Below are 134,564 nucleotides of genomic sequence, written 5' to 3'. Positions count from 1 at the left end.
GGGCACAGGACTCTCTCTGGTCTCCTGCCCACTAACTTGTGCCATCCTTGCTTCCAAGCTCCTGGCCCAGGACAAAACAAACGGGTTACCATTCTTAGGCCACAACGGAAGGGTTAGAGAGCACACCGCCTTGTGTTCTCTAAAGCCAAAACTTGTGACGATGGCTTAAAATCTCACTAACTCTTTGTCGTATCTAGGGTGGTTAGAAAAAGGCCTTCCTGATCACATGCAAGAAGTTAACAGGTAGGAGAGGTTCGAATGCTTTGACATCAAGAACTTCAGACTACGTCTAAGTTCCATATTGAAAGCTTCGATCTGGACATGCACAGTCAGTCCGTCTGTACTAAGTCAGGTACCGACCAGTTTGACCAGTCAGACGAATCAAGGACAGCAAGGCTGTACCCTGAAGACCATAAGGCACTATTCTTCGCTGAAGGATGAGTGTCTTGGACTGCCTGGGTTGGGCGATTCATCTAAGCAAACCTTGGGGGTGTATCAACGCAACCCAACGTCGTCAGCGAATCACTCTGACTCGACTTCTGGTCCAGGAGAAAGGAGCGAGGAGCAAAAAGGCGATTCAGTCCCGAAGGAAGAATGCCTGACAGTCCAACCTGGTCTCATGTTACACGCTCATCGGGGGTGTATAAACGCAACCGACTTCGTCAACAAGAAACTCAGGGCTACTATATGTCGCCTGATCTCGCACGAGTGTCTGACTCCGAGAAAACAGGTGAGACAAAAAGTAGATGGTGAGCGAGTTTCGAGATTCCACAGAACTCAAAGATCGTGAAGGGCTTTGTTGTTTGACAGACGCAAATCTCTGAGCCCAAAGGCCGTCAACAACATTTATTTGCGTATTCTTTAATAGTTGTGACTGCCAGCTTATCCCATTCTTTCAGACGGAAATGGAAGACGGTAATCTTATTTCCTGTCAACATCTCGATAGCCTGAAACGTAGTCAAGACTCAGAGCGGAGAGGTTATAGGTACCTTTCGAGTAGAGTAGACGGACTCTCTCGGAAAAAGGTCCTTGGAAAGTGAACTAGGAAGTATGTGACCTCTGTGAATCCAGGATCCAGAAGGCCAACATGGGGCGATCAGCGTCATTGTCGCTCCCTGTGACGTCATAAATCCTCTTATTACATTTCTCCTAAGCGATTGAAAAAAGGGGAAAAGAGAGACTAAATATCCATCCCCGTTCAATATCATAGGATGGCGTTTAATGGTACCGATCCCGGATCGAGAATAAGGGAGCAGAGAAGAAGAAGCCTCTTCGTCTCAACATATCGAAGAGAAGAATGAAAGGGCGTCCCTAAAGTCTCCACAACTCTCAACTTACTTCTAAAGAAAGATTCCACTCGGAAGTCAATAGTTGCTGCCCCGTCGATCGAGACGATTCGTACGGACTTTTGCAATCCGGTAACGAACCTCTAGAGGATCGTTACATTCTACGCCTGTTGTTATAATAGGCTTTCTCGTAAACTCGAACAGGGACGAGAGAAGATACTTCTTAAGATATGAGAGAGCTGTGGAATATCAGAGTTGATCTGGACCACTGGTTCCCAAAAACTCGTTACGAGGACTGGAGGGACTACCGAATCGCTTTTACTTCTTTCAGATTAAGATCCAGGACATCTGAAACCCTATCCAGATGTCCTGGCACCTTCTTTCTATCACCTCAGGTGATAAACGCACTGAGAGATGTTCAGAATCATTCCTAGATCTTGAATAATATTTCAGTTTCCCGGTAGGTAAAAAACTGTGGTCTGAATTGCAGTCTATTCGGGGAAACAAACTTCTTCAGGAAGGAAATGGTCCCCAGCAAGCTCATCCATTCCCTCCCCGAGTATGCTTACTTCCCTAATAAGGCTGCGCTTTGCCTAAGCAGGAGAGCATATAAAAGTGCAATGTTGCGGTAGACTCGTAGTTCTATACCGTGCGGTAACGAGCACCGAAAGGATTAAGAGATAACTCTGTTTGAACATAGTAAGGCAAAAAACGAATGCAACGTTTATTCATTCACGTAAGTCCCCTCAATCTTAGGCTAAAGTCCGTGATTGTAGGGCAGAGTTACAGTTAGTCAGTCAATCCCGCAGGAGAGACGTAACCGCCAGCACCAGATACGGTTAGTCAGTCAATCCCGCAGGAGAGAGAGACGTAACCTACGGCGCATGACAGCGCCCGATCTGTTACTGGCTCGGTTGGACTGGAAGACAGACACAGCGTGACAGCATCAGCCAGCAGCTTAGCTTACGAACGTCGTCTCTTAACTTTATGTCTGGGTTGCCAGCTACCCTATTCTACGAAGAAATAGGTCCGTTATTTTTTTTGAGCCGAAAGACTCTCAAGCTGGTATATTTAAGCGAAACAGAAAAACGCTAAATATATAGATGCGTTTGTGTCGTCAGAACACTACCATACAACGGTTAAAAGATAAATCGGAAACTCCTGAAGGCTGCAGGGAGTAACGATTAAATGTCCTTAAAATAGACAATAGACCTCTCGGTTTTGCCATCCGAAGAGGTAACTACAGCAAGCGTATATGACTTTGAAAACCAACCAGAAGTAAAATAAACGAACAAAGGCCAAAATATAAAATTAAATATCACAATAAAGTTTGTTCATAACTTACCTGGCAGACATATATATAGCTGAATTCGGAAATACAGCTACATACATATCTGACAGGCAAGTTTCATAAACAAAACTTAGGAGAATCAAAGCAGTCAGCTCAAGCGCTTCTTATGTTACTGGACATAAGCGGTTTCATTGACGTAGTCTACAAGTCTATTTCTTGTACGAGTCTGCGAATGACGAATGAGAGCTCTTCCGAATCTTGTCAATAAGAGCTTATTCGCTTACGCAATATCAAGTTAATGAGATGTTTGTCAATGAGAACTAACCCATTTACGGGACAAAGAGATATTTTGTCAATGAGGGGATACCCACTTACTTGACAAAACGAAAGTATATTGTCAATGGGAGAAAGTCACTGAATTGACAACGTAATCCAGGGAGTCAAGCATTTAATTTTTTCCGATTCCCGTCTCAAACGAGGAAGGGGCAAGAATCCTGTTAAGAGGACTGGGCTTACGGCAGGTAGAACGACGATGTTCAATTCGGCAGCGTAGTCCCAACTAGAAACTAACAAAATCTATCATCTGAAAAACCCTTTCAGATGGGCTAAAAAGCTTGCAAAATTATCCTGGGAAGAGGAAGAAACTCTCCAACCAGCTTCCTTCTTCCCGTATCACAACTAATGCCTGCTAAAGCTTCAAAATTTATTGGCAGTATGGCAAAGGAAGTCTGTCTTGCGCTTTCCTGAAGAACGTCCTTTTGATGAGTGCCTTTGCAAGAATCCCACTGAACGTTGCCGACGAGATCCTGACGTGCAGGACATCGAGCCTTACATAACCCGTAACTGCCTTATCGCAAAGTCTTGACTGCGGTAGTGGCAACTTAAATTTATTGGCCGAATGGCAAAGGTTGCGGTAGAGCAAACGAGATCTTCCCTTGAGCTTTCCTTAACTCCATCCACCTATGCGAAAAGCAATATTAATTGACAGAGACCTCGTTTGAATTCACGAAACCCGATGTCTTGCTGGGTTTCGAAGAAGAAGTTGTCTTTTCACTTTAAACTTCCTCCGAAGCACTGCCTACTTCATTCATTGCAGGTGAGGTAGAAGGTATCACCGGAGGTAGAGGTAAACATTCTTTAGGCCCATATCTGAAACAAGAGCTTGAAGAGTTCAACAGAAACGTTTCAGTCCATGGCGGACACCCTGGCATGGCGATGGTGCACGCCTCGGTGTCCACTGGTGCGCTCGGCGTCCACTGGAGCGCGCTCGGCGTCCTGGACTGCGCCACTGGGCGCGCACTTGGGCGTGCACCCGCGCGCGCCTGGAGTCCATCCGAGCGTCCCGGGCGTCCGCTCTCAAAAGCTTCCTGCTACTATGACTTCTTTACGTATTTCTCGGTGGAAAAACGACGGACACGAGTTCAGGCGACGTTCGCCTTCTTACTTCTCCACTGAAACGGTCATAACGAGAGAGAGAGAGGACGTGAAGCGTCCTCTTCTATAAAGCTTCTATTTGAGGAGGGGGCGAGTCCCTTCCGAAAGCTCCAACCCCTGCATGGGGAGGACGCTTCGGAGGACGAGAAGCAATCTTTCAGGATTCCGTGCACGCACGCACTTTGGCAGTCTTGGGATTTTTCATCAGAACTGCGAAGGCACGCCAGATCGGTGGGGGTTCCTTGTAACCCTCCTTAGTCTTTTTCGACATCGCCCTCCCCCCCCGGGTCCTGGGAGTCAGCAGAGGTCCGGCCTAGAGGCGAAACGAGGCCGATCGACGCAGCCTCCCACTAACACAAGGGGTATCACTGCACTTCTGCACTTCACTTTTACTCTCTAAAGCAAGCACTTTCGATTCTAAGATACGAATCGAAAGAGTATCAGAGAAAGGGTAATTCCTCTACAGACACTGCTTAGGGCCCGAAGGCAACACTTGCAGGGTTAGGGATTAACAACTTACAGAAGTAGCACTTCACAGCAATGAAGGAGAGCGAGCACCTCTCGTAGACATATTCATAGCCCGTAGGCCATACTACAGGGTTAGGCAAAATAAAGTCTACAGGAAGGTTAGCAGGTTCACTACCCTGACTTTTGTTACTGATTAATTGCGTACATACGAATCATACGTCTTCCTTACGGAATTAGACATGTTTACTGATTAATTGCGTACATACGAATCATACGTCTTCCTTACGGAATAGACAAAGTCTCACACTCCTTACATGACAAATCTCAACAAAGAAGCAAGACCCATACCCCTCGTACATACCAAGTGCGGATCTACCGAAGCTTTCGGTAGCCACACCCTATCTTTGCAGACAACCCCGTCTGAAACTAGCCTAACTAGATTCAGATATTTTATGCAAAAATGAATCAAATTCAAATCAATTTAAAATAGCGTATGCCTAGCCACAAATCCCACAAATCCAAGTAAATAAATCAAAAGACAATTAGGATACTTAGCGGCAATGAAGTTTCCAAAATCCTAAGACGGAGGTACTGAAAACAGGTGTTTTCAGCACCAGCGACAGAAAAAATTATGAATAGAAAATGGGAATGGTTCCTGATACCCGCCTCCCAGCGGAAGGGGGTGGGTACTAACCACCTGGCCGACCACTGCGTGTGTCGGAAGTTTTTAAAATTCTGTCGGACTTCAGAAAATACAGCTATATATATATCTGACAGGTAAGTTTCATGAACAAATTTTTTATTTTAAGTAAAAATTTCGAGAGCATTTTGGGGTAGTGTTAAAGTACTTTTTCGGAGGGTGGCCAAAACCGCAGTAGTCGGTTTTGTAGTCCACTCGGTTGTTCTCTGTAGTTCTCTGACAGATTTTATATAAACATATTTATAGCATTTCAATTGACTTTTTCCTTTGCAATTCCTTCTAATGATACGGCGTCAATAACCTCGTCGTTGCGACGCCAGTAAGAATTAATAAATCAATCAAGAAACAAACTTCGGTTGTTTACCCTAAGAGACTGCCACCAAATTGAGCAATCTGCATAACCAATGGGTAAAACTATGGAACAGCTCTGCAAAGATTACTACCTTGGAAATTGATTTGTTCTATGCTTTTAGTGTTGGTGATGGAGGAGATGGTGTTGTTTATTGGCAATCAATTGTTTTTAACCCCACATCATTATCCGGGACCCTTTGGGAATGGGGGGTTTGGTAAAACACAGGGAGAGAGAACGGATAAGTTGTTATGATGACCACCCTCGAATGGTTCCATGCATACATAAGGTATATAGGAGCCATGTATTCAAGAAGGGATTGGCTAAAGAAATCTATTATAAATGGAACTATACAAACCTAACCTACCCTAACCTCGTAGGGTGTGTTACTTAGCTGGCAGGTTTTGCCCTCCATCAAAGGAAACTCCAAAAAAGTTCCACTATGACAATGTGCATGTGTGATAGCATTCCAAGTTGGTCAACATGCAATGGTATATCAGTTCTGAGGTTATTTACGGTCATCCACCATACAATAACAATAAATCTTTTATAAGCAACCAAATTACTATAGAAAAACTAAATTTCAATGGCAACACGTCTCGCGGAGTTATAGGTACTATAGTTCTACACAATAATGATAGGGACTGCAAAGGCTAACATACAATTAGTAGCTAGGCTGGCTACTGAAAAAATGGCCTAAGCCTAGCTGTGGCGTAGGCTTAAGGTTCCCAGTAGCTTAGGTAAGAAAACAGAAGTACCATCCAACATTAGTTTATACCCATATACATAGGACTAGGCTCTTTTGGTGCTTATTCTAAGCAAGAGCTGAATTGCTTGGGCTACAAACACCACAAAATCTAGTAAGTTTCTTCTACCCAAAAAGACAGACCACTCACAAGCCAAATTCTCTGAGAAATCCATTTATGTAACTTCTGTCCTCTGCCCTACAGATCCGTGGCTTCATGACGTTATTACAGTCAATAAATTGGTCAGTCTCTTCCCCTCAGGCCTCTGGTCTCCCTCTGACCACATGAGTAGACGCAAATTACTATAGACGTCAACGGAAGCTACCTAATGGAATTGGCCGACTTTACTCAGCTGACAGTTTGTAAACAATAACAATCTAGGCTGATAGATTGACCGTCCATGTTATCTCATCTACAAGAGAATCTTGTTAGTAACTCTATTTTTCATTTGTTCATCTTATTAAATAATATAGCCGAAAATACATGGAGTTAATTGTATTTTACTATTTAATATTTTCCAAAATAATTTCATTAGTATAGATTCTTAAGACCAAGACTGGATGGGATCAATAAATGGGAACAATAATTTGCCCATTGAATTTGTGAGCCTTGAGCTTAATACGACTGCTGCATTTAAGAAACTGCAAGGTCATTTAATTTGTAGCCTTCATATAGTACTATTGAAAGTTTTTTCCGGTAGGAACAAAACACAATAAGAATGATCTAAACATCTCGATATATGTTTTATTTCTTACCTTTCACATCTGTCATGATGATATGCTGGTGCGATGAACTTACTGAATTCACTAAAAATGTCACAAACGTGCGATAATATTTGTCTCATTTTGAAAACAAAACTTGCTCTCGGAGTATGGTACGTATAACCAAAATTATCTCCCATTTTGATGTTTCCAACTGCTTCCTGGACTAAGGGTTGGTTATAGGAGTTTCATTCCACCTTTTGCGAAGATTGATTGAAAATCCAGAAGTCGTTAATGCAAGACACAAATCTCGGATATGACTAAAAAGTAAATCTGTAGCTAAAGCGCATACATCAAGGGAAGAAACACGTCTCCACGGAGTCCTCGTCCAGTTTAACCAACTGGAATACTGCTGGAAATAAGGTCTGGAAACAGTCAAGTGAAGCACGCACCTACGAGGTGTAGGTACCAAATGTTTTAATTCTTTTTCCGTCGTCATGGCAGAGAAAACAGATAAGATTCGTCCATTATGTGGTACGAAGGATCCCGTAAATACAGCCAAATAAAAGTTAAAGGATTTTATCACCCTTTTGTTAGACATCTCATTTGCCTGGCAGAGTTGCGCACTGGCAGCTGCTATTGATTTCATAGGGTCACGTGTGTCCCCGTCTTCGTAAATATGAACTGGTTTATTTAGTTGCGATGGTAAATCTTCATGTTTTTGCTTGGAAAATATTATATATATATATATATTTATAAATATATATATAATATACATATTATATATAAAACATATAATATATATCTATATAATATATAGTAATATAATATATATATATAAGTAATGTAATGTACGTATGTATGTGTACATACACACACACACACACACACACACACACAACACACACATATATATATATATATATATATATATATATATATATATATATATTATATATATATATATATATATCTTTTTATTGTAGACAGGGTGGCTCCGTGGAGGGATGGCCCCGGTTCCCAAGGATGAGGTTGCATGCCGTATACCCACACTTCTTATCTTTACCATAGGAATGCTAGTATTCATTTTATTCATTTACAGCTAGGTGAACGGAGGTCCACAAGTATTCCACGGAAAAAGTTAAGGGGTGTGTGCTTTGGTCGCAATGTCATTATATAGCTACTGTTTAGAGAACTAGTGCCATTTACATAGTTTTTAATTCCACTGTTTCCTTTCAATCAAAATTAATGACAGTAGTATATGTAAGCCTTTTTAAATTAGTAAAAATATTGGAGTTGTTCTCAAGCTTTGACCTATGACTCTTCTTGACTGAGCCTCGAATGTCAAAAGGCATTAAAGGAAACATGTCGCTACGAACTATGCTTCTATCTCGCATGTGCCGTCTCGACTTTAACTGCTCTATATCTCTCTCTTACCAACTCTAATTTTTTATTTCGTCACTGTCGACATTGTGCTCCAACCAGGGAAAGAGATATGTCTCGCATGCGTTAAATAAACGAAATTAAATTACGGAATTTATTCGAAATAACCGTTCAGCTTCAAATATTCCACGTTACAGAAAAAAATCATATACTCTACATCTGTCTCCCCCCCCCCCTCTCTCTCTCTCTCTCTCTCTCTCTCTCTCTCTCTCTCTCTCTCTCTCTCTCTCTCTCTCTCAACAAGGATAATCGCTAACCGGAAACGGTTAAATAAACTCAGTTACTTTCTAGTTTATTTTAATACAGATATTCAGTAGATGTTCAGAAAACGCTCTACACAAATACAAATAAACAAGTTCAAACAATATAATCCTGCTTAATTTATTCAGTTATTTGGTGGGATTTATATATATATATACGTATATATATATATATATATATATATATATATATATATATATATATATATCGAGTCAGTAAAGGTATGAAGTCCTGATTAGGAGGCAGCAAGGGGGACCTTTGTAGCAGAATTAGGAGTCCATAACGGCACTGTGTTTCGGGACTCGGAACCTGCAAGGTGAAGCACGAGTAATGAGGTCCAGCAGAGCCAACTTCGTCCGTTGACTTGCTTGTATAAATGTAAAACAGAAATTATAACTTTTGTGAATAAAAAATTTGTATTAAGGTCCTGTGTATTGCTTAGCTCCCTCCATTGTCTGCCTCGGTTGATGCCAAAGTTTCTATTCCGATATTGTTTTTATATTTTATTTGAAAAACCTGATGAACCCAGTAGGGGTAAAAAAGAACACACACACACACACACACACACACACACACACACATATATATATATATATATATATCTATATATATATATATATATATATATATATATATTATATATATATATAATGTGTTTACGTGTACATACGTATATATATTTGTTTTCCTTTTTTTGGAAAAGATTGTTGACTTAAAGGACGAATAATCATTATAACATTCAAACGAGGAAAATGGCATACAATTTAGAAACTGAAGGCTGACCTAGCTCTTTATGGAATGACCAGATGGCCAATGGTCCTGTCAATGCTATTGTCATATTTGACAAATATATTTTCACATGAAACATTCTAATAATTTGACGAATAAAATTATTCTCCCAATACATGAAATGGAATGGAATATCAAATTTATGTTAAAGGCCAAGAGCTGTGACCTATGAGGTCATTTAACGCCAGGGGTGCAGTGCTGCCGGAGCTCGCCGGAACGCCGCTTCGGCACCTAAGCAGATAGATGGTGTCATGTGAGAAAAGGAAAGAAGATGAGAGGATGGATGCTTGTGGCAACCTGTTGGTGATGGCAGGAAAATATTAGTATGGCATTACTCATAAGTTTATAAATATGACAAAATTTTCTGCTTTTTTTCATTAAGTTTCTATAGTATTACAATTTTTATACATTTAAAAAGTAATGAGTGAATGCAAACATGCAATGTGACATATATAAAAACAGTATCGGAAATGGCAGACATTTGTCAGGCCCTAAAGACCTCAGGCACATATAAAAGTGGCACTGCACTTTCAGCGCTGAAAGGAAAATACTAAAAAGTACAAGAGTTTGAAAGGTGTAACAGGAGGAAAACCTAGCAGTTGCACTATAAAAGAAAAAAATATTAGTAGAAAGTTGAAAGTAAAATGGAAAAAAGCTAATATAATCGGAGGTAGTTACAGTAATAGGAATGAAAGTGGTTGCAGTTAGGGATGGAAGGGACGCTGCAAAGAACCTTAAGTATGAAATGTCCTGCAGTTAACTCTCTTGCCCAGTGCTCGAATACTGCTATACCTACGATCGGCATTTTTCATGGGACATTCCGGAGAACGCTTCCACCTCCCTGATGCAAACAGCACAATGCCACTGTATCTGTATACTCAAGATTTTTCCCACAGCAATAAATCGGAAAAAAGATCCAGGTGTTGGTTCATTGTTTTTAATTTTCTCTACTCCAAGAGGAAAGGTGACTGAGGAAAGTGTATATATTTCGGAAACATATGCAGAAAGAAAGTGTTAATTGAGATATTCAGACAGATGGAAGCAAGTACCTATTGATGGTTAGAGTATATTTTCGTAGAGAAAGGAGAAAATGAGTTGATTAAATATTTACACGAGTGACGAAATTTGTCAATGAAACAAGTCGCAGGACATCAATTTAGTCGCAGTGGTTCTCAGCGAAATAAGGACTCAAGGGTTCCGTAAATGAAGTAAAAAAAAATTTAAACTAGCGATTAGAAGAAGTGGAAGTTATGTTCTGTTGTTTTACACTATATTCTAAGAGCATTACATAAAAATGAATGTGATAACAAATAATATATTTTTCAAGCGTTTATGAGTTAAGAAATGAGATTCAAGCATAGGCATTCACGAGAGGAAAAATTGTGTTTAATTCTTACAAACGGTTCACAGATGAAGTCTGCTATGCAAACTGGTTTGTCTTGCAGAAGTATTTTCAAATTTAAACTGCCTGAACATATGACACAGCTCAAATTCGACAATTTGAATGTGTATACAAGGCAAAATTGAATCATTAAGCCGCAAGACTTTGTTTCCGAAAAACTGTTCAAATAAAAATCAGACAATGTTTTCTCCAATTTTCATGTGTTTATAAAAGAAAATTATTCGGGATACGATGGTAGCCTTAGAGACATTGCAGCTCAATTCATTCTGTCCATGAATGAATGAAAAAGAACAACAGATAGCCATGTTGGCTGATATCTCAAAATTAATGTTTTGGATAAAGGTTTTCTACATGTATATCTCAAGATAGTAAAATGGTCTTCCAGCGTATTGTGGTCATTGCAACAACGTACCACCTGAGTGTAATTGCTTTCTTACAAAAAACTCGAAAACTGGCTGGAATTAATACCTGATACTGGAACAGAATGGAATATATAAAATCTAGGCCAGAGGTCAAGTGCTGGGACGTATGAGGTCATTCAGGGCTGAAAGGGAAATTAAGAGGAAAAGGTTTTAAAGCTGTAACAGGAGATAAACTTGGCAGTTGCACTATGAAACTATAGCTATGTAGGAGAGGGTGGAAAGAGTCCGTGAACTATATCCATGAAGTTTCCTGAAGTAAGAGCATCTTTCCGGACTTTTATGGTCTCCTATACCAAAAACAATGCCAGTCATTACTCTAAAACATGGCAGGGATCATGAAGCTCGATTATGAAGCCTAGTGTGGTATCTTCCTGTGTGTGTGTGTTTCGAGCCACAGTGACCTCTTAACCTCTCAATTTCCTTACACATTTTGAATTCACTCCTCCCGACAAGCCTTGAATACCTGTAGGAAATAACTTCCTCCCTCATGATTTAAGTGTATGGGATCGATTCCCACATCAGCAGAGAAAAGTTCTTCTTTTATTTCCGACTGGGAATCAAAGCGCATTCAGCATGAGCGTGGAATTGATTAGTTGCGAGGTCATTGTGGCTCTTTTAAATAAACATATATCTGGTGAAAGTGTCCAGTCGATTCTACACACACACACACACACACACACACACACACACACACACACACACATATATATATATATATATATATATATATATATATATATATATATATATATATATGAAATTGGAGTTACGGAAAGGCGTTCTTTTTTCTCTTTTTCATTTAATAATACGCCGACGTTTCGTATCTCTTGATAGGTACATCTTCCAGGCTGAAAAAGCGATGAACTTAAACAGTACCTTGTGTATAAACAGTAAAAGGTACACACATCATATATATACTTGTTAACACCATGTTAAAGGACAATTAAAAAAAGATACAACCTTAAAAATAAAAAAAAATAAAAACACACACACAAATAGCAGTAGAATTCCCCCTTGTCTACTTCCATGTACCAGAGGGCTGCTAGAAGTCCGAATCTCCTCTCATCAAGGAGTTAGTTTTAGAAAGTGCTGTCGATTATCTAATCCTAAACAGTCCAATGTAAGAAATCCCAGCAAGATTTGTAAGAGATATATAGATGTCAAGGGCTTTAGTCCTGTGGGGAGAACCAGGTATGTAGAAGAATTAGCCACATTTGAATCTACTATGATCAAATTAACTGTCTCACCAATCACTTTCTGCCCAGCTTAACGTAGCTGCTGTAACCTCTTTGTTTATAGCTACTCCCACATCTCCTACGACCTCTTGCAATGGTTGTCTGTGTCTGTGTGCTTTACATTGCCGTTGTGGGTAGGTGTCTTCTGCTTTTCGTGTTAACCTTGGCCTTCTTCTGCCGTTCTCTATTTTTTTTTATAAATATTTCTATAAAAAATATCTTTTAAGAGTTTTTAAGGTTCTCATTTTTAAATTGTCCTTTAACATGGTGTTAACAAGTATATAATGTGTATCTTTTACTGTTTATACAAGTTTAAGTTCATCGCTTTTTTTTCAGCCCGGAAAATGTATCAAGAGATACGAAACGTCGGTGTATTATTAAACGGATAAATAAAAAAGAACGCCTTCCCGTTACTCCAATTTAACTGTTGTTTGAATGTTTGCTCCTGTCTTCATATATATATATATATATATATATATATATATATATATATATATATTAATATATATATATATATATATATATATATATATATATATATATATACACACCAAACAAATGAACGAAAAGAAAATGCACAGGACGGAAGTGAGAGTCGGAGAGAGCATTAGTGTTGGTGAGGAAATGATGACGTGAAAGATCTGTGAAGAGAAAAGATGGATCAAACGCACATGAGCCCCAATAACTCGATAGAATCATTATTCAACTAATATATTAATACAGCTCATATGATAAACCTAAATGTATTCAGATGGAAAACAAGTATTAGCAATGATAGGGCGCGAGGGAGAGAATTTGAATGAAAAATACAGATTGCAAACTGGTAGGCCTAATATCGCGAGCAGGGACAACAGATAGCTCGTGAAGAGTCTGGGGAAAAAGTTGTCATTTCTCATAACAAGGCGCAACTGTGAGATGTGGTCCTGTCTTTTCTTCCTAAAGAGGCATCAACCGATATATTCTCCCCTGGTTTCTTTGATGGCGAAGAACGTGAAAATTACGGCAACGACGCAAGAACAAGAGTACATTGCAAAGACGCCAGTCGCAGTCATCCCTTCGATCATTTGGGTGTAAAACTGGAGAAGCAAGAATCCAGCGAGGTTGAAGGTTAAGCCGCAAATGCTTAAAGCCTGTAAGAGGGAAGGAGTACGGATAATTATTGAGATGCATGTAACCTTCAAGGTCAGCCTTACTTCTAAAAGTTTTAACAGCAATGTCTAAACAATTCCTAATGATGCCGAAACAGCATATGAAAGCATTTACCAAAGTTTATCTATCATGCACTGCATATCTAATGCAGAGGCAAAATCAAACTGCAATGAAAACTAAATTTGACAAAGTACATTTCCTGGTTTAAATTACTCAGAACGCCTTATGAGTATTATGTACTTTGGTTGTTCATAATCCTGGAAAAATATAGCTATCAAGAAATTATTTCAGGTTAAAAGCTTTTACGATAAAAAAGAAGAAGAAGAAAAAACTTTGAATAACAAAATACCTGAGGGCGAAGAAAAGTGGGGAAATATTCACTGCAGAGGATATGAGTAACCGGAACAGCTCCTAGAACCACTGTTGCCTCGGCAATCACCATGCAAACAACGGGGATCCAAGCGTAGTTAGTCTCTTGCGTACTGTCGCTTAAACTGGCTGAGTAAGCAGCCATTACTGCCAAGGGAACACTCGTGATGCCGAAGGACATCATCAGGCTGTTTCTTCTGCCTAGTTTATCTACTAGCATGCTTGCAAATAAAACCGACACAAACTGCAAGAATTACGATCTTGAGGGCTATTTGGATTCGAATTGTAATGATATATATATATATATATATATATATCTATATATATATATATATATATATATATATATATATACATATACATATGCATACATAAAGTTATAAGCCATGAAGGAGAGATAAACAACTGAGTAGCTGCAAGATGTTTCGACTCAACGTCCTTTACTTAGCAGACAAATTTTTTTTTCATGAGAAACTGAGAGTACAAGGAAAGTTCGTATAAGTGGCAGATAGGGATCATAAGGAGATTAGTACCTAGAATCCAACACACCTGGAGAATGAGTAACTTCTCTAAACAAGCATAAACATGGGTACAATTTAAGAACAAAAAGATTAAGTCCAACTACTCAGACACAGGGACAAGACAATTAAAGGATTATACAGGGCAGCAGCTAACCACATTCATATCTTGGTAAACGAAATCTTATTCACAGAACATATTAAACATACATATGCAAAGAAAATGTCCATAAGGCAAGTAATTTGTATTTAAGTCTGTAATTATATCTTTGAGGTCATTCTTAAACATGTTACAAATACAAGGGTCTAAATGAAACAGGCCACAACTAATATTAAAATTACAATGGGAAGTAAGTTGTAGATCATGCAATTACTGAACTACCAATCCAATTTATCCGGTGGTTGTTTTCACTTAAATGAATGAATATCACATGAGATGTTTGCCCAGTTTTGACAGAATATTTATGTTGTTTTAATCTTACTTCTAAGCTTGCTCGATTGTCCGAGATAAAAGGAGGGGCAGTCCATGGATGGAATTTTATATATTATGATGTTGCTTTCCTTGGGGCCATTTTTTAACATTCCTTTTAGTGTGTTATTATAGGAAAAAACAAGGTTGACCTTAAAGGATTTTAACAATGATTTAATGGTTTCAAATCCATTAAAATCCTTTAAGGTCAACCTTGTTTTTTCCTATAATAACACACTAAAAGGAATGTTAATAAAAAATGGCCCCAAGGAAAGCAACAACATAATATATAAAATTCCATGTATGGACTGCCCCTCCTTTGATCTCGGACAATCGAGCAAGGGCTTAGAAGTAAGATTAAAACAGCATAAATATTCTGTCAAAACTGGACAAACATCTCATGCAATATTCATTCATTTAAGTGAAACTACCACTGGATAAATTGGATTGGTAGTTCAGTAATTGCAAGATCTACAACTTACTTCCCATTGTAATTTTAATATTAGTTGTGGCCTGTTTCATTTAGACCCTTGTATTTGTAACATGTTTAAGAATGACCTCAAAGATATAATTACAGACTTAAAATACAAATTAGTTGCCTTATAGACATTTTCTTTGTATATATATGTTTAATATGTTTTGTGAATAAGATTTTGTTTACCAAGATATGAATGTGGTCAGCTGCTGCCCTGTATAATCCTTTAATTGTCTTGTCTCTGTGTCTGAGTAGTTGGACTTAATCTTTTTGTTCTTAAATTGTACCCATGTTTATGCTTGTTTGGAAAGGTTACTCATTCTCCAGGTGTGTTGGATTCTAGGTACTAATCTCCTTATAATCCCTATCTGTCACTTATACATTTTCCCAAAAGATATGAAGGTTCCTATCTAAATACTGTTACGTTTAAATCTCACCTGGATAAATGCAACTATGTTAGAGGCTATGTGGTTGTCAAGGCTTGATCTCGACTCCTTAAATACCCTCAAAACATTGGACAATATGAGGTAAAATCCTGCAATAAAGAGAAAGTGTAGAAAATAATATTTTGTCTAGAGAAAGAATGATTTCATCTCTCTCTCTCTCTCTCTCTCTCTCTCTCTCTCTCTCTCTCTCTCTCTCTCTCTCTCTCTCTCTCTCTCTCTCTCAAACAGTGATTATCTAATCAAGGTGCCAGCAGTGGCGGATCTGGAAATAATTCCAGGGAGGGGGAGGCACTTAGGATTTTAACATATTTATTTATACATTATATACAGTACATATATATCAATATTCATATAAGTATACACACACAAACACACACACACACACATATATATATATATATCATATATATAGAATTTGTATCATATGCACATATATATTGTATGTACTGAATTACAAGGAGTTAAAGGATTAGGATGTCTCAAAGACTTAGTCCATCCAAGGAGATGTCATGTGCTCACTTATCTCTGGGAGCATGTTTTACAATTCATTAACAACGTTCTAATGATTTTGTCTAGCTTTCTTTTGAACTATTCTACACTGCTGCTGTTTACAACTTCTGGTGGCAGTTTATTCCATGTGTCTCATATCTTTTATGTGAAGAAGTTTCCACAATGCGCTGTGTTGTATCTCTTCCGTTCTAGTTTCCATCTATTATTTCTTGTCTGGTTTTCTTTTAATGTGAATGGGTTACTGTCTTCTTTTGTTATGCCTTTCAATATTTTGAATGTCTATTAATTGTCCTCGCGATTGTCGTGTTTCCAGGACATAGGTTATATATGTTCAGGCTCTCTAGTGGTCTTTGGTAACCTATTCGCCTGATGGTTGGAATTAACTTTGTGGCTCTTGTTTGTACCCCTTCCAGTCTATTTATGTCCTTTCTTAGTGTTAGTGACTCAGTCTATTTATGTCCTTTCTTAGTGTTAGTGACTCAGTCTATTTATGTCCTTTCTTAGTGTTAGTGACTAAAACTGTACTGCATATTCAAGATGTGGTCTAACTATTGATGTGTAGAGCCGCAGCACCATTTCCTTGTTTCTGTATCTGAACTACCTCTTAATGTATCCCAGTAGTTTCTGCGCCTTCTTTTCAGCTTTTATGCATTGTTTTGTGGATTTTAAGTCCTTGGTACTAACTCCAAGGTTATTTTCTTGTTCTACACTATTTATGTCATTCCCAAGTAGCATGTAGTTGGCATGAGGGTTGTTTGTTCCTGTTAGTAACATTTTACATTTATCCAGGTTAAAAGGCATTTACCATATTTTTTACCACTTTCCTATTTTCTTTACATCATTTCTTCAACTTTCCACTGGGTCTGTTGCATTTACACCTATAACTGATTCACTTAAGGTAGATTCTCAGATGAGCCTTATTCTTACGAGACGTTTGTTTGGTGGCCGCTGATTGGCTGGTACCGGGAGGTAGGCAGCTCCCAGCCAATCAGCGGCCACCAAACTAACGTCTCGTAGGCATAGGGATCATCCAAGAATCTACCTTAAGTGAACCAGTTATAGTCTGGTATCATCTGCAAAGTTGGCTATCCTGCTAGTTAATCCTACATCAATGCCATTAATGTAAATAAAAATCAAGAGCGGGCCAGAACTCTGAGGAACTCCGCTTGTCACATCTGCCCATTCTGATTCTTCACCATTTATGACGGCTACCTGTTTTCTATTAGTTAGCCCGTCTTCGATCCAGTCTGTTGTTTCTACTACAATTCCTAAAGCTCTAACTTTTGCCATTAGTTTCTTGTATGGAACTTTGTAGAAGGCCTTTTTTAAAATCTAAGGAGAGTATATCTATTGCTCTACTGTCGTAAATACCAAGTATGTTATGAAAAATCTCCAAGAGCTTTGATAGGCAGTATCTGTTTTGTCTGAAACCGTGTTGCCTGTTTAACAAGTTGTTTCTATCAATGAGAGAGAGAGAGAGAGAGAGAGAGAGAGAGAGAGAGAGAGAGAGAGAGAGAAGATTATAATTCTGAAGATTGCTACATTGTTTCCAACATCTGTAGTTTACAAAGAAGTAGCAGGTGAAGTTTATTTGGCAAATATAATTTTGTTTTCCGTGTTTCTATCAATATTTTGCTTGAGTGCAGTGAGTACACATGACCAATTTTTAATAATAGCTTTAAGAATTAGACATTAATCTATTCATGAGGTTGGGGGGGGGGGGGGCACGTGACCAGGTGCCCCCCTTGAATCCGTCACTGAGAGCCAGTTTAACATAACAAGTGCCTTATTACCGTTAGTCTCAATTTCTAGATGACCACCTAACAGCTTAGTCTCAAGACTTCGGTATAGTATTCTCGAAATTACCATTAATATTTAGTACTATTAAAGAAATCTTGAACTGAGTGGTCGTAACTACCGAGCATCAATATCAGTTAAATCAATTTTCACTCTATTTGATGTTAGTTCCAGTATGTATGTGTAAAAACTAAAAACACTTCTTCATGAGATTTTGAGAAATAAAAAGAAAAATTTGATTGAGCATATTTCACTCCCATTAAAATTTAAAGGTAGGATAAAATGATAATCATGAAAAATTTGTGATGTGATCTCGGGCAGTTGCCAAGCAACAATATTAATTCCAGAAATACGTTCCGTGACTGTGACAAGAGTTTCTGTAGTCGAGTTCTTGTTGGCGTTAGACAATACTTATCACCTAATACAAATTAACAGTAACTGGGAAAGCTGATGACAATATATGAAGGCCCCCACTACGTTCAGTTACACCTGCGCAACCATATCTTTAGCACTAAGAAAGTCAGTTATTTATTTATTTTTTTTTTTACTCGATCTCTGTAGACGCCACGGCGTCAACAGACGATACTCTGGCAATAAGTGGTTTGCTGACGCTAACAAAAGCAAAATAAAAAACATCTAAAAAGGACATCCAGTGAAGGAATGGCTGCTATTCATTGTTAACATATGATGTGAACAGTGAATGATTATTGTTTTATTTTGTTCCATTACTACGCTGAATATTACTTTGTTCTCATTTTAAAACTGAAAGTACAGTACGTACATCATGCAAAATCATCCATAGACGCAAATCGGTAGGTATATTCTTGCTTTACATTTGTTCACTATATTGATTATTCACTCTCATTTAAAAGCTGATTTGTATATATGATTTAAACCATAAATACACATAAATAAACAACAGAATCAATCATTTATTTAATGTTATGATAGTCTTTGGATTTTACTTTCCCCCGATAAGGCTCATTTCCTGTTTCTAACAGGAGGATGCTCTTTGCTCTGAGACGGGATGAGACCTGAGCAAAAAAAGGTGGCCTCCCTACACCACGATAACGTTCAGGTGGGCCTGCGCAGGTCGTTTCGATGTTGACTGAGATTAACAATTTGCTCAGTCACATATGCAGACATAAAAAAAAAAAAAACTGTGCAAAGTTGTTCAAGTGTGTCTGTACAGGTCGACTGTGCAGAGAGACTCGCGCAGGTATACCTGAATATTAGTGGTGGCCGGTATACCTAAACATTAGATGCTTGATCGGTTTTTCCTAAAGTCTTTCATTCAGACAAACCTGTAAAATGTGTAAAGATACATAAAGTGCAGACTCGAGCCAGGTCCGCGATCACCTCACGGGCAAACAGGCTCTTCCAGGCCGAGCGATTTCCTTTGGTTACTTGATTCGCATCTTTGTAGACTTGGATTTCAGCGTCGATGTCTGCGTGTGTCCCCCGAAGTCTGACCAATGCTTCCCGAGCTTGTTCCTCTCGACCTGAAAATTGTGAGTTGAAAATAAGAGATTTGTATATATCGTGGATTAGCTGGAAATGAATGCAATATTACAAAAATCCTCAAACGTTATGGTAGTATGTTAATGATATTGCTTAAAACTGTCACAAAATTAAAGTCGAGGGTTAAGTGCAGCTCCCTTGACCCTCTCCGGCCTAGGGGTGGCTGGGAGCAGCCAAGGCCAATACAGTCATCCATCCTTCTCTTACTATATAAGTATTGATGGCTTCTCACAGCAGCCCAACCCAAAACCGTAAATATCTTTGCAATGACTTGATATATCGTTCTCCTAAACATAGCCAATCCATGGACGGTTTTTTTCTATTTCACCTCTGATTGATGCCAGTTAGTAAATTACTATTGAATTATTTCTAATTTTACAAAATAAATCCTTTATGAAGAATCCTACACACACACACACACACACACACACACACACACACACACACACACACACATATGTATATATATATATATATATATATATATATATATATATATAATATATATATATATAAATACAATGTTTATCAATGTAAAAAAAATGGGGCAAAATACAAAATTACTGAGAGAACCATAAAATATAAATGTGGAACAATTCTAATGATAGGGAAACATTGTACAGGGGATTATAATCGTCCAGGCATATTAACAACCAGTGTACGAATCCAAATACCCACTCTGCATACGCCACTGACCAAATTTCTTGATAGTAAAAATGGACAGGGTTAAAAATGAATATTGGGGAAAATGGACAGGGTTAAAAATGAATAGTGGGGAAAATGGACAGGGTTAAAAATGAATATTGGGGAATATGGACAGGGTTAAAAATTGAAAATATGGGGGAATGGCGGGGTTAAAATGAAAATATTGGGAAAATGGACGGTTGAAAAATTAATAGTGGGGAAAAAATGGGAAAACCAGGGTTAAAATGAAAAGTGGGGAAAATGGACAGGGTTCAAATGAATATGGGGTGGGACAGGGTTAAAAATTGGAATAGTGGGGAAAATGGACAGGGTTGAAAAATTAATATGGGGAAAATGGACAGGTTAAAAAATAAAATGTAAAATGGACAGGGTTAAAATGAATAGTGGGGAAAATGGCTAAGGGTTAAATGATAGTGGGAAAATGGCCGGGTTTAAAAATGAATAGTGGGAAAATGGACAGGGGTTAAAAAAGGGAATAGTGGGGAAAAATGGGACGGGTTAAAAATGAATATTGGGGAAAATGGACAGGGTTAAAAATGAATAGTGGGGAAAATGGACAGGGTTAAAAATGAATATTGGGGAAAATTGGACGGGTTAAAATGAATCGTGGGGAAAATGGACAGGGTTAAAAATGAATGGGGGTGGGGAAAATTGGAAAACAGGTTAAAAATGAATAGTGGGGAAAATGGACAGGGTTAAAAATGAATAGTGGGGAAAATGGACAGGGTTAAAAATGAATAGTGGGGAATATGGACAGGGTTAAAAATGAATAGTGGGGAAAATGGACAGGGTTAAAAATGAATAGTGGGGAAAATGGACAGGGTTAAAAATGAATAGTGGGGAAAATGGACAGGGTTAAAAATGAATAGTGGGGAATATGGACAGGGTTGGGGAAAATGATAGTGGGGAAATGGACTGGGTTAAAAATGATAGTGGGGATGGACGGGTTTAAAAATGAATAGTGGGGAAAATTTGAGCAGGGTTTAAAATGATAGTGGGGATGGACAAGGGTTAATGAATAGTGGGGAAAATGGACAGGGTTTAAATGTAGTGGGGAAAATGGACAGGGTAAAATGAAATTGTGGGGAAAATTGGACAAGGGTTGGATAATAGTGGGGGAAAATGGACAGGGTAATGATATTGGGGGGAAAATATAAAGGGTTAAAAATGATAGTGGGGAAAATGGACAGGGTTAAAATGAATATTGGGGATGGCCAGGGTTAAAAATGATATGGGGATGGGGGGAAACCGGGGTTAGAAATGAATAGTGGGGAAAATTGGACAGTTAAAAATGAATAGTGGGGAAAATGGACAGGGTTAAAAATGAATATTGGGGAAAATGGACAGGGTTAAAAATGAATAGTGGGGAAAATGGACAGGGTTAAAAATGAATATTGGGGAAAATGGACAGGGTTAAAAATGAATAGTGGGGAAAATGGACAGGGTTAAAAATGAATTTGGGTTGGGGAAATGGACAGGGTTAAAAATAATGTGGGGAAAATGGACAGGGTTAAAAATGAATAGTGGGGAAAATGGACAGGGTTAAAAATGAATAGTGGGAAAATGGACAGGGTTAAAAATGAATATTGGGGAAAATGGACAGGGTTAAAAATGAATAGTGGGGAAAATGGACAGGGTTAAAAATGAATAGTGGGGAAAGTGGACAGGGGAATAAAATATACTGGGGTAAAAATGGAGAGAGGTAAAAATGGACAAGGGTAAGTAATAATAGGTGGAAAATGGATATGGTGGAAAATGGAATAATGGATAGGGGTAAAATTGGACAGTGGTAAAAATATACATGGATAAAAATTGATGGGGGGAAAATGGACAGAGGTAAAAAATGGACACAAAAAATGGGCATGGGTAAAATCGGGCATGGGGAAAATGGACAAGGGTAAAATTGGATATGGAGAAAAATGGAATAGGGGAAAATGGGGAGGGGGAAATGGACAGGTTAAAAATGAACAAGGAGAAAATGGACAGGTGGTAAAAATGGACCAACGGTAAAAATCGATAAGGGTAAAAAAGGATCAGGGGTAAAAACCAAATGGATCCAGGGGATAAAAAAATGGGAATCAGGGGAGCAAAAAAATTTGGGGAAATCAGGGGGGTAAAAACATGGATCAAGGGGGGGCAAAAAAATGGGATCTAGGGGTAAAAAAATGGGAAAATTTGGATCTGGGGTTAAAAATGAAAAACAAAAGGTTGGGACAATGGGGGGGGGGGAACAGGAGTTAAAAATGAATAAAAGGTTAAAAAACTGTTTTACCATTTTTAGGGTTGAAAATTGACTAAGGGCAAAACTAGATCGGGGTAACAAGGACAGAGGGTAAAAATGGATGAAGGGTAAAAATGGATGAAGGGTAAAAATGGATGAAGGGTAAAAATGGAGAGAGGGTAAAAATGGACAGAGGGTGAAAATGGATGAAGGGTAAAAATGGACAGCGGGTGAAAATGGATGAAGGGTAAAAATGGATGAAGGGTAAAAAGGATGAAGGTAAAAAGGCCTATGAAGGGTTAAAAAATGATGATGAAGGTAAAAATGGGACGAAGGGTAAAAATGGATGAAAGCGTAAAAATGAATGTAAAGGGTTAAAAAGGGACAGAGGGTAAAAATGGATGAAGGGTGAAAATGGACAGAGGGTAAAAATGGATGAAGCGTAAAAATGGAAAGAGGGTAAAAATGGATGAAGGGTAAAAATGGACGAAGGGTAAAAATGGATGAAGGGTGTAAAAAGAATGGAGCGTAAATGGGACAGAGGGTAAAATGGTATTGAGCGGTATAAAATGGACAGAGGGTTAAAAATGGATGAAGGGTAAAAATGGATGAAGGGTAAAAATGGACAGAGGGTAAAAATGGATGAAGGGTAAAAATGGACAGAGGGTAAAAATGGATGAAGGGTAAAAATGGACAGAGGGTAAAAATGAAAGAAGGGTAAAAATGGACAGAGGGTAAAAATGGATGAAGGGTAAAAATGGACAGAGGGTAAAAATGAATGAAGGGTAAAAATGGACAGAGGGTAAAAATGGATGAAGGGTAAAAATGGACAGAGGGTAAAAATGGATGAAGGGTAAAAATGGATGAAGGGTAAAAATTTGGTTATTTGAAGGTAAAATGGACAGGAGGGTAAAATGAAATATGGAAGGGTAAAAATGGATGAAGGGTAAAAATGGATGAAAGGTAAAAATGAATGGAGGGTAAAAATGGACAGAGGGTAAAAATGGATGGAAGGGTAAAATGGAAGAGGGTAAAAAGGGATGAGGGTAAAAATGGAAGAAGGGTAAAAATGGACAGAGGGTAAAAATGGATGAAGGGTAAAAATGGACAGGGGTTTAAAAATGGCATGAAGGGTTACAAATGGGACCAGAGCGGTAAAAATGAAAGAAGGGTAAAAAATGGACAGAGGGTAAAAATGGATGAAGGGTAAAAATGGACAGAGGGTAAAAATGAATGAAGGGTAAAAATGGACAGAGGGTAAAAATGGATGAAGGGTAAAAATGGACAGAGGGGAAAAAATGGATGAAGGGTGTAAAAATGGAGAAGGAAAAAGGATGGAAGGGTTAACTCCAAACAGGTAAACAAGGACAGAGGGTAAAAAAATGAATGAAGGTAAAATGGATAGGGTAAAAATTGTAGAAGGGGTAAAATGGATGAAGGGTAAAAATGGACAGAGGGTAAAAATGGATGAAGAGTAAAAATGGATGAAGGGTAAAAATGGACAGAGGGTAAAAATGAATGAAGGGTAAAAATGGATGAAGGGTAAAAATGGATGAAGGGTAAAAATGGACAGAGGGTAAAAATGGATGAAGGGTAAAAATGGATGAAGGGTAAAAATGGATGAAGGGTAAAAATGGATGAAGGGTAAAAATGGACAGAGGGTAAAAATGAATGAAGGGTAAAAATGGATGAAGGGTAAAAATGGATGAAGGGTAAAAATGGATGAAGGGTAAAAATGGACAGAGGGTAAAAATGGATGAAGGGTAAAAATGGACAGAGGGTAAAAAAATGGATTGAAGCGTTAAAAGAGGGTGGAAAAAGGAAAGGGTAAAAAAGGATGAAGGGTTAAAAAATGGAACAAGAAGGGTAAAAATGGAAGAAAGGGTAAAAAGAATGGAGGGTAAAATGGAACGAAGGGTAAAAATCGGAGGGTAAAAAAAGGAAGGAAAAAAAGGGACAGAGGGTAAAAATGGCTGAAGGGTAAAAATGGATGAAGGGTAAAAAAGTGGACAGAGGGTGGTTAAAAATGGCAGAAGGGTGAAAGGGGTAAAAAATGGACAGAGGGGTAAAAATGGGATGACAAGGGTTAAAAAATGGACAGAGGGTTAAAAATGAATGAAGGGTAAAAATGGACAGAGGGTAAAAATGGATGAAGGGTAAAAATGGACAGAGGGTAAAAATGGTAAAAATGGATGAAGGGTAAAAATGGACAGAGGGTAAAAATGGATGAAGGGTAAAAATGGAGAGGGTAAAAAATGGAGAAGGGTTAAAAAAGGGAATGAAGGGAAAAATATAAAAATGGATGAAGGGTAAAAATGGACAGAGGGTAAAAATGGATGAAGGGTAAAAATGGATGAAGGGTAAAAATGGACAGAGGGTAAAAATGGATGAAGGGTAAAAATGGACAGAGGGTAAAAATGGATGAAGGGTAAAAATGGACGAAGGGTAAAAAATGGAACAGAAGGGTTTAAAAATGGATGGGAGAGGGGTAAAAAATGGATGAAGGGGTAAAAATGACCGGAGTAAGGGTAAAAATGGGATGAAGGGTAAAAAATGGACAGAGGTAAAAATGGATGAAGGGTAAAAAATGGACAGAGGGTAAAAATGGGAACAGAGGGTATGGAAAGAAGGGTAAAAAATGGACAGAGGGTAAAAATGGTGAAGGGTAAAAATTGGTACAGAAAAGGTAAAAATGGAGAAGGGTTAAAAACATGAACAGTGGGTAAAAAATGGAAATAAAAAGGTAAAAATGGACAGAGGGTAAAAATGGACATGAAGGGTAAAAATGGACAGAGGGTAAAAATGGATGAAGGGTAAAAATGGACAGAGGGTAAAAATGGATGAAGGGTAAAAATGGACAGAGGGTAAAAATGGATGAAGGGTAAAAATGGACAGAGGGTAAAAATGGATGAAGGGTAAAAATGGATGAAGGGTAAAAATGGATGAAGGGTGGGATTGAATGAAGGGTAAAATGGACAGAGGGAAAAGGTTAAAAACAAAAATGGAAATGAGAAAAAGAGTAAAAATGGATGAAGGGTAAAAAACCAATGGACAGAGGGTAAAAATGGATCAGAGGGTAAAAAATGAATGAATGGTAAAAAATGGATGCAAATATTAAAAATTGGATAAGGGTAAAAAATGGACAGAGGGTAAAAAACAAAAATGGATGAAGGGTAAAAATGGATGAAGGGTAAAAATGATGAAGGGTAAAAATGGATGAAGGGTAAAAATGGACAGGGAGGCAAAAATGAAATGTAAAAAGGTAAAAATGGCATGTGAAGGGTTAAAAATGGATGAAGGGTGGTAAAAAACATGGATAAAAATGACGGGTAAAAATGGACAGGAGGGTAAAAATGGACTGGAGGGTAAAAATGGACTGGAGGGTAAAAATGGATGAGGGTCAAAAATGACAGAGGCGTAAAAATAAAAATGAATGAAGGTAAAAATGGTGATGACGGGTAAAAATGGATGAAGGGTAAAAATGGACAGAGGGTAAAAATGAAAGAAGGGTAAAAATGGACAGATAGCGGGTTAAAAAAACTGTATGAAGGGTAAAAATTGACAGAGGGTAAAAATGGATGAAGGGTACATTGGGAGCAAGGGTAAAAACGATGAAGGAAGGGTTAAAAATGGATGAAGGGTAAAAATGAATGAAGGGTAAAAATGGACAGAGGGTAAAAATGAAAGAAGGGTAAAAATAGACAGAGGGTAAAAATGGATGAAGGGTAAAAAAAAGGATGAAGAAGGTAAGAATGGACAGAGGGTAAAAAATGATGAATGGTAACAATGACAGAGGGTAAAAATGGATAAGGGCTGAGGGTCAAAAATGTGACAGAGGGCGGTAACAAAATGAAAGCAGGGTAAAAATGACAGGGAAAAAGGGTAAAAATGGATGAAGGGTTAAAAATGGACAGGGTAGGGAAATGGGACGAGGGTAAAAATGTAAAAATGGGCAGAGGGTAAAAATGGATGAAAGGGTAAAAATGGGGACAGAGGGTAAAAATGATGAATGGGTAAAAAATGGATAATTGAAGTAAAAATGGTAATGACGGGTAAAAATGGATGAGAGGTTAAAAATGAATGAAGGGGAATAAAAAACAAAATGATGAGGGTGTTTAAAAATAAGGATGGAATGGGTAAAAATGGACAGAGGGTAAAAATGAAAGAAGGGTAAAAATGGACAGAGGGTAAAAAAAATGGATGAAGGGTAAAAATGGACAGAGGGTAAAAATGAAATGGAAAGGGTAAAAATGGACAAATGGGTAAAAACAAAATGATTAAGGGTAAAAGATGGAATTAAGGGTAAAAATGGAATGAAATGGTAAAAATGGAAGCCGAGTAGGTTCAAATTGGGAAAGAAGGTAAAAATGGACATAGGTAAAAATTGGGATAAAGGGTTAAAAATGGAAACGGAATGGGTAAAACCAAATTGGTGATGAAGGGTAATAAAGTGTGACGAAGGTAAAAATGGGGATTGAAAAGGGTAAAAATGAATAAGGGTAAAAATGGACCAGGTAAAAATGGGTAAAAAAATGGAAGGTAAAATGGAACAGGGAGGTAAAAACAAATGGAATGAAGAGTAAAACTGGAAGGGCATGAAAAAAGGGTAAAAATGGATGAAGGGTTAAAAATGGAACAGAGGGTAAAAAATGCAATGGGAAGGGTAAAAAGATGGACAGAGGGTAAAAAATGGAATGAAGGGTAAAAACAAATGGACAGAGGGTAAAAATGGAATAAGGTTAAAAATGGACAGAGGGTAAAAACAATGGAATGAAGGGTAAAATGGAACAGAGGGTAAAAAATGGATGAAGGTAAAATGGAACAAAGAGGGTAAAAAGGCCAGAGGTAAAAATGAATGGGAAGGGTCAAATTGATGAAGGTAAAATGGATGAAGTGTAAATGGATGAATGGTACAAATGGATGAAGGGTAAAATGTGAGGTTAAAAATGGATGAAGGGTAAAAATAGATGAAGGGTAAAATGGATGAAGGATAAAAAATGAATGAAAGGGTAAAAATGTACAGATGGGTAAAAAATTGAATGAACGGGTTAAAAATGGACAATGGTAAAAATGGGATAAAAAGGGTAAAAATGGAACAGAGGGTCAAAGTGGATGGGAAGCGTAAAAATGTAGAACAGAGGGTAATGGATGAATGGTAACAATGACGGGAAAAAGGGTAAAAAATGGATGAAGGGTTAAAAAATGGACGAGGGGTAAATAATGGGAGGGTAAAAATGACAGAGGGTTTAAAAATGGCTGAAGGGTAAAAAATGACTAAGGGTAAAAATGGGATGAAAAAGGTTAAAATGGAACTGGGAAGGTAAAAATGGACAGAGGGTAAAATGGCTGCAGGGTACAAATGTACAAGGGTAAAAATAATGACAGGGTAAAAGAATGGATGAAAAGGGTAAAAATGGACAGAGTGTAAAAAAATTGGACAAAAGGGTAAAAATGGACAGAGGGTAAAAATGGATGAATGGTAAAAATTGACATAGGGTAAAATGGACAGAGGTAAAAAATGGATGCAGGTTAAAGATGGACCGAGGGTAAAAAATGAATGAAGGGAGAAATGACGAGGTCAAAATGGATGAAGGTAAAAATGGACCGAAGGGTAAAATGGATGAAGGTAAAAATGATGAAGGGTAAAAATGGACAGAGGGTAAAAGGATGAAGGGTAAATGACAGAGGGTAAAAAGAATGAAGGGTAAAATGGATAAGGGTAAAAATGGGACAGAGGGTAAAATGGAGGAAGGGTAAATGACAAAGGTAAAAATGGTGAAGGTTAAAAATGGACAGAGGTAAAATGAATGAAGGGTACAAAATGTACAGAGGGTAAATGGATGAAGGTAAAAATGGATGAAGGGTAAAATGATGAAGGGTAAAAATGGATAAAAGGGTACAAATGGACAGAGGGAAAAAATGAAAGAAGGGTACAAATGGACAGAGGTAAAAATGGGATGAAGGGTAAAAATGACGGAGGGTAGACATGACTGAAGGTTAAAATGGACAGGGGTGAACAATGGCTGAAGGGTAAAATGACGAGTAACGTGAATGAAGGGTAAAAAAATGGACGAGCGGTTAAAATGGATGAAGGGTAAAATGGAAGAAGGGTAAAAAATGGATGAGGTTAAAACTGAATGAAGGGTACAAAATGACAGAGGGTAAAATTGGTGAATGTACAATGGACAGAGGGTAAAATGATGACGGGTAAAATGGACTGAAGGGTAAAAATGGACAAGGGTAAAATGAAAGAAGGTAAAAATGGACAGAGGGTAAAAATGACTAATTGTAAAATGGACCAGATGGTAAAAATGAACTGAAGGGTAAAAATGGACTAGGGGTAAAATTGATTAAGGTTAAAATGGATAGAGGGTGAAAATGAATGAAGGGTAAAAATGGACAGAGGGTAAAAATGGATGAAGGGTAAAAATGGACGAAGGGTAAAAATGGATGAAGGGTAAAAATATGAGGGTAAAAAAGGGACAGTAGGATAAAATGGATGAAGGGTAAAAATGGACAGAGGGTAAAAATGAAAGAAGGGTAAAAATGGACAGAGGGTAAAAATGGATGAAGGGTAAAAATGGACAGAGGGTAAAAATGGATGAAGGGTAAAATTGGACAGAGGGTAAAAATGGATGAAGGGTAAAAATGGACAGAGGGTAAAAATGGACAGAGGGTAAAAATGAATGAAGGGTAAAAATGGACAGAGGGTAAAAATGGATGAAGGGTAAAAATGGATGAAGGGTAAAAATGGACAGAGGGTAAAAATGAATGAAGGGTAAAAATGGATGAAGGGTGAAAATGGATGAAGGGTAAAAATGGATGAAGGTAACAATGACAGAGGGTAAAGGGATGAAGGGTAAAAATGGATTAGGGTAAAATTATGAGGGTAAGAAATGGGACAGAGGTACAAATGCATGAAGGGTACAATGGATGAAGGGTAAAATGGATGAAGGGTAAAATGGATGAAGGGTAAAAATGGACAGAGGGTAAAAATGGATGAAGGGTAAAAATGGATGAAGGGTAAAAATGGATGAAGGGTAAAAATGGATGAAGGGTAAAAATGGACAGAGGGTAAAAATGAATGAAGGGTAAAAATGGATGAAGGGTAAAAATGGATGAAGGGTAAAAATGGATGAAGGGTAAAAATGAATGAAGGGTACAATGGACCGAGGGGGTAAACATGAATGAAGGGTAAAATGGATGAAGGGTAAAATGGGATGAAGGTAAAAATGGACAGGGTAAAAATGAAGAAAGTTAAAAAATGGACAGAGGGTAAAAATGGATGAAGGGTAAAAATGGACAGAGGGTAAAAATGAATGAAGGGTAAAAATGGATGAAGGGTAAAAATGAATGAAGGGTAAAAATGGACAGAGGGTAAAAATGAAAGAAGGGTAAAAATGGACAGAGGGTAAAAATGGATGAAGGGTAAAAATGAAAGAAGGGTAAATGGACAGAGGGTAAAAATGAATGAAGTGTAAAATGGACTAGAGGTAAAAAATGGATGAAGAGTAAAAAATGGACAGAGGGTAAAATGAAAGAGGGTAAAATGGACAGAGGTAAAAATGGATGAAGGTTAAAAATTGACAAGGTTAAAAAATGAAGAATGTAAAAATGGACAGAGGTAAAAAGCGATGAGGGTAAAAATGGACAGAGGGTAAAAATGAATGAAGGGTAAAAATGGATGAAGGGTAAAAATGGATGAAGGGTAAAAATGGACAGAGGGTAAAAATGAATGAAGGGTAAAAATGGATGAAGGGTAAAAATGGACAGAGGGTAAAAATGAAAGAAGGGTAAAAATGGACAGAGGGTAAAAATGGATGAAGGGTAAAAATGGACAGAGGGGCAAAGATGGCTGAATTGTAAAAGGACAGATGTACCAAATAATGAGGGTAAAATGGATGAAGGGTAAAAATGAAAGTATGGGTAACATGGACAGAGGTAGAAGAAAGATGGGTAAAATGGAAAGAGGGTAAAATGGATGAAGGGTAAAAATGAATGAAGGGTAAAAATGGATGAAGGGTAAAAATGGACGAAGGGTAAAAATGGATGAAGGGTAAAAATGAATGAAGGGTAAAAATGGACAGAGGGTAAAAATGGATGAAGGGTAATAAGAAAGGGTACAAATGAATAGTAATGAGTAACAAAATACAGCCAGAGGGTAAAAATGGATGAAGGGTGAATGGACAGAGGTAAAAAAATGATGAAGTGTAAAAATGACAGATGTTAAAAATGAATGAAGGGTAAAAATGGACAGAGGGTAAAAATGGATGAAGGGTAAAAATGGACAGAGGGTAAAAATGAATGAAGGGTAAAAATGGACAGAGGGTAAAAATGGAATGAAGGGTAAAATGGATTGAAGGGTAGAACAACTGGATGAAATATAAATTAATGAGGTTAAAATTGATGAAGGGTAACAATGGATGAAGGGTAAAAATGAAGTGAAGGTTAGAAATTAAATGAAGTGAAATGAATGAAGGGGGAAAAATGATATGAAGGTAAAAAATGGGATGAAGGGTAAAAATGGATGAAGGTTAAATGGAAGAAGGAGTAAAAATGAATGAAGGTACAAATGACAGAAGGTTAAAAATGGATGAAGAGTAAAATGGAGCAGAGGGTATAAGGGATGAAGCGAAAAAATGGGACAAGGTAAAAATGATGAGGTAAAAATGGACTAAGTGTGAAGAATGAGAGATAAAATGAAAATGAAGGGTAAAAATGGACAGAGGGTAAAAATGGATAAAGGGTAAAAATAGACAGAGGGTAAAAATGAATGAAGGGTAAAAATGGACAGAGGGTAAACAATGGATGACGGGTAAATGACGCAGGGTAAAATGGATGAGGTGGGGTAAAATAATGAAGGGTAAAAATGGACAGAGGGTAATGGATGAAGGGTAAAATTGACAAGGGTAAAAATGAATGAAAGGTAAAATTGCTAAGGTAAAAATGGGACAAGGGTAAAAATGAAAGAATTGGTAAAAATGGACGGATGGTAAAAATAGGATTAAGGTAAAATAGACAGAGGGTAAAAATGAATTAAAGGTACAAATTGGACAGAGGGTAAAAATGGATGAAGGTTAAAATGGACAGAGGGTAAAAATTAAATGAAAGGGTAAAATGGACAGAGGTAAGAAGGATAAGGGTAAAATGACGAAGGGTAAAAATTGTGATGAAGGGTAAAATGAATGATGGGTAAAAATGGGACAGAGGTAAAATGGATGAAGGGTAAAAATGGACAGAGGGTAAAAAATGACATGAAGAGGTACAATGATGAATTGTGAAATGGACTAGGGTAAAATAGAAGGGTAAAATTGCACGAGAGGTAAAAATGGATGAAGTGTAAAAATGGACATAGGTAAGATGAATGAAGGGTAAAAATATAACAGAGGGTAAAAATGGATCAAGGTGAAACATGTAGCCGAGTAAAAAATGAATGAAGGGTACAATGGACACAGTGGTAAAATGGATGAAGGGTAAAAATGGGCAAGGTAACAAATGGATGATGGTAAATGATGATGTAAAATGGATAGAGGGTAAAATGGATGAGGGTAAACATGGACAGAGTGTACAAATGGATGAAGGGAAAATGGATTAAGGTAAAATTGTACAATGAGGGTAGAATGGATGAGGGTAAAAGCTGGACAGAGTGTAAAATGGCTGAAGGTTAAGAATTGACGAGGGTACAAAATGGATGAGGGGAAAATGCAGAGGTAAAAGGATTAGGGTAAAAATGCAGGGTAAACATGGATCAAGGGTAAAAATGGACGCGGTAAAATGTGATGAGTTAAAATGACCATGAGGGTAATGGATGAAAGGGTAATACAGGGTAAAATGATGAATTAAAATGGACAGAGTGTAAAAATGAATGAAGGGTAAAATGGACAGAGGTAAAATGATGAAGGGTAAAAATGGACAGAGTAAATAACTTAGGTAAAATGGACGAGAGGTAAAAATGATGAAAGTCGTAAGAATGGACAGACAGGTAAAATGATGAAGGGTAAAAAAATGGACAGAGGTAAAATGATGAGGGAAATGGACAGAGGGTAAAATGGATTTGAGGTAAAAAGGCAGAGTAAAATTATGAGGGTACATGGCATAAGGGTAAAACTGGATGAAGGGTAAAAAGGCAGAGGGTAAAATGGATGCAGCGTAAAAATGGACAGAGGGTAAATAATGAAGGTAAAAATGGACAGAGGGTAAAATGGATGAAGGGTAAAATGACAGAGGGTAAAAATGAATGAAGGTAAAAACACTGGACAGAGGTCAAAATGCATAGGGTAAAAATGGACAGAGGGTAAATGGATGAAGGTAAAAAGGACGAGGGTACAAATGGATGAAGGGTACAATGGACAGAGGGTAAAAAATGAGTGAAGTGGTAAAAATGGACAGAGGGTAAAATGAATGACGGGTAAAATGGATGAAGGGTAACATGGACAGAGGGTAAAAAATGAATGAAGTGAAAATGGGGGGAAAAACCAAGGAAAAAGGGGGTAAATGGATAAGGGTACAAGGACAGAGGGGTAAAAGTGGATGAAAAGTAAATGGACGAGGGTAAAAATAATAAGGTAAGAAAATTGACAGAGGTAAAAATGGATGAGGGTAAAATGAAATGAAGGGTAAACTTGATGACAAGGTAAAAATGAATTAAGGTATAAAAATGGATGAAAGGTTAAATGGACGAAGGGTAAAATAGATGAAGGTAAAAATGACTGAAGGAGAAAAATGGCCGAAGGTAAAAATGGACGAAGATTAAAAATGGATGAAGGGTAAAAATGATGAGATAAAATGGACAGCGGGTACAATGGATGAGGGTAAAAATGGACCTAGGGTAAAAATGGATGAAGGTAAAATGGACCAGCAGGTAAACATGGATGAAGGGTAAAATGGACGACAGGGTAAATGGGATGAATTGTAAAATGTAGGGACGGGTAAAAATGGACAGAGGTAAAAATGGATGAGGGGTAAAAATGGACAGATGGTTAAAAAAAAAATAAGAATAGGATGGAGGGTAAAATGGATGAAGGGGAAAAATGGATGAAGTGTAAAATGGATGAAAGTGTAAAAATTGGATAAGGTAAAAATGGCAGAGGTAAAAAAAGGATGAAGGGAAAAATGAAATTGAAGGGTAAAAATGGATGAGGGTTTAAAATGGACAAATGTTTTAAAATGAGGGAAAAATGATGGGAAAAGGGTAAAAAGGACAAGGGTGATGTATGAAATGTAAAAATGACAGGGTAAAAATTGTAAAAAATGAAGAAAAAAATTGGGAGAAGGGTAAAATGGATGAAGGGAAAAAATGGAGAAAGGGAAAAAGGGTAAAATGTGAGGGTAAAACAGAAAAAATGGAGAGAGGTAAAATGGTATGAACAGTAAAAAGGAGGGGTAAAAAGGACAAAGAAGGGGAAAAATGGAAAATGAGGTAAAAAAGGAAATGGATGAAAAATGGGACAAAAAGGGTGGATGAGGGTGTAATGATGAAAAAATTGAAAAATGATAGAGGGTAAAACTAAATGCTGGATGGGAGATAAAAATGGACGAGGGTAAAAATGGAAAAATGAATGGGAAAAAGGGAAAGGGATGGAGAGGGTAAAAATGGGATGAAGGGAAAAAGGGGAAAATGGATTGGAGAGGTAAAAAATAAATGGATGGATGCTAACAAATGTGGAGAGAAAAAATGGGTAAAATGGGAATGAAGGGGAAAAAATGGAAACAAAGGGTAAAAAGAAATGGAATTGAGTGGAAAAATGATGGATAAAGGGTTAAAAATGGATAGGGGGGTATGGTAAAAATAAAGAGGGTAAAAATGATGATTGGCAAATGGATAGAGGGTAAAAATAAAGATGGATTGGTTAAAAGGGAAAAAAATAATGAGAGGTAAAAATGATTGCGTGGAAAAATGGAGGGAAAAATGTTAAAAATGGATGAGGGGAGATGGGAAAAAAAGGGAAAAAGGTAGATGATGATGGAAAAAATGGAAAGAGGGAAAAATGGATGAAGGGAAAAATGGATAGAGGGAAAAAATATATGAAGGGACAAATGGAAAGAGGTTAAAATGGATGAAGGGAAAAATGGAAAGAGGTTAAAAATGGATGAAGGGAAAAATGGATATAGGGTAAAAATGGATGAAGGGTAAAATGGATAGAGGGTAAAAATGGATGATGGGAAAAATGGACAGAGGGAAAAAATGGATGTAGGGAAAAATGGAAAGAGGTTAAAAATGGATGAAGGGAAAAATGGAAAGAGGTTAGAAATGGATGAAGGGAAAAATGGAAAGAGGTTAGAAATGGATGATGGGAAAAATGGACAGAGGGAAAAATGGATGAAGGGATAAATGGAAAGAGGTTAAAAATGGATGAAGAGAAAAATGGAAAGAGGTTAGAAATGGATGATGGGAAAAATGGAAAGAGGTTAGAAATGGATGATGGGAAAAATGGACAAAGGGAAAAATGGATGAAGGGAAAAATGGAAAGAGGTTAAAAATGGATGAAGGGAAAAATGGAAAGAGGTTAGAAATGGATGAAGGGAAAAATGGAAAGAGGTTAGAAATGGATGATGGGAAAAATGGACAGAGGGAAAAATGGATGAAGGGATAAATGGAAAGAGGTTAAAAATGGATGAAGAGAAAAGTGGAAAGAGGTTAGAAATGGATGATGGGAAAAATGGAAAGAGGTTAGAAATGGATGATGGGAAAAATGGACAAAGGGAAAAATGGATGAAGGGAAAAATGGAAAGAGGTTAGAAATGGATGAAGGGAAAAATGGAAAGAGGTTAGAAATGGATGAAGGGAAAAATGGAAAGAGGTTAAAATGGATGACGGGAAAAATGGACAGAGGGAAAAAATGGATGAAGGGAGAAATGGACAGAGGGAAAAAATGGATGAAGGGAAAAATGGAGAGAGGGTAAAAATGGATGAAGGGAAAAATGGACAGAGGGTAAAAATGGATGAAGGGAAAAATGGAGAGAGGGTAAAAATGGATGAAGGGAAAAATGAAGAGAGGGTAAAAGTGGAAAAAATGAAGGGAAAAATGGAGAGAGGGTAAAAATGTATGAAGGGAAAAATGGACAGAGGGTAAAAATGGATGAAGGGGAAAATGGACAAAGGGTAAAAATGGATGAAGGGAAAAATGGACAGAGGGTAAAATTGGATGAAGGGAAAAATGGACAGAGGGTAAAAATGGATGAAGGGAAAAATGGACAGAGGGTAAAAATGTATGAAGGGGAAAATGGACAAAGGGTAAAAATGTATGAAGGGGAAAATGGACAAAGGGTAAAAATGGATGAAGGGAAAAAGGGACAGAGGGTAAAAATGTATGAAGGGGAAAATGGACAAAGGGTAAAAATGGATGAAGGGAAAAATGGACAAAGGGTAAAAATGGATGAAGGGTAAAAATGGACAGAGGGTAAAAATGTATGAAGGGGAAAATGGAGAGAGGGTAAAAATGTAAGAAGGGGAAAATGGACAGAGGGGAAAAATGTATGAAGGGGAAAATGGAGAGAGGGTAAAAATGTATGAAGGGGAAAATGGACGAAGGGTAAAAATGGATGAAGGGAAAAATGGAGAGAGGGTAAAAATGTAAGAAGGGGAAAATGGACAAAGGGTAAAAATGTATGAAGGGGAAAATGGAAGGGACAATGGACGGAGGGTAAAAATGTATGAAGGGGAAAATGGACAAAGGGTAAAAATGGATGAAGGGAAAAATGGAGAGAGGGTAAAAATGTAAGAAGGGGAAAATGGACAAAGGGTAAAAATGTATGAAGGGGAAAATGGACAGAGGGGAAAAATGTATGAAGGGGAAAATGGACAAAGGGTAAAAATGGATGAAGGGGAAAATGGACAGAGGGGAAAAATGTATGAAGGGGAAAATGGACAGAGGGTAAAAATGGATGAAGGGGAAAATGGACAGAGGGGAAAAATGAATGAAGGGGAAAATGGACAGAGGGTAAAAATGTATGAAGGGGAAAATGGGCAGGGGAAAAAATGTATGAAGGGGAAAATGGACAGAGGCTAAAAATGGATGAAGGGGAAAATGGACAGAGGGTAAAAATGGATGAAGGGGAAAATGGACAGAGGGGAAAAATGTATGAAGGGGAAAATGGAGAGAGAGTAAAAATGGATGAAGGGAAAAATGGATAGAGGGTAAAAATGTATGAAGGGGAAAATGGAGAGAGGGTAAAAATGGATGGAGGGGAAAATGGACAGAGGGTAAAAATGGATGAAGGGGAAAATGGAGAGAGGGTAAAAATGGATGAAGGGAAAAATGGATAGAGGGTAAAAATGGATAAAGAAAAAATGGAGAGAGGGTAAAAATGGATGAAGGGAAAAATGGACAGAGGGTAAAAATGGATGAAGGGAGAAATGGATTGAGGGTAAAAATGGATGAAGGGAAAAATGGATAGAGGGTAAAAATTGATAAAGAAAAAATGGAGAGAGGGTAAAAATAAGATAAGGGAGAAATATTACAGAGGGTAAAAAAATGGAAAAAATGAGGAAAAATGGAGCGATGGGTAAAAATGGATGATGGGAAAAATGGACAGAAGGTAAAAATGGATGAGGGAAAAAGGGTGGAGAGGGTGGATGTTAAGGGGAAAAAATGGACATAAGGTAAAATTGGGATGAAGGGAAAAAAATGGACGAAGGTGGAAAAAGACAGAAGGTAAAAATGGACAGAATAAAAATGTACAGAAGTTAGGGTGGATGAAGGGGAAAAATGATGAAGGGTGGACAGAGGCGTATGGATGAAGGGGAAAAATGAACGGGAAAAAATGGACAGAAGGTAAAAAAGGACAGAAGGTAAAAAAGGACTGGATGAGGTGAAAAAATAGGATGAAGGGGTAAAAAAATGGAAAAAGGAAAGAGGGTATAAATGGAATGAAAGGGAAAAATGGACAGTGAAAATGGAAAATGGAATTGGAAAAATGGACAGAAGGTAAAATTGAAAAAAGGGAAAAATGGGACAAAAGGTAAAAATGGTAAGGGAAAAATGTAACAAAGTAAAAAAAAAAAATGGATGAAGGGAAAAATGGACCAGAATGAAAAATGGATTAAGGGAAAAATGGCATAGGTTATGATGAAGGAAAAATGGACAAGAGGTAAAAATGGATGAAAGGAAAAATACAGTGGGTAAAATAGGATGTGGGAAAAATGGCAGAGGGTAAAAAATGGATGTAGGAAAAATGGTGGACAGAGGGTAAAAATGGTGTAGGGAAAAATGGACAGTGGGTAAAAAATTGGGATGAAGGGAAAAATGGAGATAGGGTAAAAAATGGATGAAGGGAAAAAATTGGACAGGGGGAAAAGGTGAAAAATGGAAAAAAATGGGAAAAAGGGAAAAATGGATGAAAGGAAAAATGGACAGGGGGTGTAATGGAAAAAATGGAAAAAGGTAAAATGGATGGGTGAAGGGAAAAACAATGGCCGGGGGTACAGTGGGAAAAATGGAGGGTGGGAAAAATGGACAAGGTGGGTTTAAAAAGGAAAAATGGAAGGTGGGAAAAATGGCCGAGGGTAAAAAGGTAAAGGGAAAAATGGACAGAGGGTAAAAATGGATAAAGGGGAAAAATGGCAGGGGAAGGGTAAAAATTGGAATGAAAAAGGGAACAATGGATAAAGGGAGGGTAAAAATAAAATGGGATGAAGTGGAAATGGAGGGGTAATAAATTGGGATGAAGGGAAATAAGGACATAAAAATGGAAAATGGATAAAGGAAAAATGGAAATAAAGGGTAAAAATGGCTGAAGGGAAAAAAGAAATAAAACGGACAGAAGGGTAAAAAGGATGAAGGGAAAAATGGGACAGAGTTTAAAAATGGATGGGGAAAGGAAAAAGGACGAGGGTAAAAATGGAATGAAAGGAAAAATGGACAAAGGGAGGGTAAAAATGGATGTAAGGGGGAAAAATGGACAGAGGCGTAAAAATGGTGAAATGTAGGGAAAAATGGAAAACAGAGGGTAAAAATGGATGTAAGGCGGAAAAATGGAGAAGAGGTAAAAATGGATGAAGGGAACAATGGAATAGGGAGAGGTAAAAATGGATGAAAGGGAAAAATGGAAACAGGGGTAAAAATGGATGAAAAGGAAAAATGGATTAAGGGAAAACTGGGACAGGGGTGGTAAAATGGCGATGGAAGGAAAAATGATGAGGGAAAAAAATGGACAAAAGGGGTAAAAATGGAATGAAGGGAAAAAATGGACAGAGGTTAAAAATGGAATGGGAAAGGGAACCAAATGGGACAGAGGTAAAATGGATTGAAAGGGAAAAATGGAAACAGGAGGGGAAAATGGAAAATGAAAGGGAAAAATGACAGAGGGTAAAAAGAATGGGGAAAAGGGAAAATGGACAAAGGGAGGGTTAAAAATGGATGAAGGGAAAAATGGACAGGGGTAAAACATGGATGAAGGGAAAAATGGACAGAGGGTAAAAAATGGATAAAGGAAAGAATGGAAGAAGGAAAAGGATGAAGTATGTAAAAATTGAGAGAGGTATAAATGGATGAAGGGAGAATATGCGACAGGTGTAAAATGGATGATGGGAAAAATGGAGAGAGGGTTAAAATGGATGAAGGGAAAAATGGACATAGGGTAAATAGTATGAAGGGGAAAATGGACAAGGGTAAAATGGATGAAGGGGAAAAGGAAAGAGGGTGAAAAATGATGAAGGGGAAAAATGGACAGAGGGTTAAAAATGGATGAAGGAAAAATGGAAAGAGGGTAAAATGGCAGAAGGGGAAAATGGATCAAAGGGTAAAAAATTGTATGAGGGGAAATGACATAAGGGTAAAAATGGAATGAAGGGAAAATGGAAAGAGGGTAAACAAAAATGTCATGAAGGGAAAAATGGAACAAAGGGTAAAAAATGGATGTAGGGGAAAATGGAAAGAGTATGGAAGGTAAAAATGGTGATAAAAAGAATGGGGAAAATGGATGGAGAGGGTAAAAAATGGATGAAGGGGAAAATGGAAAAGAGGGTAAAAATGGATATTAAGGGGAAAATGGACAAAGGGTAAAAAATTAAAGTAGGGAAAATGAAGGGAAAAATGGGGAAAATGAAGATGGGTAAAAATGGATGAAGGGAAAAATGGACAGAGGGGTATGGGAAAATGGATGGAAGGGAAAATGGAAAAATGGAAAAATGGAAAGGGGAAAATGGCGAAAGGGTAAAAATGGATGAAGGGAAAATGGAAAAAAAGGTAAAAAGATTGAAAAATGGATGAATGATGAAAAAGGGGAAAATGGACAAAGGGGTAAAAATGTTATGAAGGGGTTTAAAAGGGTGGATGAGAGGGGGGGGGGTGGAAAAAAAAAAAAAATGGAGGGTAAAAAAGGAAAAAATGGAAGGGGAAAATGGACGAGGGTAAAAATGTTATGAAAGGGGAAAAATGGACAAAGGAAAAATAAAAATGGATGAAGGGGAAAAATGGAAAAAATAGGGTAAAAATGGAGAGGGAATGGACAAAGGTAAAATGGATGAAGGGGAAAAATGGAAACAATGGGTAAAAAATGATGAATGAATGGGATGAAAGAGGGTAAAAATGGTATGAAGGGGAAAATGGACAGGGAAGGGTAAAAATGATGAAGGGAAAAATGGCATTGAAGGGTTAAAAATGTATGAAAGGGAAAATGGACAAAGGGTAAAAACAAAATGGATGAAGGGGAAAATGGATAAAAATGGGATGGGAAGGGACAAATGGGTAAAATGGATTGTAAAAATGAAAAATGAAGGGGGAAAATGGACAAAGGGTAAAAAATGTATGAAGGGAAAAGAAAAAAATGGACAAAGGGTAAAAAATGTATGAAATGGGAAAAATGGAGTAAAGGATTGAAAAAATGGATGGTGGAAAATGAAAATGGAATGGGGCAGAGGGTGGTATAAAAATGGACAAAGGGTAAAAAATGGATGAAGGGAAAAATGGACAGAGGGTAAAAAATGAATGAAGGGGAAAATGGACAAAAGGGTAAAAATGTATAGGGAAATGGACAAAGGGTAAAAATGAATGAGGGGAAGAAAAATGGACAAGAGGGTAAAAAATGTGGATGAAGGGGAAAATGGATAGAGGGTAAAAATACAGGAAGGGGAAATGAGGGAAAAATGGATAGTAAAAAAGTAAAAAGAATGAAGGGGAAAATGGACAGAGGGTAAAAATGTAAGAGGGGAAAATGGACAAAGGGTAAAAACTGTATGAAAGGGGTGGAATGGACAGGGTATTTATGAATGAAAATGGGATAGAGGGTAAAATGGATGAGGGGAAAAATGGATAGAGGTAAAATGACTGAAGGGGAAAACTGGACAAAGGGTAAAAATGGATGAAATGGGAAAATGGAGAGGGAGGGTAAAATGTATGAAGGGGAAAATGGATAGAGGGTAAAATGGATGATGGGAAAAATGGACAGAGGGAAAAAATGGATGTAGGGAAAAATGAAGAGGTTAAATGGATGAAGGGAAAAATGGAAAGAGTTAGAAATGGTATGAAGGGAAAAATGAAAGAGTCTGATTGAATGGATGATGAAAAATGGACAGAGGGGAAAAAATGGATGAAGGGATAAATGGAAAGAGATGGTTTAAATGGATGAAGAGAAAAATGGAAAGAGGTTAGAAATGGATGATGGGAAAAATGGAAAGAGGTTAGAAATGGATGATGGGAAAAATGGACAAATGGAAAAAATGGATGAAGGGAAAAATGGAAAGAGGTTAGAAATGGATGAAGGGAAAAATGGAAAGAGGTTAGAAATGGATGAAGGGAAAAATGGAAAGAGGTTGAAATGGATGAAGGGAAAAATGGACAGAGGGAAAAAATGGATGAAGGGAAAAATGGACAGAGGGAAAAAATGGATGAAGGGAAAATGGAGGAGAGGGTAAAAATGGTTATAAGAAGGAAAAATGACAGAGGGCAAAAATGGATGAAGGGAAAAATGAAGAGAGGGTAAAAATGGATGAAGGGAAAAATGGAGAGAGGGTAAAAATGTATGAAGGGAAAAATGGACATAGGGTAAAAATGGATGAAGGGGAAAATGGACAAAGGGTAAAAATGGATGAAGGGAAAAATGGAGAGAGGGTAAAAATGGATGAAGGGAAAAATGGACAGAGGGTAAAAATGGATGAAGGGAAAAATGGACAGAGGGTAAAAATGTATGAAGGGGAAAATGGACAAAGGGTAAAAATGTATGAAGGGGTGGAAAACAATGGACAAAGGGTAAAAATGGTATGAAGGAAAAAAGGGACAGAGGGTAAAAATAAAAATGTATGAAGGGGAAAATGGACAAAGGGTAAAAATGTATGAAGGGGAAAATGGACAAAGGGTAAAAATCGATGAAGGGAAAAATGGACAAAGGGTAAAAATGGATGAAGGGGAAAATGGACAAGGGGTAAAAATGGATGAAGGGGAAAATGGACAATAGGTAAAAATGGATGAAGGAAAAAATGGCAGAGGGGGTTAAAAATGGATGAAGGGGAAAATTGACAATAGGTAAAAATGGATGAAGGAAAAAATGGACAAAGGGTAAAAATGTATGAAGGGGAAAATGGACAGAGGATAAAAATGTATGAAGGGGAAAATGGACAAAGGGTAAAAATGTATGTAAGGGGAAAATGGACAGAGGATAAAAATGTATGAAGGGGAAAATGGACAAAGGGTAAAAATGTATGAAGGGGAAAATGGAGAGAGGGTAAAAATGGATGAAGGGAAAAATGGACAGAGGGTAAAAATGGATGAAGGAAAAAATGGACAAAGGGTAAAAATGGATGAAGGGAAAACTGGAGAGAGGGTAAAAATGGATGAGGGTAAAAATGTATGAAGGGGAAAATGGACAAAGGGTAAAAATGGATGAAGGGAAAAATGGAGAGAGGGTAAAAATGGATGAAGGGAAAATGGACAGAGGGTAAAAATGTATGAAGGGGAAAATGGACAAAGGGTAAAAATGGATGAAAGGAAAAATGGACAGGGGGTAAAAATGGATGAAGGTAAAAATGGACAGAGGATATAAATGTATGAAGGGAAAAATGGACAGAGGGTAAAAATGGATGAAGGGAAAAATGGACAGAGGGTAAAAATGGATGAAGGGAAAAATGGAGAAAGGGTAAAAAAGTATGAAGGGGAAAATGGACAAAGGGTAAAAATGTATGAAGGGGAAAATGGACAAAGGGTAAAAATGGATGAAGGGAAAATGGACAAAGGGTAAAAATGTATGTAGGGGAAAATGGACAAAGGGTAAAAATGGATGAAGGGAAAAATGGACAAAGGGTAAAAATGTATGAAGGGGAAAATGGACAAAGGGTAAAAATGTATGAAGGGGAAAATGGAGAGAGGGTAAAAATGGATGAAGGGAAAAATGGACAGAGGGTAAAAATGGATGAAGGGGAAAAATGGACAAGGGTAAAAATGGATGAAGGAAAAATGGACGAAGGGTAAAAATGGATGAAGGGAAAGGGAAAAATGGACAGAGGGTAAAAATGTATGAAGGGGAAAATGGAGAGAGGGTAAAAATGGATGAAGGGAAAAATGGACGGAGGGTAAAAATGGATGAAGGGAAAAATGGACAGAGTGTAAAAAAGTATGAAGGGGAAAATGGACAAAGGGTAAAAATGGATGAAGGGAAAAATGGACAGAGGGTAAAAATGTATGAAGGGGAAAATGGAGAGAGGGTAAAAATGGATGAAGGGAAAAATGGACAGAGTGTAAAAAAGTATGAAGGGGAAAATGGACAAAGGCTAAAAATGGATGAAGGGAAAAATGGACAGAGGGTAAAAATGTATGAAGGGGAAAATGGACAAAGGGTAAAAATGGATGAAGGGAAAAATGGACAAAGGGTAAAAATGGATGAAGGGAAAAATGGACAGAGGGTAAAAATGTATGAAGGGGAAAATGGACAAAGGGTAAAAATGGATGAAGGGAAAAATGGACAAAGGGTAAAAATGGATGAAGGGAAAAATGGACAGAGTGTAAAAAAGTATGAAGGGGAAAATGGACAGGGGAAAAAATGTATGAAGGGGAAAATGGACAGAGGTTAAAAATGGATGAAGGGAAAAATGGAGAGAGGGTAAAAATGTATGAAGGGGAAAATGGACAAAGGGTAAAAATGGATGAAGGGAACAATGGACAGATGGTAAAAATGGATGAAGGGAAAAATGGACAGAGGATATAAATGTATGAAGGGAAAAATGGACAGAGTGTAAAAAAGTATGAAGGGGAGAATGGACAGAGTGTAAAAATGTATGTAGGGGAAAATGGACAAAGGGTAAAAATGGATGAAGGGCAAAATGGACAAAGGGTAAAAATGGATGAAGGGTAAAAATGGACAGAGGGTAAAAATGTATGAAGGGGAAAATGGAGAGAGGGTAAAAATGGAAGAAGGGGAAAATGGACAGAGGGGAAAAATGTTGAAGGGAAAATGGGATGAGAGGGTAAAATGTATGAAGGGGAAAAATGGACAAAGGGTAAAAATGGATGAAGGGAAAAATGGAGAGAGGGTAAAATGTAAGAAGGGGAAATGGACAAGGGGTAAAAATGTATGAAGGGGAAAATGGAAGGACAATGGACGGAGGGTAAAAATGTATGAAGGGGAAAAATGGGACAAAGGGTGTAAAAATGGATTGGGAGGGAAAAAAGAGATGAGTGTAAAAATGTATGAAGGGGAAAATGGACAGAGGGGAAAAATGTATGAAGGGGAAAATGGACAAAGGGTAAAAATGGATGAAGGGGAAAATGGACAGAGGGGAAAAATGTACGAAGGGGAAAATGGACAGAGGGTAAAAATGGATGAAGGGGAAAATGGATAGAGGGAAAAATGTATGAAGGGGAAAATTGACAGAGGGTAAAAATGTATGAAGGGGAAAATGGACAGGGGAAAAAATGTATGAAGGGGAAAATGGACAGAGGTTAAAAATGGATGAAGGGGAAAATGGACAGAGGGTAAAAATGGATGAAGGGGAAAATGGACAGAGGGGAAAAATGTATGAAGGGGAAAATGGAAAATGGAGAGAGGGTAAAAATGGATGAAGGGAAAAAAATGGATAGAGGGTAAAAATGTATGAAGGGAAAAATGGAGAGAGGGTAAAAATGGATGGAGGGAAAATGGACAGAGGGTAAAAATGGATGAAGGGAAAATGGAGAGAGGGTAAAAATGGATGAAGGGAAAAATGGATAGAGGGTAAAAATGGATAAAAAAAAATGGAGAGAGGGTAAAAATGGATGAAGGGAAAAATGGAGAGAGGGTAAAAATGGATGAAGGGAAAATGGATAGAGGGTAAAAATGGATGAAGGGAAAAATGGATAGAGGGTAAAAATGGATAAAGAAAAAATGGAGAGAGGGTAAAAATGGATGAAGGGAAAAATGGACAGAGGGTAAAAATGGATGAAGGGAAAAATGGATAGAGGGTAAAAATGGATAAAGAAAAAAAGGAGAGAGGGTAAAAAATGGATGAAGGGAAAAATGGAGAGAGGGTAAAAATGGATGAAGGGAAAAATGGAGAGAGGGTAAAAATGGATGAAGGGAAAAATGGAGAGAGGGTAAAAATGGATGAAGGGAAAAATGGACAGAAGGTAAAAATGGATGAAGGGAAAAATGGAGAGAGGGTAAAAATGGATAAAGGGAAAAATGGACAGAAGGTAAAAATGGATGAAGGGAAAAATGGACAGAAGGTAAAAAAGGACAGAAGGTAAAAATGGACAGAAGGTAAAAATGGACAGAAGGTAAAAATGGATGAAGGGAAAAATAGATGAAGGGAAAAATGGAATAGAGGGTATAAATGGATGAAGGGAAAAAAAAAAAAAATGGACATAAAGGTAAAAAAGGCAAAGAACGAAGGTTAAAAAAGGATAGAAGGTAAAAAAGGGAACGAGAAGGTAAAAATGGGACAGAAGGTAAAAATGGAAATGGAATAAGGGAAAAATAGATGAAGGGAAAATGGAATAGCGGGTAAAATGAATTGTGGGGAAAATAGGGAAAATGGACAGGAGAGTAAAAACAAATGGTATGAATGGAAAAAAAATGGACAGAAGGTAAAAATGGAAAAAAGGGAAAAATGGACAGAAGGTAAAAATGGATAAAGGGAAAAATGGACAGAAGGTAAAAATGGATGAAGGGAAAAATGGACAGAAGGTAAAAATGGATGAAGGGAAAAATGGACAGAGGTTAAAAATGGATGAATGAAAAATGGACAGAGGGTAAAAATGGATGAAAGGAAAAATGGACAGAGGGTAAAAATGGATGTAGGGAAAAATGGACAGAGGGTAAAAATGGATGAAGGGAAAAATGGACAGAGGGTAAAAATGGATGAAGGGAAAAATGGACAGAGGGTTAAAAATTGGATTTGTAGGGAAAAATGGAAGAAGGGTGGTAAAAATCGATGAAGGGAAAAATGGACAGAGGGTTAAAAAAATGGGAATGAAGGGCGAAAAAATGGTACATGGGGGTAAAATGGATGAAGGGAAAATGGACAGGGGGTAAAAATGGATGAAGGGAAAAAGAAATGGACAGGGGGTAAAAATAAAAAGGGATGAAGGGAAAAATGGACAAGGAGGTTTTAAAAATGGATGAAGGGGAAAAAATGGACCAGAGGGTTAAAACAATGGATGAAGGGAAAAATGGTACAGAGGGTAAAAATGGATGAAGGGAAAAATGGACAGAGGGCGTAAAAAATGGAATGAAGGGAAAATGTATGGACAGAGGGTTTAAAAATGGATGAAAGGGAAAAATGGGACAGGGGGTAAAAACAATGGGATGAAGGGAAAAATGGGGACAGAGGGTAAAAAATGGATAAAGGGAAAAAATGGACAGAAGGTTAAAAATAAAAATGGCATGAAGGTTAAAAAATAAGGAGAGAGGGGTAATCAAAGGTGGATGAAGGGAAAAAATGGACAGGTCGGTAAAAAATTGGATGATGGGAAAAAATGGAGAGAGGGTAAAAATGGATGAAGGGAAAAATTGGAGGGAGGGAGGGTTAAAAAATGGAATGTAGGGAAAAACTGGGCGGAGGGGTTAAAAATGGATGAAGGGAAAAATGGACAGAGGGTTAAAAATTGGAAAAATGGCAATGAAGGGAAAAATGGGACAAGGAGGGTAAAAATGGATGAAGGGAAAAATGGATGAAGGGAAAAATGGATGAAGGGAAAAAATATTGAAGGGGGGGAAAATGTGAAACAGGGGGGTAAAACAAATGGATGACGGGAAAAATGGGAAAAAATGAAGGGAAAAATGGGATGAAGGGAAAATGGAAAGGGGGTCAAAAAGGGGAAAAATGGACTGAAGGGAAAAAAATGGACCAGAGGTTAAAAATGGGATGAAGGGAAAAAATGGACAGAGGGTAAAAATGGATGAAGGGAAAAATGGACAGAGGGTAAAAATGGATGAAGGAAAAAGATGGACAGGAGGGTGAACAATGGATTGAAGGGAAAAATGGGACAGAGGGTAAAAATGGATGAAGGGGGTGAAAAATGGACAGGGGGTAAAAATGGATGAAGGGAAAAATGGACAGGGGGTTAAAAATGGAATGAATGGGAAAAATAGACCAAGAGGGGTAAAAATGGGATAAAGGGAAAAAATGGACCAGAAGGTAAAAATAAAATGGATTGGAACGGTAAAAAATTGGAAGAGAGGGTAAAATAAATGGAATGAAGGGAAATCTGGGTACAGGGTTGGTGGTAAAAATGGATGATGGGTGCAAAAATGGAGAGAGGGTAAAAATGGTGATTGAAGGGAAAAATGGAGACGAGGGTTAAAAATGGGATGAAGGGAAAAAACTCGAGCGAGGGGGTTAAAAATGGTTATGAAGGGAAAAAATGGACAGAGGGTAAAAAAAATGGAATGAACGGGAAAAATGGGACAGGGGGGTAAAAATGGATGAAGGGAAAAAATTTGGATGAAGGGAAAAAGTGGACAGGGGGTAAAAAGTAAAAATGGATGGAAGGGAAAAATGGAAAGAGGGTTAAAAATGGATGAAGGGAAAAACAAATGGATGAATGGGAAAAATGGACCAGGGGGTGGTAAAAAATGGATATGAAGGGTAAAAAAATGGACTTTGGGGGTAAAAAAATGGGATGAATGGGCGGAAAAAATGGCTAGGGGGTAAAAACTGGATGAAGGGAAAAAATGGGCCCAGGGTATAGGGTAAAAATGGATGTAGGGTTGGAAAAATGGACAGAGGAGGTAAAAACAATGGGATGAAGGGAAAAATGGAGAGAAGGGTAAAAATGGATGAAGGGAAAAATGGAAGAGGGAGGGTAAAAAAATGGATGTAGGGAAAAATGGATGAAGGGAAAAAATGGACAGGGGGTTAAAAAACTAATGGAACAGGGGGTTAAAAATGGATGAAGGGAAAAATGGACAGGGTGGGTAAAAATGGAATGAAGGGAAAAATGGAATCAGGGGGTTAAAAAATGGAATGAAGTGGAAAAATGGACAGGGGTAAAATGGATTAAGGGAAGGGAAAATGAAACAGGGGGTAAAAATGGATTGTAGGGGTGAAAAATGGATTTAAGGGAAAAAATGGACAGGGGGTGGTAAAAAATGGATGGAAGGGAAAAATGGATGAAGGGAAAAACAATGGACCAGGGGGTTCAAAAATGGGCTTGAAGGGACGGGAAAATAGATGAACAGGGAAAAACACTTTGGCTCCTGTCCAACCTCGGGTAAAATCTAGGGACTGTGGGCCCCAAAAATTGGTCCTGGGGTAAAAACCCCCTTGGTCTAAACGGGAAAAATGTCAAACCTTAAAGGGGTTAAAAATGGATGAAGGGTAAAAATGGAAAGGTGGTAAAAATGGGATGAAGGGAAAAATGGAAATACGGTAAAAATGGATGAAGGGAAAAATTGGAAAGGGTAAAAATGGATCTATGAAGGGAAAAAATGGACTGAATGGGGAAAAATGGACTGGGGGTTTTTAAAAAATGGAGATGAAGGGGAAAAATGGATATGGAAGGGAAAAATGGACAGGTTGGTAAAAATCGGATTGTAGGGAAAAAGAAAAATGGATGAAGGGAAAAATTTGGATTGAAGGGAAAATTGGATTGAAGGGTAAAAAATGGACAGGTGGTAAAAAGGATGGGGAAAAAAATGGATGAAGGGAAAAAATTGGAATGAAGGGAAAAATGGATGAAGGGAAAAATGGATTGAAGGGAAAATGGAAAAATGGGGAAGGAAACATGGGTTAGGTTGGTAAAAATAAGGGAATGTAAGGGTGAAAAAAATTGGCATGAAGGGAAAAAATGGATGAATGGGAAAAATGGACAGGGGGTGCGGTAAAAATGGATGAAGGGAAAAATGGAATAGAATGGAAAAAGGCGAAAAATGGACAGGTGGTAAAATGGTGGACGGGAAGGGGAAAAAAAAATAGATGAAGGGAAAAATGGATATGAAGGGAAAAAATGGATGAAGGGAAAAATGGACAGGGGTTGTAAAAAGGGATAAAGGGAAAAATGCAAAGGGGTAAAAATTAAAAATGGCTAATTGAAGGGAAAAAAATTGGAACCGGTTAAAAAATGGGATGAAGGGAAAAATGGAAAGGGTGGTAAAAATGGATTGAAAGGAAAAATGGAAAGGTGGTTTAAAAAATGGCCATGAAGGGAAAAAAGTGGAACGGTAAAAATAGGATGAAGGGTAAAAATGGAAATGGGTTAAAAATGGCTGAAGGGAAAAAAAATGGAAAGGGTAAAAATGGATTGAAGGGAAAAACATGGAGAGATGGTTAAAAATGGAATGTTAGGGAAAAATGAAACACGGTGTGGTAAAAATTGGATGAAAAGGGGAAAAATGGACAGATGGTAAAAATATAAATGGATGAAGGGAAAAAATGGGACAGGGGGGGTAAAAAAAATGGATGAAGGGTGAAAAATGGACGGGGGTAAAAATGGATGAAGGGAAATATGGAAGAGGGTGAAAAATGGATGAAGGGAAAAATGGACGAGAGGGTAAAAATGGATGAAGGGAAAATGGACAGTGGTGATGGGGAAGGGAAAAATGGACAGAGTAAAAAATGGGATGAAGGGAAAAATGACCGGGTAAAAATGGATGAAAGGGAAAAAATGGACAGGTAAAAATGGAATAAAAGGGAAAAATGGACTGGGTAAAAAATTGGATAAGGGGGGGGAAAAAAAAAAAATGGACAGGGGGTAAAAAATTAATAATGCGAAAATGAAAGGGGTAAATGGATGAAGGGAACAAATGGACAGGGGTTAAAAATGGATGAAGGGAAAAATGAGGGGTAAAAATGATTGGGGAAAAAAGGGGAAAAATGATGAAGGGAAAAATGGGTACGGGGGTAAAAATGGATGAAGGGGAACATGGACAAAGAAGGGGGGTAAAAAATGGATGAAGGAAATTGGAGAAGGGAACAAATGGGACAGGGGTAAAAATGGCTGAAGGGGGAAAAATGGACAGGGGTAAAAATGATGGGGAAAAGGGAAAAATGGATTAAGGGGAAAAATGGACAGTGGTAAAAAAGGGGAAAATGATGGTAATTGGACAGGGGTACAATGGATTGGAAGGGAAATGGAATGAAGGGGAAAATGGACAGGGGGTTAAAAAATGGATGAAGGGAAAAAATGGACGATTGGGGTAAAAATGGAATGAGGAAAAAATGGACAGGTGGTAAAAATAAGTAGGGAAAAATGGACAGGTGTAAAAAATGGTGAAAAAGGGAAAAATGAAAAGGGGTAAAAAAATGGATGAAGGGAAAAATGGATGGGGGGGGTTTTTAAAAAAAAAAAAAAAATTGGAATGAAAGGGAAAAATGGGATGAAGGGAAAAATGGACAGGGTGGATGGATGAAGGGGAAAAATGGAGCAGGTAAAAATGATGAAGGGAAAATGGTGAAAAAGGGAAAAAATGGTTGGGAAAAAATGAAGGGGATAAAAAATGGATGAAGGGAAAAAATGGAGAAGGGAAAAATGGACAAGGTGGTAAAAATGGTGAAGGGAGAAAAGGGAAAAATTGAAAGGGAAAAATGGACAGGGGTAAAAATGGATGAAGGGAAAAATGGAAAGGGGTAAAAATGGATGAAGGGAAAATGGAAGGGGTTTAAAAATGGAAAATGGAAGGGAAAAATGAATGGAAGGGAAAAAGGGAAGGTTAAAAATGGATGAAGGGAAAAATGGGACGAGGGGTAAAAAGGTAAGGGAAAAATGAGGGAAAAGGGAAAAATGGACAGGGGTAAAAAGTGGAATGAAAAGGAAAAGGAACCAATGGGTAAAAACTGGGATGAAGGGAAAAATGGATGAAGGGAAAAATGGACAGGGGTAAAAGTGGATGAAAGGAAAAATGGACAGGGGTAAAAATGGATGAAGGGAAAAATGGATGAAGGGAAAAATGGACAGGGGTAAAAATGGATGAAAGGAAAAATGGACAGGGGTAAAAATGGATGAAGGGAAAAATGTGGGAAAAAGGGAAAAATGGACAGGGGTAAAATGATGGGAAAAAGGAAAAATGGAAGGAAAAAGGGAAAATGGGAATGGGTAAAAATGGGAAAAATGGAAAGGAAAATGGATGAAGGGAAAAATGGACAGAAAGGGTAAAAATGGTGAAGGGAAATGGATGGAAGGGAAAAAATGGGACAGGGGTAAAAATGGATGAAGGGGAAAAATGGATAAAAAGGGAAAAATGAACAGAGGGGTAAAAATGGAATGAAAAAGGGACAAGGATGGAAAGGAAAAATGGACCGGGGTAAAAAATTGGATTAAAGGAAAAATGGATGGAAGGGAAAAATGGAAACAGGGGTAAAGTGGATTGAAAGGGAAAAATGGATGAATGGAAAATGGAAAAATCAGGGGTAAAAATGGATGAAGGGAAAAATGGATGAAGGGAAAAATGGACAGGGGTAAAAATGGATGAAGGGAAAAATGGATGAAGGGAAAAATGGACAGGGGTAAAAATGGATGAAGGGAAAATGGATGAAGGGAAAAATGGACAGGGGTAAAAATGGATGAAAGGGAAAAATGGAAGGGGGTAAAATGGATGGGAAGGGAAAAAATGGATGAAGGGAAAAATGGACAGGGGTAAAAATGGATGAAGGGAAAAATGGATGAAGGGAAAAATGGACAGGGGGTAAAAATGGATGAAGGGAAAAATGGACCAGGGTTAAAAAATGGATGGGAAAAAGGTTAAAAATGGAATAACAAAAAAGGAGAAGGGAAAAATGGATGAAAGGGAAAAATGGACAGGTGGTAAAATGGGAAAAATAAGGGAAAAATAGAATGAAGGGAAAAATGGAGAATAAACAATGGGATTGGGAAAGGGAAATAAAATGGACAAGGGGTAAAAAACAGGGAAAAATGGATGAACAGGGAAAAATGGACCTAGGGGGTAAAAAATGGATGAAGGGAAAAATGGACAGGGGAGGGTAAAACAATAGGAATAAAAAGGAAAGGTGGAAACAATGGACACGGGTGGTAAAAGTGGTATGAAGGGAAAAAATGGGACCAGGGGGTTAAAAATGGTGAAGGGAAAATAGGAATGGAAGGGAAAAATGGACAGGGGTAAAAATGGATGAAGGGAAAAATGGACAGGGGTAAAAATGGATGAAGGGGCTGGAAATTGGAAGGGAAAAATGGAACAGGGGGTAAAAAGGATGGAAAGGGTTGGAAAACAGGGGGTAAAATGGATGAAGGGCAAAAAGGACAGGTGGTAAAAACCAAACCCATGTATGACAGGGAAAAAGAAGGACAGGGGTAAAAAATGGATGAAGGGAACAAAATGGAAACAGGGTTTAAAAATGGGAAAATGGAAGGGAACAATGGGACGGGGGTAAAAATGGATGAAGGGAAAAACTGGATGAAGGGTAAAAATTGGACAGGTGGTAAAAAAATGGATGAAGGGAAAAATGGGACAGGTGGAAAAATGGGAAAAATGGAAGGGAAAAAATGGGGATGAAAAAGGAAAAATTGGATTAATAAAAAGGAACAGGGATAAAAAGGATGCAAAGGGGTAAAATGGATGAAGGGCAAAAATGGACAGGTGGTAAAAAATTGGATGCAAGGGAAAAATGGGAATGAAGGGAAAAAATGGACAGGGGTAAAAACAAAATGGATGAAAGGGAAAAAATGGACAAAGGGGTAAAAATGGATGAAGGGAAAAATGTGACAGGTGGTAAAAAATGGGCAAATTGAAGGGAAAAAATGGATGAAGGGAAAAATGGACAGGGGTAAAAATGGATGAAAGGAAAAATGGACAGGGGTAAAAATGGATGAAGGGAAAAATGGATGAAGGGAAAAATGGACAGGGGTAAAAATGGATGAAAGGAAAAATGGACAGGGTTAAAAAATGGATGGGGAAAAGGGAAAAATGGATGAAAGGGGAAAAATGGACAGGGGTAAAACTGGCTGAAAAGGAAAAATGGCAGGGTAGTAAAAAGGATTGGAAAAAGGGAAAATTGGATGAAGGGAAAAAATGGACAGGGGGGTAAAAATGGAAATGGGAAAGGAAAAATGGAACAGGGTAAAAAGGAAAAATGGAGGAAATGATGAATGGAAAAAATGGACAGGGGTAAAAATGGATGAAAGGAAAAATGGATGAAGGGAAAAATGGACATGGGTAAAAAATGGGATGAAAGGAAAAATGGATTGAAGGGAAAAACACATGGAACCTGGGTTAAAAATGGATTGAAGGGTAAAATGGATGAAGGGAAAAATGGACAGGGGTAAAAATGGTTGGGTGGGTGGGGGTGTGGGGGGATGAAGGGAAAAATGGATGAAGGGAAAAATGGACAGGGGTAAAAATGGATGAATAGGGAAAAAAACTGGATTGAAAGGAAAAACTGGACAGGGGTTAAAAAATGGATGAAAGGAAAGGAAAAATGGGATGAAGGGAAAAATGGATAGGGGTAAAACGTGGATGGAGGAGATGGATGAAGGGTGGGAGTTGGGAAAAACAGGGGTGGTAACAAATGGAGGGAAAAAATGTAAGGGAAAAAATGGATGAAGGGTGGAAAATCGACAGGGGTAAAAATGGATGAAGGAAAAATAAATGATGAGGGAAAAAAATGGACAGGTGGAAAAATGGATGAAGGGAAAAATGGATGAAAGGGAAAAAAAGGAAAATGACAGGGTAAAAATGGATGAAAGGAAAATGGACAGGGGTAAAAACAAATGGATGAAGGGAAAAAATGGATGAAGGGAAAAAATGGACAGGTTTTTTGGTAAAAAATGGATGAAGGGAAAAATCAGATGACCGGAAAACATGGATGAATGAAAAAATGGATGAAGGGAAAAATGTACAGGGGTAAAATGGATGAAGGGAAAAAAAGAAACAAAATGGCAGGGGTAAAAAACAAGGGGATGAAGGGAAAAAACAATGGATGAAGGGGTAAAAATGGACAGGTGTAAAAACTGGAAAAATGAACAAGGGAAAAATAGATGAAGGGAAAAATGGATGAAGGGAAAAATGGATGAAGGGAAAAATGGACAGGGGTAAAAATGGATGAAGGGAAAAATGGGTAAAACAGAGGTAAAAACGTGGATGGAGAAGGAAAAATGGTATGACGGGAAAAATAATGGGACAGGTGGTAAAAGGGAAAAAATGGATGAAGGGAAAAATGGACGAAGGGAAATATGGATGAAGGGAAAAATGGATGAAGGGAAAAATGGACAGGTGGTAAAAATATATGAAGGGAAAAATGGACAGGGGGTAAAAATGGATGAAGGGAAAAATGGATGAAGGGAAAAATGGACAGGGGGTAAAAATGGATGAAGGGAAAGATGGACAGGGGTGGAAAATGGATGAATGAAAAAATAAAAATTTATGAAGGGAAAAATGGACAGGGGGTAAAAATGGATGAAGGGAAAAATTGATGAAGGGAAAAATGGACAGGGGGTAAAAATGGATGAAGGGAAAAATGGACAGGGGGTGAAAATGGATGAAGGGAAAAATATATGAAGGGAAAAATGGACAGGGGGTGAAAATGGATGAAGGGAAAAATTTATGAAGGGAAAAATGGACAGGGGGTAAAAATGGATGAAGGGAAAAATTTATGAAGGGAAAAATGGATGAAGGGAAAAATGGATGAAGGGAAAAATGGATGAAGGGAAAAATGGATGAAGGGAAAAATGGATGAAGGGAAAAATGGACGGAGGGGGTAAAAATGGATGAAGGGAAAAATGGATGAAGGGAAAAATGGAGAGAGGGTAAAAATGGATGAAGGGAAAAATGGATGAAGGGAAAAATGGATGAAGGGAAAAATTTATGAAGGGAAAAATGGACAGGGGGTAAAAATGGATGAAGGTAAAAATGGATGAAGGGAAAAATGGACAGAGGGTAAAAATGGATGAAGGGAAAAATGGACAGAGGTTAAAAATGGATGAAGGGAAAATGGACAGAGGGTAAAAATGGATGTAGGGAAAAATGGATGAAGGGAAAAATGGACAGGGGGTAAAAATGGACAGGGGGTAAAAATGGATGAAGGGAAAAATGGATGAAGGGAAAAATGGACTGGGGGTAAAAATGGATGAAGGGAAAAATGGATGAAGGGAAAAATGGACAGGTGGTAAAAATGGATGAAGGGTGAAAATGGATTATGGGTGAAAATGTATTATGGGTAAAAATGGATCAGTGGTGAAAATGGATTATGGGTGAAAATGTATTGTGGGTAATAATGGATTATGGGTGAAAATGAATTATGGGTAAAAATGGACCAAGGGTGGAAATGGATTATGGGTGAAAATGGATTGGGGGTAAAAATGCACATGGGGAAAAATGGATCAGGGGTGAAAATGGATTATGGGTAAAAGGGGATCAAGGGTGAAAATGGATTATGGGTAAAAATGGATTGGGGGTAAAATGGATTATGGGTAAAAATGGTTATGGTATTGGATTGGGGGTAAAAAATGGACGTTGTTAAAAAGGATCTGGGTATTTATGGGTAAAAAGGTATGTATGGGGGTAAAAATGGATCTGTGTTAAAAATGGATCTGTAAAAATGGATCGGGGGTGAAAATGGATTATGGGTAAAAATGGATTGGGGGTGAAAATGGATTATGGGTAAAAATGGATCTTGGGTGAAAAGGGATTACGGGTAAAAATGGATTGGGGGTGAAAATGGATTATGGGTAAAAATGGATTGGGGGTAAAAATGGATCAAGGGTGAAAATGGATTATGGGTAAAAATGGATTGGGGGTAAAAATGGATTATGGGTAAAAATGGATCAAGGGTGAAAATGGATTATGGGTAAAAATGGATTGGGGGTAAAAATGGATCAAGGGTAAAAATGGATTGGGGGTAAAAATGGATCAAGGGTAAAAATGGATTGGGGGTAAAAATGGATCATGGGTAAAAATGGATAAGGTGTAGAAATGTATTGTGGGTAAAAATGGATCATGTATAAAAATGGATTAGGGGTAAAAATGGATCGTGGGTAAAAACGGATCGGGGGTAAAAGTGGATCAGGGGTAAAAATGGATCGTGGGTGAAAATGTATTGGGGTATAAGTGGATTTGGGGTTAAAATGTATCGTGGGTAAAAATGAATTGGTGTAAAAATGGATCAGGGGTAAATATCAATCGTGGGTAAAAATTGATCGTGGATAATAATGGGTGCTGGGTAAAAATGGATCGGAGGTAAAAATGGATCATGGGTAAAAATGGATCGTGGGTAAAAAATGGATTGGGGGTAAAAATGGATCGGGGTTAAAAGTGGATCGTGGGTAAAAATGGATCGTGGATAATGATGGATCAAGGGAAAAAATGGATCGGGGGTAAAAATGGATCAGGGCTAAAAATTGTTCAGTGGTAAAAATGTATCAGGGGAAAAATTGCATTAGGGGTAAAAATGGATCAGGGGTAAAAATTGATCAGAGGTAAAAATGGTTCGGTGGTGAAAATGGATCGTGAATAAAAATGGATCTGGAATAAATATGGATCGCGGGTAAGAATGGATAGGGGGTAAAATGGATCGGGGGTAAAAATGGATCAGGGGTAAAATTAGATTGGGGTAAAAATGGATCTAGGATAAAAATGGATTAGGGGTAAAAATGGATTGGGTGTAAAACTGGATCATGGGTAAAAATAGATCGGCACAATAATACCATTTTAGTCGCAAAGAGCTTCTTCATCGAAGATGTCAGTTTAAAAATACGGCCCTGATCTTCAACTGTTCACCGAGGAATAAAGGACCAAGACTGGAACATAAACAATAGGCTCGACTTGTCTAGATCGGTGAGGGTTAATTAAAGAATATTCAACAATTTGTTCGATGAGCTGTTGCAAAAACATGATCCACTATTCATATCAGCTTAATATTTGCCTTGAATAAAGCTAAAGAACTGGAAGAATAGGATTTACCTTGGAGTACTAAAACACTTGGGCTCGTGGGAAACCAGAAGATGGATACAAGAGATATGGCCTGGAAAATCGTAAGTAAAAGACAAACCGTGTAGTACCTGAAGGCGAAGCTAAGGCCCAGTGTCACCACATGACCTGGAGCGATAGAAGAAAAATAAAAGAAATGAGAGTAAAAGGATGATTTAATATTATCGTTTGACATGGTAACGGGAGAAAGGTTTTTTAAAAATAATTCAGACATAGCACATAACTTTGAATGGCACTTTTGTCATCTAGGTGATACTACATCTAAAGCATTTCAAGGAGCTGGTTGTGTTGAACCTTTATCCTTATTAGACTTAAAGATAAATAAACTTTCATAAATTCTAGTGAATATGTTCCTTTCCATTCTTCTAACATATGATTTACTCTTCCGATAAATTATTAATGTTGCATCTTCTTCCAGACATGTTGCAGGAAAGGAGGTCTTAATAGAAGTTGGAAAGCCTAGGTCTTCCTGCATTACACAAGACTTGAGACAAAGGAGTATATGAAAGCAAGGCACATGATATAAACACCTGGATGAGGCTCATTAAAGACAGCGTTGTCGAATAGGAATTAAACTGAGAAGAAGAAACAAAGATGTTGATCTTTTTTCTTGCTTTCGCCCTAGAATAATAAAATCAATAACTTTAAAATTATTGTGGATATGACTGTACAACTTTCACATTCTGTTGAGCAATTACTAGAGTTTCTTTTGTTTGCCTACAGATGCCACTGTGATCACTATTCGCCAGCTGAGTCAAGAACAGCAGAAATGTGGTCATTGTAGGAGAAAGCCCAGTGTGTGTTATGGTACCACGAAACAAAATCACCTGTTGCTGGTTCAACTTGTTCAAGAATTACAGCAAAACGACAGACCCCGAAGTGAAGCATTTGCTACAGGGATTCTTAGTCGCATTGACGAAGACAATGATTATCTTAAGCATTTCATCTGTTCTGATGAGGCCACCTTTCATACACGTGGCAAGGTTAATAGGCATAACGTACGCATTTGGGGATCAGAACACCCACAAGTTGCATGTGAACGTGAACGAGACAGCCCCAAAGTGAACGTTTGGTGTGGTCTACTGCATAACAGATTTATTGGACCTTTTATCTTTGCTGAACCCACCATATCAGGACATGCTGGAGCATTATGCTGCACCTCAAATAGAAGTTTCAGCCCAGGTTACTGTTTCAGCAAGATGGGGCGCCTCCACACTGAGGTTTGGTTGTTCGTAACTTTCTGGATGCAGCCTTCCCCAGCTGCTGGATTGGGAGAGATTCACCAAACATTAACCCCCTTGATTTTTTCTTATGGGGTTATATCAAGGATGAAGTGTTCAGTACACCAGTACCTAATGTTGAGACCTTGAAAGAAAGGATAACAGCAGCTCTAGCAACGGTAACTATGGATATGTTAGAGAATACCTGGCGTGAGATAGATTTTGTTTAGACATACTTCAGGCAACAGAGGGGGCACATGTTGAAATTAAGTAGTAAAGTAAAAAACTTTAGTCATTGATATTGAAATTGAAGAAAAGCTTATACCTCTACCTAACATGGTTTGTGTAATAAAGGTCTGAAATCCGGGAAAGACTTTATGGACACCCTGTGTCTATATGTATATATATATACATATATATATATCATATACATATACATATATATATATATATTATATATATATATTATAAAACATATCATTTACTTGGATTTACTTGATTATTATGATCTAACAACTCGTATTTTGTAAATTCATTTTGGACTGACAATGGTGCAAGTATCAACGAACAGAAATAATCTAAGGCAAATTACTCATCATACAGGACATTAATAAGATAAGACTAATGTTTCGACATCGAATCATAACTAAAATTACGATAACGACCAACTCTTCCGTGGAAGAATTCGTCAAGTTCCTTCCGCCTTCCTACTTAAAAAAGACTTTACCTGCAAAGACGCCACTGCCGACGATGCTAGCCATGGTGCCCCTGATTTCACGATCAACAATTTCGACCACGTACGCGGCGGTCGACATGCGGAGTCCACTAACGGCCAACCCGGATATAATCCTGTTACAAAGATATCAGCATCATCATCATCATCATCATCGACATCGAAATCTATATCTGGGACCATACTACACTGCACTGGCCCTCCTTGGTTCCACCAGGCAAACTACTTCGTTTCATTTGGTATTATTCATAGTCCTGACTAACTATAAATCACTTGTGCTATAGCTGTTTGGGAATAGCTAGACTTTTCACGTGAACTTCAAATTTCATTTCTTACCTGAAACCGAGCATTCCATTAACGTTAGATACAAAGGCAATTCCGATCCAGCCCGCTATTGCCAACATCCCGGATATAGCCATACACGAACGACGCCCGAAGTGGTTCATCATGACACCCGTCAAACACGAACTGGCTAATGTTGCTAAAGTCTTCAGGCTATCTGGAAATAGCCATACGCCAAGATATCATAAGGAAGAGCAAAAAGAGAACTGCACCTTCAAGTTAAAGAAAAGTAAATAGTTATACACGCGAAACTCTTACACTTATTCAACATTAAACCCATTCCCCTTAACAGATGGTGGCTCCAAAGAGAATAAAATGAGACAATAGTCACAACCGTATTAATATTTTTACTTGCTAAGCCTCCTCCGTCAATTCAAGTGGACTGTTGCTGCGCTAGTAGGAAGTGGTCCTACTTGCAATACTACATTAGCAAGGGCCAATGACTTGGATTCTGTTGTCAACTGCAACTACATAACCAAAAACAATTTATTTAGCAACTGTGGTGATATCAAGCGGTACTAACTGGACGGGACGTTGCTGCTTAAGAAATCACAATCTTTCAGGATATGGTTACAATGAACTTCAGGCCAGAGGAGTGCCAAGCAAAGGGCTCTGGATCTTCAGTGGGAGGGTATGGCAAAAGAAAGAAAGAAAGAAAAATACATATATGTCACAATTAGAGTCATATCAGCACTTCATCTTAAGGAAGTGGGTTTTTATCGCAGTGTAAAATACACAAGAGTAAATTCAAAATCTTTATTTAGATCTAAACTGCATAACGAACAAAAGGAAGAGTAATATGATGAGGTGAAAGTTTTCCACTGAGGAAAACAATTAGATGAGATTAGTGAGTTCAGCTTGAAGCTACAGCCAAAAAGCTGTCAGAAAACCTTAGAATAAAGAACATTTCGCACACGCCAATAAGACTTATGTTCTGTGAATTTCAAGTTACAAACAAAAGCTGAGCCAGACCTTTGCTTCCTGTTAGCGCAAAGGAAACAATTAGGTCATTGTGCAGTATTTCAACATTCAAGACTTCACTGAGGCTGGATAAGAACCAGACATCTTTGAATTTACCTATCAGCCGTGTTCTGAAATTGATCTTCGAGACAAAGTAGCTCTGGAAACTTTGGATTTGCACCACACTCAGATGATATCTTGTTCTAGTTTCTCCCACAAGTTTTGCTTGAAACTCTTTTAGCTTTCTCCAGAGTTGAGAATCAGCCTTTAGCCCCCTAACAGCAAAAAGTACAGAAGAAGAATCTCCAAATGTATGTGTGTGTGTGTGTCTTCCCCTATAACGAGAAGGAAATAATTAGCGATCAGTATAAGAGAACTGGCGTAGTCTGTCTACACTATCATGTGGCAAATGATATACGATCCTCACAGATGAGAATTCGGAAGTGGACACTACTTAAATGATAAGTTCAAAAAGTCCGTAACTCCTAAACTGATAAATTCAAACAGCCATTCCTTAATTGATAAATTCAAGCCTAGACATTCCTAAAATAATAAATTCAACCACAGAACCTAATAAAATTATAAATTCAACCAGTCATTCCTACAATAATAAATTCAACCTCAACCATTCCTAAAATGATAAAATTCAATCATAGTAATTCCTAAAAGGATAAATTCAATCACAGTAATTCCTAAAAGGATGAATGAAACCAGTCCTTTCTAAAATGTTATCAGTCTGGTAATTTCTAAAAGGACAAATTCTACAACAACCATTCCGAAAAAGATAAATGAAACCTTAGTCCTTTTTAAAATATTATCAATATCAACCCAGTCAATCCAAACAATGATAAGTTCAAATGAAACTCCAGGGACTCCTAAAATTATAAATTCAACCTTAGTCATTCTTGACATGATAAATTTAAACCTAGTCATTCCTCAACTGATAAATTCAACCATAGTTATTCCTAAAATGACAAATTCAAAAATAGTCATTCCTAAAATTATAAAATCGATCAAGGTCATTCCTAAAATGATACATTCAACTAGAGTCAGTCATGAAATGATAAATTCAATAATATTCATTCCTAAAATAATAAATTCAACCCTAGTGAATCCTAAAATGACAAAGTCAACCCTAGTCATTCCTAAAGTGATCAATTAAAACCTAGTAATTTATTCATAAAATGATAACTCCAACCCCAATCATTCCTAAAATGATATTTTCAACCTGGTCATTCCTAAAACGATATATTCAACGCCAGTCATTCTTAAAATGACAAACTCAACCCTATTCATTCCTAAAATGATAAATTTAATCGTATTCATTCCTAAAAAGACAAATTGTAATGGCATAATTTAGAAACTATATATTTACGCAACACACACACACACACACACACACACACATACACACACACACACACACACACACACACATATATATATATATATATATATATATATATATATATAGATATATATATATATATATATATATATATACACACACACACAAAATGAGACGCCAATTCCTCCCAAAACTGGAAGGGGAATAAAATGCTTACTCAGCTCATCGAACTCGTAGTCGGAGAAAGTAATCAGGTTTCCGTATATAGTCGTGTTGTGCGTTTCTTGATCATGAGCGATGACTGAAGAGAAGATGTTGATGCTGCCGATACCCCACATCGCCATACTCATATTTAACACCAGTAGGGTCTGGAATGTTTGACAGAATTTGTAATAATTAATAATAATAATAATAATAATAATAATAATAATAATAATAATAATAATAATAATAATAACTGTTGTCCTTGTTTCATAATTGTTGTTGCTGCTGCTGTTGTACTTTGAAATGTGAATATAAGTACGTAGAATGAAGTTCCCTGATCCGAGCTTTGAGACAATACGTCATGTACCTTGGGAAGGCTTGGCTTCTAGGCCCTCTCTTACGATACATAGCAGTTGTAATAAAGGTATCTAAAATATTATTATCATTATTACTATTATTATCATTATTATTATTATTATTATTATTAATATTCTGAGAATGAATCCTGTCTATTTAAGACAAGGGCCCAGGAGCCACTGACTTGAAATTCCAGAATAGGTGTGGCAAGAAAGGCTGCAGGCTATTGCAGAGGACTGGGAAAAGATTTGGGATGTTTATAAAGCAAAGGTGGGAATGTATTGTATGAGGGGACTGTTGAACCAACTATCCTTCAAGGAAGTAGAAGTTGTCTCAGGTTCTGCACAAAAATCACAGAACGATGTGCAAATGCAGTTCGGATATTGTGTATCCTACCTTCGGCACATAGCTATTCGAATTATCACCAAACAAACAAGACACCCACGTACACAAACGCAGAGAGAGAGAGAGAGAGAGAGAGAGAGAGAGAGAGAGAGAGAGAGAGAGAGAGAGAGAGAGAGAGGTATTTGAAGTCACCAAATGACTTCACCTGTGCCTCTGAAATATAAGACTCTTGACGGTCGTCATTAACTGATGCAAGAAGGGAACCGTGCAAAATAGTTCAAATGACTGACATCTATCAGACCTAGCAGAGACAGATTGAATTTTCAATTACACACAGACACACACACACACACACCACACACACATATATATATATATAGATATATATATATATATATATATATATATATATATATATATATATATATATCTATATATATATATATGTGTGTGTGTGTGTGTGTGTGTGTGTGTGTGTGTGTGTGTGTGTACATAAATAAATGGAACAGGGGGTAACTGGGAACGAGGAGTACATTGAAAACATTCAAGAAACAGGTTGGTGTTCGTCAAAGGTAAAAAATGAATCTTTCAATATTCATCAATGTAAATGAGGAATCTGTAACAGCCTGCCAAAAAGGCCACTTTGAGCCATAGTACGAAGATGACCTATTATTAATGTCAACGTAACCTACATTTGGACACATAAGAAATAGTACAATAAAACAAAAAATGTAGTGAACCCATAAAATAGAAATCTCATATCAAAAAGTCCAATATAGAACATGAAAAAGCAAAGGAAAGTCAGTTTGACTGTGCCCTCCATGGCACAGAGGTTGCGGCACAGCCTTTCTAAGAACACTTGTTATAATAATCACCAGCCGCCGATAAGGCAACTACCAGGGCAAGAAGATTCCTCAGCTATTCAAAATTAAATGAAGAAGACTTGAAATCAAAATGATTTCTCACCCGCCACTTACCTGTTTAAAGAGGCGCCATCTTCTTTTGCGTGGTTCTTCTTGCGATGTCTCCGCTTCCGAATGTTTCTGATCTTCTTGCTTATCCGAAGAGACGCTGGGAGACTCTTTCTTCAGCGTCTCCGGCCAGGGTTCAAAGGCGTCGTTTTGGTAAGTCACCGACATGGTCGACGTACGATATCGTCACACTGAATCTAGGCTCAGGCGAGAGGTACGCAGCCGGTTTTGTGCTTAGCGTGGGGCCTTGTTCAAAGGCAGCCCTTTATGTAGCAAAGTGTTGAAGAGCATAAGATTATAATAATAATAAAAAAAAAAACAGTTAAAAGAAACTCATGGCACGCTTTACAAATTTAGTAACCTATGATTTATCATCTGACACTATAGACCGAGGCTGCTATCATTTCTGTCTTGGAGGGCGGTATTCTAGGCCTACTAAACAAAACAATAAAATAAATGGTACTTAAGTATACATTAAAAGGTCTGTAAAAACATAACTAACAAATAATGGCCCAGTGACATATCGAAGCTTTGCTCATATCGAAATACTGGTTGTAGAAGATACCAATGGCGGTGACAAAAGAAATCAACTTCCTTAGTCATAAAATCTCATGAACAACAGAAAATCTCGGAAACAGGTATTGAATGTTAGAATCACTGCATCAAAAACGCCTGTATAAGTTCCGATCTTTTATTATTTTCATTATATCATTCACTCACTCGTGACCTCACGTCTAAACGATCTTAAATATTATTTATTTTCCTTTCGAGGAAGGACTGAAGGGAAACTCAAACAATAGAGAGAGAATATCCATAGGTTTAAAAGCGACCAGGGTCAACTTCGCCGGGTGATGAGAGGACTCTCTCACTCCTGTGACAATTACTGCACATTCTTTCCTTTTTTTGTTATTATCACTGAACACGTCAATCGTGGGTCATTTCTTAGTTCACTGAACCCGTGATTCTTATATTAACGCTCTCACTTTCTCGTCACTGACTTATCACTGGAGGCTGGAATCAAGTTATACTTTTACACGATCTGATTTCTTACTTTTCGATGGAGGACCATCGCCTATTTGAAATGATGTAACTAAGTTTACACATAAAATGGCAAGTCAATCGACGCACAAACCTTCTAAAATACTGCAAATCACTTCAAATGATCATGAGTAAGGAAAATAACAAAAATGGTGAATTAAAAAAGTGGAAATATATAAAAGAATACACAATAATGGCAATGATCCGAATAAAAATTAAAGTAGTCATGACAATACTGAGTAACGCTGAAAAAGAAATAAAATTAGTTATTCCACACATGAAATCAAGTCAAGATGCAACGTGCTTGAATACCGTTTCACTCTAAAAGAGGAACAATAAAATCAAGGACTGGCGCCATCAGCATCAAGATAATAATAATAAAAACTTACAGGTTCACAACTGATTTCGAAAGAACAGGAACAGGAATAAACAGCGTAGTTACATTAGGAGAGATTGTGAATAAATAATCCCTCGATTACCCACATGAAAGAATAAATCATACACCAAAAGGAAGCAGAAGGACTTTTAAGAAAATAATATTTTAAGCCAATTATAAACAAGTGTTCCATATGCCTTGATATTAATACTAATAGATATTTCGATTAATAGCCATCTTCCCCATATAATCAAAAGCATCATCTGTTTTATTCCTCAAAGAACAGGTAATCTCTACAAATAAATTCATAGTAACAGAGATTACATCTCGGAAGGTTTAGAATATTTTTTAGGACTATAAATCATTTTGCAACATACAGGCAGCTTAAACACAGCCTAAAACTTCAACATTAAAAAACAAAACTTATTGTAATTCATGTGTTTATTCTGAAAATGTTGTTATGACTGTTGAGCTTATTAGGTCTACTGTTATAATGCTGCAGAGGTAGTTAGGTTTTCCAGCCCGAGGAGAAAGTTAAGTGTGCTGTCATAGATGGCACCGTTAACCTTAGTACACTTTACTTCGAACTAGGCAATATGAAAAGAAATCTGTTTAAATCACAGATTACGAATTATACCAATGCATAAAATGAATCATATTTATATAACCATAAAGAAAATAGTGCTAGCTGTGAATTCGCAAACTTTTCGACATGTATGACATTAAAAATTTAAAAAAATAGTTTAACACTACTTGGCAATGTCACGTTGATTCTGAGAATCTGGACAGCACAAAAAGAATCATGTTGCATCAGATTTGAGCATCACTGGGCACCAGTGTTAAAATCAAATCATATTGTCATGTTACATCCCACGAAGACTAACTAAAATGGCACTGTATAAATACCATCACCTTCCAACACACTGGCAAAAAGATGGTCGATATAGCCTAGATGGCAAGAGTGATCAAGATGTTGGCGAGTTGACGAGGCACTGGCCAAACACGGATCTACAGGATATTTATACGAGGTACAGCGACTCACCTAATTCAGAGTTGCCAGCTACAACAAATTTATGAAATTAAGCAATTCATACATCTGCCGTCTTGTTAACAGCATTTGACGTGGCAGTATCTCCAGATCATTCATCCAGTATTAGGTAGTTACATTATGTACCCGAAAAGCGAGAAAATACATGTCATCGAATAAAAGACATACTGGGAACTTTTTAGAATGCTGCCAAGGAACACAAACAATGCAGAATATAAAGAGGCAAAGAAAACACAAGACCAAGTAATCGTGGAGAACAAAATGAATAAAAATTCGGTCTTTGGGAATGTTTATCCACAGAAAATTATCCCATATTACTCTTACAGATACGTGGGACACTACCTACTATATCCTCTGCTACTGCAAAATTAAACGAAGTTTTTCGACATTCATGATATAAAATCATACAGGCCTCGAGCTTCAGGGAGGATGGGCTATTGAGAGTGTAATTGATTTTTTTCCCCTCGAAGAAGCCCCACGTGAAAAAGATTTTATTTCATAAACATTTTATCTGATGTTATGAAGATGATTACAAAGAAAATTCTCATTATTATTTCGTGCCCTTTCTAATTCTCGGCCAAAGCGGAATCAGAGGAATTTATTTCTGGTGATAGAAATTCATTTCTCGATACAATGTGGTTCGGATCCCACATTAAGCTGTAGGTCCCGTTGCTAGGTGACCAATTGGTTCCTAGCCACGTGAAAATATCTAATCCTTCGGGCCAGCCCTAGGAGAGCTGTTAATCAGCTCAGTGGTCTGGTTAAACTAAGATATACTTTCTATCCTTCTAACTTGCTATAAAAGAGGTTCCAAAATTTAACAGCTTTCATAACTTCGCCTATTTTGAAATGACTCCATCCTTCCGAAATCACTGACGGTACAAACACCCTAACAAATAAGGGCCACAAAAATTCTATGTAGAAATCAAAACCATATCCTTGAAAATATTATACCAGCAATATACAACTAACTAGAAGGAACATAGCAGCATCTCTCTCTCTCTCCTCTAGCTCTCTCTCTCTCTCTCTCTCTCATCTCTTCTCTCTCTCTCTCGGCATGGTGACCTCGTCGTGATTATGGTATCGCAAGTTCGTTTTCCGCTCCCGGAGATCATGATTTCTTTCATATTTCTTTGAAGTTGGATCTCGAGGCTTTGTAGTGACAAGCGTATCCAAAAAAAGAGCAAAGAATTTGAGAAGTTAAGAGGGCATTGTAGCTATGACATTAACATATACTATATATATATATACACACACACACACACACACATATATATATATATATATATATATATATATATATATATATATATATATAATATATATATATATATATTTATATATATAAACAAGGCAAAAGATATCTCTAGAGCTTCAGACCTTCTTGACGGAGGTTCCTTCGACGGGCCCCTAATGATGAAGTTTAGTGATATGATATCATCAAAGTAATACAGAATTAATATCGATGTACTTTGCTTTGAAGAAACCATGCTAACCAGAGTTACTGAAGTACTACTACGTGACGGGATTTGCAGGGGCTAAACAGTCAACTCTTGATATTGAGCTTCGTAGCCAAGTACTTCCCTCTCTTGACAGAAAAAATTGATCCTACTTCGGACTATGTAACTTTCGCAAAATTCAAGTACGGTATAAATTACTTTGTTGATTATCCCTCTTTACATACATTTAAAGTCAGCAATCTAAAAGTATGCCTTAAAAAATCAAGCATTACAACCTGTTGCATAGATCCACGAGTTGACCTCCATTGCGCAGGTTATGCTAAATTTAAATTCCTCTCGTCCACAGGTGCGTTACAAAAATTCGCAGTCTTTTCTGCTTGGAATACCAATGAGAATTGGCCATTACCCCTACCTCAAAACTTTTCTCAAAGGCTCTTTTTGCGCAGGAAATTCTTTCCGTATTAGGTCAGCTTTTTCGAACTAGACAGCCATATTGAAATCATAAATGTTGAATCATGGATGAATCCTATTGGGTTAAATTTCCACACCATTAGCTACCTCATTCGCGAGCGCGCACGTGCACGCATAAATTATATATCCTAAAAGCAATGTATTTACCTATAAACTTAATGAGATATGGGGCATTTATCGTAGTTCAAAATATCTTTACTTTATAGCGTCATTTCATGTTCTGTTAATGCTAGTGCGAAGTTGCGAACTGATGGTTTGAGACCTTGGTTTTCCCGCCCTCGCTCACCGGCGAAACACCTTACTTCACTGCACAGTTGCGCAGACGTGCAGCTTTACATCGCATGTTCTAGGCCACTCTTTTCTTCGTTGCATTCGATAGTTTGTTCTTTATTTCAAGTGTGACCTACAGTCACGCAAGCGACGCAATGGTGGCGTCGTGACCAGGTACCTATTGGCGCTTCCGGAAGCTCCTTTCTAATTCTGTTGCTCAGTTATGCCATTTTTGCCATAAGGCGTTTGAACGGTTTCTTTAAGGCTAAACTTGAGCGTTACGAAGTGAGGTATGTTATGGTTTTCAATAACACTGAGATTTATATAACGGATGAAATGTGGTTTAAGTTGGGATGCTGTATATCCTTGATTTTTTAAATTAAATTTATTCTTTCCCAAACTTAAAAAAAAGAAAAAAAACTAGCCTACTACTAATGACCCTCTTTATTGTTGATTTAGAGTGGCAGCTTATTGGTTACGCAGTTATCGTTATTATATCATAACTCGTTACTTACATCTTAATTCTATTATATGTACCTTGTTTATGGTTGTCTTCGACATACGTTAACTTTGATGAATCGTTTGGTAATTGCCTTCGATACTTACATTAGTCCCGTTGTTTGTGTTCTTCTCTTTATGATAAATCTCCTGTAAGACTGTTGTTTGGTGACTCGTCTCTCGTACCTCATATGCTACTTGTATATATTATTACACTTTCATGAAGGATATCCATCAAAGGCAAGTCAGAGTATATTTAGGTTAATCATTTTATCTGATATTATATTCCCTTAATATTGAATTGCAGTAGTTATTACCATACATTTTATATTGGGTTTTCTTTTATCAATTGCAGAACCCGAGTATGGCGTTTTGGATAGTGCCGAATATAATTTTAATATAATAAGTTTTGCCTTGCATTTAATTGCCCTCACTTGAGTTGTGCTAGTAGGTGCATCCCACTTTAATCAACATTATATTTCTAGAGTATTTAACTACTCTGTGTTACACCTGTCATAGGTTCACTGTCGCCATTATCTAGCAAAGAACCTGGATATAAAATATCACATAAAATCTATGCACAGGCACGTAACAATATATATATATAACAAAGGGGAAGCCTCAGGCGGGATACATAGCGGTAAGGGTTTAAATAGAGACATGTTTCATATGGGCGTTTATTCAAAGCAACGTTTAAGGGACCAGCCCCATTTTCAAGCTGAAAATTGCAATAATAAAATAAAATTAAAATAATTACTCATCTAAAAAACATACAATTACAATACATAAAGCAAATTAAAAGAACACCAACGAAACTCAAGTATCATTTCCAGTAGAGGAAGGAAGACGAGTGACTATAAAGCAAAAACAAAACACGAAGGCATCTCTGTTGTTTACGCCAGGTACAGAGGGGTGGAGGCAGTTTGGTTGTTCAGCTTTGGAACAATCGTCTTTATAAAGAGCGATTCGAAGACCGCTAGCTGCTGCGGAGAAGACGCCTTTGAAAGGATCTTAAAGTTTTTTATATTCAACATTGACTCTGCATTTCTTTGTGTGGTCACGGATGCTGGAAAATTCATGATGTAATTTGACTCCAGTACGGAAACTCACCCCCCTATGGCAATCTATTCGGACCTTAAGAAGTCTTCTTGACGATATATTTTCCTAGATCACATCTAGGACAAGTATACAAATAGACAATATTAGATGCCATAAGAGGGTTTAATTTGTCTTTATATTTAAAAATAGATCCAATTGTCAATGGGTTTGTTGGGATCAGCTGACATTTTATGGCCGGACAGTAAGTTCTAATAATCTGTTGCATTTTGGCATAGAATTTCGAATTGATTGAAAATGGCGGGCTGGGGGAAGGGGGGGGGGGGGGTGGCACTAGAAACGGCATCCTAGGTACAGTCTGAATAGCATTGCTAGGTAAAAGCTTCATATTCATAAATTTGTGAAGGTATTTATAAAATAAACTACTGGGATAACAGTTATCAGTAAAATATTTCTTTAAAAAGGTGACCTCATTGTGGAATTCAGACCATCCAGACGAAAGGGAAAAAGCCCTGTGGAAAAGAGTAAAAAGAGAGGTTATCTTAAAATTGAAATTACAAAAACTATAGAAATTTGTGCCCAAACCTGTGAACAACGTCTTTCTGAAACTCGACGTGTAAAATCCTGAATTATTACGAGACACTTCTATATCCAAAAAAGCAATTTTGTTATCTTTCTCGTAATCAATTGTGAATTTTATATTCGGGTGGGCCAGATTAGCATAGTGTAAAAATAAGTCGGCTCTATATTTATCTTTAGGGGGGTGAGTTTCCGTATATAAAAACTTTAAGATCCTTTCAAAGGCGTCTTCTCCGCAGCAGCTAGCGGTCCTCGAATCGCTTTTGATAAAGACAATTGTTCCGAAACTGAACAACCAAACTGCCTCCACCCCTCTGTACCTGGCGTAAACAACAGAGATGCCTTCGTGTTTTGTTTTTGTTTTTTAGTCACTCGTCTTCCTTCCTCTTCTGGAAATGGTACTTGCGTTTAGTTGGTGTTCTTTTAATTTGCTTTAGTATTGTAATTGTATGTTTTTTAGATGAGTAATTATTTTAGTTTTATTTTATTGTTGTAATTTTCAGCTTGAAAATGGGGCTGGTCCCTTAAACGTTACTTTGAATAAACGCCCATATGAAACAGTGTCTCATATATATATATATATATATATATATATATATATATATATATATATATATATAAGAAAAACAGAAAGAAGAGACCAGGTTTTAGAAAAGAAAAAATAAACTATCAAATGAATAAACAAAATATAATACTGCATAAATTATAAAATATATGCAAGGAGATTTGCTTTAGGTTCTAACTGAACATCCTCCTCAGAGAGACTTTTCCACAGTTCAAGTGTTTCAGAAACAAAGGACCTCCGGAATATCATCAAATTGACCAAAAAGACCATAGTCACCTCATCTTAGAATTGTAAGAGTAACTGTAGATATTCACCATATATAATAAGTTATCCTTTAGACCTTCATGAAACTGATAGAAAACCCATTGTATAATGGCTCACACTTTGTATTGGAGAATCAAAGGCTGATTTAGATAGTTAGTCAAAAAGAAAAAATTGACGGGCTCACCATACAATTTGGAACTTGTCGTGGCATCATTGAAGACTTGTGAAGTCAAGGGACAATATTCTTCCCAAGGGAATTGTGGGTCTCCTTACTTCTATCCAACTCGTTCCTTACAGTTCTAGAAGTTCAGAAGTAAATCTCTCTTACCAATCCTGTCTCCACCAGAGGGACTGTTACACAAAAATCCACTTTTCCATGAGAATCCAATGATCTCTGACTACTTCCTTGATTCCTGATGGCTTCGGGGAAAGTTCGGTGCTTTAGGCGGGAACTGGAAAAGAAAGCAGAGGTGGAGTATCCAGTCTACTAGAGAATTTAATGTTCTAAAATAGCAGATTCTAGAAGTGGTGAACTCAAATTAACTATTTTATTTTGTCTGTTCTATTAATGGTATTATTATATCTATTTGAACTGACTGGATTTCGTGTGCATGATTCTGATTCATTCAATTCTAATGGAGTGAGTTTATCAGTAACTTGACCTTTGATTACAAATAAAGCTTCTATTGCCAGATCCTACAACAATGTCTCATAGTAATCTGCTATCGACCATTTGCTTCTAATAGGTTTTCTAGTAATAATAATATCCCTTACATTATCTGGTTTTGAACAGTGCAGCTATTCAGAATATTTTTCTTTCAGTGTGTGGATACAGCTCACTCAATTTCGTACAATTTTCAACTAAGGCACTTGGTTTGTTATCGTATTCATAGATTAGAAACACATTTCAAATCCATTGGGCATCAACCAGTTTTCGCCTATACAAAGGATGCCCAGGCGTCAGCACCTATGTGGATTTCATATCATCGCTCTCATCTAATAAGCCTTACGGTACTGAGAGAGAGAGAGAGAGAGAGAGCTCTTATGCACATCCGCTAAAAAAAGCAAAGTATAGTTGGTAGCCGCTTCTCGAGAAATATCCTATAAACCCATTTGTGTCACGGCGTGATAACATGGAGGTACTGACTAAGGCACATTCTGACCCATATATATACATTTAAGTGATTATAAAAGTCCCCACTGCATCAGCCATTTTGAAAGAATAGATGACAGTCAAATTCTAAAGAAGACATTAGATAAAGATATGTAGAAAGTCAAAAGAAAATCTAGAGGTACTTTTTTTACGCCTCCATCTCTGTGAAGAGTGATTTAGAACATTGTACAATAAATGAGTGAGAAGAAAGTGCCTAGGATAGGGGGCCCAGAATGCAAAGGGTCAAAGAAGGATGTGGTGTTGGTGAGGAAAGGTGTATGAAATGTGAGGGAAGAAGAAAGTTGGAGAGTATAACTCCTTAAAGTATTATGTAATGGGAAACAGCAACTGCAGATAGAAAGTTGTTGAGACATTCAGCGATAATACCACGAGCATGGGCGGCAGGTGTCTCGTGATGAGTATGACGACAGTTTTGTAACTTCTAGCAGAGAATTAGCCCTCGTGCTTCCCTTCAATAATTAATGTTTGGGCTTCTTTCAGTCTGCATACCTTATATTTCCTGCTGCTTGGCTTATCATGCCCTACTCTCAGGCTACCAAACACCAGTGTGGGCGGGGGCATGGTCCAGTTTTTTTTACAAGTAGCGAGAGTTGTTAGCGATGTCTTTATTTTACAGTTTTGGAGTAACAGCATTTTATTACATTTTTTAGGTATTTTGACAAACAAGTAAAATAATAAAGCATTTACCAGAGATACCTACTTTTATTAAACCATGGACTGATACATGCTAATGATCAACAACATACTAGTGCAGAAAAACCTATGAATTTGTCAACTATCTATTCTTGTGAAAATCCGCTGTGGTGAATTTCAACAGTCTATATTTATATTTATAGCAATGTCTATATTTATATAGACTCAAGGACAGCCAGTTTTGGAGTGGAATATAACCGATGCCAATTAATGAAGCAAAACGCACATGTCCGTGCGTGGGTGTGACCGAGAGATGTGCCTTTTCAGGATTTACTTTTATGATATAGAAGCCAAAGCTCGAAATTCTAAAACTCCTTTGTTTTTACACTGAAGTTTACATAGGATCGACAGCTAACACAATATCCCAATCATTTAAATGATTTTTTTGGATCATTTCACTTCATAATCGTTTTACAAATATGATAAAAGTCCTTTTACTTGTATATAAAAAAGCCTTTTGCCTGCCTTTAACAATGCTTGACAGTGCTATTGTCTTGTAACATAAAAAATGCTCATTATCTGCCGTATTTGTCTACCTACCTTCTCTCTATTTGTGATTAAGTTGATATCTGATTTGACATGGAAATGAACTCTCTAATTTCAATCAGAGTTTATCTAACAGCAATCGTGTTTTAATAAATATCTGGTAATAATCAATATAATGAAATATACTTAGCAATTTTCATTATTATTGCTTCCAATAATTCTAAGTAATATTCTTGGTTTTTATCTTTCTCATTACATAATGGATTTTTATAAAAGGTGCTCTTTACTTTAGGATATAAAGAAAACTGTAATAAATACTCCTCAGTACACATAATTTAACTTAAGCAATCCAGCACAAATTCAAGAATTGATAATCGTTCAAAAGCTAAACACATCAACTCTATTCAAATTTAAATAAAAAAATGTTGTATGGAAATATTTGTGACGAAACTGAATCCCGTGAAAAGGACATGATTTGGTTAGATCCTCTTCCCTTAATCTGGTGCTAAATAGGCATCAAAATGATCCTAAAGCATTGTCGGGAGCAAAAGTTGATAGAAGGATAGATGAGACTATGTTAACCATGAACTCCTGGCCCAAAGCATGCAAATGGTAACACGCTTATGACAAAATGGCTAAATAGCGACATTAAAAATGATTTTTGCAATATCAAAATACTTAATATTTTACACCCGCGGCCCGTAGACAGCCGAAAAATTATCTATTACATTGAATCAATAAAGAAAAGAGAGATGTTACCCAGACTATCTTTGGTATCGAAAGCGAATCTAGTCCATAATCGTTGTTGGACGGTGGAAAGGTCACGAATCTATCCCAAAACAGTAGCTGGGAACCAAATGAGCAAATTTTCATACATGGTCCTGGGCTACCTTTAATCTTGAAAAATATTGATTTTCACTTAAGCTAATGGTCCAGAATTGGACACAAAAACATGGCAGAGATGAGAAGTGGATTCAGACTCACATATCACCAAATGGAACTGTGGTTTGCTGGCAATGAGCATCTTACTTGCTTTACTTATTTTCTCTTAACTGCAACTGTGATGTCACACTAACATTTTGGAGCTCCTATGTGTTTTATAGCAATATCTCACGACAACCATAATCTGTTTTAGAATCGCACTGTTTACCTTTCAACTACTCATGGAATAATGAAAATCACTGCAATATGTCCGAAATTGCTTGTAACACTCTATTTATGGGTTTTTTATTATCACATCAATTATTCCTTCCTGCATTCTTCTGTATATTACCCAAAACAATGAAACAGAGTAGTCCTTCCCTATAGATCCCTGACGCTTGTCTGTTCGTCGATATACTGACGCATGTATGACTTGAGACTCCAAGTACACACACTTTGGGAATGTTTACCCACCATACCCAGTCAGGGCAAGCTAAGTCTGGGTAAGAGGAGCAGCGTACGGGTCTATGGCCCTTAAGGAGGCATCAACCAACATGCTTTCCCTTGGTTTCCCTTATGAAGAAGAATGTGTAAGGGATGCCAGCGACACAAGAACAGGCGTAAAATGCAAAGACTCCAGCCAGAGTCATCCCTTCGACCATCGGGGTGTAAAACTGGAGGAGTATGAATCCCATAAAGGTGGCAATGACAAAACAAATGCTGCTGGCCTGCAAGAGGGAAGGAACATAGGTTAAGGAGATGTGCACAGTACTACCTCCAAGATCAGCAATATCTAAAATGGCAATTATAACAATGTCCACATAATTCATAATAAAACTAAATAAATCAATATAAAAGCATTATTTAAGCAGTAGATTCTAATATCATACAGCATGAATTGTTATTTTATGAAATAAAAAAAAGAATGCAGTTAGGAAAGTATATGAACTGAAAAAAATTAAAACATTAATTTTGCTTTATTATAGTTATTAAAATTCAGCAATAACACTCAAGATTTACTCCTAGTGTCTAGGGCTTACACATATAAGAAATCCATAACTTGAACGTACCTGAGGGCGAATAAAAGTGGGGAAGTATTCATTGCTGAGAATGAAAGGAATTGGATTTGCGCCCAGAACCACTGCTGCTTGAGAAGTCACCAAACAGACAACAGGGATCCAACCATACGGGTTGGTCTCTTCTTGCGTATCGTCACTGAAAATGCCGAAGTAAGCAGCCATTACTGCCAAGGGTACGCTCATTATGCTGTAGGACATAATCAGGCTCTTTCTTCGCCCTAGTTTATCGATTGGGATGCTTGCAAAAGCGCTAGCCACGAGCTGTAACAAATCAGATCATGAGGGCTACATGGAGACTTGGATGAAATATCAATATATTTTTTTACTGGATGGAAAGTTGTCTTATATAAATATTCTTTAGAACAGAAGAATTAATTTTGGAAGCATCTTGAGTGAATATAAATCTGCTCTGATGACATTCTGGAAGCCTCACCTGTACAGATACAACTATAATAGAAGCTACGCTGTCGTCAATGGTAGACCCTGCCTCACTGAATATCCTTGCAGTATTGGCTGCCACAACATAATACCCTGAAAAAAAGATATGTAATAGTAAGATACGGTGTATCAAATCTTTGTTTCCCTAGAGGAAAAGCACTGCAGAAATTTTCTTGTCCTCTCTCAGATACCTAAGAGGTGTATTTTCTAATAAATGTAGAACTAATCACCATTTCATTATATGAATAATTTATTCAGTATTATGGGTATCGGGCATTTTGCCTCTTAAGAAACTGAACAAATAAAAGTTTAGAGAAAAGAGGTACTTTCAGGGGATTTGAGCCCAAGTTCCCCATGTACTTAACCTGTCCCAGGAAAACACATGTTCCCTGCACTTCTCAAATTCTCATTTTGCTGTCTTCTACTGGGCACATTTTTTCCCAAGCCCTACCACACGATGCATAGCCCCAAGGTGTACGGTGAGCCAAAAGGAAGAAGCTGTTTTGAAGACAGGGAAGCAGTCACTTACCTGATATCACTAGAGCAAGAACTTTCTAAAAGCCTTCACAAGGTTGATCTAAGGGGCAACCCCCCCTCTATCTCCATTGATTTGCTGAAGTGAAGCAACCCTTTTTTCTACTAACCCACAGCTGATGCAGGAAGGAGATCCACTCAGGTTGCCTAGCATTGTCACATTGTATAAAGGTACATCTGGAGTGCAAGAAGTTTGTCTTTATCTTATTTCTTCATGTAAATTTTTCATCTTTATTATTCCTTTTCATGTTCTCTTCAAGTGCAGTGAAATTATGTCAAGTTTCACTTTAATCTCAGTGAATTAATAGATAATTATCACTTTGACATGTGATATATATATATATATATATATATATATATATATATATATATATATATATATATATATTGTGAATTAATAACCTCTTCGAATCTTACTCGTTATTACATACTGTTCATGTGATAGGCATGTTGAGAGAATTTTCACTCATCTGTCATCTCTCTGCCTACCTGAGTCAAGGATTCATGAACTGTGATTATTGCAAGTTTCCGGTCTGATACAAATGCCTGGAATCAGTACAGAAAATCTGTTGCATAAGCATAATTAAGACATCTGGAAGCAATTCCCAGTATTCAACTTTCTACTTATCTTGGGGAAAGATTTCTCTGATGTAGAGTAATTCCTAAATGCATTAATATTACTATTATTGATCGAGAGATGCCCTGTATGCTTTGCTGTCCAATCTAACCTGTAAATTGTAAGTAAGTTGTATGTAATTAATCGAGATACCTCTCTGGAACCATAACATTCTCCTGTTTATTTACTTTTAGTTTATAATTTACAATCCATTAATAATGCTTGAATAAGGCAGAAATCTTAGAATTCCCAGCTGCAATACTTATAACATTGGGCGACCTTGCCAGGATTAGTAGCATTTTATTGTTGATTTTAAGAGACAAACCTGAACATTCAACACTTCCATTGCAACTTGGATCAGGAAGTGAACTAGTAGTAAAATTAATCTCTTTTCACAAGTAGTGTAATTATGGTCATAATTTGTGACTAGGAACACATAATATTCCCATCAGGAATTGATATCACAGATAAATTCTCACTGAGAGATTTCTGTTTGCATACGTCAAAGCATTGGTGGTGAATACCATTGGAGAGCACACATTAGCAAATTGCATGTTAGCTATTTAGTTATTCAGGGCTCTTTGCCATGCATGTTGGCAACAGTTGCATGTTATTTAGACTTGCTAGGGAGTGCCACTCTAGCTAAGGAATGCTACTCTAGCTAATTCTTTTTGTGAAAGCATAGAGCACATTTTCGAAGCTATAGGAAGTGTTAGAATCAAATTGTTTTGAAAGAAATGACAATTTACCAAGTGGCAACTCTGAGTGTTCACATTTCCAACACCTACCAAGCTTGCTAGCTCACCACCCTAGAAGGTCCCTCGACCTCTGCCTGCACTTCTCTCCCACAGATAAAAGATCATGTTTTCAAAAGTTCCTAATCTTGTAGACTTACTGTATGTGTTTTACAAAGTGTAACTAACTTTTGCAATGTTCGTGTATCTTCACTCAGAAAAGATTTGCCTGGTTCATTTTGTATTTTGTAAACAGAGAAAGAAATTTGTCAGTTTGCATGTGCGTTTGTCATTATTTGTTTATACGGAGGCAGCCTAACAGCCAGCCTTTGGCATTCACTCAGTTGATCACCACTCTCTCTCTCTCGTGACCTTGAAATGTCACTCAATTTAAGTCTGCCATTTCCCAGCCTGTCAACTGTCACTTTCACAAGATGCATAATTAATTAACAATAGAGTATAGTGTAATATCACGTGTCTTTTTAAACACCTTTTTATCATTGTTACTGCAAAGGAAATCTCTTTACATTTCTTCTAACTATTAACCTGCTATAAAAATGCCAGAAACTCTTCATTAATAACCTTTTTGAATCTTGCTCTTGTTACTACATATTGTCGATGTGATAGGCATGTTGAGGGAATGTTCACTCATCTGTCATCTCTCTGCTTACAGGAGTCAATGACCCGTGCATTGTGATTATTGCAAGTTTCCTGTCTGATACAAGTGCCTGAAATCAACACAGAAAACCTGTTGCATAAACTTAATCAAGACATCTGGAACTAATTCCAGCATTCAACTTCCTACTTACCTGGAGGCAAAATTTCCCCCACTATATAGTAATTTCTATATGCATTATTATTACTATTATTGATTGAGAGATACCTGTATGCTTTGCTGTCCAATTTAGTCTGTAAATTGCAAATAAACTGCATGATATCTCAGATATCTCTCTGGCAACCTTACATTCCTTTGCTTATTCTCTTTTAGTTTGTAATTTGTAGTCCATTAACAGTTGCTAAAACATGGCAGGAATCTTAGAATTCCCGGCTGCAATACTTATAACATCAGAGCCTGACGATTGAAATTACCGACACTTTCCCAAACTTTGAGATTCACCAGGCCTCTGTGGGGTGCACCATAAACGGAGGCCTATCACTCAAACCTGTTTCCTGGGTTTACAGGTAAGCCTGGGAAGAGAATCATTCTGTAAAACAGTGGCCTCCAGAATTTGCAGGGATTACAGAGGGAACCTTGGTTGCCAAGTTATGTTAGGGAGCCCTCTTCTGGTGCTTCCAAAAGTAACACAACGACCACTGCTCTAAAGAAAGTGTCTTTCTGGGAAGCAATGGCGTATCGTTATGTCACTGGATTATGAAAAGACTATAATAATATTTTCATTGATTCATAATGTATATCCAGGTACTAATTCTGTATGCAAATTACTACTTAGAATCAATTAAAGTTTAGAAATTCAATGATAATATTAAAACATATTTCAGACAAGTCAAACATCAAGAATGGAAAATCACTTAAAAATTAGGAAAAAATTATATGATCAGTTTGCATCTCAGTTAACTTATGAGTAGGCTACAAGTGCTTAGAACATAGGTTCTTTTATAAATTATGTTAAATTATAATTAAAACCTACTAACAACAGAAGTATAATCACTTAGATATCTATGTCTGTTGGATTATGGAGGAAAAATGTTTACTTGACATATGACATTCACATAAGTTTCTCTTTATTCTTTTCACTGATCCTTCTAAAACATTTCTAATGTTCATCTGTAAAACAATCCTTTGTCTAAATTTAATGAGGGTGTAACTTTCACACATTGTTTGTTTCATGTCCCTCTACTACATTTCTTAACCAATCCATTATTTTGACATTTCTGAGGAATTTAGTAAAAAATCAAATCACATGTGTCAGACATTATGCAATTAGGGTATCTCTATCTTCTCTTTGGCTGTGGCTTCTTTTGGATGGACCAAATGCCCACAGAATAAAACTTTTCCTTCTGTTTAATAAAAAGTATACATTCTGCTTAATAAAAATACTATGACTGGCAGAGGCAGTAGACAGGCACTAAGGAAACTAACCTATGGGGTTCCTCATATAGGACTGTCTTGTCTGCTTCCCAATGTATTGCAGCAGAAAGAGGATAAAGACCTGGAAGTTCTTATAGATCTCAGGTACACTCTCAACCACTGGCTCATGTACTACCAGACCCTGGTTCACTTGTCTGCATTGCGGCCTAGAATCCTGCCCAGCCTGGAGATTTTATCTAGGTTCTCCAGTTTTCATTCCAATTACTACCAACCCTGGATGCTATCTCTTGGTTTTCCAAGATTGCTTGGAATCTTGCTCAGCCTGAGTCTTTCTCTTGGTTTGTCGACTTTCATTCCATCTCCTTGGAACCCAGTCGCATATCCATGCCTCCCCCTCCCCACCCACCCATAAGAAAAATAAATTTTCTGGAATCATGCTCAGCATGGAGTTTCTCTTGGTTTTCCAGACTTCATTCCATTTATACTACCATCCCCACAAAGAGTTTAACTGGAACCTTGCTCATCCTAGAGTTTTCTTCTTAGTTCTTCTGCCCTTTATACCATTAACTTCTCCACGCTTCGTTTCTTCATCCCCACCATTATCCCTAAGCTATGGGGTCAGTTGCCTTGATGCGTCTCCACCAGCTATTTCTATCAAAAGCATCTTTATCATTCCATTTAATCCTTTGCCTCCTGTTTGACCTTTTACCCCTGCCAAGTTCCTCCCAAGCCCTCTTCACTCCTTCCTTCTCACTCATCCCTAATCTAACCTTATCATATCAGTAACCTTTATAACTGGCACTTCTGATATCTTAATTTTCTAGCCTCTCATGTAGTGAGGTCCCTCAGATTCACCTCAGCATCTTCGTTTCTTTTCACTCCAGCTTCTGTTCCTCTTTCCTTCTTAAAGCCCATGTTTCTGAACTCATCTTCGTGAGTAGCCATGGATACATTAATCATAATCTCTTGGAATATTTTTGGCCTCAAGAGGAACATTCCTCTCCTAAACATGTTGTGCAACAACTTCAAAGGCATCATTGCACTGCAAGAAACGCTCCTCAGGCCACATGACCTTGTCATCAGCAATTCATTACATGAAGACTTCAAACCTTCTCGACTTTATCGATGTAAGTTACAGATCAAATCGTAGCCAGTCGCCCAAAAGAGGGCTTTCTTTCCTGTGGCACAAATCGTTAGACAACATGGTAAATGTGAAGACCTCCAGGAGTGACAGATTGCTTGGGCTTCAGGTTACAGTAAGGGACTCTAAAATCCCAATAATTAATGTTTATATGCCCAGGAAAGATAACAATAATTTTGATAAATACAGCATGATCCTAAGTGAGTTGCACAGTATTATTCACGATTCTCCTGCTGATCATATTTGTATAATTGGGAACCTTAATTCTCGTCCCACAAAACAATTTTATAATGAACTTACTTGCTTCTATCAAAATCATGCACTCCATATTAGCAATGTAATGCTCCTCCCTCCCTCCTCCTATTCATATGTACAAAATAGAGCGGACACAGTTACAACCACCAGGCTGGACTATTGCATCACATCTCCACAACTTCATGATTCTATTATGTCCTACGATCTTGCAACGGGCTACGATCACATCCCATTACAGGCGTCATTCAGTACCCCATCCCTCCCTACCGTGAACACCCTAACTGACCGCCCTCCAGCTGTAAACTGGGATTTTAAAAACCAACAGAAATCCAGATACTTTAGAGCGACCACGGAAACCAGGTTGCGGTCAATAGTTCAACCGGCAGACGCCTTAATTTGTACTAACACAAATTATAGAAATGACCGCCATAGGAGGGATCTGAATGAAATCTATTCGAACATAATTTCCGCTATGCTTACTTCAGGCAGCGCTACCTTTAGATTTCGTCAAGGTAATTCTTGTAATTTACCTGGATGGAATGACTTGGTTAAAGATCTGTATTCATATTCACAATAAATGTTTTTACTGTGGAGGCAAAATGGTAGCCCGAGGGAAGGACACTGCATTACTAATGAGACAGGCGAGAGCGCAGTTCAAACTTGCTCTTCAGCACTGCAGATTAAATGAAAAGCAACTGAGAGCTGATGCAATGTCTAGAAACTTAGAATCCGATGTCTATCCTCGTCTTTGGAAAGATAGCCAGTCTTTTAATCCCAAAACTAAAAAGCTGTCACAGAGAGTAGGGGAAGCAGTCAGTGACGAGGCTATCGCAAGTATGTGGGGCGACCACTTCAGCAATATCCTGAATTGCAAAAACGATCAAGACTACCGAAGGGATGTAGATAACCTCCTTACTGATAACATTCAATTTCATGTTGCAGATCGTATTACGCCAGGTAACATCAACGATACTATAAACAAACTACCTAATAATAAGTCGCCCGTCTGCGATGGTCTTCCCTCAGAAGCTTTCAAATTCTGCCATCCAATAATCTACATTTTGCTAGCTGCCCTATTCAATGCGTGTATAATTCACCGGTTTCTTCCAGACTCCCTACTCTTAGTTCACTTGATACCATTAATCAAAAACAAGCTAAAGGATGCAGCTGACCCTGGCAATTACCGGCCGACTGCAATCACTGCGATCGCGTCGAAGTTACTTGAGTCGTTTCTTCTGTGAGACTTCTCCCCTTTCTACACACCACTCACAACCAGTTCGGATTTAAAGCAAACCCCTCAACCGACACCTGCATCTACATACTGAAAGAATTGAAGAACTATTACCTATCATCAGCCTCTCCTGTTTTCCTATATTTTGTGGACGTGAGATAAGCATTTGACAGAGTAAATTACCTGATCTTCCTGAAGTGTATAAAAGAGGCACACCCCTATATTTAATTGGCATTCTATATTGCTGGTTCTCCACACAGCAATTCTGTGTCAAATGGGGTAACGTATTATCGTACACCTTCGGCTCCCTAAACGGGCTTTGGTAAGGGGGCATTCTCTCTCCACACCTATTTAATACGTACACAGAGGCCCTGAATGTCCAACTGAACTCATTCCCAATCGGATGCACTGTCAATGAAACAACTATAAACACCTCTGGTACTCCGACAATATGGTTCTGATTTCCCGATCAGTGCAAGGTCTCCAACGACTCATCGACACTTGCCGCCAATATGCAGAGGAATTTGATATCCTATACAACGAAACCAAGACCCAGTGCATATCGCTGCTCCAGAAATTGCAGAACCACAAATTTTCCTCGGAAATCATCGGCTGGAATTCGTGCACGAATTTCCGTACTTGGGTCATATTATCACGGGTGACCTAAAAGATACGGCAGACATAGAACAGAGGCGTTGTAAACCATGTGCAACTGGCAACATGATTGCAAGGAGGTTTGCCTTCTATCACCGAGACTTGAAACTGCTACTCTTCCGCTCGTATTGCTACAGCATCTATGGGTGCTCCAGGTGTACATCAGGGAGACTATGAGACGTATTACTGTTGTTCACAATGACATTTTGAGACGCCTCACAAACACTCCCCGCTACCACTCCTCCACAGAGATGTTCACAGGAAACCACCTAGACAATTTAAAAATCATTGTACAGCAAACAATGTCCAGTCTGATCACCCGACTGCGAAAAAGCAGCAATTTGCTCATACAAAGCATCTTAAGTAGTGAGGCAAGAAGATCTAAATTGTGGGGAAGATGGGAAAATGAGCCGCTTGTTCCCTAGAGGACTTAATCTCTGTTTTTGCAAAATGTCATCTGCAGAATCTGTCATTATTATTGTATTGCCATGAACTTATTACTGGTATTTTCCTTTTTTCATTATAGTTTTTACATTCAATTGTTTAACTATTCTCAATCTCAGTACAGTTATGGCCATTATTTTGACTACCATCTTTTATACTACCTCAGCAAATATGGATATTGCCGATTAATCTTATGTTATCTTATGTACCTAGACTGTATGTTATTGTCTATTCTTTGTATAATCCATGTATATGGCCTTGAGCTGAAAATAAAAATTATTATTATTATTATTATATATCGTCACTGATCTGATTACAGTACAATAGATCTTTCAGTTCATTCGGCATTCTTTTGTCACGCGCTAACCCTGTCACCCTCTCCCTTTTCACCCTGAGGTGGGGGTGTGAGAATACTACCACTACACGTAGTTCGGTGTCAAATGTTGATATATGTATCTGACTCACTCACTGGCTCCAGTGGCTATCATGTCTTGTTCTGAAGCACTATTGCTCACACATACCCCCAGAGGTATGTTACGAGTTCAAGTGAATACTTCTTTTTTTAACAAGAGACAGAACTGCGATCTGGAAGCAAAATGCGCCTATTTGACTTAAGGCTCTCAGTCCAGGTGAGATTTAACATTTTGTAAAATGATCCCAGTTTCTGAGGACAACATTGGAAACAATTGCAACCACTACTAAGCTACTGTCGTCCCCTAAGAACATTTTTGATCAGCCTTCCATAGGTCTTTCAATCAGACAAACCTGTAAGATGCATTATGACGAATAAGATGCTGACTCTAGCTAGATCTATGAGTGGTTCACGAGTGACCAGCTCTCTCCAGGGTGAACGGTTGTCTTCGGTTACTTTATTCATGTCTTTGTAGACTTGGACTTCAGCGTCGATGTCTGCGTATTTCCCCCGAAGTCTGACCAGTGCTTTGCGAGCATCTTCCTCCCGACCTAAAAATTGTCAGTTAAAAATGGGCAATTATTTATAACCACCACGGATTAGTAGAAATAAAACGACCATATTTCATAGTAACTTTAGGAATGGTATGGAACAAAATAATAATGCAAATGCTAGGGTAGCAGCTCAATACAATTACGCAGAAATGTAAATAAAAGTAACGTTTAGTTTTGTTTAAATTCATAATTAATTCAGAATATATATACCACAGATTCTCGATGAGCTATTGTAAAGATGTGTCTCTACTACTTTTTCTATAATATTTACTCCCCACAATACTTAAGTAATTTACCTTGGACGATTAAGACACTCGGACCTTCGGGCAACCAGGGCAGAGATAGAATAAATACAATTGGGAAAACCATCAATAACAGACCAACAGTATAGTACCTGAAGGCGTAGCCAAGAGCCATTGCCACAACCTGACCTACAGGGTTAGAAAAAGGACTCTGAGATGAAGAAGTGTCTCAATTTTATCATTAGCAATGGTAATGAGCAAAGATTTCTGAAGTACAGATGGTCACAACACGATTCTTCCTGCCAGTCTTGAGTGTTAAAGAAAAAAATCCACTACATATAAAACCAAGTTTAAGTGCATAAAGATAAAATAGGAGCTTTCTAACTTCACTAGGGTCCTCTTCAGTGTATTCGAAGATGACATTAGTAAAGGTTGTGAAATCCGGTTTTATATCTATTCACTTAAACTTGGTTTTATACACTGGCTTTTCTTAACCGTTTTTATACATTGTACAGGGATGTGTTGTCATCTAACCGGGGCTATGTTGGAAGCATTTCAAGAACTAGTTTAATGGTACGGGACCTATAATTTTTTTTTAGATAGATATGTGTATAACCTTGCCCACATTCTAGAAAATGTGATTAATAACTTGAATAAAACACTTTTCCTCCAAATTTATTGCTGCTATATTTTGTTTCTGCTGATTCTCTTCCATCATAAAAATATGTTGCGAAATACTTTTAGCTGTACCTTCAGACCACGAAAAAAATACTTACTCCTGATAGCTAGTCTACATCAGTGACAAATCACTCTTCAATTTACTTTGACAAACCAAGCATAATCCATAAGAGACTGTCAATGAGTCTTAAATAATATATATCCAGTTTTAAGATTTATATACTTGTAGAATCTACTGGTCACTTTTTAACCAGATACATACGCAATTGTAATAGCCACAATGCCCTCTCAACTTCTTGAATTCTCTGCTCTATTTTGGATACGCTTCTCACTACGAAGCCTGAAGATCCAAGTCCAAAGAAATTTGTGAAGAAATTGTAATTCCGGTTCCGGGAAACGAGTACAAGTCCCATAATCACAAAGAGGTCACGTTGCCGACCTGACCACGAGAATTTCTTTGGACTTGCATCTTCAGGATTTGTAGTGACAAAAGTATCCAAAAAAGAGAAAAGAATTCAAAAAGTTAAGAGGGCATTGTGGCTATTACAGTTGCATTTATATAGTTGTTTATTTATTATATAACAGGCCAAGAATGTTGCAAGCTAGCTACTTATTAGGTTAATTTTATATTTACAGCACAGGGCGTTCCAAAGGGTAGGTTCTCACTGTATAGCAAATTTTACATTGTCAAATAAGAGATAAAAAAGATAATACTAACTTGAGTCAGTTGTTAACGTCCTGAGATTCATGTAATTGCACAACTGTCTGATTATGTAACAACTGAAAATAAAAACAAGTAACTCTTCCCGAAGGTTTTCAGCATTACTTCAAGAACGTCATTGTTTATAAAATCTCATAACCACGAGTCACTAACACGATGATGAATCCAAACTGACGTACATATATATATGTGTATATATGTACATATCTATATATATATCTTATATATAAATAATATATATCTATATATATATATATATATATATATATATATTTATATTTATATGAAACACACACACACATACATACATACATACACACACACACACACACACATATATATGTATACATATATAATAAAAGGAGCCATAAAAACTTCAAAATATAGAGAGAAAATACTATATTTCAGAGACTGCTGTCTCCCTCTTTAGGTAGATGAATGAGAAGAGTTACAGAAAAGGTGATATTTATACCAAGAGATCCATCCACAGGAAAGCCAATTTAGGTCACTCCCACTAAATTGGCTTACCTGTGGATGGATCTCTTGGTATAAATACCATCTTTCTGTAACATTTCTCATTCATCTACCTGAAGAGGGAGACAGCAGTCTCTGAAAAATAGTATTTTCTCTATAATATTTTGACGTTTTTATGGGCTCCTTTTATTAGATGGAATTCTGTTGTAACAGAACACGTTTACCAGTCATATATATATATATATATATATATATATATATATATATATATATATATATATATATATATATATATATATTTATATAATGCATGCTTAAAAAATCACAGTAGATGCACGTGACTTCATGCTGTAAGCTAATACCACAGGAAAAATAATAAGCAGAAATTCGTACCTAGCGCTTTCGCACTTAATAAGTCATTGTGTCTCGACAATGATTCATTCAAGGACGAAAGCGCTTGGTACGAATTTCTGCTCATTATTATTCCTGTGGTACTTGCTTATATATATATATATATATATATATATATATATATATATATATATACAAATATTTATATATTTTCTTCATTATATATTCAAACTTATATCGATGTGGATTCTTTCAAAAAAAGAAAAACGGACAAAGTCGACCCAACCACAAAACTCAACTAAAAGAGCTAAACAACTCACCACCAATGAGGCCAGCCCCAGTATTGACAATAATAGCCATGGTGCCTCTGACCTCACGGTCAGCCAGTTCAACAACGTACGTGTTGATGGAAATGCTGAGACCACCAATTCCGAATCCAGATATGACTCTGTCACGAAAAAGAAAAGAACCCATTATCATTATCATCATTAATACTTACTTTTTGGGGCATCCTGTGACCCCTGGTTGGGCTCATTCCCTTTTACTTTTTATAATATATATGTTTATATATATATATATATATATATAATATATATATACATATACTACTATATATATATATATATATATATATATATATATATATATATTATTATTATTATATATTGCTACTTTCAAAATGCATATATCTCCTCTTTGACTGTATAAAATGTTATGTAGAATTGTGCAACATTTTTTCAGATTCCTAGATAGCTTAGAGATAGGATGTTTTAAATGTGTGTTCAGATTTCGCATAACATAATGTAAAATAATACATATATAACGTAGAATGTAGAAAGAGAGAGAATATCTTTGTCCGTTCAAAGCTTGAGTTATTTTTCCTAATCTGTCAACACATTTGATAAGCGAGCTCGAGTCTTCATTTGTGTTTTGAGATTCTGTCATCACGTAAGATAAGGGGCTTCTGCTTCGGTCGATCGAGTCGAGTACGTATCTTTTTTTTTAACAGACTGGTCTCATACGTGTATGTCTTTGTCAAAGCCACGTGCAGATTACACATTTTGTATGTAAAGTTGCGTAAGATTTCGAAACTTCTGGAAGCATTATTGCCAAAAACGTTTTGTCATCTCCCCTGTCCAGCTTCCGTAAGGGAGAAGTTTTTCATTCGGGCTTAGATACTCGAGGTGTTCAGATCTCTCTCTCTCTCTCTCTCTCTCTCTCTCTCTCTCTCTCTCTCTCTCCATCGCATAGCACTTTTGATCTTAAAGTAACGTAACGATTTCGTGTTGAATGGTCACTCATAACTTGAGAATTTCATATTTGATATTTCTTAGAGTTTACTTAGTGTTAAATAGTGTTTTTTGTGGAATCTGAACAAACATTGTTGCATAACGGCGCCTGGTTTTGTGAAAGTGTGAAATGAGCTGCAGCAAGAAAGAATGAAATTGGTATACCAAAAAGGTAAAGTGTGTTATAATTTTATTAGTTGCAACTAATAACTGATAGGAACAGTATTTTGGTAAAATCTAAATAACTGATGGTTACAGTGGTTTGAGATAAACTATTTACGTTTTTACACATTGCAAATTTTTGTGTTTTGTGTTTGTTCCATTTTTGTGCATTTGTTCATTTTCTTATTGAAGTGTGCCTTTTTATTTTATATTCTGTGTGATTAATGCTTTTTACAAATTTTGATATTTTCCACATTTGTCTGTGTTTTCATTTGCATTTACAATTTAATTGACTTAGTTATTTTCATTGCTTAATCATTACACATTTAATTAACTTTAACACTTGTGAATGAATTTGCATTTACTTAGAATTCTTTTCAAGTTTTATTATTGTTTAGCACTTTTGAATTAATTTCAAATTTTCAATTATTGCCTAACACTTTTGAATTTTGATTGAAATAATTTTCTTGAATTTTGTGATAAATTAATTTTGATTTAATTTTACTTAATTTGATTCAAGAATTAATTAAACTTTACTTGGTTTTCAAGTAACAGTAATTTTCCCTGATATTGTGAATTTCACTTATAAATTTTGAGTTTAATAATAAATTTTTGTATTTAAAATTTTTATAAGTGTTTTCATTTTTATACCAGTATATTTGCATTTGATTATATTGATGTTAGGTAGAAACATAGAGTGGTAATTGATCTGTTTTGCTTCATTAACTTGAAGTGACTTAGAACCAGATAGGGAAGTACTTAGACTTCTGAAATCAGGGAAATACTTACACTTTTAAAGTTGTTGATGGAGTGATGCCCTTTGATTAATTTGATTACTTACAAGATTACCTCACACCTGTTTTAATGAACTTAGTCTGATTTTCTGCAATACTGGTAAGTTGTTAAGGGATCACTGTTGCCTTTAAAGTATTCAGTCGTTTAATACCTGTGATGAGGGTTCAGGTGTCTGGCTTTTGTGAGGTATCAGTCAATGAATGGTAAGTGTAGTAACCAGATACTTGGCACTTCGTCACTATATATATATATATATATATATATATATATATATATATATATATATAATATATGTGTGTGTGTGTGTGTGTGTGTGTGTATAAATACATATATATATATATATATATATATATATATATATATATATATATATATATCTTACGATTATTGGTGCAATTTCCATTCTTGCTTTGTTGGGGATGCTGACTGGGAGCCTGTACATCATAAGAAAAAATATATAGCTGAGAATTCAATGAAGGAAGATCTAAGGAGACAAATTCTGGGTCTGAATTAATAACATTTATTTATAGAAATCAGAAGGAGCCATGTACGCTAGGCTCTTGGCACTTTCAGGTTAAAATGAACAAGACACAAATCCAAAAGTGCCACTTAATTAATGATAAGACATAAATAAATCCGCTTGAAGGCTTGAGTGATTGACGTAGACACAGAAGGATACAGATGTTCTAAAGCGTTTATAAACCCCTTCTGTAATGCATGGAAAAGGAACACAATCTCTGGGTGAATCGATAGAGTCTAATTATTACATGGGAATGCTGATGGCTCAAGGAGTAACGTCAGAATATGTTTAGTTAAATTATCAATAAATTTCAGGGTCTAGCACAATGCAAGGGGGGAAGGAAAATGAAATGAGATAAGAGTAATAGATAAATGGCCAAACACTCTCTACCGCATAGTACCTTTATTCCTTTAGTAAGACTCCTTGGTTGCAGAATAAAATGGCTGTTAGGCGAGTGGGACCTTCTACACATGGAACTTCATGTAGCACTCGGATGTTAAGGTGATCAGCATGACGAAGAGATTTGAGCAAGGGCCTGGAGGTCACGCTCAGTGGCGTGATACTGGTTTGGTCTACTGGGTGCTTCTGTTTCCCGACACTGGTGTCGTCAGCTCTTACCAGACCTAGCTTTCTTGCAGGCTTTCATAGCCCCAAGCAATTCTGGTGTTCCGGTTGAGGACGGTGATTCCTGTTAATTCCTGCTTTGGGTATTTTCATGTTTCAGCCTGGGAACACAGAGCCCGTGTGGGAAGAAGAGGGATCGGCCGAAGAATGAGTGTCTTGGGAAAACAACGTAAGTTAAGTGCTTTGCAGGGGCTTTAGTGAGGGGAAAGTGCCGACCCTGACTCATTTAATGGGAAAAATTTAATTAACGGGGAAGCAGCCTAAGGCCAGTCCCTGATTTGGGTTTTGTTCCTCAAGTTTAAGCAGGAAGGGGTGCCAAGAAGGGAATTCTTCTAGCTCTATATAAATATATATATATATATATATATATATATATATATATATATATATATATATATATATATATATATGAAATAATTATTAATACATGAACATCATCGTTAATATAATTCAGCAACTGTGCAAGTGCATAGTCCGGTTTTGCTGCACTGCAGAGAGGATTGCAAAATCTCAGTTCGGGAGATCAGAAAAGTGTGTCAGAACATTTTTTTTTTTTGTAGCCGTCATCACTGGCTCCCATGGAGACAGAGCGGGATTTCATAACTTACGAATCATCACTTTTTGGAGATGGCGCGATGAGTGAGCTCAGCTCTCTCGTGCATCTGCGACCAAGGGTATGGAGGTTGCGTGTGTTTGTACATGGATGGAAGTAGGTACACTTCCGATCTGATTTTGATCAGATCTCATGGGTTGGACTATTAGCTAAACATACATGAATATGTGAGTCTGTTCCACTATATGATATGGAAGATTAGGGATAATGAAATATTACCTGGGGGCCGTGTGTTTGCTGCTGAAATGGGTAAGCATAGTCACGTTTATGCCCGACGGTATCTTTGTCTCTAACCTGTTGAATATTAATTTCAAAAGGTGTTATCTTTCATGTGTGACTTTGTTCCAGGAGAATTGATTACTATTATTTTGATATTATATGCAATTCATTTATGACGGATTCCTTCTTCCTCAGATGGATCTGGCAATTCACCTTAGAGTGGTTTTAGTTGTAGGGGAGACTAATGACTTAGTTGTTGGAGAGAAAGAAATGTGGATGGGGTTTTGGTCCAATTCCCAGTTTTATTTTGGTTTCCTATCTGAGTTATCATTTTCTTTGTTGTTGTATCATTTGAGTTTCTCATCATGTTTAATGAAGTTTCAGAATTTGACTTATCTAATTAATCATTTGTTCTTTACAAATACAATCTATTTTTGATCATTCTGGTAATTATAATTTATTGGTTGTGTTGAGAGAGAGAGAGAGAGAGAGAGAGAGAGAGAGAGAAAGAGAGAGAGAGAGAGAGGAAAATGCTCCGCTTGGGTCAACGTCACCAAGATACCTCAAAGAGGTAAGTTTTATGTGTCGCGACCTCCCCGAGGTCGTAACATATATAATTATATTTATACATACATATATATATATATATATGTATATATATATATATATATGTATGTATTTATATATATCTATGTGTGTGCGTATGTATTATGTATGTCCATATACATATATATATATATGTATATATATATATAATATATGTGTGTGTGTGTGTGTGTGTGTGTGTGTGTGTAAGTGTTTACATATATATATGTGGAATATATGTGTTACTCCAAATATAAAAACTAAAAACTATGATGTTAATTAAAACAATGACCCTAGGGGTCATATAAGTGCTTGCAGGAGTGTGATCGGAACAGATAAATAAGTAGGCTAAGCCTTGACGTGTTGTATCAATCAGCGTCCTGGTTTGTAAGTCATCTGTGGTCATCAAATCTATTGTTGTGTGAACTGTTGTCAAAGCTTTCTGCTTGAGTAACCATATTGACCTATGACCACAGACTGTCCTACGTGACTTGTAATCTATGTCATCTGTGTGTATGTTCGTATGTCGAGCTAATGTCTGCTCACCTCTGATTTGTAAACCAAATTGTATGTCAGACTTCAGTTAGTATTCTCCAGTGGAGGACCTGGCAAACCATATCCACACTTCACGATGTAAGATAGAAGAATACATCTATTTTTGTACTCTGGGTTTCAACACTAAAACCTTACATCAGAAAGAAGATACTGAATGAACTTAAAATGATCATCGAAGTCCAGGATACTACAACGAGGATGGGAGTCATACCAACTGACCTTAGCGTAAAATATCGCAGGTCCTTATAACCTACGGGGCGCCTTATCAGACGAAGGTACAGCCCCTACATTGGTGGCAGCTAATAACCAATAGAAGAGAGAAGATGATCCCATACCATCCGAAAAATTACGAATCTCAGAAACATGTAACATATCAGAAGTCAACTTAGCAAGCAATGAGAATCTGCAAGCAACTTAGTGTCTCCGTTGGCAACACAAGCATCCTCCGAACCGTAAGAGATGTCCTTCATTAAGAATCATTCAAGAGATTGTATCATCGTTTATTGAGCGTCTTCAACATTACATATCTTCCAGAAACCGGGTCACCCGCTGAGCAGGACGTGTCTCCAGCATCGGATCTTCATCGACCCAGCAACGAGGAAACGGATCATTTAACAAACAAACAACGCACGGTTGGAACACAAGCTGAGATCCAGGGTCATCCGCCAAGCAGAGAAGGAGAACCAAGGCGGTGTCGTCATCAGAACACCGTGACTTCCCACTAAAATCAAGCTAAGTACAACTTTTTTTTATTCATTTGGTGTAACTTTGAGTGTTTCCTTGCAGGTCGATTTTCGTTGTTCCTGTGGCTGAAGTTACAAGACATTCTTAATCTTACTTCCTTACAGAAATTATCTACATCACTGGGACTTCGCTACTGCAAGTTTTTATCTTTGAGTCTCTGTCAACTTTGCTTTTTTTTCAGAAGTTCTCCTGAAATATTTTAATCATATTCTCTGAGTTAATCTTATAATTTTGGGGCACTATTAACTATGTACGTAACAAGTATTAAACATTGAATGTTCGTTTACGCAGTGGACGTTTGTATTTATACAGACACATTGATAGGGTCGTTAGGAACCGTAGTGATAAGAAAAAACACAAAAAACAGTGGAACACCCGTAAAAATCTGGATAAATTAGAGGTAACATTATTTCGGGTCAGGACAATAATTGCTCCTGTGCAAGGTCCCAGAGGCAGTTTAAGCCTTGAGTCCTTTGAGTTATATGCTTAAAATTTAATCTCTATGACTTAACTTTAAAAAATATGGCTGGATTGCAAGGAATAACATGTCTGTAAGAGATTTCATTAGGCTAACATACTTAACATTCATAACAGTTATGTTACCAGCAGCCTTGGAACGGTGTATTGATGAGGTGCTATTGGCCAACAGCACGGAAATTGATTTAAATAAACAAATTAAGAAACATGTGTCTAAATGCGCTGACCTGGATCCCTCACTATTTCAAATTTTTGCAAAGAATGAAAGTAAACCACAGCAAGTAAATATAGTTAATAATAACGCAGAAAGGATAACTTGTTCTAATAGTAAACGCTCAATTCATAATAGTTCAAGTCAATTTTACGTTCGGTGTTTTTTACGCCATCAGGAGCTAAGTAACCATCTGAATACCAATCTAGAAATCCGCAAATCCTATATATATATATATATATAATATATTATCTATATATATATATATATATATATATATATTATAATATAATATATTATATATATATATATATATATCGTGGATATGGAAGTTATAAATATCGCATTTTTACTGTTGCTAAAATTAATCACACTCAACCTGTTGCTGACAAATCCCTCTTACAATCTATCCAAAGTAAAATCAGTAAAGTCATTCAAGCAGAGGAGATTCAGCAGAAATTTTTTATCTTTTATCTGAATATCATGATGTTTTCTCCACTAGTGAGTGATCTCTGGGGAAAAACGGATGTCATTGAACACCAAATACGGCTAAAAGACAAATATAAGGCTATATACGTACCTTCGTATAGACTCCCAATGAAATTTCAAAATGAGATAATTGACAAAGTTGAAAAAATGTTAATAATAGGAGTCATTAGGAAATCAAATAGCCCATATAATTTTTTCCCTTAAACATCATGCCTAAAAATGATCGGTCTTGGCGTATCTGCTTAGATTTCTGTCACTTAAACGAGGAAACGATTCCCAATCGTTTTTCAGTGCCATGTACCAACGGTATCTTATCTTTGATTAGGTCAGAATAAATTTTTCACCAGCTTGGACTTACTTAATGGCTTTCACCAGATACCATTAGCTGAGTGAGTGTACCTCATACACCGCCTTCAGCACACTCAGGGGACATTATCAATTTTTACGCATGCCTTTCGGTTTACGTTGCGCCCCAATTACATTCACTAGAATGATTAATATAGTGTTTGGAGACTTTTTAGGGGAAACCCTACAAGCCTATATGGTTGATCTTGTAATCTTTTCTAATACCTTAGAAGTACATTCGCATAAACTAAAGCTAGTGCTACAGAGACAAAGACAACATAATCTCAGAGTAAAATATCTAAATGTGAGTTTTAAAAAACCGAACATGTTTATTTAGGTTTTACGTGTCTAGTCAAGGTCTTAAAGTGGTCCATGGTAAGGTGTCAGCTATTCGTAACTTTCCGGTACCTAATAACGTAAAGGAGATACAGCACTTTTGGGCTGTAGTGGGTATGACTATCGTAAGTTTATATGTAACTCTTTGATCATAGCAGCTCCTTTAACAGATCTTACAAAAAAGGGTGTAGAATTTATTATGGTCTGAAAAGCATCAACAGGCGTTCGATATCTTTAAAGTGGAATTATGCAGTTCACCTATCTTAAAATTCCCTGATTTTAATAAGGAATTTTTTTTTATTGCAACAGACACCTCAGACCAAGGGGTAGGAGGGGTACTACTTCAGCAATATGATAAACAGTTCTTTCCTATAGCTTTTTATTCACATAAACTAAAGCCCTCTGAAAGTAAATATGCAGTAATAGACAAGGAAGGGCTAGGTATTGTTAACTCACTAGTAAATTTTAAGTTCATAATCTACAGCTATCCTGTTAAGGTCCTTACTGACCATAAGCCCTTTACTGAGTTTTCACAGTCCCAAAGGAACTCGGTGACATATGATCATTCAAGTCTTTGGAGCCAAGATAGGATACATACCTGGGAAAGCAAATATCATAGCTGACGCAACAAGAAAATTCATTAACCCAAGGGACCGTGAACACTGAAGACCTGGGTTGGAGCGCTGAACTGTTACAAACTGAATAAAGTAAGGGTCAGCAGTTAAGCAAAACAATAAATGCTTTGAACGGAAATCCTAAAGCAAAAGTATATTTAAGTATGTGCAGCAGAATTATGTAATCAAAGGTAATATTATATGTAGGTCCGTGGCGAGGAAAACCCAAAGAACACCGCAGGTGACTAACGACCAATCTCTTTCATACCAATCGTCCTAAACTGGTTGCATTCCAATCCATTACATGGTCATCCAGGGTTCTCTATTATGTCACAGAAAGCCAAATTACTATTTTACTGGCCTACAGTGCTTACAGATATAAAAAGCATATAGATAATTGTCACATTTGTCATGAAAACAAGGGACACACTAAGACACCTGTCAGTTTAGGGGCATATCCCGTGCCAAATCAACCCTTTGAAAGAATACACATAGATTTATTAACAGAGTTTTACGAGTCTGACAGAGGAAATAAACACCTCTTAGTGTTAATAGTTGCCTTGACACGTTATACAGAGTTAATAGCACTAAAAAACAAAAACCGCAATTGAGTGCGATAGGAAAATTTATGAGTGCTACATCAGTAAACCCGGAATTCAACACATGATAATCTCTGACTCGGGTGGTGTAAATCAATACCATATTTTATCACCCAGAGTCAATCGGTTTGGTAGAACGGACAAATAAGGAAGTGTTAATGTCCTACGAGTTACACTCGGGGGTATGGATCCGAACTGGATTATAGCAATTCTCGCGGTTTCAAATACACTTATCATTCATATCATGTATCTATAAAAATGATGCCGCAAGTAGCCTTATACGGTACGCCCGCTAGAACACTTTTCCACATATTCAAGCCAACCACTAATTCATCAAATATAAAGTATTATGGGTACAAGTGTAAGTAGATATAATATACTTTGTTAGAAGTTGGAAGAGTTACAAATTATAATGAAAATGAATCATGATAAAATCGCTAAACAAAACATAATCATGTGCAGTAGGTGTTCATAAAATATCCAAATATATATGAAGGTTTGAACTCTAACTTAACGCCTAAGTTTAGTAGCCCATTCAGTATTCTAGGGATATTAACGACAAATAAGCTAAAAGTTCAAACACATATCAAAACCTACTGGTATACTGTTTGTTCCGATGGAAATTTTTTTCTTTTTTTAAAGTAAGAAAGGCTAGAAGTGAAATGTATACCTATATGAATAATCCTATATGAATCTTACAGGGCAAATAATATATATAAAATTTGTATGGGAAATTTTTTTTCATTAGCTTTGAATAAGGAATATCTAATTTAACATAAGTAATTACATATATTTTACTATCTTGCAGGTTTCCAACATGAAACTTTTATTGTTCAAGTTTGGTACTGTTTTTTCAGACATTCTTCTCGTGTGGGTGGAGTGTTAAAACAAAAAATATCCAATTTACACATGGCTCTATCATTTGAAAGTACTAAGGTCGTATTTATTATAGCGAGTAACGTAACTCTTTAAGTTGGCTTGCGCGCAGTTTCTTGCCAGGTGATGATGTCATCAATCCTAAAAGTGCCTAGCGAGTTTTGCTGAATCGTTGTATCAATCGCACAAACATAATTTTTCCTTTTAACCTCGATAATCCGCGTACACAGGCTTCATCTGTAGCTGTGTGTTGTCTTGTGTTTGCATAACAAGCCAGCTGGAGTGGATTGCTTAGCTCGTGAACTTCTCATGATACTGCAGGTCGTTATAGTACAAAAGTCGTATCCCATTCTTATCCGCAGTGATCAATGCAAGATTAGTTTGGGAATTGCAAATCATTTTAAAATTAATGAACAAAATAAATGAATAGAATTTCTATAACATCAAAATGAATTAATTTTTTCTGAACTTCACAGACAATTAGAGTCAATAAATCAGCTTATGACATTGCTAAACGGGCATTTTAGTATCAGATCATGGTTATGAAATATTTACTTGCAACATTAGCATATTACAATTGAAGTAGATCATATTCATGGGAAAATGTCACATTTTCTTGAAAAATCCAAAGTTTGTATAGAAATTAGTTAAATAGTGGGTTCTTTCGTTGCATTTCCTGCCTATTAAAATTTTGAACATTAACCTTAGAGAATGCGAGCGAGAAGCTTGAATATGAACCTTTGTTAGGGGCATACAGGATTGAATTTTATCACAGCTTAATTTCAGTAAGCGTAGAGAATTATAGAATCATGATTAATATTCCCTTCGATTCTTATGTTACTCGGCAATCTTACAAATAGCTCCGTTTCCCACTTATATGTCTAGTAGCTTACCATCAGTAATATCGAATTTTTTGGGGGGTTCATATTGATAATCGTTAATATGGATATTTTTACGGTCGTCAGACCTGGATATGTTCACTCATTGTTCTAATGCCCTGGGTAAAAAAAGTTTGTACAGCTGACTTTTGAATTCCATAATATATCAGCGAATTCATGTGGGTTAAGTCTAGTCCTTAAGGCCTCTCTCCCTCCCATATTTGGACGTTGTCTGAATTTACTTTACCCTTGTGACAAGTATAAGTTCACTTACAGGCTGATTAACGGAACCTGGTTACACCTCGCAGTAGGAGAGTTTCACGTCACATGCCCGGACAGATCGTCTAAAGCTTCAAAAGACTGTTCGTCGCTGCGGACGGCAGCAGTGGAGTAACAACCGCCTACAATGTTAAGGGAATAAGCACCATCATAAGTGAACAGGCTTATTTCATGGATTTCCTGGACCGTCACCCGTATCCCCACGTTAATTTGGTTTTTTAATGCGGAATGGTCCAGCAGCTGCCGGAATTGACTACAAAGGAACATACTTCTAACGCTTACAACCGGGGAGAGTATTCAACTCTATGTTTGCTGGCACAGAACTTGTGCTGGGGATGATTTTATTCATCGCGAACGTATTTGTATGGCATAGGATGCAGAGAACAAGTATGGAGGCTAAACAGAACGTCGGACCCTGCCCAGACAATTTTCCCTTGTTTTTAGAACCATTTGGAATTGGCCATTTCATTTGACTCTAGGAGGTTGTCAGCACTGTGTGTGTAATGGGCAAAAAGTCGTTCGAAATGTTAGTTAAATGTGTAGTAGGTTCTCCTTGGCTATGTATTCCATATATAAAGCATCAGTAAAGGATCAATATCTATACCAGTATCATATATAAAGTATCAGTAAATAACAGAATATGTAGTAGTATCACAATCATTATATATCTATCAGCATGCTTATTTGAAGAATATAGAAGTTAATCAATGAATCAATATATATCTGTGCGTGTACGCACTAGGAATTTATTTAAAGTGCACCTAGATTAATCACTTAGATTAGTCATTTATGTTAATCATTTGTATTGAGTGCACATATATTGATCATATTTATTTAAATCAATACATATATGTATAAATAAATCAGGTAGCCTATAATCAACCTGTATCTTAAAAACTAACTGCAGTTAATGTATGAGTTAATATATGATTTTTATCAGCTAATATATGATTTTTATCATGTAAATCTTTATGTTATGCAATTATCAGAGTCACTAGTATTTTCTGTAGCATATGTATCTTCATGAGTTGAGGTATAAAACCGTATCATTATATATCACGTGATCATTATTATTTACAATTATCATAAGCACATGTCTTATAGTATCTTAATACGTGAATCTGTATTTGTGTACACCATGAATTTTTTTTTTCACTTATAAGTATCTTCTATATATCTGATTTTTTACATATAACTAATTGAATAACATTCCTTAACCACTTGCTGGTAATTATGAGTTAATTATATATTCACATTAGTGTCTGTATCACACTCCTATAAGTCAAATGAAAGTCAAACTTTATGCCTTGAGTAATGTTCAGTGTTTGGTTTTGTAGCCGACCGAGCAATTATGTAAGTGTTTACATATATATCTATATATATAATATATAATTAATATATATCTATATATATATATATATATATATATATATATATATATATATATGTGTGTGTGTGTGTGTGTGTGTGTGTGTGTGTGTGTGTGTGTGCGTGTGGAATATATGTGTTATTCCATATATAAAAACTAAAAACTATGATGTTAATTAAAACAATGACCCAAGGGGTCATATAAGTGCTTGCAGGAGTGTGATCGGAACAGATAAGATAAGCAGGCTAAGCCTTGACGTGTTGTATCAATCAGCGTTCTGGTTTGTAAATCATCTGTGGTCATCAAATCTATTGTTGTGTGAACTGTTGACAAAGCTTTCTGCTTGAGTAACCATACTGACCTATAACCACAGACCGTCCTACGTGACTTGTAATCTATGTCATCTGTGTGTATGTTCGTATGTCGAGCTATTGTCTGCTCACCTCTGATTTGTAAACCAAATTGTAGGTCAGACTTCAGTTAGCATTCTCCAGTGGAGGACCTGGCCAACCTTATCCACACTTCACGATGTAAGATAGAAGAATACATCTATTTTTGTAGTCTGCGTTTCAACACTAAAACCTTACATCAGAAAGAAGATACTGAATGAACTTAGAATTATCATCGAAGTTCAGGATACTCCAACGAGGATGGGAGTCATACCAACTGACCTTAGCGTGAAATATCGCAGGTCCTTATAACCTATCAGACGATGGCACAGCCCCTACATATACGCATATATATATATATATAGATATATATATATATAATATATATATATATATATATTATATATAGTAATTATTTAGATAGTACTCACTTCTTGGCATCCCTTCCTGCTAAAACTTAAGAAAAAAAACCAAATCAGGGACTGGCCTTTAAGCCTCTTCCTTGTTAATTCAATTTTGCCCATTAAATGAGTTAGGGTCAGCACTTTCCCTCACTAAAGCCTCTCCAATATATATATATATAATATTATAATATATATATATATATATATATATATATATATGAAGTGGGTAGGCACAGTACTATGCCAGCTTTGAGAATGACAGAGATGTCTTGAAATTTTAGCAATAAAAAAATGCCCTTAATCCTAGCATATATAGAGAGAGATCCGTTCCACTGCCGCATCCTCAGTTGATTCCCCCCGTCGGTGTTTCGCTGTTATCAGTGCTTTAACTGAGCTTACAGCACTGTTGCAAGCTGTTACAGCACCGTAATCACCATTAACTTGATGCCTGTTCTTGCAATGAGCACCATCAACGATGGTTATGGCGCCGTAACTTGATGCAACATCATATTACGGCACTGTGAAACGCGGTTAATGGCACTGAAAAAGCGCCATAAGATCGAATCCACGTAAGTCGCTGATGTACTATACACATCTTGCTCTCCTGCATTATAAGTTTGTGAACAAATAAGACTTCAGTTTCTTATTACCAGTGATTCAGTTTTTGCATTTATTTTTTGTCATCAAGCAAAACATTTCTTCAAAGATATGCAAAGATATCATGATCTCATACTCCCAAATTTTCTCATCATCAATGATGAGAAATTGTAACGCATAAGATCATTAATGATTTTATCCGTTGTAATACCTGATATTTATTTTTGGGGGTCGATGGTGCCACACTATGGCACTGAATTCAGATAACTAAATTCTTTTTCATAAAAAAAATTAACTGGACATGCATCAATCAAGATGATGCATTTCACACATTTATTGGAAGGTTAAGTCTTGATCAAGCATTAAGATGAAATACAATAAGCTATATGACATAAGCCAGAATGCCAAGGTCATTCAGTACATCATATCAAAAAAATGCATTTATTTACTGTACAACAAAACCATGACGTCAGCAGCATTCGAGTCCACTATTCATTCATACCAGAATACTTAAAGGAAGAATTCAACAGCTAGGGAAATCCTTGGCAATCGTGCACGAATGGCTGTAAAATTCATGTTAATAACATACTGATTTCTTGTCCTCTGATGAGGTAGTCAAATCCGATGTGAACTTATTATCTATCGTATTCTTTATAGCTTTCATTTTTAAAGTAAAATAATGCCACGATAAATGTAACACCTACAATATGATATACCAAACGGATGGAGTCTTTATAATAATTAATTAACGAGGATCTTCCCATAATAGTGTTACTATTACCCAACAAAGAGTATAAATATAGAAATCCATGTTAAAACGTTGTTATAAGCATTTCCTATGAGGAATAAAACTCTAAAATCAAAGGGCTCACAAATTATACTAATTCATTACAAAAAACCATAGGGGAAAATGTTTTAATAACCAGAGTAACAAGATTCTTCATAAAAAAGGAAGCGAACAAATCTCACTCACTTTATCTATCCCAATCATTACGGTAAGCAGCTTATCATGCATACTGGGACACACACACACAGATTTGACATTCAAATTTCAGTCCTTACCTGGAAATCAGCATTCCGTCCACACCAGGTATAAAGACAATTCCAAGCCATCCCACAATCATAATCAGTCCAAGCGCAGCCATACACAGACGGCGTCCCCAGAGCATCATCACTAAAGCTATGATACATGCACCGGGTATGGTCTCTATAGTTTTCAGGCTGCCTGGAAAATCATGTAGTAATATAAAGACGAATACAATAAACACATACTCATATATATATATATATATATATATATATATATATATATATATATAAATATATATATATATCTTAAAAAGGGCGCAGTAGTGAATTGTTAATCTCAGCTCATTCTGGTTAGAGACAGGCCGCTTAGTGACAAGAGCTAGATTCCTTGAAGAATACTGAAATTGAAAACAGCAAGGAATGATGACCAATGCAATTTGAGGTCGGCAACATCTCGGAAATCACATACTTTGGACATGCGGCACCCGTGGTTGCTAGGCGCCCGGCAGGGCGTGTCTGGATGTGTTCGTAGCATACGATATATGGTTTTGATGATGGGTAATAAGAATAAGAAAGGACACTCTTTGATTACTAGTGACAGTGTGCGGAACACTCCTGGAAGAGGTGTTGAGAAGGCCCATGGAATAAGCTAACCTAAGACAGGACTTTGAAAAAGCTAACCTTTGCAGTGATAAAATATGTGGGAGAAAGAGAAGTGTGGTGCTGTACACATTCCTTTTGATTAACTTTCACGAGTGAAGTGGTGTAATAATTATGGTCTCTTTATTCCAGATGGGTTCAATGTCGCCATATAGAAAAATGGATTTGACTTATTAAAAATGGTGTGGTTAGTTGGACACAGTGGGATTACAGGGGTACTTACTTAAACCTGATTTGGGAGAGGAAAATGACAGTTTTTTTGGGTCATAGTTAATTCATTTTATTCCACTTTAATGTATTCATTTTGTTCCATTTCAATGTCAGCTAATTTGGGAAATAAAAAGTATATTTTTGTATCTACGGGGTTTATTAGCCTAGTCTTGCATTTCAGCTAACGCCCAGAGAGTTTCAGCCACAGATCGAGGGTAGGTAGTTGCCTGATAGCAGTGTGTTTCATTTTATCCAAACGAGTATCATTTGGTCCTAAAAACTCGTTTAAGATATATATATATATATATATATATATATATATATATATATATATATATATATAATATATATATATATATATATAGAGAGAGAGAGAGAGAGAGAGAGAGAGACGAGAGAGAGAGAGAGAGAGAGAGAGAGAGAGAGGTGAAAGAGTCTTAATAAGCCTCGTGACATCTTACAGACAGGGCACCGTTGGCAACAGGTAAGAGTTCCCAGTTTGTGTAGTTTAGGGAATAAAGGGGGTATAATATATATATATATATATATATATATATATATATATATATATATATATATATATATATATATATATATATATTAGTGTGTGTATGTTGTAGAAGAAAATATTTACATATGCAAGCTCGTGTTGGTAATTCATAACAACACTAACTTAGGGAAGGCGAAGTAATAAGGACTACTGCATATCACAAAAGACTAAATACGGGCAAAATTTGCCTCGTATAAAAACAAAAAAATTATAATAAAATAGTAAATTATAAATCTTAATTTCTACATGGTATGAGCGATAAATGCAAGGGAGAGAAAATGATAGTGAATGTTGCCTAAAATTAAATTGATCAAATCAAGATAAATTACGTAATTAAACCTGAAACTACAGAAAAAAAGCTTATTAAGACACTTTCGTATAAATAACAGACAACGAAGACCAATTTGTGAAGTTAAAGTTACAGACAAAATTGTGGAGTTCAGGTTAAAAACATAAGCTGTGCGATACTTTATTCCTGAGCCATCCTTTAACATCACAAACATCCCTGAATGTGAATAAGAGGCCAGAAAGATTCCGATTCTTTTATATACAAAATTAGCTAACCAACCGGCAATGCCCAGAAAAACTCTGGATGACACTTTACGTGTAGGGGGAGGGAAAATGGAAAGGGGTGGGGGGCGGGAAAGTGAAGGGGAAAGTGAGGGAGAATGGAGAGGGGAAGTGGCTTGTGTTGACAGTTTGATTGACAGTTCTACTTTTTTCATGCAAACGCTCACCTTTCAAATAGATGTGGGTGAAATGACAGGTATTACTATGATGACTGTCCCTTTTATTCAGATATTACTGGAGGTATTAAACTGAGGAAATTATCCCTTTTATTGCGGTATTACTGTGGTAACTGTCCCTTTTATCTAGGGAATAGTGTGGGTTCTGTCCCCTTAAACCAGGTATTACTGTGCTGTCTGTCCCGTTTATCCAGATATTATTATGCTGTCTTTCCCCTTTAACCAGGTATTACTATACCGCCTTTTCCCTTTTATCCAGTTATTACTGTGCTACCTGTCTCCTTTATATAGGTATTACTGTGGTAATACCTATATAGGTATTACTGAGGTATGATAAACATGTAGAGTTTATTTATCATCTAAGTTACAAAGGGAAGGGGAAAGTGGTGAGGGTACGGGCTTGAAACCCACCTTATTATCAAAGTTGGGTTTAATGATGGCAAACATGCCAAATTTTGTTTAGATCGGTCAATTGGTTCTGATTTCTATAGTGCACAAAGGTACAAACATTCACTTTTATACATAAGATTCTGGAATCTATTTTCATGAACGCTGTGAGAATCTAAACCATGCCCAGATGATACCCTATTCTGGCACTTTCTTAAGACTTATTAAATTCGCCACATACAATGGAATTAGTTTAATTGTTTGCATCTACTAAACTGTATTGCGATATCTTAACAGTCTTGGCATTGAAAATCAAAGACATTTATTTTTACATCTTTTCAATGGTAGCGATTCTCAGGCACAGTTACAAATATCACCGCCCCCCCAAAAAAATAGAAGATGATTGGCAGAAGATAAAAGAAATAGATAAATGCAAACCAGATCACTTGTTTCATAATAGAACACAACCCAGTAATTGTTAAAATGATAAGATGCATAATCAGCCATTCCCTAAGTGATAAATTTGCACCTAGACATTCTAAAAAAGACAAAGTGTATACTAAACCATTTCTATAAAATCATAACATTGTACCTAAACATTCTCTTAATGATAACTTCTATACCCATCCATTTCTAAAATGACAAAATTCAAAAGCCATTCCTAAAATTATTTGCAAACCCGGTCTTTTTTAAATGTAGTTAGTCCAGTAATGATAAGTTAGATCATTATTATTATCATTTTTTTTTCGGTCTACCACGGTCATCCTATTCAACTGGGGGTTTTTTTATAGTGTGGGGTTCCGGGTTGCATCCTGCCTCCTTAGGAGTCCATCACTTTTCTCACTATGTGTGCCGTTTCTAGGATCACACTCTTCTGCATGAGTCCTGGAGCTACTTCGGCATCTAGTTTTTCCAGGTTCCTTTTAAGGAATCTTGGGATCGTGCCTAGTATTCCTATAATTATGGGTACAATTTCCACTGGCATACCCCATATCAAATAAGAAATAGGAATTATTATCATTATTCAGACAATAAACCTTATTCATATGGAACAAGCTCACAGGGATCATTGACTTGAAATTCAAGCTTCTAAAGAATATAGTGTTCATTTGAAAGACGTAACAGAAGGTAATAAGAAATACAGAAAGAAGAGATCAGCTGTTAGAAAATGAAAAATGAATTAGTTAACACATTAATAAATGAATAGTTAAAAATTGAGGTATTAATAAATGAAGAGTTAAAAATTGAGGTTGATTAAATCATAATTATACAAGGAAGCAAATATCAAGACACCCTAATTCCTCCTAACTGAAAGGTGAAGAAGTCCGCTTACTCAGCTGATCGAACTCCTCGCTGGAGAGGGCAACTGGATCTCCGTAAATGGTCGTGTTGTGAGTTTCCAGGTCGTAGGCGATAACTGATGAGAAGCCGATGACTGTACCGGTGGTCCACATTCCTAGGCTGCTGAGAAACACCATCAGGGCCTGGAATAATAATAATAATAATAATAATAATAATAATAATAATAATAATAATAATAATAATAATAATAATAATAATGACAAACATCGGCTTTTTATTGGAAGAATGCAGTATCCCAGAAAAATAAATTATCAGAAAAATAGAGAAAAATCTATAAAAGATGAATGACGCTGATACAGTTATCACTTTCACCACCACATGTTTAAAAGAGGGTCTCCTATATAATAATAATAATAATAATAATAATAATAATAATAATAATAATAATAATAATAATAATAATAAAGTGGCGTCGTGGCAGAGTGGGTTAGGTCGTCAATGGACTGGTTAAGCAACATTGGAGCTGGTCAGTCGTTGGATGGGTGACTGCTCTCCTCGGCATTGACTCCTTGGGAAAGGATCTTTACCAACATTTCCTGTTTACTCATCTGTAAATGAGTACTTATTCCTGATGGGGTAGGGTCCAGCTATGGGTTAAATTACAAAACTCAGCAATGATGGAAAGAAATGAAAGATTAAACGACAACGACGTAAATGGAACCCCTGGCAACAGAGGAGCTTCGTCCGGCAGCCAGGTATTCAGCCCAATTGAAGGGGAAGATGGTCAGGTACTTAGAGGTCGTCATCCAGCAACTGACCACCCCAACGACAGTAACAAACAACCAGGACTGGAGCTACAGAAGCAAACCAGAGGAAGAAATGAACAAGGGAAGAAAATAAGGAAATATGGAGATGCTACATCAGAAGCAACCCGACGGAGAGAGGATATAGAAGAAGGTTGGTTAACATCTGGAATGAGAGGAATAACACCCCCCAAACAGAGCAGAGGCTGGCAGACCAAGTAAGGAACATGAAGAAAAAGAACCGGCTCTCCCCAACAGAAAGAGAAGAACTGAAAAGGGAAATGACACACGGCAACGAATTACAAGAAGACGAACTGAGAGACGATGCCACAGAAGACGACAAGGATGATGAGGTACCAAACAACGACACACGAAGAAACACCGACGAAGTAACAGAGAGGACGGAATGGGTAGAAAAGATCAGACAATGGATGGAGCTAGATGCTGAGAGAACAAAGATCCCCTCCACGAAAGTCTACAACACCAAGAAATTAAGGGAGAAAACAAGTGAGGTGAATTAAATAATGGGAATAATATACACAATCAGTATCACAGAAACAAATAACTTGGCATATGCAGGAGCAAGATTAGTGTGGAAAATTTGTTTCACTCAGTGGGAAGATTGAAGGAATATCCTCGACAAAATTACGAAGGCAACTCCTTCCACTGAGTGAACGTTCTCTGGTAATACAGTAAATTGTATGAAACGGGCTGTTAAGCCCACAATTCTTCCGTGCGCATAACGTGTTTTCAGACTTGTGTCAGAAAATCCAAAAGATTAATAATTGCTTTGTAAGTTTAAGTACGCTAGTTAAATACAGGTAAGAGTAATTTAGGATAAATGCAATTAATCTAATGAGAACTATGAATAAATTAAAACAAGGCCATAAAATTCCCTGGGCAGTTCAGTTTGTTCCCGGAATTCAATTAAGTTTCGACCCGGTTAAAGTAAAATTAAAGTAAACTAATCCCAAATAGTAATGCTAAGTAAACAGATAGACCTAATATTGACTAAATTTTCTACTACGCCCATGAAATTATATAAACCCTTGTAAATATGTTCAATCTGAGTCTATGCCTAATTAATTCTCACAAACTCCAATATTACAATAGCCTAACTATGTAAAAAGGCTCAAATTTTAGTTAAGGTAAAGAAAACAGTGCATTACATCTTAAATAAGTAAGTTAAACGTTAATAGACGAAACCGCTTCCTAACGAATGACTGTTGGCTCAAATCAGCCGTCCAATCATGGCAGCCTAGCCTTTTTGGAAAATGGTTATGTTGACCTACCTTTAAGTTAGCCCAGTTTGGACACACACCTCTTAATTTACTCCTAAACTGAAAAACAAATCCTATATATTTAATCAGCAAACCCAGCGACCTCTAATTATATTCGTGGAAATAAATTGGTACGTTGACGAGAAATGTTATTCTACTTACTAACTCTTCTGATGACAGATTAGTGTGAATGGCCATTTCAAATTTTGGTTGCAGATAAGGATTCGGATAGGATATGTTTATTTGTTTGTTTGTTTGTATGGTGTTTTTACATTGCATGGAACCAGTGGTTATTTAGCAACGGGACCAACTGCTTTACGTGACTTCCGAACCACGTCGAGAGTGAACTTCTATCACCGGAAATACACATCTCTCACTCCTCAATGGAATGGCCGAGAATCGAACCCGCGACCACCGAGGTGAGAAGCAAACACCAAACCAACCACGCCACTGAGGCGCTCGGATATGGGTTAGGATAGGTACAAACAGGAAGGGAGATCATACAAACCAATTATCTTAAGGGTTATTAATTTCTACAACCCTACACTACGTAAATTAAACTCAAGACGAAGTTGACGAAACAAGTTGTCGCCCGTCTACCATGCTGTCTGTTTGAACAAGGCCTCAAAAACCCTGTGCTCAGCCTATTGCTACCCCCCAAAAAAGCCTAAATCAATTAAATAATTTCTTAACTAATTTGAAGGGACAGTTAAATCTATTTATTAAATCTATCTATCAAATATTTTAAATGTTAAGTAAAATTAATCAGATTATTCAAAATATAATATTAAAATTTCTGCAGAGCTTACACTAAAGAAAATGGGTTATAGTTATTTGTAGCTCTTAGCAGTGACTTTGTTAAAGTTAGAAAATGGATATGTAAAATATAAATTTACAACAATTAGTAGCAGAACTAATGGAGATACGAACACCAACACCACCAGCACAACCAACCCAACAGAAACCAAAACAGCAACCACCTTGGAAAAGACGCCTGGAAAAGCAAATCATGGTGATGAGATCTGACTTAAGTAAACTGAAAGAGATGGCAGAAAAAAAGACTAAGAAGCAAGAAAACAAGGGAGGAACTGAACGAGGAATACAAAGTACAGGAGAGGGGACTAAAAAACACAATAGAAGATGTAAAACAGAGGCTTAAGGCCAAAGCACATAAGATCCAACGGTACCTGAACAGGAATAAGGGATACCAACAGAACAAACTATTCGGACCAACCAGAAAAGACTATACAGCCAACTAAGAGGGGAAGACAACCACCAAGAAATTCCTGAAGCCGAACCAAGTAAGAGACTGGGAAAACATATGGAGCAATCCAGTATCACACAACAAGCATGCAACATGGCTCCAGAAAGTTAATGAAGAAGAAACAGGGAGAATAAAACAAAGATTCACTGAGATCACGACAGACACAGCCAGACACCATCTAAAGAAAATACCCAACTGGAAAGCCCCAGGTCCCAATGAGGTCCATGGATACTGGCTCAAAATGTTCAAGGCTCTTCACCCACGAATGGCAGAACAACTCCAGTATTGTATCACAAATCACCATGCTCCCAAATGTATGACCACAGGAAGAACATCCTTAGTACAAAAAGACAAGAGTAAGGGAAATATAGCCAGTAACTACAGGCCTGTCACCTGCCTACCAATAATGTGGAAGTTACTAACAGGTATCATCATTGAAAGGCTATACAACTACCTAGAGGATACAAACACCATCCCCCCCTCCTCCCCAACAGAAAGGCTGCAGAAGGAAGTGTAGGGGCACAAAAGACCAGCTCCTGATAGACAAAATGGTAATGAAGAACAGTAAGAGAAGGAAAACCAACCTAAGCATGGCATGGATAGACTATAAGAAAGCCTTCGACATGATACCACACACATGGCTAAAAGAATGCCTGAAAATATATGGGGCAGAGGAAAAACACCATCAGCTTCCTCAAAAATACAATGCGCAACTGGAATACAATACTAACAAGCTCTGGAATAAGACTAGCAGAGGTTAATATCAGGAGAGGGATCTTCCAGGGTGACTCACTGTCCCCACTACTCTTTGTAGTAGCCATGATTCCCATGACAAAAGTACTGCAGAAGATGGATGCTGGGTACCAACTCGAGAAAAAAGGCAACAGAATTAACCATGGATGACATCAAGCTGTATGGTAAGAGCGTCAAGGAAATAGAGACCGTAATCCAGACTGTAAGGTTTGTATCTGGGGCCATCAGGATGGAGTTTGGAATAGAAAAATGTGCCTTAGTCAACATACAAAAGGGCAAAGTAACAAGGACTGAAGATACCAGATGGGAACAACATCAAATACAGATGAGACGGGATACAAATACCTGGGAATAATGGAAGGAGGGGATATTAAACACCAAGAGATGAAGGACATGATCAGGAAAGAATATATGCAGAGACTCAAGGCGATAATCAAGTCAAAACTCAACATCGGAAATATGATAAAAGCCATAAACACATGGGCAGTGCCAGTAATCAGATACAACGCAGGAATAGTGGAATGGACGAAGGCAGAACTTCACAGCATAGACCAGAAAATAAGGAAACATATGACAATACACAAAGCACTACACCCAAGAGCAAATACGGACAGACTATACATAACACAAAAGGAATGAGGGAGGGGACTACTAAGCATAGGGGACTGCGTCAACGTCGAGAACAGAGCACTGGGGCAATATCTGAAAACCAGTGAAGACGAGTGGCTCAAGAGTGCATGGGAAGAAGGAATGATAAAAGTAGACGAAGACCCAGAAATATACAGAGGCAGGAGAACGACCAGCAGAACAGAGAACTGGCACAACAAACCAATGCACGGACAATACATGAGACAGACTTAAGAACTAGCCAGCGATGACACATGGCAATGGCTACTGAGGGGAAGGCTTAAGAAGGAAACTGAAGGAATGATAACAGCAGCACAAGATCAGGCCTTAGGAACCAAATATGTCCAAAGAACGATAGATGGAAATAACATCTTTCCCATATGTAGGAAGTGCAATACGAAAAATGAAACCATAAACCATATAGCAAGCGAATGCCTGGCACTTGCACAGAACCAGTACAAAAAGAGGCATGATTCAGTAGCAAAAGCCCTCCACTGGAGCCTGTGCAAGAAACACCAGCTACCTTGCAGTAATAACTGTTTTGAGCACCAACTTGAAGGAGTGATAGAAAACGATCAGGCAAAGATCCTCTGGGACTATGGTATCAGAACAAATAGTGTGATATGTGCAAATAGACCAGACGTGACGTTGATTGTCAAAATCAAGAAGAAAGTATCACTCATTGATGTCGCAATACCATGGGACACCAGAGCTGAAGAGAAAGAAAGGGAAAAAATGGATAAATATCAAGACCTGAAAATAGAAATAAGAAGGATATGGGATATGCCAGTGGAAATTGTACCCATAATCATAGGAACACTAGGCACAATCCGAAGATCCCTGAAAAGGAATCTAGAAAAACTAGAGGCTGAAGTAGCTCCAGGACTCATGCAGAAGAGTGTGATCCTAGAAATGGCACACATAGTAAGGAAAGTGATGGACTCCTAAGGAGGCAGGATGCAACCCGGAGCCCAACACTATAAATACCACCCAGTCGAATTGGAGAACTGTAATAGACAAAAAAAAAAAAAAAATAAAAAATAAAATAATAATAATAATAATAATAATAATAATAATACCCCGGCAGAAGACCTCTTTCAAACAAACTTCATTGAAGAATGGTAGTCAGGATGCTGTTCAGTTTATAATGCAGTTGCTCAATCTCTCTTATGGGTTTCTTGGTAGCACCAGGTAAATTATACTTGCACGAAATTAGAAGGAGTTGCCCAGGTCTTATTTAACAATGGGCATTCCAGTTAGGAAGTCACAAATGCATCCATAGGACCACTTATAAATGATACCAGCATGATTTTCGCCCCGCCGCCCTTGCAGACATGACAGTAAGGAAAACTGCAAAGTACTTTACTCAAATATTCGGGGCGTGAGGTCAAATTTTTTCTATCTCCAGAGTTGTGCCCGTAACTAAGATTCGATGTTTTTATCTGAGACTTGTAAGTAGTAACTAGTTGTTAATCCCATGGTTTGATAGCCCTGAATTTCATATGTCCGGACGACCTATTTATTGTAAAAAAAATTTGGAGTGTAGTCACCATGTAGTTTCTTTAAAATCTACAGCAAATTCTACAATGTTTACATATTTGCTGTTTACCACAGTCCAAATATCGACGATTCTATTCATGACTGTCTTTAGGAAAGGATTTGTATGGCTCAGTCACATGATTCAAAAGCTTCATTCGTTATTTGTGGAGACTGTAATGCAAAGCACAGTGAGTGGCTAAACTCAAATTCCACAGATCAACATGGCTGTCTGCTCGTGAGTTCTGTGCATCCTCTTATTTTGTCCTGCTGATTGAGGAACCCATGCATATTTCTGGTAACAGATTAGACCTCATATTCACAAATGTTCCAGATATTGTGAAGTCCAAAGTCTGTGAATGTATAGGTTCTTCTGACCAATGCGCCATCGAGATGGAAATGCCTGTCAATTAGTATATTTGTAATTCCACCACTGGAAAAACGGTCTGGCTGAAATTCAGAGCCGACTGAAACAGCATTATTGAAGCTTGTCAGGCACTTAAAATTTCAAATACTATACGAGTATTGGATACTGATCCCAAGAAGATGAATGAAATGCTGATGGTTATTTTAATAAGAAATGTCCCTAAAAAGGTAATCAAATTTAGGACAAATAACCATCCACAATTTGACGATACATGACAAACAGACCAAATTCAATTCATGGAGACAAAATAGTTCAAATGAAAATTACACCTTTTTTGTTGAGTTTCGCCGTGCTGCGAATAGAACTTGCCTTACAGCTGAGAGAAATTTCAATAGTTCCTTGAAGAGGAAACTTGAGGGAATTACTCAGTCTCATCTATGGTGGACCAAATTACCATCATCTATCTTTGGGTCAGGCTCATCTTCCATTCCATCACTACTAACAAATGATGGTAGATTGGTTACTGGCTCTAGAGAAAAGGCTGAACTGTTTCATCGAGCTTTTAAGCTAAGCAATTAGCTGAGGATGTTCCTTTCCCTGATATTTGTCATCCTGAACCTATTTTTACGAAATTTGCCTTTCACTCCAGGGATGTTAAGAAAATTCTGGATAATCTTGATAGCTGGGTTGGAGACGATCCTGATGGCTTCTTTTGTTCTTTAAAAAAAGTTTCTAGTGAGTTTTTTCCCATAATTACTAGATTCTACAGACCTTGGTAAGGGTTTTAAGGGCAGATTAATTTTCAAAAATTAGTGCTGATTTCGATTTATTCACACAAGGCACTTATTTATAAACATCAGAATCTTGGACTGGGTGGATATGTTTTAGGATTACTTCAAGATTTCCTTTCCTTACAAGTAAGCAGCAGCAAGTTGCTGTGGACAGGATCTTTAGTGAACCACGACCTATTGTGTTTGGAGTTCCACAGTGTAGTGTTCTTGGTCCCTCCATTCAATAGGGACAAAGAACGAATCAGGGAATGGTGTAGTCGGTGGGGTGAGTCTGAACGTTAATAAAACGAAAACACTATTAATTAGCAGATTTCCCACCCCATTCTCCTCTTCAAGTTGATGAAACTTTGCTGAATGAGTCTGAAGATTTAACTATTCTAGGTGTAATTTTTGACTCACATCTAACTTTTGATAAACATCTAATGTAAGCTTCAGCAAATGCTACACGAAAATTAGGTATTGTTCGTAAAGGCCTCTATCTATAACAGTGATAAAATCAGTGCTTCCTTTACTGGAATACTGCTCTCCTGTGTGGAAGTCTGCTTCTGCCAGAGATTTATGTCTTTTAGATAGAGTGGTTCGTGATGGTAGGTTTCTGTTTCCTAACAGTAGCAGTTGTGACTTGGACCATCAACAGCTGGTCTCTTGTTTGTCACTTTTTTTATAAACTGCATTTCAATAGAGGTCTTTCACCTTCATAATTGATCCCTGATCCCTTTTATCTGCCGAGAGTAACTTGATTCGCTGAACAGGAGGACCAATATGCAGTAAATCTGCCTCATTATTGAGAGTTCCAGAAGTCCTTTATTCCTCACAATATTGGACTTTGGAACAGGATCCCAGAGGATGTGCAACTGGAACTTCAGAAATTCTTGCACTTTAATACATTTTTATCTATTTATCAATTTATTTGTTTCCGTTTTCAATAAGTGGGTTCTCTTCTTTACGTATTTCATTTACTTCCTGAACACCTTATTCTTTGGAAGCCTGAATTTCAGATCAATGGCCACTGTGGGCTTGTTCCATATAAATAGGTTTCACGTACTGAACAACAACAAGAATAACAACAACAATAATAATAATACTGAGGGCAGTAACATTGAATATTGTAGCTGTTTCAATGGCATTTGATTTATACAGAATCTTCTCAATTCTTCTTATTGTCTTTTCCTCATCAGCATGCAGCTGGTATATCAGGTTTCCTAGGAACATATAAACATTTCAGTGGTCTGGGTTTATTTCTTTTAATGTGTTGCTAGTGCACCAGCAGTCATCTATGCGAGTATAAGATACGTGATGTACAGGTATGTATAGCAGACAGGGCTTATACAATCGGTGGGTTGTAGGCAAGGATTTCAATTGGTCTTAGGTTGGTGACGAAATCTATCCCTGAGGCGTTGAGATCTCCTAAGTCCATCTGGTGTTGTTGGCTGGGGGTGGGTGTTGGTTTGGGTAACCATCACTCGGGTAGTAGGTATTATAGGCCATCCAGGTGGCATGCCATCGGCTTCCGGCACTCTCTGTCTCTCTCATTCTCTCTGCTCGTCTTTTTCCTCTCTTTCTCTCTTTCAATCTCTCCTCCTCTCTCCCTTGTGACGGTGTTTGGTGTCAGTTGGTTTCTTGTATTTCTCCATATGATGGTAGAGAGAATTTCTGTTTCATTTACTGTGTTGATACTTGTTTTTTTTTAATATATGCAGTGCCCCGAGAAACCGTAGACATCGTCCGTCCTGTGCTTCACTTGTGAACACACTACTACAGGTTATACCACTATGGTTTATACAAAAAAACACCACGAACTTAGGTTTATGCCTCAATGGGGTCTAGTGAGTGCCCAGATAGGTATAAAAGATCTGTGGTAGATGCCTTCATCCGTCACACGCTTACACACTGCTCCCTGTGGAGAGAAGCAATGAGGGAGATCAAAAGGGCCACACAAATACTCATCAATAACAACTTTGTGAATCATATGGTCGAATGTCAAACCCGAGATTCCATAAATAACTGGCACATGGAAAGCATGACAGACACCATCAGCGACCCAAGTGGGAAAATGTCTCCCCACTGTCCAAGGGGATAAAATTAATCTCATAATTCATTATAAAAACATGAAAACCAGCCAGCTGCCTCTTAAAAACAATCAGTGCCCCTAGAAAAGTCTTTGAAGAGAAGGAATATAATCTACAAATTCACATGCCCAGTGGAAGGATGCCAACACTGCTATATCGGGATGACCACTACCACTCTCTAACTCTAAGGATCTCTCCTGCCAGCTTCAAGAAGAGGCACTTTTCGATCATTGCAGAGAAAGTCACAACAACAGAAGACTAGAAGGAGCTGAGCTAATAAAAAACATACAAATTATTAACCAAATACCGGACCGACGACATCTACACTTACTCAAGACACTGCATATATTAGAAAAAAAAGCCAAGTATCAACACAGTAAAGGAAACAGAACACTAAACACCATCACAACACTAAACACCATCACAAGAGAGAGAGAGAGAGAGAGAGAGCAAGAGAAAGTGCTGGAAGCCAATGACATGACACCTGGACGGCCTGTAATGCCCACCACCCTAGTAGGGGTTACCCAAACCAACACCCACCCAGAGCCAATAACACTGGATGGACCCAGGAGATCTCAACGCCTCAAGGACAGATTTCGTCATCAACCTATGACTAATTAAAACCTTTGCCTACTGACAAACCTAAGAAAACTAAAATATTTATAAGTCCTTTGGAAACCTGATTTACCAGCTACATGAAGAACAACGCCGATTATGAAGAACAACTCAGACATCTCGATGAAGGATCCCAGGATAAGAACCACCTTAGTCTACTGGTACAATGGCCAATCCAAGAATGCCTTGGCGCTTACATCAGTATGACCACAGTGAGACTGGTCAAGAGGATCTCCTGCTACATTCAGGAAGGCGCCACTCTTAATAACTCTAAGAATGGCCACCATATTTAAATAGAACAGAGTGATATAATTCCCAATATCAGACATATCGATACTACAGCTGACCATCGCCGCCTTCGCCTCCTGGAGGCTCTACATATTGGAAAGGAAACCTTTAACCTTAATACCATGCAGAAACTTTCCTTCTCCCGACCCTGCCATGAAGAATGCCCCAGCAAGTATTCGTGAGCTGAGCAAGCAAACCAATCAGGAGCTGCCTCCATCTGCTGTGAGTTACCCTCCCAGTACCACCCATCCTGTTTCCAGCGTTCACACACGATGAAGAGGGTAACCATTAATGCCTGGGAGAAGGCTTAGCTCAGGACGATAATTTCCTAACAGCCCATCAGAATTCAGCTCCCCTCACATCAAAGACTTGGGATCCTCTATATACTGACCAGGACCCACCTAGTCCATTAAGTGGGTCCCGATACCGACTGATGAGCTCATTCTAACCAGAATGATCCCTGCCCCTATCCTTCTTGAGATCGGCCAGTGGTAATATTGCATGAAACGTCAATACCCTTAGAAAAAACATGTACTAAGATACTCTACCACGTAAGAACGATGCTACCACTCGGGGACGGCGTCGAGATGTTAGTTACTGCATGCTGACACTGGAACTACAGATCTACCACGCCATATTTAACCTCCATCTAGGTGTACAGGAATAAAACGACTATATTCAGAACCATCACCTTCCTCCTTATCTAGATTATGTATATCGGCCATATCTTAGCAGATCTCAGTCTTGAAGAAATGAGAATAGTAAGAAGATTTGAAAAGATTCTATATAAATTAAATGCCGTTGAAACAGCTATTGTATTCAATGCTACTGCCCTCAGAGAAGGCCTCCTTCCTTATTATTATTATTATTATTATTATTATTACAAACTGTTAAAAAAAATCCATGAGGACCAAGTAAATGCTAACACCAACTTGTTATGCGAGCTTCAAAAGAATAACAACAATAAAATTGACAAATATAATAATAATAATAATAATAATAATAATAATAATAATAATAATAATATTATTATTATTATTATTATTATTATTATTATTATTATTATTATTATTATTATTATTATTATTATTATTATTATTATTATTATAACAACACTAGTTATTATGACTGAAAATCTGCAAACACCCAAGAAGAAAGACAAAAAAAGAGGAATGTAAAGGTCAGCTAAATTTTAAAAATTATTAATAAATATGAGCATTAATGTCCAAGGAAATAAGTAAGTCAAATAAAGCCTTTAATCTACTGTTTAGGTTTTTCAAATATAAGTGGTATCTTTTAATAGGTGATACAAGCCCACATCGCGTTTATTATTATCTTATCACAGTCATCAACGTCGATAGGGCTGACATAAAAACGTTTCATGCAATTTTTGTCGTAGGTAGCGTGTTTTTTTTTTTTTTTTTTTTTTTTTGTAATTGGAAAGAAAATGAAAGGCTGCATGATAAATCTGACATGATAGATCGATAATTCTTGATAAAATAGTGAAGTCATCACGATCTCCCTCCTCGCTCTCTCTTCTCACCTTTGTGGTTGCTGTTCTTTATTCCAACTAATCATCATCGTCATCTTCAAAGACTTCAGAATTGCCAAAAGCGAAAGGAACAACCTAGCCTGTCGAATATGGGTACCAAAGGCCAAGTGTAAGTTTATGAGGTCATTCAGTGCTGAAATGGAAATTGACAGTATAAAGGTTTTGAAAGGCATAACAGGAGGAAGAAAACCCCGTAGTTGGGCAATGAAAATATTTTTAAGAGAGGGTGGAAAGTAAGACGGAAGAAAATGGTTGCAGGTAAGGGCCGAAGGGGCGCTGCAAAGAAACTTGAGTAATGCCTACAGTGCATTACATAAGGTGCATTGCCTGCGCTACCCCAGAACGGGGAGAACAACAAAAGTATATTTGGAGACACAGAACACCCCCTTTTTAAGATTCACGGCAACTACTTGTCCTCAGAACAGTTTAAGAACGTTGCAAATACGTGTAACGAAAATTAGCACCCAATATAGAATGGTGCTGCTGTAGTACAAACACAGAACAGCCAATGCATATCAAGCAGACACGTCGTAACATTCACTAAGAACATTCTCTCAGTCAACTCAAGTTATTCATCTCAAAACACTCAAGATGATCATAAAATATCTCAAACATATCCAATGCCCATTTACTAACATCAAACCTTACATTTTACTTTACAGAATGTATTCATTAATGAATATTTCTCTTTCCTAGGACAACAATAAAGGTCCCCTTTTCCAGTGGTTACTTCATTTATTAAAAGGAAGAGGATCGAACAGAATTATCTTCACAGAACAATAAACAATATCAAGCCATATAGTCTGTCAAAACCTTTTGAACGTATAAAAACTATATATATATATATATATATATATATATATTATATATATATATATATATATATATACAGTGGAACCTCGGTTTTCATACAAATTCAGTTCCAGAATCTCCCACAAAATCCAAAACATACAAAAACTGAAACAATAATTCCCATAAGGAATAATGTAAATACAATTAATGCATTCTAGACACCCCCAAAAATATTAACAAAATATACATTTTAAAGGGAATAGACACAGTTTTACATACAGAAAACAATGATAAATAAATAGGAATGACTAATGAAATGAATAAATGAACATTTAACATCACTCTTACCTTTATGGAAAACACTTGTTAGCAAGGAAGAAGGGAAGGAGGGGAGAGGAAGGAGGGGAGTTTATTGTTTGGAAGGGGAATCTCCCTTCAGAAGGATTTCAGGAATCAAGGGCCTATCTGGGGTTACTTCTCTTCGTTTTTTACTGGCACTATCTAAGGTTACTTCCCCTCTTTGTTACTGACACTAGGATCAGCTTGAGAGTTACTGTGTAATGGGGAAAATATTCCTTTAATTATTAGTGATTTATTTAGGAATTGATTCATCATCCTTCTCTAATATCTTTACACTACTGTTGTAAGAGTGATTGGAACTGTAAAATGTTTTAGTTTTTGTTGTGGACGTCGGGTGCATAGCAGTGTAGCCAGTTCCTTGTTTTGTTTTTCTTTCACTTTGAGTATGGGAGCGCTGTCCTGAATCTTTCGTCTGCATTTTGGTAAACAAGCAAAACAAGTAGGATCACGAATGCTCGAAGGTGGGAGAAGGACGTCAACCGGTCCACCCTTCATTTTGGCTATTTTACCAAATTATTAATACAAATTATTATCTATCCCTTGCAAGGGATCTAGTCCAGGAGTTCTGAAGACTAGGTAAATTAACCAAGTCCAGGAGATTAGGCCTGGGAGAAATTTGGCATGATGTTATGAGTAATAAAGAAACGAACTGAGTACCTGGGATTTTCTTCAATACCATCGTACCTTACCACTAAAACTGGATATCAGCACTTCAATTGCCTCCCAGTGGGAAGACATCACCTGGCCTCATCAGTAATAAGACCCATACATGCAAGGAATATCATGTAATAGAAGGTAGGACATGCCTACCCTAATTCCCAGACAACGTAAACGTCAGTAGTCTTCATACCCACCATGTCAACTATGACACAGTACCATTCTCCGACCCCTGTCTCCAGGCAAGAAGACTGACAACAGTGCAAATGTATAGTAGTAGTAGTAGTATTATCCTCGTATCTTAATGTCTTGGTGGGGGAAAAAGTCTCCCGTGACAACTGGACCTCTGCCGTGCAACAAAACTGTCCAGAGACATTTGTTTCTGGCTTTTCTTTAAAATTTGCCTAAAGTTAAACACCGCATTGCCATTAAACATGTTGGAGACATGGATTACAACTTCTTTGTTGGGATGATAATTCTCCACAAAATATTTTACATCATTCCACTTTGCAAACATGTCCTTAATCTCTAAAGTAGGCACATTATGTATGGCCATTCATTTTCTGAATTTTTTAAACTAGTCTCTTCTTCTTTCCCACCGTTATCCCTACATTAAGGGGTCGGTTGCCTGATGCGCCTTCTCCACTGCATTCTATCAAAGGCATCATCCTCCACCAAACCTCTTCTTTCCATATCTTCCTTCACTTTATCTCGTCATCTAATTCTCTGTCTCTTTCTTGATCTTCTTCCTCTAACAGGTTCTTCCCAAGCATTCTTCACTCTCTCTTCGTCATCCATCCTCAAGACATGCCCATATCATCTCAATCATGGCTCTCTTATCACCTCTGTAATCTTGACTAAGTTTGCTCTTCTTCTTATTTCATCATTTTCCATTCTCTCAAGCAGTGACATTCCCATAATCCACTTCAGCATTCTCATCTCTGTTCTCTCAAGCTTTACTTCCTCTTTTCTTCTCAGAGCCCATGTTTCTGCTCCAAACATTAACATTGGTTTTTCATATTGGTTTTTCAAACTAGTTTCTGCTGGCCTTAAGTTCACTAAAAGCAGTGCTTGTAGACATTTTCTCACTGAGATTGGCAAGCAACTTCCTTCAACACTTTGCTACGAGTTCATCCTTAAATTCTAGTGTTTCTCGCCTTTTTTACAGAAGGGCAAGCACTTGGAATTTTCTTTGGTCACATGATGGCTTATTTAGCAGTTGCAATCGAATAAAAAAAGCAAAAAAGCACAAAAATAAAGAGCACAAAAGCAGAATGGGTCACGAAAGGAGATGGGATGCTTTGTTTGGGTGCTTGATACGGGACCTGGTCACGTACTAGGCCCTGGATGGAGTTTTTCCGAGTGTACGAAAACCGAGGAAACGCACAATAACTGAGACAAAATTTCATAGAAAAAAGTCTATGAAAACTGAAACATACGAAAAGAGAGGAGTACAAAAAAACTAAGGTTTGACTGTAAATATATATATGTATATATATTATATATATATTATATATATATATATATATATATATATATATATATGTATGTATGTATGTATATATATTTATGTCATTCTAAATTCTTTCCTGTTGTGTAATCACTTCGTCTAACAGTATCTCCAACATGCTCGTTTGTTTGGGTGGTCTCATAAGTATGACAATTATATTTAATCTATATATAGATATTCTTAGCAGCCTAGTGTAATCTTGCTCCTTATCTAAGAGAAGAATTACCCTTTATCATTTAAAGAAAAGATAACTTCTCCTCTGTAATTGGCACTGTTTTTACCATAAGAGCAGCAGCGTCATGCTGAAGAGTTACGATTAGAATAAAAGATTGTATTTTATCACAGCACAAATTAGCGTTTTCAACAAGACAGTAGTCGTAAGTACCGTTTCAAGTCGTTATCTAATCTTATTCTTTCCTTCTTTTAACCTTCAACTATAGAACTGATATAGCCTAATCACACCAAAGATATTGGCCTTTTTGACTTATTGGCTGAAAATGATCAACACCTGACGAGGAACAACTAAACGAATAGAATGAAAGAGTGTGTGCACTCACTCCCACACAACCACTCTTGGGGAATAACTGAATGAATAGAATGAAAAAGTGTGCGCACTCAATCCCACACAACCACTGACGGGGAATAACTGAATGAATAGAATGAAAAAGAGTGCACTCACTCTCATACAACCACTGACTGGGAATAACTGATTGAATTGAATGATAAAATGAGTGCACTCACTCCCACACAACTACAGATGAGGAACAACTGAATGAATATAATGAAAAAGTGTGTGCACTCACTCCCACACAACCATGATGTGAATAACTGAACGAATAGAGTGAAAAAGTGTGCGCAATCACTCCCCACACACCAGATGGGGAATAAATGAACGAATAGGTGAAAAAGTGTGCGCAATCACTCCCACACAACCAGTGATGGGGAATAACTGAACGAATAGAGTGAAAAAGTGTGCGCAATCACTCCCACACAACCAGTGATGGGGAATAACTTAATGAATAGAACGAAAAAGTGTGCACACTCACTCCCACACAACCAGTGATGGGGAATAACTGAACGAATAGAATAAAAAAAGTGTGTGCACTCACTCTCACACAATCCCTGACCAAGAATAACTGCATGAATATAATTAAAAATAATACAATGATGAAGAAATAATAAATTATAGCATTGAGACAACAACCATGTCCTCTAGTTGAGAGAGAGAATAAATGCTGGATATATATATATATATATATGTGTGTGTGTGTGTGTGTGTGTGTGAGTGTGTGTAGGCAAAACATTGTCTTGAAAAACAGTGGGTTCGCTAATCTTAATAGGATATGAAATATTTAATGACTGCCTAATGCACGGCTCCATCGCCATAGGCTGATCTTACATAGTCGCTCCTTCCAGTTTTGATGGTATCCATTGCAACAAAGCTATGAAGTCAAGTATATATTTTATCTATTTCTCTTCCTCCACACCGGCTGTGACCCACAGCTGTCGTCTATACATTGCTCAAATCAACAGAAGCAATTCACGATGAAACTTTAACGGAAGAAGATATAAACCAGGATCTAAAAGAAGGGAGGCATTGGGAGCTCCTACATATACCCAAAACGTGGCAGATTCGTCATGAGTAAAGATTTCCTTGAACAAGACAGAAAGTCATGTATTTACACTAGTATGACCCTAAAATAGATTAAGCAGGCGTGAAAGCGGGAAAAATAACAGTAAATGAATTAGTAATTAAGAACAAGTAAAATATATCTAAACGATGCTTGCAGTTACTGACCAATAACAAATAGGCAAAGAAATTTTTGATAGTTAAAAAAACGAATGCAAAGGAAAGTGTGCAATTGTACCCCAAAAACTAAAGGAATTCAAGAGCAATGCTGAAATAGAATGACACCGTTTGTGAGAAGATAGCTTGAAGTCATCCATCATTCGACGCAAGCCAGATTGTAAACAGTAAATCTTATATGAATTCTTTTTTTGTAACTTACCTGCTTAAGGAGGCGCGTTCTTCTTTCGCGTGAATCTTCTTGAATTTTATTTTCTCCCCCCTGCTCCTTAATTTCTTCCTCACGATGCAAGACATCTTCCTCAACCAAATAGGTATTTACCGATTTTTTCTGAAGAGTCTCTGGCGAGTCTTCAAATGTCGTGTTTTCGTAACTCATCGTCACACTGAACAAGCCCAAGTGGATTTCGAGTACAGACAAGTTACCTTCCGTTCCTGGACCTATATATATGTACGAGTATTAGTGCGGAGGCGGCGGCATTGGGTAGGGGGGCGCTGATAAGCATTCACTGTCTTTATGTAAATTGGCTCGGAGTCAAGTCACTATAAAAAGTCACAATGCATTCACACGTTCCTTTAAAAGAAAATCGAACTGTCTATTGATGTCAGATTGCTGCCAGTTTAGTATTCCTTCTTTAGTGACCTGTAATACAATGATGAAATAGGATTTGAATAAAGTATATAAATTAATTTTCTTTTACTACTGTATAGCCATCCTGTAAATAGCATTACACCAGCAAAACGTAACGCCTATATAAATTAATTTTAAAAAAACGAATCATATAAAAAAATTAGGAAGTATCATCTAACATTGTTAAAGCTGTGACTACTTTAAACCTATAAGAAATTGAGTCTTAAATAAACTAAAAAAAAAATAATATTACAGTAAGCATAAGAATAAAATAAACTTGCAATTATCAATAAAACTTTAAAATATTTTGCGACATAAAAGAGAAAATAAAAGCTATTGCTTATGTGAGGACAAGAGAGAGAGAGAGATAGAGAGACGGGTATCTGGGTACTGAAGCTTTATTGTTGTTGTTTGAGATTAAGCTGGCCTTGTGCCAGCACGGGCTCTTGCTCGTAGAGCAGCCCTTAGAAAGCTGCTTTATTGCCCGAGAGTGAAGTCTACATTAACAGGTGCGGACGGACATGTAGTACCAGAGTCTGGGGGACACAGGAAACGCGCACAGAGATCGATGATTTATGATTCTTTACATACATATATATAAGAATAACATTGGTGGAAAGGCCAGAGAATTCTGCATCGAATAACATAAATTGGAAATTGGCAAGTTGTGAAATAAATATAAAATATCGTAAGGACAACAAGTACTCTCCCCCCAAGACAATTATTATGAAAGAATGATTGGAAGATAAAATACGATGAGGAACTTCAAGCTAGTAGCGGTATCGTCGCAGAGGCAAGAGTCGACCCAGTGTCCTTGAGATCACTCGTTGTGGGGCTTCATCGACTGCTGAGTCCTTCAGCGCTTTTGGCTGACAGGCGGTGCCTGGGGGCGGTCTCGACTGTCTTGCCGTGGAGTGTCGTTCCCCTCGGCCAGGCCAAGTTGGCCCACAGGTGCTGCAGCAGCATCGGGCGGGCCCAGAGGTGTGGCATTAGTCTTTTTACTCATAAGACCTTTTTGTACTGCAGAAACACTTCAAAAGAAATAAATGTTCATTATTATTAACTTCAGGGTTGTGAACCCTATGGGAGATGCAATGCATACTAAATGTCACATAAGCCTCTCAGAAACCACATGCGGAGTCAATTTTCACACTGTAGGGTGAGGTGGGGGGAATACCAACCTATTAGTGGAAAAAATTGCATTAAAATTCGATTTTGCACCTGAGAGAGTGCACACTGTGCCCAAAACAAACTACATGACATACCCCACCTACGGTAGGCTATACTCATAAATTCTCAACTCAGAGAATAAGTGTCATATCTTGGACTTTAAAAATATTTGCAATCTCTGTCAGTGTTCTCCTAACGTGGGGAAACACCGACCGGGGGGGTGGGGGACCCCCAAATATCAAATTTCCTGTTTTTAGCATAATGACACTGATAATCAGGCTTCCAAGAAGGCAGTAGGTTAGATCAGAAAGACTTAATGACATTGGACATAAAAATTTCCTGTTTTTAACATAATGGCACTGATATTGCAACATAATTTACTAAATATCACCTTCAAATTCACACAAAAAAACACTGTTCCACTTTTTGTTATGCATTTCGAAAATATTCAAAATTTCTAAATATTAAAAACTTCAAAAATATTCATAATTTCACGCATCTGTGTTGGCAGTCGATGTTTCCCTACATGTTTACGTTCAGTAGTCCCCTGCACCATGTTTTTTTTTTTAAACAATGCCGTGGCAGCCACTTCGAAAGGACACACTTCATTTAACTCGATAAGATGTCAATATGGCTAACTATCGTAATGAAACTTAACTAGAAACAATCACACCATATTCACGGACGTGAGACCCTTTATGAAAAGCGTGAAAAATTACAACAGACATAAAAAAAAATCGATTTTCTTACCTGATAAACACCGACGTCGTGATGGCATAAACCTGTTGCTTTCATACTGCTTATTGAGATGGTTGCTAAAGAAGGGTTGTAGATCACTTGGTGGTGGAAGTGTGCATAAATGGTGGATAAAATTCTTCACCTACCACTCTGGATGGTGAGAAAGCCTCCAAATGACTGGAGACACGGTTGTTACCACTGACACTTCAGTTTCATGACCAAATAAAAAAAGATAATTGTTTGAGACTACTATATCCAAGCTAAAGAAGACTCAAAAGAGATTTCAAGATACTGTTACTAGTCAACTCTTAAAAGCTGTGATCAAAGACGTTCGTTAGCTCGACATCAGTCCTAATGCTCTACTGTAATGTCTAGAGTAAAATAATGCAGTTTAAAGCGTTGAACGAGCATGTTATTGTGTAGGAAGGAAGAATTGCAAAATAGCTGATTTGTTTAAGGAAGGACAGATGTTTTGTCACCAAGTGAGACATGGGAATAGGAAGTGCAAAAAGAAATTGACCTTGGGTAGCTGAAAGGTGCATAGCTACAGAGGGTACTTTTTATATCAAGTAGACACGGGGGATGGGGAGCGAACACAAGAATTAGTGAGGTTTTAATGATTAGGACTGAAGTGTGGTAGAAAAAAGTTACAATAGTTATTGTGAATAATCCAGGATCCACAAGGATTGATAATAAGAGTGCTTAAGGAGACGTTTAATCTATGCCATGTTCATTTTGGGGAACACGAAAGGATGGATATTTTAGATGCTTGTAATGTAAAGACAGGTGAGAGATAAGAGACAGAGTTGTAAGCAACTATGGCAGTAAAGTAGATGTTTAATACAATTGAAAGAAAAAAGGTCAAAGCTGTATAAGTTCATTTTTTACTTTGTACATATTTTTATCTTGAAAATCAAGTATGAATTGAGTAGCTCAGGACAAACAATTAAAGGATGGTTGTTAAAAAGTGACTCAGACTGGTGACTAAGATGAGAAGCTGCGGCAAAATAAGAATTTAAAGGCTGAGAAATGTAGGGACACACAGAAGTGTTGAAATAGTTAGCTTGTGTGAGATGATTAATCAGTGTTTAAAGAAGGTTTAGAGTCACGGACAGAATGAAGAGTCATAGGTTGGTGAACAGAGAGTACACATTTGAAGTATCAGAAGGATAGAAAAAAAGATCTAAATAGAGTTGGATATGCAAGAGTGAAGTGGGGGCTAAAAAGAAAGAATCACAACATCCAAAAAGATGAGAGTGAATGGTGCAGTGTGTGCAGAAGGACTCAACAAACTGCTAATAAGTCTCATTTGTAAGTGTATAAAGTGGCTGGTGAGCAAGTTTTTGCAAAAGGGGTTCCTACATAATTTAGCATGAATGCTGGAATGAACATTACCTTATGTTTTCCAGAAAATCTTATGATACGGGGAATGGCTTAATGTTGAAAGATATATATATATATATATATATATATATATATATATATATATATATATATATATATATGCACACACTAGCTGACCAACCCTGTGTTACCCGGGAAAGCTGAATGACAACTGATAAACTCTCTCTCTCACTCTTTCTCCAACTCTCCCTCTTTCTCCTCCCTGACATACCCTCTCTCTCTCTCTCTCTCTCTCTCTCTCTCTCTCTCTCTCTCACACACACACACACACACTATCAGAGAATTCAATAACCTTAGTCCAGGTATTCACTAACAGGTTTACCAGTCATTTCTTCTGCCAGTTCATCGAAACTGCCATTAAAGGTTTCGTGTAGACAACAGTTTGAGGACGTAGTAAGTCCACTCGCCAAAACGGTTGAACTGAGGGAATTAACTAAAGTTCTTCCAACCAACTGACAGGTAATTGCATGTGTGGATGGGTAAGCGATGATTTTGTGACAGTTTGTCTCTGGATTTCACCTGCGAGGAATCTCAGCCACTTTGATCAGATATGAATAAATTATGTGCAGTCCTATTTCATTTCATTCTTAGACCCTTTGGCGTTATTTGTAGGCCCTTATAAGTCCAAATCATGTACAGTTTTAAAATAATATGCTATCATATAACCAAAAACAATAATTTTATTTTCCTAAATGACTGGAATACTATTCCTTATTGTGTATGAATCCATCTGCAAAAGGTACAAAATTGACGTGTTGGGCAAGCTGTGAGCACTTCGAGTCACTCAAAGTAGTTGCCATTCAATACTTATTTGCACTGTAAACATTTACCCACCATTCACAAATTCTGCAAGTGCCTCTCGGAAAACGTTTCCAAATATAATGATTTACATTCCTATCAAGTTTTAATCTAGAATTTTCATTCATTATGTCCCAGGTAATCAGATCAGTACCAAGCAATGTGAAGAGAAACTTGAACGCTTTTGGGATGATGGTTTGGAGAGTATTTTTGTTTAAAGTTATATTAAACTGTTGTAGTATGGTCATTAAAGGTATACTTTTGTTTGAACTATTAAATAAGAAAGTGAACTGTTCAAAAAGGCAGTTATAAGCATTTTTAGTTTAAAGGGTACAGGGTATTTGGCAGTTATAAGCAGTTACAAGCATTTTTAAAAGGGATTTTGCATTTCCGCAGTTGGTTCTGGAACATATCCCTGCAAAACAGTAAGGTCTACCATATATATATATATTCTTATGCTGTTGCTTTTCGCAATGCATAACCTTCATCTCAGTAACATTGAAATGTAAAAGTGTTTGCAATGTTTTCAGATTCAGTATTAGTTTGTTTAGTGTTTAATACCTTCAGTAATGTGTGTTCAGAATTCACAAAAAAAATGTAATTTGAAGTTAGGGAATAATGTAGAATGTGAACAAAGAGAGAAATTAGCATTGTCCGTTCGAAGCAGGAAATTGCTGTCATCACTTGAGTTAAGAGGAACTTGAGTTCTCTGTTTTGTTTTGGGATCCTGTCAATCATACAACGTACATGACCTGCGTCGGACTTGTTTGTCTTTATCGAGAAACCACTTGAAGATTTCACCATTTTACTGTAAAGTTGCATCATATTAGAAGCTTCTAGAAGTTTTGCTTAAGACACTGTTCATTTCCTTTAAGAAAATATAGATTCTTTTGTTATTTAACTATTTAATATTATTAGTAAATTAACTCTTGTGTCTCTCGATTTGTCAAAAGAGGATTTGTTGGCTTGTAAATAGTTTAAATATTGAACCGGAAAAATTTGTGATGTCGCTCACGGATATGACAACATTTATTTCGTTTGAGAAAATTCTATAATCATATGTTTTATTTTAAGAGATTTTTATTTCCCTAAATCACATAATAATAAGTATTATTTATGACTGTAATCCCACTTTCTCTCTATTCATTGTGTTGAAAGAGAATTTTTAAGATAATAGCTCTCATTCCCAAAATTTTTGTTCAACCATTTTGGGGCCGAAGCACAGATCACTTTCATACTACGAGAGCAAATTTTTGTTCATTCGTATATCAGAGACGATTTGCAGTTGTGTTTTTGGGAGCCCCCCCCCCTTCTCTCTCTCTCTCTCTCCCCGCATGAGAGAATTGTGGTTTCACATTTACGTAAAGATTTTATACTTAGTGGTTGGTCACTCATAAATTTTGGATTTAGATTTTAGATTTCTTTGATTGCTGAGTCCTTATTTGTGGAATCTGAACAGACGTTGTAAAATTGTGTAACAGGCGCCTCGTGTGTATGCGTTTGTTGGTGATTTCGAAAAAGGTCTTCTAAAATTGGTATACCAAGGTAAAAGTTTTTTAAAAAGTTCAGTGCACTAAACTTAAACATAAAAACTACTTGAAATACTGAAAGTAATTAGGTATTCCAGGGGAAACTTTTACAATTTTTTCACATTTTGGAGGTGAATTTTTTTTTTATCCATTTTTCTTATGAAGGTAATTTTTGGCGCTTTTATCCATTTTTCTTATTTCAGTTTTTTATATAAATATATGTTCTGTGTGATTAATGCTTTCTTAGTCTTTTTGCAATTTTAGTATTTTCCACATTCTTCTGTGTTTACATTCACATTCACAATTTGATTAACTATTACTTGAAAACAACACAGTTTAATTAATTCTTGAATTAATTATTAAGTAAAATTAAATCAAAATTAATTTATCACAAAAATGGAGAAATTTAAATATTCAAGGAAAATTTAGTGTTAAGTAATAATTAAAATTTGAAAATTAATTCACAAGTGTTAAATAATTAAATTTGTAATGATTGATTAATGAAAACATTTAACACTTGTAAATTAATTTTCAAATTTTAATTATTACCTAACACTGAATTTTACTTGAATATTTTAATTTCTTGATTTTTGTGATAAATTAATTTTGATTTATTTAATTTTACTTAATAATTAATTCAAGAATTAATTAAACTTTGTGTTGTTTTCAAGTAATAGTATATTTCCGAGATTGTGAATTTCACTTATAAATTTTCAGTTAAATAATAAATTTTATATTAAAAATTTTTGTGAGTGTTTTCTCTTTTTCACCAGTATATTTATTTTGTTTAGGTAGTAATAAAGAGTGGTAATTGAGCTGTTTTCCTCCAATTTCATTGAAGTGAGTTAAAACCAGGGAAATACTTACACTTTTAAAGTTGTTGATGGAGTGATGCCCTTTAATTAATCTAATTACATATAAGACTACATTACCTCACACCTGTTTTAATGAACTTAGTCTGATTTATAAGTTTTTATGGGAACGCTGTTGCCTTTAGAGTATTCAGTCGTATTTTATCTATGATGAAGGGTCAGGTGTCTGGCTGTTGTGAGGTAACTATTTTATGATTGGTAAGTGTAGTAACTAGATACTTGGCACTTCGTCATGGTACCCAGAGACTCGAAAAAACAGATCACATCATCACTCTATTTTATGCTGGTGGTGTTAGGGATATATTTTGTTAGGAGTGGGACCATATAGTCGTTTGTTTTTGCATTTGTTGTGTTGAGTTGTTAGTTGATAATTTAGAGAAAATGGCTCAGTTCAATGTTCAGGAATTTTTAGCAGCCCCTTCCATCCAAGTGTTATCTGAAACCACTCTGACTAAGGCACAGTGGAGCGCTTTAGCAGTGGCTTGTGGTGGTTAGGTGTCTACTAGTATGGTAAAGGCACAAATAAGATGTACTGCTATGGAAACATTGATAGACTCTGGAAGAATAGCTGACGAAGATGAGTTAGAATTAGCTCAAGAGTTGTTGAATGTAGCACGTGCTGATCTTATAAATGAGCTAGAAGAAAAGAAAGAGAAAAGTGATGCCTAGTTAGAGCTTAGACGTATTCAAGCAGAAGAGGGTTTGATCAAGCTGAAAATGCAGGCGGAAAGAGAAGGAGTAAACAGGGAAAAACAAGAAAGAGGAAAAAGATAAGAAAAAAAGTGGCAGAAGAGGAAAGAGAAAGAGCCAAGTTTTAAAGGGAGATGGAATTGTTAAGAGCTAGATCTATTTTACCTGTGACACCGTCTAACCCTAATCAAGGCAATCAAAACCCTGTATTTGATGTTGTAAGAGAGCAGAAGTTAATCTCTAAGTTTATTGAAGAAGCTCAATAAGATTAAAAATTTTAAGAAAAGATGAGAAGGTAACCTTCGCAAATTATGCTTATCAAGTGAGAGGGTATTTCAAACGTTGGTTGGAGGCTGCTAAAGTTAAAACTTTTGAAGTGTTAGAAGAATTAGTTGTTCTTGAACAATATCTTAGGGGAATTCCTGAACATATAGGAGCCTATTTGTGAGAGAAAGAGGTTAAAAAACTTGACAAAGCTGCTACACTGAGTGAAGAGCAGGACACTTCAGTCAAGAGTTATACCGGAATCAACAGCTGTTAAAGCCAGTTGGTCAAGTTGTAACAGGTGACTGGGTGAAAAACAAACTATGAAGAGCAGTGTGGGAAAGAATCAGACTCCAGAGAAGACTTAAACTAAACAAGCTGAATGTTAAGCAACCAGTGGAAATGTAACCTCAAGCAGTGAGTGGCTGAGCAGTTGGAGGCTTTTAAACCGTACATCTATGAGGGTACACTGTCAACTCAAGGAGGGAGTGTGCAGGTACCAGTCAAGATATTACGTGATACAGGGAGTAACCATAGTGTGGTAGTACGTGGTGCCCACCCTCAGTTGGAGAAGAGTCTCACAGTAGATTCAGTTATTTTGAAGGGTATAGGAAAAGGGGAAGTAACTCTAATATGCCACTCACACCTGTCGTGCGAATTGGTGACAGGGAATGTTGATTTTATTGTGAAGGGCCCACTGGCTGTGGAAGGTGTACATGTTCTGTTGGGTAATGAAGTTGGTGGTGTGCCATTTATTCCTTGTCCTGTAGTGACAGACAAACTGTTGAGGATTAGTACTACAGTAGAGTTGGAGAAGAATAGCCCCTAGTTGTGTAACTACCAGAAGTATGAAGAGGACTACGCCTGTAAGTGAAGAAACTGAGGATTTACACACCCAAGAAGGATCAAGTGAAGGATCTTTGAACTTAGAAGAATTGTTTCGGGGAGGTAATGTTTTCCCTAGTGCTGACCAAGAGGAGATTTCCCAAGAAGAAGAAGAAGACAAAGAAGAACCTGTTATTCCTGAAGAGACTTCGAGTAGTCAAAGTGTTCCTGAAGATAGTAATGAAACTGCAGTAGCTGAGTTACATGATATTGAGAATTCAACCCTTGAAGTTGGTCAAGTGACAAGATAGAAGCTAATGGACTTGCAGAAGAGCGATGCATCATTAGCCAATTTGTTCTTCAGAGTTGTTGATCAAGAAGAGATGCGACAAACTCCTACCTGTTATTATCTAAAAGATTGTTTGCTGATGAGGAAATACCAGGAGATGCTGTATGGGGCGAATATCATAAAATTTTCATTCCATATCCATTGAGGAAGCAAGGGGTAGCAGTAGCTCATGAGTCTTGACATATGGGACTCAGGAAGACCATGGAGATCATGAAATATTTTTTCTGGCCTGGACTTCACAGAGATGTTAGCAGGTTTGTTGTGAGTATCATACCTGCCAGATAGCTGGAAAACTGAATGAAACCATCCAGAAAGCACCCCCTACAACCAAAAGAAGTTAGAAGAGAACCCTTCAGCAAAGTGATTATAGATATGGTTGGACAGCTGCCGAAGAAGAAGAAAGGAAATGAATATCTGTTAACATTGATCTAGTAGAGTTTTTCCCAAAGTTTGGTATACCAGAAATAGTACAAAGTGATAGAGGGACGAATTTTACTTCTAAGTTATTCCAGTGTGAGGGTGTGAACAAAGAGGCAGGTAGAAGTGTACTGACTTTATTACAGGTAAAGGACCTTCACATATACAGTGTGCAGGCGGAAATGTGGTGTCCGACCCACGAGAGAGTAAAAATGGCTCGGCGACAGCCGATTTGTGTTTCTTAGGATGCATATAATTAAGAATATAAAAGCACACAAAACATGATGTTACATGATATATACATTGGTGGGAGGCCCACTGAATGCTCTCTAGGATGGAAGTAAGAACAACGCGATTGTCGAGATATGTATAATGAATTTGCGGATAAAGCGTTGTTCTTACAAATACTCCCCCCAAGACAATAATTAGGGCATAATTGTTGGGTGATTTTAGTGAGCTTCTGATTACTACTCGCGGAAGCGTGGGGCCGGTGGAGGTGACCTTGGGTGCACGACACCACTTGCTTTGGTAGATCCTCGGCCTCGGAGTCCTTGGGGAGGTTTGGAGATGGGATGCCTCCCCTGGGGTGATCCTCGAGGGGTTCAACCATCTTCCAAGGGCGGCCGCGGCCACGTCTGGGCGGTTTGGTGATTAATGGTGTTGATCCGTGTAGGGAAGGCAGGGTTTCAGTCTGTCAATCATGATCCAATCCTTTCGACCATTTATGGAGATGAAGTACGCCTTGTTGGTGCATCGGAGGACACGGAAGGGACCTCGGTAGGGCCTTGTCAGCGGCAGGCGGTGGGCGTCTTCCCTGACGAAGACATGTTTACAGGATGATAGGGCCTTCAGAAGAAGTGTTTTGTTCTATTGGAGAAGGTCTTGAGGCAGGGCATGAATTTTCCGGCAGATTCCCAAAGCCTGGTGATGGAGACGTCTGCATTGCCGACGTTGGTCAGGAAGAACTGGCCTGGCACTGCCAATGGTTCCCCGTCAACCTTCTCTGCTGGTGACGGCTCGCCGTTCGCCCGAGGGGCGGTCCGGAGGCTGAGGAAGACCCACGGTAGTTGATTTTTCCAGTCCTTGCCGGTGCAGCGTGCCATTAGGGATGCCTTTAGTGATCGGTGGACTCTTTCCACCATGCCATTAGACGCTGGGTTGTAGGCGGTGGTGGCGTGGAGCGACATCCCCATCAGGCGGGCCAGGGAGGTCCACAGCTCCGACAGGAAGACTGGTCCGCGGTCCGTCGTGATATCATCTGGCACCCTGAATCGGCTGATCCAGCTGGCAATGGCACATGCTTTGGTGGTCGCATCCGACATCAGTATTGCCTCTGGCCATCTGGTGGAGCAGTCGATTACCGTCAGGAGGTATCTGGCGCCTTCGGATGGGGACAGGGGACCTACAATGTCTACATGAATGTGGCCAAATCTTCGTTTTGGCTGAGGGAATTCCCCCACCCCCGATTCTGTGTGCTGGCTTATTTTGCTTGAGTGGCACAGGACGCAGTTCCTGGCCCACTCTCGAGATTCCTTCCGAATTCTGTGCCAGATGAACTTCTCCGTCAGGAGGCACATCGTCGTCCGGCCTGAGGGGTGCGAAAGTCTGTGTATAACTTCGAATATGGCCCTCCTGCGGGAGGCCAGGATCAGCGGGCGGGGGCAGCCCGTGCTGGTGTCGCAGAGGAGCGTCGTGCCTGAGGGTCTGAAGGGCACGTCCTCCCACCTGAGGGAGGTGAGGGCTGTGCGGTATGCAGCAGTCTCCGGATCGGCGGCCTGCTCCTGGGCGAGGTCTTCGTAATCGATCCCGAGGTGGACGGCGTTGATTTCTATCCTCGTGAGGGCGTCAGCCACAAGGTTCTTCTCGCTGGGGACATAGTGGATGGTGAAGACAAACTCAGCGATGGCTGCCTGGTGTCTCTGTTGTTTTGCTGACCAGGCATCGCCCGCCTTGGTGAAGGCGTGCACCAAGGGGCGGT

The 134,564-nt window shown here is 37.4% G+C and overlaps 3 protein-coding genes and 1 long non-coding RNA gene across 4 annotated transcripts in view; all 4 read right to left on the bottom strand.

Moving 5' to 3' along the window:
- The window catches only part of LOC135221667 (transmembrane protein 181-like), a gene marked incomplete in the record, with an annotated part of 158,577 nt that extends 151,150 nt beyond the window's left edge, over window positions 1-7,427 (bottom strand). The window contains 1 exon segment of the mRNA XM_064259374.1: window positions 7,030-7,427. Within this exon segment, the coding sequence (XP_064115444.1) occupies window positions 7,030-7,175 (146 nt within the window).
- Window positions 7,428-13,085: 5,658 nt separating this feature from the next.
- LOC135222178 (facilitated trehalose transporter Tret1-like) lies at window positions 13,086-65,861 on the bottom strand. Its single transcript, XM_064260337.1, has 10 exons — window positions 65,789-65,861; window positions 63,475-63,731; window positions 61,809-61,959; window positions 59,278-59,440; window positions 58,936-59,057; window positions 56,962-57,096; window positions 19,565-19,762; window positions 15,945-16,042; window positions 14,026-14,289; window positions 13,086-13,657 (listed from the first exon to the last, which is right to left on the bottom strand). Exons 2-10 carry the CDS (start codon window positions 63,634-63,636, stop codon window positions 13,475-13,477), a joined length of 1,476 nt encoding a protein of 491 aa, XP_064116407.1. The 5' UTR covers window positions 63,637-63,731; window positions 65,789-65,861; the 3' UTR covers window positions 13,086-13,474.
- Window positions 65,862-72,835: 6,974 nt separating this feature from the next.
- On the bottom strand, window positions 72,836-75,975 carry LOC135222177 (uncharacterized). Its single transcript, XR_010316188.1, has 3 exons — window positions 75,880-75,975; window positions 75,438-75,707; window positions 72,836-75,095 (listed from the first exon to the last, which is right to left on the bottom strand). It is a non-coding gene; the product is annotated as an uncharacterized LOC135222177 (long non-coding RNA).
- Window positions 75,976-87,269: 11,294 nt separating this feature from the next.
- LOC135222348 (uncharacterized) lies at window positions 87,270-123,529 on the bottom strand. The gene is made up of 4 exons (XM_064260433.1): window positions 123,102-123,529; window positions 105,860-106,010; window positions 102,007-102,169; window positions 87,270-87,423 (listed from the first exon to the last, which is right to left on the bottom strand). The coding sequence occupies exons 1-4, from the start codon at window positions 123,276-123,278 to the stop codon at window positions 87,270-87,272; spliced, it is 645 nt and encodes a 214-aa protein (XP_064116503.1). The 5' UTR covers window positions 123,279-123,529.
- Window positions 123,530-134,564: the final 11,035 nt, after the last annotated feature.

Source organism: Macrobrachium nipponense, chromosome 3 (assembly GCF_015104395.2).
Source record: "Macrobrachium nipponense isolate FS-2020 chromosome 3, ASM1510439v2, whole genome shotgun sequence".
NCBI classification, from domain to species: Eukaryota; Metazoa; Arthropoda; class Malacostraca; order Decapoda; family Palaemonidae; genus Macrobrachium; species Macrobrachium nipponense.
This window is presented reverse-complemented; position numbering and strand designations above follow the sequence as displayed.

Bases quoted from the DNA above. Each gene is read 5' to 3' on its own strand.
- LOC135222348 (XM_064260433.1), bottom strand. From the start codon at position 123,278: ATGAGTTACGAAAACACGACATTTGAAGACTCGCCAGAGACTCTTCAG. The intron at 106,011-123,101 runs GTAAGTTACAAA...TTATTATTCCAG, and splicing joins GAACGCGCCTCCTTAAGCAG to GCCCTGATGGTGTTTCTCAG. The intron at 87,424-102,006 runs GTAAGGACTGAA...TTTTCGTGACAG, and splicing joins GACGGAATGCTGATTTCCAG to AGTCATATCTGGATTCGGAA.
- LOC135222178 (XM_064260337.1), bottom strand. From the start codon at position 63,636: ATGTCGGTGACTTACCAAAACGACGCCTTTGAACCCTGGCCGGAGACG. The intron at 19,763-56,961 runs GTAAATCCTATT...CACAATTTTCAG, and splicing joins AAGTGTTTTAGTACTCCAAG to GTCGAGAGGAACAAGCTCGG. The intron at 16,043-19,564 runs GTTTGTCTGAAT...TCTTTATTGCAG, and splicing joins TATCTTTACACATTTTACAG to GATTTTACCTCATATTGTCC.